This window comes from Chlamydotis macqueenii, chromosome 3 (assembly GCF_036417535.1).
Source record: "Chlamydotis macqueenii isolate bChlMac1 chromosome 3, bChlMac1.mat, whole genome shotgun sequence".
NCBI lineage: Eukaryota > Metazoa > Chordata > Aves > Otidiformes > Otididae > Chlamydotis > Chlamydotis macqueenii.
This window is the reverse complement of record NC_141558.1, coordinates 43,233,814-43,355,709: the sequence shown is the minus strand read 5'-3', so window position 1 is coordinate 43,355,709 and position 121,896 is coordinate 43,233,814. Positions and strand designations below refer to the sequence as shown.

Here is a 121,896-nt window from a genome sequence, read left to right as displayed (position 1 = left end):
AACTGGTAGAAGTTGTAAATCTACTTTTTACAAAGAAATGCTTTGGTTTTGGACATTTTTTTTTTTTTTTTTTTGTATTTGTGAGAGTAAATGAATCCTTTAAATTCGATGAAGACTTTTAAAACCAGTGTTAGTATTCACTGAAATTGGTTTGTAGGTACTGATTTACAACAGACACAAACGCAAACAGAAGGCAGTATTATTTTATATACTATAAAGCCAAACCAACTCACCATGTGGATGGGATGGCTCAAGAAAAAAACAAAACAAAACAAAACAAAACAAAAAAACCAAAAAACAACCCCAAAACAACTAAACAGAGTAAGTTTTATGATATCAAAGTATCTAAAGAAAATAACTGTTCTCTTTGAGGGTAAGTCTTCATGGGAGGTCTCCACTGGGTATGGAAAACCTTACTGGAGAACAGGGAGTTATCTGGGCTTGCTCAGTGAGTTGAATAACAAGGACCCCAATGAATAGGTACAAAGGTCTAAAGTTACATCAATTTATGTGTAGTTAACCTAGCAAAATGGCTGTGGTCACTGCATTTACCAATATACAACTTTTATTTGTACAATGTTCTCCGTGAAAATTTATCATCATAATAAAGACCTTCTAATACAGCTAAAGGAGCACTGGGAGCCTCAGCTCCTGAAAGGAGGGAGCGGCCGTGCAGTATTTTAGCTTTCAAGTGGGGCTAAGCCACAACAGTAACTCTTACCTTTCAAGTGGATAAACGTTGACTCCCCTTTTTTTTCAGGCCCAAAGGGATGGTGTTTGTCTTGGGTGATTCTGGTGCATCAGCAAAGCCAGCCTAAGATGAACTGCCTCTCCATTTCACCCAGTTTCTTCTGACTGCTGGTTCACCTCTGCCTCATTGGAGCCAGTACAGTTGTTTCTGTGACTGCTGGTGTGAAATGATCTGGGTGCAAAGTGCAACCTCTCACAAACAAACCAACCAACCTGGGAGCAATACCAGTTCAAGGTATTCATACTCCTCCTATCATATACCTTTTGTTTCTCCTCCTGTGCTTCTGGTAGCTTCTTGTGGGGACAGTCAAACCATCAGTAATGGATCAGGCTTAGAAAAGTTATGGGACTTCTTTTCTTTATTAAATCAGACCAGCTATCTGATATTGTTCTCTCTGAAGAGTTCCTACATCCTTGCTCCGGCAAGAGGGATGAGCTGAAGCCAAGGTTACAAGAAAGAATGAGGGTGTCAGTTCTCTCAGCTAGTATTGCCACTGAGGAAAGAGCACAAGGAACTGAACCGTATGAGTAAAAATGAACTAAAACCACACATGTAATTGCTATAATTAATTAATTCCAGTACCAGGCTGCCTCATTCTCAAATATGCTGGCTCCTATTGTGCATTTCCAAGTCAATGTAACCTGCTAATTGAGATATAACAATCAGATAGGAAAATTATGGAAGATCATGACAGGTATACCAAGTCACAGTCAATCAGGAGAATTTAAATGTCATGTCTTTGAAATGAATGTTATCTGACAAGGAGCTAGTGACCTGCCTGGGCTGGTGTGTAAGCCTGTAAATGTGAGCTTGCTGCATTCTCCATAAACTTCATCCATGTAAGGAATTGAGAAAAACTCCTTTAAATAAAGCACTGCAGCCACCTAGCCTTGAAAAGATGCAAGTGTTCAGTAACACTCTGATCACAGCCTGAAATTAAGCAAAAGCCTTCCATGTATTTGCAGATACTTCAGGAGCCAGTAAAAGATGGATCAGTTGAAGCCAATAACACAGAACCAAACTGAATCAAATAACAGAACAACTAGAAATCACTGAAAGGCAAGGGTGATTGAAATGTCCATCATTCTTGAGTTTTTCTTTACAATGTTGCAGGACAGTCATTTTTGCTTGGCTCATAATCAATTCTTGCTAATGCTATGTTCTCTGGGTCTGCCTAACGCTGATGAGATAAGGAACAAATGGATCAATGCTCTCATTGTATTTACTGGGAAACCAGTAATCAGGACAGAGGACTCAATTCCCTGAATCCTAATTATACATGAATTTGCTAGAATATCCCTTTAGACTGCCATAAATTACAAACAAATAGCAACAAAAATATAAGAAGAGAAAAACAGTATCAGTGGTTGAAAATGTGGGCAGAATCAAACGTAAACCTGTGCTGCTGCTGTATAAGGGCACCTCTAATTTTCCTCTGCTGTCCATCTCTGGGTCATTCCCAGATCATAAATCACGTAGCAAACCTCACCTGCCTCCTCTCAGAAATTCTCAAGTTGGTCACCCATTACTAAAAGAAGACCCTTATCTCACTCAGATTACCTGCTCTTCTAAATAGTAAAGACAGCAAAGAAACCTTAGTAGTACCTCACAGCAAACCCACTTAATGCCAGACATTCTTATTCTCCTTTCTCTAAAGGGAATTTGCAATAGGTCAATCAGACTTCTGATGCTCGGTAACCGCCAAAATTAATTTTAGATTTTCCATTCTGCTACAGAACTAGCTGAGAATGAAAAATGAAGAATACACAACATAAAATCAAAACTGAGATGAAAAACTGAAACGAAGGATTCAAAGAATAGTCACAAATGCAGTTATTATTTTCCAGGTGCACAGTAGTTTTAGAAATTTCTCTCTTAGAGGTGTGAAAGGTGATCTAGTGAGCAGCCTATGGCACACATATTGTGCGAGTTACAGTACTTTTCTCTGATGTGTCTGATGCTGTTTGCTGTTGAGAACAGGCTGCTGTTATGCATGAACTACATATTTGGTTTTTAATAATGACACTTGCAGATACTTTATATGGGGAAAAAAAGTCCAAGCTCCTCACTACTAATATTTAATATCAACATGGTCACATTGGTAAAATATCAAATTTTATATATTAAAAAAATGGTTTTAATCTTGGTTGTTCTGCTTGCTACAGTCTGAGAAAGATTCTTCAGAATAAAAATCTTGTACTTCTGATGCTTCTTTATACATAAAAAGAACAGCCTTGTGCCATCCTCAGTGATAGGAAGTGACAGGCAGAGCATGACATCACTCTTTATTTTTAACTGACTGCCTTCTCATGAATTTATTTTGCTGTCAGTAAATATTAAAGTGTTAGTCACATTCAGGCTTTATGGAGACAGAAGCTCTGTGCTGAGTTTGACCCCAGAAGCCAGCAGTTCTTAGCTTTTGAAGGGGAGAATTTTTATTTCTAGTTTTTGCACAATGGCTTGCATCCACAGACGTATTAATAAGAATATGTCTCAGAGAAATGCTAAAGTACAAATCAAAGGTCTACAACCAGCTGTACCAGATAGGCTAACCACTTACAAAAATATCAAATCCCATACTCAAGAACATAGGTGTAGTCAGCAAGTAGTTGACAGTTTAATTAAATTAGCCACCAGTCTGAGTTCAGCAGCTTTTAACAGTGTCCATGTTCCTATTATCACTAATATCACTTATCTTCTTAGCATCACTACACATGCAGTGCCTAAAAGAAGGCAGGGTTAGTAAGTTTATTACCAAAGTACATAAATTAAAGGCATGTTTCTATTCTTCTCCTACAGACAGTCTTTAAAACTAAGAAGTGGAGAAACCATACCTTCAGGATTCCCCAAGAAAGCAGAGATCTAGTGTGGATCATGCTTACGCTACTTTGTCTCTGTTGCCTTTGTAAATCTATTTGGCTTTCCTTATTTGGGGAAAATCAGGGAAAATGTGGGCCCTCTCCAAAAGGAAAAGGGAGACCTGGTTACCCGGGACGTGGAGAAGGCTGAGGTACTCAACTACTTTATTGCTTCAGTCTTCACCAGGGAGGGCTCTAGCCACATTACCGAAGTCACAGAAGGCAAAAGCCAACCTGAGAGAATGAAGAACTGCCCACTGCAGGACAAGACCAGGTCTGAGACCATCTAAGGAACCTGAAGGTGCATAAGTCCATGGAACCTGATGAGATGTGTCTGTGGGTCCTGAGGATGAATGGGAGATAAAGTTACCAAGCCACTGTCTATCATATTTGAGTAGTCGTGGCAGTCTGGTGAGGTTCCCACTGACTGGAAAATGGGAAACATAACCCCCACTTTTAAAAAGGGCAACAAGGAAGATCCAAGGAACTACAGGCCAGTCAGTCTGACCTCTGTGCCTGGCAAGGTCATGGAGCAGATTCTCCTGGAAACCATGCTAAGGCATGTGGAAAATAAGGAGATGACTGATGACAACCAACACAGCTTCACTAAGGGCAAATCATGCATGATCAATTTGGTGGCCTTCTATGATGCCTTGGTGGACAAGGGATGACCAGCTGACATCATCTACTTGGACTTGTGCAAAGCATTTGACACTGTCCTTCATGACATCCTTCTCTCTAAAGTGGAGAGAAATAGATTTGACAGATGGACCATTTGGTGAATTGGCTGGATGGCTGCACTCAAAACAGTTGAGGTCAATGGCTTGGTGTCCAAGTGGAGATCAAAGACAAGTGGCATTCCTCACGGGTTGGTATTGGGACCAGCCCTGTTTAACCTCTCTGTCAGTGACATGGACAGTGGGATAGAGTGCACCCTCAACAAGTTCACTGGCAACATCAAGCTGTGTGGTGTCATCGACACGCTGGAGAGAAGGGATGCCATCCAGAGAAACCTTGACAGGCTGGAGAGGTGGGCCTGTGCCAACCTCATGAAGTTCAACCAGGCCAAGTGCAAGGTCCTGCACCTGGGTCATGGCAATCCCAGGCACAAATACAGGCTGGGCGGAGAATGGATTGAAAGCAGCCCTGCTGAGAAGAACTTGGAGGTATTGGTTGCTCAGCATGAGCCGGTAATGTGCACCTGCAGCCCAGAAAGCCAACCTCATCCTGGATTGCATCAAAAGGAGCACAGCCAGCAGGTCAAGGGAGGTGGTTCTGCCCCTCTATTCTGCTCTCGTGAGACTCAACTTGGAGTACTGCATCTGGTTCTGGAGCTGCCAATGTAAGAAGGACAAGGACCAGTTGGAGAGGATCCAGAGGAGGTCCACGAAGATGATCAGAGGGCTGGAGCACCTCTCCTATGAGGACAGGCTGAGAGAGTTGGGGCTGTTCAGCCTGGAAAGGAGAAGGCTCCGGGGAGACCTTATAGCAGCCTTCCAGTACCTAATGGGGGCCTACTGGAAAGACAGGCAGAAGCTTTTTACTAGGGCCTGTAGCAATACAAGAATGGGTTTTAATGGTTTTGAACTAGAAAGAGGTAGATTCAGATTAGATATTAGGAAAATTTTTTTTTTTACACTGAGGGTGGTGGAACACTGGAACAGGTTTCCCAGAGAAGTGGTGGAGGCCCCATCCCTGGAAACGTTCAAGGCCAGGTTGGCCGGGGCTGTGAGCAACCTGATCTGGTTGGAGATGTCCCTGCTCCTTGCCGGGGGGTTGGACTAGATGACCTTTGAAGGTCCTTTCCAGCCCAAACTATTCTATGATTCTATGATTTTTCAATCTTTAAACTCCTGATCCCATCTCAACAATTTTACCTCTGTCTACAAGTTAACCTTTCATATCTCGCACGGCTCAAGGCTCAATACTTTCTCACAGCTCCTCCTCGCAGTTCAGCAGCCGCGGCTGAGCGGGAAAGGCGGGTCCCGCCCGCCGCCTTGAGGGCGTTCCCCGGCCCCGGCCACGGCCACGGCTCCCACGGGCGTAGCGGGCTGACCGCGGGCTCCGGTCACCCACGCGTTTAGAAAAGCCACGGCCAGGCCAACGCGGCGCGGCGGGCGGGAGGCGGGGCCAGGGCCGGCCGGCGGCCGAGGCGGAGCCGAGGGCGAGGAGAAAACACCGCCGGGGCGCTGTGAAATAAAAAAAAAAAAAAAGGAATAGTCTCGTCCGTGTTTATAGTTTATTTGTTTGTTTGGGGGAGTTCTGTTTGTTTGGTTTTGGTTTGTTTTTTTTTTTCACGGCGCTTATCGCGCAGCACCAACCGCTCTTTCCCGCGACCGAGCCTGTGCACATGCGCCGCCGGTCCGCGCATGCGCGGCGCGGGTGGCGGTGGCCGCGGCGATGGGCGGGCGACTGACCCGCGTGTTCCGGACTTTCAACGTGGAGAGCCGGGCTCGCCGCGAGATCAGCAAGGAGAAGCCCACGCCCGCGCCGCGGCACCCCACCACCCGGCTGGACGAGCTCGCCGGTGGGTGCCGGCCTCGCCAGGCCGCGGGGCTGAGGGGGCTGCCGGCGTGGGGCGGCGTCTGTGGGCCCGGCGCGGGGCCGAGCCACAGGAGGGGAAGAGCAGATGCTGGAGGCGGGTGGGCGGCCGGCGTGGGCGAGGTGCTGGGGCGCAGGGAGGCAGCGGCAGGGCCGCGGCGTTCCCCGGAACGGTGTGGGGCCGGTGACATTGAGAACGGGGCACCTGGGCGCGCGAGGCACGCTGGGAGTTGTAGTCGGCGGCGGCGGTTGCTAGGGGCGGTTGCTAGGGCCGGCCGGGCCCGCACCAGGCCAGGGCGGTCGAGGCGGTGGGGCAGCGGCTGGGGGTCTCGGGGCCAGGTCTTTCGGGCCGAGGGGGTCTCGGGGCCGGGTTTCTCGAGCCGGGTCGGTGCGGTCCCACCCCCCACGACGACGGCAGTGGGCTGTGTGGCCCGCGGGCCGCTGCGGCGCAGTGAGGGAGCGTGCCGCAAGGGTGCGCTGTCCAACGCCGCCCTTCCCGGGTGCGGCGCGGAAGGCGGGGGCGGCCGCCGCCGCCGGGTGACCCGGTGTCGTTAGCGGTGGGGTCGGGGGAGGAATGGAGCCTTCCTGAGAAGCACCGTGTGCGTTGGGAGCTGTGCCCTTCCTCTCTGGAGGCGGCTAAGCTGGCAGAACTAACAAAAAGTTATTTTTGACGCAAACCTTTCTTTTATCTGCCCCCCCCCGTTTCTTCTCCCCCTGCCTTTAGACCAATCGGAGATACAAGAACAAATTCACAGAAAGGATGACAGGCTCCTCACCTTGTTAAAAGATGTTTATGTCGAGTCTAGAGATCTACCTGTGCGGGTGAGTATGTCTGTCTGTAGGAGGCATACCAGCACCAGCTTTGTGGGTTTTCAAACCAATTTTTCTTTTTAAAGAAAAATTTTCTTTTTAAAGAAGAGTGCTCTACTAGTGCCTAAAAGCTAATTTTTTTTTTTAATAGGTAAATGTGATATTTTCATTACTCTTTTATAGATCAGTATAGATCACTACTTTTTTATAGATCAGTAGCAATGACTTCTGCTTCCTCAAACGCAGGACAGTTGGTCAGCCTTTTGCAAAGAGTTTGCCAGAGATCTCTCATGGAGTTGTTAGAAGAAAAGAGACTGAGATTTTTATGGGAGCATGGATCTGGTAGAGGACAAAGACATTAACGTTTTAGCAGAGTCTTTAACTACTGATGTTAATGTCCTACTGTGCAGAGAGTTTTCCTTATGCGGCTGAGGAAGTGCCTTAGTTAGGTTTTTTCTGGATTGTTTGGTGATCAGTTTCCTCATTGCCAGTGGCTGCAGTCTCTGACTTGGAAGGCAAAGCATACCCCTCCCAGTAAAATGCAGACTGGCGTTCAGTCTCTTTTCCACCACGTTACGTTATGGCTTGCGTGTTTTACCTGTTGTGTTATTGGATCACTTTATTCAGTAATAAAAGTTTTATAATCATCTAGCCATAAAATTCCTAAGTCTCTCTAATTTGCCACTCTCATAGTACCTTGTATTCAAGACTTAACGTATTTCAAAATGCAAACAGATTTCTGCAGTCTCTCCCTGAAGTTTCCAAGTAATTGCTATCCTTAATTTTCATGACAGAGGTGAGGACTCTAATCTTGAAGTGCTGAAGGTCTAATTTTGATATCTTTTCAATATTCTGTTGACAGGCTTTCAATATTTGTAAGCCTGTCAAGAGAGATTTAAGAAAAAGCCAAAAGCGAAACAAATCTTAGTTGCTTGATCCCCTTCCTATTCTGAGGTTGCTGCTACATAAGACTTGCTCTGGTGGTGTGTCTACTTGCAGTTGTTAGGAAGAGCATGATTAATGTGTTAGCATGGAGGCTTGCAGGCAAAACTTAACCCAAAAGCTTCCTTCCTTTCCTGATGCTATCCTGAATATTTTGTATATTTGGTATGTCTGTCTGTGGTAAGCGCAAAAGCACCAACTCTTAAGTCCTGAAGTGGCAGATACGCAGAGAGAGATCATTTTATTAAGACTTGAAAAATTGTTCATTATCTGCACAGAGTTTTAGCACAAAGTAAAAGGAAGAAATGGAAAACTGGTAGCCTCATCAGACGTCCTCTGCAGTTTAGAAACAGACACGCAGTTACAGATGCTGTAGCGTCCACATCAGTTTTCTCGGCTTGTGAGTGAATACATAGTGTCTGTGTCTAATGGGTGGCTGTGGACTCTGATAACTTTAGAAGTACTTTTTCTTAAACTTAAGAAAGGTTCTCAAAGTGTCTCTTCGGCAGTGTCAGTCACTGGTTAAATCTTAATAAAAGGCAATATGGGGAAGGCAGAGCCGGTTTGGAAATGACTTGGAAATACAAAAGGACTTGGGAGAAGAGACTAAACATGTCTGAGCACTGCAGTAGTAATGGGAATTAAACTCCATATAATGCTGCAAAATAGTTGCTTTGTGCCCAGCAAGGCTTGTTCTCTAGACAGAGCAAAAGAAGGGGTATCTTTCAGTGGCAAAACTAAAATCTGAAAATGAAATGAAAGGAAGGGGGGAGAGACTATATGAAAAGGATTTCCAGTGGCATCAGAAGAAGGATACTATATTGTAGTGTAATTTTTGGTTTTCTTTTTTTTTTTTCCCCCTCATTTACCTTTTGCTACCAAAATCTTTAGTTTGACTTTAATGAAGGGCTGCCAAGTTTGTATAAGACATAGAGTTCAATGGATTGTAGCTTTTCAGAATTTGGCTGGAGGCTTGACATAGTATGTAGAATGGCTGTGGAACAACTGACAGTTTTTGTGATATCAAGAAGCAAGGCTGGCTAATTAATTTTTTTTTTTTTAAATGCTGTGAAAATGGGGAAAACTAACAGGAAATGACATATTTAGGAAAACAGCTTGGCTGCTACAGCGTACGTAGTAAACAGAACTGCTGTTAAGCTCTTCTTGTTTTCCTTCCCACAATTAGGTAAAAGATGGAGGTGGTGAACATCTTCCATGTAAACAAGAGGAAAAGAGACTTACAAAACTAGGCCACTTGGAAGATCTAGATGTTAAGAAAGTTTCCAAAGGAAAAATTTCCATTGTGGAGGCTCTGACACTTCTTAATAATCATAAACTTCGTCCTGAAATATGGACTGCAGAGAAAATAGCAGTGGAATACAGTCTGGAACTGAAGGATGTCAACTCTCTTCTGGAATTCTTCATTCCTTTTACTGTGCAGGAATTTCCTAAAGAAACCAAAAAAGCTATAAAGCCAACATAAAAATAATTTCCAAAACCTTGTGTGATCTTGCGCGTGTCTCAGTTTTACTCTCAAGTATATTCAGTGTCTGAAACAAGTTGGTAATGTGTCATCCGACAAGGCTGCTTCCTTATACCAGTGAGATGTATTCAAGCGATTCCATTCTATACTGGATGGCTTCAGTTAAATGCAACAACTATAAGACACTGTTTGTAAAACAGAATATAACTAATAAGTTGTATGAGAGCACGTCACATGATTCTTATTATCCCATTCATATGTCACGTGTTCAGTTAAAACATACTGGTTCTAGTTAGAACTTTACTTTAACAGATTGCCTTTCTTAGCAGAGACTTCTGGCCTTCAGCGAGATCGGTGCTCTGTGTGTGTTGGCTCTGGAGTTCCATGTCACAGTGTTCTTTCAAGGACTTGCTGCCAAGGTGTCTGTATATACTCTCAATTGTATTTCTTTTGTATAAGAATGGAATAGTATTTATACTTTGTAAAGAAGGTTAACCACAAGATCATTTGAGAAATTCAGCTGTGTCAAACTTAAAAAGAAGGTGAATAGCAAGGAGGTCTCTTTCTGATGCTGGAACAGTAATGGCTGATGTGTAGCTCCTATTCCACTCTATTCTGATTTAGCTTAAATATCTGCACCTCCCCAGGTACTGCCTATCAGTCAGTGAATTTATAGAGTGACGATCTTCTAGCATCAGTCTCTTGCAGCAGTCTATGGCACCTATTGTAGGAGAAATCATGGTTCATATTATTAATAGGCAGCTATCAAATACAACTGGATCTACTAACTGGACGCACTAGTAGGTCTGTATATGTCTGCCTGTCTTGTTACAATCACCCTTTTTCCCCACAGAGGCCTTGTCTGACGTACCCAAATGTGGGCTTAGGTCAGGTCTTTTCACTCAAAATAAGTTACTCATGTGCTACCAGACTGAAGCAGCATCCTTGCCAATTGTTAGTAAAGGATGACAAAACTCTGAGGAGGTAACTGTGGATTGTCACCTTCTTGATACTGTGACTATTCAGGTGTCTGTAGGTAAGGAAGAAGTTTTGCACTGATGATTAATACTGCAGTCAAAACTAGTTCATGTTTTCCAAATAAGCTGGGGGGAATAAGAATTGTTACTGAAAAATGCATTATAGTTGCCTTCAGGCAAACGAAACAAAACCCAAAATTTTGTGTGGCACTAACATTCCTAGTGCCCGTCACCAAAGATGCTGAATTTATTAAGAGGGTGGCAGTCAGTACCAGGCCTACAACGTCACTTCCTTTTTAAGAACTCTTCTGCCAGGTCTTAGAGTTTAGACTCTGGTAAATATCTTACCAGGAAGATTATCAACTGTGCTATTTCACAGCAAGATTCCTTCCAGTTCTCTGAGATGGAACAAGGTATTTACAGTACAGTTTGCCACAGTGTATTCAAGGTTTTGCTTGATTCATTTATGACGTATGCATTGGTGTACCCCAGTGAAAGATGATACATAAGTGCGTTGTATAAAAAATTTGAAATTGTTAGTCTTAAAACATGTAGATTGGGGATAGGTTTGTCCTTCTTCCTGTAACATAATGGGGACAGAGCTGCACTCTGAAACTAACACATATCATTTCTGAGTTATGTGCCACATTAAGAGTTTCTTTTTTTCCACAAAATACTTTGTTTTATATAATGTTGTAACGGAAATACTATATTGTTTGAGTACTGTTCGTCCTAAAGTAATGGTTAAGGTAATATGCAGAAAGAACACCTGTGGAATGCATTTGGTACAGATACTGTTATTATTATTGGAGATGCTGTGATTTCCTTCTTTAAAAGTGAATCTTTAATTAGGTATTGGAGTTGATTAAAAACTCACTTCAAATCAGCAGCCGACAACAGCTTACTTTGATTACTTCGGTATGTATTTTCTCTCCTTTTATCTGCCTTTGTGAACTGTCTCCTGATGTGTCTAAACCATGACGGTTTCATGCAGAAAGCCACTAGAGACATTATGGCATACTGCTGCTTTGCTTACGCTCTTCAGCAGGCACGTGCTTTGGGACGCTTGGTGCTCATCGTGTTCAATGCTTAGGCCATACCTTCAGTGCAAAATCCTTGCTATGAATGAGATTATTGCAAAGCTATCCCTGGTTTCTCTGGAGCCAGGATCTCATCCTCAGAATATATTGTCCATGGTGGGGAAGCAGGCAGGTCCCACAGCACAGATGTGGGCCAGGGATCCCTCTCCCTGGAAGCAGGTGAACTCCCAGCAGCCTAGAAGGCTCGTCTGGAGCAAGGAACTTCTCTGGCACAGCGCGTTCGCGTTGGTTCGCAATGCAGTTTGCTGTGGGCTGACACCTCTCAGGTTCTCTTCACATCTCCTCTCTTCACTTTGCTGTGCAAGGCCGGGCCGAGACAGCTGCCCGGTGGGAGGCCAGAGGGGGAGGGCTGCAAGGCCCACAAAGCTTGCACCTCCCCCTCTCTGCCTCTGTTTCTTTTTTTTTCTTCTTCCTTTTTTTTTTTTCTTTTATTTAAGTACATTATCACAGAGGCATTACCACTTTTGCCAATGAGCTTGGCCCTGGCCAGTGGTGGGTCTGCCCTAGATGCGACCAGGTCCTCCAAAGGGGAAACTTCTAGCAGCTTCTCACAGAAGCTGCCACCGTAGCCCCCCGCCCTTGCTACCCAAAACCAGCACACCCACTTACCTGTTTCTGATTGTGACACAATTTCTAATTGGAAGAATAGTGGTATTTTCTTTACAGTTTTAACTTGCTTATGTCTATAGCCCTTTCCCTTAGCTGTTTGGCCGTCAGCTTAACGAAAAGGTACTCTTCAAGCAATAATTTTGAAGAGGTGATTATGGGAAATTTGTGGGAACCTGCAATTCAGTTTTCTGGAACTCTTATGTAGAGAATTTTTAAAGTTTCTTTGTCGTGCATGCAGCGCACCAAATTTAGCTCAGATGGTTTTGGCCACCATATAGAATCATTACATTTGGCAGGGAACAACATGCTGCACTCAAGCTGCTTTGTTCTTGTTGGATTGATGTAAAATGGGTGGCAAGTATAAGCTTTCTGTGTCTGTAAGGGAGTTGCTTCATTTCTAGTGTAAATGACACACAGTTAATTAACTTTATATACGGCATTATTACACCAGTTTTCCAAATGTCACTGCATAAAGCCAGGGCTAGCCTGGGCACTGAGAAAGAGTGAGTACACAGGGCAGGCTGAGCCTCATTTGGAAATGAGGGTTACATTCATGGTGAGACATAAAATTGAATTTCCTCAAGGGAGTTCCAGCAGGTATTCTGGAATTCTTGGGTTGAATTTTCCCCAAAAATGTCCTTTTAGGGGGAGTCTAGTAGCTCACTTACCCACGTTTTCTGGGACATAGTCCCGTTCCCCTAGCCTTGTTCTATTGTGAAGTCTGTTCCCAGCCTTGCCTAGCCAGTCGTCTTTGCTATGAAAACTTTATACAGCTGTGATCTTTGTTCTTTACTGGCTCATATGCAAATGTTGGTTGTGTTCTGTCCTTTCAGTATCAACAGCCTGTTTTATTTCTGCAGAGCTCTCTTGCCTTCTAGGAGTAGCACATCTGCTGAGGTAAAGATGAGAGGACTGAGCACATGTTTTGCTCTGCAGAATTTATGAATAGGACAGATTTTCAAAAGGGATGTAGCTTTTCATACATCTTCAAAAGCTGCTCTTTTGGGATATGTGGAACTAAGTAATCTTGTGCTGTCTCACCATGTGTTAACTGTAGCTAGGTTCTTGCAGTCTGATGCCAAGACAGCAAGATTGGAGCTGTGAGGTAGGAAAGAGTTTAAACTCTGCTTTCTGTGCAAGTTAAGAGGGAACTTCAGTACAAAAAGTGATGTTTCTGTAGTCTTCCAGCACAGGGAACTTGTCTTTTAAGCTACCTCTTTTTACTCAAGGAGGAAAAAAATAGTGATGTTTATAATCAAGAGGTGTGTACTAAACTTACAAAATGGAGTATCTTATTTCTATATTGAAAAATGGAAGCAAACCTCAAATAGTCATAAAACAGGATCAAAATGCAAAAGTTTAAAAAGGCAGCTGTCTCACCTTGTTTTAATGAGCATCATGCTTTTATGTTTGAGATTGCATGGAGTTTCACATTTCAGAGCTCTGTTCTGGAGCTCCTTTCTAAACATGGGTTTTTCTGATTCTTAATCAAGTGGTGCCAGTATTGAATTGACAGCAGGAGATGCCTGACCAGTGCAGGTGAGCTTCACATGCAAACAGATTTTGACACTTGAGACTGGAAGCTGTACGCCGACTGACATGCTATTAACAATCATAACACTTATGTCAATGCCTGTCATTATTAAATCTGTTTCCAGCAATCTAACAGTCTAAGGAATCATGTAACCTTTAACAGTTTAGGTACTGCTATGTTGTTATCAGAGCTAAGTGTTTTCTGCTGAAAAAAAAAAACAAAAACAAAAACCGTGGACTAACTTATCTTAGAAACTTAACATTCGTTTTCTTGGTCTGAAACAGAGGCTTACATTTACACAAGGTGACAGCAGCATTATGTAATAGCAGCATTATCTCCTGCAGTGTACTGGAGAGAGCATGCTCTGGTAGCTCCTGTGCATCTCTAGGGTGGAGCAGGGTTTGGTGTGTCTGCTGCCAGAAAGAGAATTTTAAAAATAAATCTGCCAAAGTGGTGGTTCTGTGACTGTTGTGCAAAATCCCCTTTGGGTGTGGGTTATTCAGTTGCTGAAGCTCTGTCTTTAGGTGAGATGTTCTGGCCTCCTGATGGGAGTAGTGCTGCTGTATTACCCAGGAGAGGAGCGACTGGGGGCAGGACAGACCTCATAATAATCTCCTACAAGGATTCCACATGGTATCTTGTAGGACTACGGGTCTCAGGCCACTACTTTTTTGAAAGCTGAGAGAGGTGGTGGTGTGGGAGGAGGAATCCCTACCTTTGAAATAGTTGCCCAGCAGCAGCCACGTCTGTGAGGTAATAAGGGATCACACTGCTGATCAACTGCAAATGGTGCTGGTGAAAGCCAGACTCCCTCCCACCAGGGGCTGGTGTAACTGGAAGCCCAAACGTAAAGTCCCAGCTGGGAGCTCTGCTTATGTGAGAGAGATCAGGGCTTCACAGAAAGGATGACAACAGTGCTGGCAACTTGGGTGCAGCTGGGAGTGCAGAGCTGGTTAAAATTGCCTGTGTTGGCAGAGGGAAAAAGACATAAAGGTGGAGTCTTTGGAGTATTTTCTGTGAACTAAAGTATGCACTGTTATTAATTGCACAGGGCTTTGTTCCCAGGAAAATCAACACAGCACTGTTTGTGACTCAAGCAATTTTGACTCTACCCAGGCCACATGTTGGGTATGAAGTAGGGAGAGAGCGCTATAAGCCTGGATGGTCAGATTGTGTTGACCTGCTGTATGGTTAGGTCTGTTGGGAGCTGTACGTTGCATACGTGTCACACTTTATTTGCAGTGAAGCACTGTAGCCTAAAGGATGCTACAGGCTTCATGGTTAGGTCTCTCCTCTTAAAGTGGGGATGTGGATTTGCATCCCCCTTAAGGTGAAGTGGAAATTGAATGTTAGGTAGGAGTCTAGCTTAGCTGTCTCCATGCCCCTCAAAAGCTGGAAACTATGATTTTAGTCGCCTAATTCTTCCACACCATGCATTCCCATTGTGAGCACCAAGCATAGCAGAGCTCAAGTCCCTCTTGGTGGGGCTGAGGTGGGGAAGTGGTAGGGGCTGCAGCATGATGGGTGCAGGAGGGGCTCACTGCTGCTCAGGGAGGGAAGCCTTGCTTGTTCCTTACCACTCTGAGCCCTGTTCCTAGCACTACAGCCCACTACAGCCCACCTCCTCCCTTTTTGCTAGCTCAGGCAATTGGCAGACCACTTTATGAAACACTTCAGTTCACTAATGTGGCAGAAAACAAATCGAAACAGGTATAGTTAAAACTGAGGAGAAACAGTCTTTACTGCTGTCAGCATCAGTGGCTATCCTTTGATTGGAGCCAGCATATGTTCAGCTTACCTGTATCACCAGCCATGTCCACTGGGGGAAACAAGTTATTAAAACTGGGTCTGTTTTGTGTGCACAATTTAGGGGCAAAAAAGCTGAACATGCAGAGGTACCAAAATGCTTCTGTGAATTTTTAAAATACATTATCCCCAAGTTACTTGATTTGGGATGGAAAAAGCATATTCTAAAACCTATATTTTATATTACAATAAAATATTTTGGCATGGTGGTATGACATGACGTTTATTTCTAAGAACAGTTCAAACTGAATGCAAAATATTTTGTTCAGGTACCAAAGATATCTCTTGCTTTGCCAAATAATAAGACTTTTGTTAAACAAAAGTTTGTCCCATCCTAGTTACCACCACTCCTACCCTTACCTAAATCCAGTCCTCCTGCTCCCCCCTCTACTTTGTTGATGAGTATCATTTGCCAGGTTTCTAGTTCTGTTTCATAGACAGGCAATTAACTGTGTACAGTGAGTGAGGCTGATTTACTGCCTACGTAAAGCTACAGCGAAACTGGGATAAATAGAAAGTGAGTGCACTGAATAGCAATGAATCAAAGCAAAGCAGGCTACTGAAGATGTCTTTAGGAAGAAATAATGCCACTCTATTGGCTTTGCTCCTCCACAGAGGAAGAAAGTGGGAATAAATTTCATACTGTGTTCTGCCTTTCTCAATTAGCTGTCAGCAGTTAAAGATTTCCTGTGTGGGAATGAATTCACAATTGGCATCACTTAGCAAAGATAAATTCTGTCGGCTCACTTCTGTACATGCAATACTTCAATATTAAACTCTTTTTTTAAATTGCAAAGTTCTCATTAATGTAGCTATTTGAGAAATTGAACCATTTTTCTTGTGATTCTCTTTAGGCTGACATTTGATTGTGGTTTCTTAACCCTTTTGAAAGAAATGTACTATTTTGTACCTTTTGAATAAAAAATATTTTTATTTTATAATGAACCCATAGCTGTGATTAAAAGCTGAGAAGATACTACAAAAAGCAAGTCTGTTCTTTCAACAAATAACATAAATACCTGTTTGTGATATATAGGCTCCATGACATACAAAATTCTCTAGCCTTCAGAAAGTGGTGAAACTGCAATGTTTCGGAGACACCCTAAGGAAAAAACATAGTTTTACTGACAGAGCACAATAGGAAATGCTTGTTGGATTTTTATCCTCAAAATTTAGTGGTTTCTGTAATTCTGCTGCCGTGGAACTTGTTACAGAATTCACTCCTTGCTACATTGTGCTCTAGCATATAATGTTTAATTTTGCCAAAAAGCTGTAATTCTCAGCCAAGAGCAAATGCTTGAACTGAGTGTGAACTACGCTACTCAAACCCCCTTGAGTTTGCTGTAACCTAAAACAATAGTTCAAGAAATATGAACTGCTCCCTCTGTCTTACCTGCTAGATACTTCTGGAACATAAAAATATAAATGTAGTTGAAGTAAAAACGCAGAACATGATATTAATATAAATTAGGGCTTTTGATGTGCTATTACTATTTTCTGTCTTGAATTTAACCCAGACACTGTGACAATTCCCCTCCCCCTTTTTTTTTTTTTCAGTTTTTAACAAAATGAAAGGCCTTTGCTAAAATAATCTTTTGTCCTTGATGAAATGATAGCACCTCCTTTGCCTTCAGCTGCACAGATCATCTTGGCTTCCCGAATGAGGGAGGAAAACAGCAAATAGATTCAAATGTCAGGTTGAAGATTGTATCAGGAAGGATTTTCAAATGCTATATCCTTTCTAAACCAGCTACTAGACACAGATACATTGCATTTGTGCAGTCTCGATCAAAGGTTTGTTTCAAGTGGAAGACAACTTGAATCTGAACTAACTTCACACGCTGCTGGTTTCAAGTTATTTCCATTATAAGGAAAATGATTACTTAAGAGATAAAAATCCAGTGTGCATTCCAATTGGTCAAACTGTTTCTATGGTTGCAGAGTGATATCTAAAGATTCAGCTGAAAAAAATGTGCCTTAAAGATGAAAAAACAGCTTATCTGTTGCATCCCCTCACTAGATACATGAGACAAAAATGGAGTTGCAGGCTGCAGAGGAGATACAGGCAGATGGTTTTGTTACTGAATCCTTGCAAATAACTCCTCTCTCCAAATAAAACTTTTTTTCAAAAGCCCTGCCAAGTCCCTATATGCTGCAGGTGGCCTCTTTTTTTTTTTTTTTTTGTTTTATGTTGTTAGCTAGCAAAGCTTTTAAGTGCCCCGAGAGATTTATAAGAATATAATGAGATTTATGCAGGTGGGCCTCAGGGGACCTGATTGCATTGTTTGGGAAGGTGACTTACCAGGATGCACCTCAATGTAAACTATGAAAACAAGAATAATACTTGTTTTGGCTGTGTTCTTCATCCCATAGCTTTTAGGGAAGTCATCACACAAAGCATTACTTGATTTACTGCTATGTTTTTCTCTGGTTTACTGTTAGAAGTAATATTGTCTTATTTTTTTCCAGAGGTCTGCCAGCAGCAGAGTAGGAATAAAAGATGTATAATATGAGAAATTAATCTTAACTTTTCCTAGGCATGCTTTTTTTTACACATGCGTCTCTTGCCATGCTACAAATATCTCTATTTCACTTTTTAATTTTACTTATAAAATTCCAGATCATTAGCAGCATCTACAATTTCAGTAATACTTTCAGGGCTTGTCCTTAGTCCATTAAGGTTACACAAAGCCAACTGCACTGGAATAACGAGTTCTAAAGTCTTACTGACCTGCAGGAGCTGGATGACAGTTTTAACAGGGGCTGGGCAACCTCCATGAAAGTCAAGTGTATTTCAATTGGGAAAGAAGCAGAACACTTGCTACATCAAAATACTGGGCACCATGTTTTAAACAACTTTGAATTATTAGAATCACAGAGTAATTTAGATTGTAAGGGAAAATTTTATCTTGTGCAGTCAAGCTTTGAATACTTCCAAGGCTGGAGATTCCACAACTTGGGCAACCCACTCCAGTGCTTAACTATCCTCCTGGGAAAAATAATTTCTTTACATCTAGGCAAAATTTCCCCTGCTGCAACTTGTGACTGTTACCCGTTGTTCTGCTGCATGCCTCTAGGAAGAGTGACTCCATATTGCCTATGCCCAACCAAATGTCTCTCAGCATCACCAGAACATTAAAAATTATGGGGAAAGAAACTTGATTCCATCCATCTGTCCTTTACTCCCTTTGCCTGGAATGTCGTCTTTCTGATTCCTGTTCCTACTAGGAGCTAACTCTGACACCTCATCTATAAGATGTGAGTAGAGAGAAAAGGTACTAAAATAGAGCAAAAGACAAAGCAATTGTTCAACAGACTACAAATATACAATTTAAGGATTATACCTGCAATAGTAATACCATCATTCTTCCTGCTAGCTTACGTGTTTTCTCAGTATATACTTAGTACCAGGCAATGCATTCATCTCTGGAAAGCAGTAGCCGGGGTTCTGTGTGGGAGAAAAGGGAAACAAGAGTGAAAATCCAAACAAAACTTATCCTTGTTTTTTTTTCTCTGTGGTTTACCAATGGAAATAATATTGCTTTGTTTTATTTAATCAGTAGTAATGTAGAAAAATTGTATGTAAGCTCACAACTGCTCCTCTTCTCTAAGCAATTCCTCTGTAGTAACATTTTTCAGTAATAAGGTTACAGGATCCACATTACAGTCAGAGCACTTTGTGAAAGGAATTGTTTCCATTTATTGCACACTTAAAAGATCCATAGTTGTTACTCATTTTCTAAGGCCACAAAAGTTACGAAATAGGTAGAAACAAGTCTGTTAAAGATCAGCTTTATAATTTCTGATGCTTTGAATCTTTGTTTTGATGGTGCTGGTACATAGGCAGAAGTGAGTTGACATTTTACTTTCAAGTCTCCCACATTTTCACAAAGACACCACACAAAAAAAGTTGTACACAGTTTCTTAATGCCTCAGGTCTGCATCAGACCTATGAAAAAATCTGAGTGCAGTGACTGACACCTCTATTTTTTTCAATCATTGTCTTAGCAGCATACACCAAATTGTTGCCATTATATCAGTTAAATCACTCCAGGAAGGCTCTCTGATGGTTCTGTGGTATATACATGTTTGTCTTTCTGATAGGTCTTCATCATAAGTTCAAGTCAGTGATAAAAGAAAGCTGAAAAATTCTGACCTGCCACAGAAGGACTGTGGAAAAAAACAGTGAACCTAAGCTTGTGCCAATGCAGGGGGGCACCATTATCCTCATTGAGGGAATGGAACGAGATAGACCCTCAAGTCCTGATCCTGCAGCTTAGATATGTGAATATTTATTTACACAAGTGGTCAGGTTTCCCCCAACAGAAATGATGCATGTGATCAAAAATATGCACAATTTGGTCTTAAGATTAGCTCTGAGGCTTCTGTAAATTTCTCAGAAGTAAGGCTAGTTCAGTTAAGATTTCATTCACTTTTCTTTGTCTGAGGGATGAAAACTATTGAAATACACTCTTCTGTGAAAGTGTGAAGTGGCACCCTGTGAAGATTTCCATGTAGTAAAAGGCATTTTAAGGCTCTAATCATGTGCTATTGATCTGACCATCTGAGAACACTCTTAAAGATGATCTTAATAAAGTCAATTAGTCTAACACCCCAGAGACTTCCTTTTAACACACAGTGATAGAGTATTACGCTACATTACGCTGCATCCTGAGTCAGTAAATCACGGTGAACTTTGAAAAGAGAAAAAAGGTATGTTGCTTACAGACAAATAGTATTTATTTCTCCACAATGGAGAAAGACGCACACGCACACATTACATGATCATTCTAGTATTAGTGTAATAGCTTAGATTTTGGGAGCAGTCTAAGCTTGCTCAAGTGTGCTAAGCTACATTTGGAAAGACATAATATTCCTGTTCTTTTTTACAATCTCCCAAAAGAGAGATTGTACAATCTTTGGATCATCAGCTTGTGCTGTGTCAGATACCGGCTCTGTTGCATGGGTCAGTTAGATCCCAGGTGAGCATAAAGGCATCTCACCTGCCTGTACTGAGGAAAGCATCTGCATGTGAGATGAAAGTCAGCCTGTTTAATGTGTATCATCAAGAACTAGAGAGCAGTTTATCTACTTTATCTCTTTTCACTCTTCTTATTATAAATAAATTGGATCCTTATCCAGATTTGCCACACCGGGTAAATATCAAAGATTTGTATAATATTATTTAGTGTTTAGAAAATATGTAATCGTCACTATAGAGTACAATTTGCATTATTCCCATTTTTCATGCCAACATTATTTGTATGGCAGCCAATGTATGCTAATTAGACAATGTCCCTAATTAATTTTTGTCAGTGTGTTGCCCTAACATGACTTAAAATGTACAGTTTAATGTATAAAATGTATTGAAATTACTTCTATTTCCCATTGTATACCAGGGAGTAATTTGCTATTTACAGCAAGTATTTATAACAATCTTTAGATGCACACGTATTCTAATTAAAGTGAACATCCAACATGTTGGCCAAGGATGAGTCATACTTCACAACAGCTCTACAGGGAAGGAGATCAGAGTTGTGTATTCTTCTAAAGCAATGGCCAACAAGAATAAATTGTTTTATGTGAAATGTATTTTGTGCTGCTTATCGCATGCCTAAAGGATGGATTAGTGAACGTGAAAGTACGAAGACTGGGCATACCTACTGCACAGGACAAGGATGGCAGCTGCAATGGAGTGCTGGAGGGAGTACTATTTGAAAACTTGGTTGATGAGGTTTTGTTGCTAAGCACAAAGCCTACTCTATGTGAATTTTTATCACTCAGGAACAAGGTACCAGCATATGCCATCCTAGTTACCATGGCTTCCATTCAGCCACAGTGCCCTCTCAGAAAAGAAACAACTTCAGTTTTATATTCACTACATATATTCCTTAGATATCTTGAAACCAGAATTGCAACTTGAATTATCTATGGACAGATCATCACAATTTGGTCCTTGAACATGATACATACTTTCCCAGACCTAAAAGGATCTCCTCACCCCAGAGAGGTCTGAAAATAAACACCTTCACAGAGATGCCTTTTGTCCAAGACTGTTGAGCCTTTTGAACATCACAGGTTGTGATGCACCCTGACAGTGAATAGATTGTGCAATTCCAACTTGGCACCAGATGGGACTGCTGTGCGTTGCTAGCGGGTGGTGATGGACTAGGGTTCTGCAAGAGGAGGCCAGGAACCTCCAGCAGCCACCACTGGCATCCTGCCCTACAACCAGGATGGCACGCTTCACCGCTGTGATGGTTGAGGTGGGAAAAAAAAAAGATCTGCTGTGTGAGGGCAGCCCCCTCTCAAAACGAGTTGTTGCTTGTATTCCCAGAAGAGTGAAGCTGTTTTGAACATGGTGTTTATTCTGAAAGTGTCAGGCTAGATCAACAGCTTCTGATCTCTGCACCTTTCGACAGCTCCAGAAAGCGCAATGCACATGACCTGCTCTCTAGCAAGGCCCTGTGCGATCTCTAGCTATATTTAAATCACACAATGTTCAGTATGATACTTTCCTAGGAGAATCTACAGTAATTTAGTTTAGGCAATACAGAATACATGCAAAGAAGCAAAATATGAAAGGGATTAATGCTATCAGAACAATAGCTAATGTTCTCAATTTTTTTTCTGAATTTTCACCTTTTTCATGCAGCTACAATGTTCTCAGCATATGATGAAAAAAGATAGCAGAAGCTGGTGTTTAGGTAGCAAATTGCATGTGAAATGACATATGAAATATGCTAAGGCAGATGGTATAATCTCATTTTTAGTACAAAAGCTAATTTCAGTAGGCTTCAGAGTCAGATGACAATCACTGAACAAAGCTCTTCATGATTTTCTGACCCATCTCCATTTCTGACTTCCTGTGTATCCTAAAATAATTGTGAAATAAGGCTCCAGTTACACTTGTCACTAGAAAACTGCAAGTAAAGACACTCCCTATCCTAATTGCCCTTCTTTCTCCCACCTCTACAGCTGATAAGCGCTGTGGTAAATCTGTAGTAAATAACCATTGGAAAATGTTGACAAGTTAATTGGGCTCATAACTGTGAAGGCAATGAGACATTTCTGCAACTATTTAGATCAGCTTTGTCAGAAGTCAGTCAGTTACAACGGTGACACATTTAATTCTACAAAGAACACATGGAGAATAAATCAACTTTTAGGCTTGAATTACAGTGCAGGAGGGATAATTACCATAGCAGAACATGTACTTAGAAACAAAAACCTTTTGTAGTGCACAAACACCTGGAACAGAATTACACTGAAAATTAATGTTGGGTATCCAAAAAATATAAAATAGGACTATTGAATAAAACAGTTATACCATTTTGAGACTTTACATTCCCAGTGGAGATGGAGAAGGGCAGTATTTGAACAGACTTCCAAAACATGTTGAGGTGATGCTGATGGTTCACTAAGCATCCGTTTGCTCCCCAAAGCCAATGAACAATTGTGGGAGCTGCTTGCATCCATTTGTTTTACAGTCCCCATATGCCCGGTAGGTGGATTACATGCATGTGCAGTCCAGAAGGTCTGCTTCAGTTAGAAATGTATATAAATCAGAGCCATATATAATGATTAGAAGTTATACCAAAAACCTAAGGTGAGCTTTGAGATCTGGACTGATAGAACTCAGCTCTTTTACATAACTGCCCAGCACCAAATTTTGCCAATTTTGTGTTCAACTAAGTACAAACTGGCAATTTGTGCTTCTTGCAATGTATGTTCTCAGATACTATAAACCCATACCTGGGTTAAAACCTAGCAATAGTATATAGTGTGCTAATTAAAATGTATATGATATTTCAAATCTAGCTAGGTAAAATAAACTCAGGCAGGTGATATGATGAATTGCTGAATTTTACAAAATTTTACCTGTTACAAAAGCTTGGTTTCCTTGTTCAGCATGCCACTGAATGTTCCCATTTATCGAGGGCACTTTGGAACAAAGGACATACATTTGAAAAAAAATAACATTGCTTTGGAGTCACCTAATCTGTATAAGTTTGTTGGAGTTTTCTTGGAATGCAGAGTTGAGGCTAAAACACAATCTAAGTTATTTCTCATCTACTACAAATGGCTGTAAAGAGGTAGGAATTACAATATTATCAGTCTCATGCACAGAAAAGTCTTGTGTCCCAGTTGCCAAGAATCGTATTACTATCCTTAAGCATCAGGTAATTTTAAAAGAAATATGGGGTTCATGGAGTTTATTTGATTTACAATTATTGAACCTTTGCTGCAGACTTTTAATCTTTTCTCTACAATCATAAGGCTTAGAAGCTTCCATTAAAAATGAAGGAAATAAAGCTTTTCATCCACTAGCAGGACTGAAGGAATTAAAACTTCTTTAGAGAAAGAAAGAAAACACATATTTTCTCTCTCTGAGAAAAAAAATAGGCAAGTTAATGTAAAATCCATATCATCTTAATCAGATATTGAGGACTGGTCTGGAGGAAGGTTTTCTAGCATACAGTTAGGCATTTTCTTGAACATTTGTTTCTTACCATTTTCTTAAAAGAGGAAAACAGACAGGAGCCCATATATTCTGCCTGTAGATGAAATTATACCCCAGATATCCAGAAACCACACTGCTGATCCAGCGTACCATGTATTACTGTTGACAGTGAATAATTACAATTTTTCTAGTCAAGAAGAGATTGCTTTTTAGAGATGCATGAAATAATCCCATATACCCATCTGTATACCACTTTGGATTACCACTAAAGTATTATATAAATCTGCAGTGTTGTTGTTTGTTAGGAAGAGCCTTCAGTAGATTACCAATGGAGTTTTTGTTTAAACTAACTGATCTTTATTTCCTCTGAATTATTCCAGAGCAACTTATGTCTTTCAATGGTTTATGGTTATTCTGAGTTCTTCCTTTATCCTTATTTTCATACTTCATATAATCTTAGACATGACCACTGTTATGATCTAATGTCATCTAAAATATAGTGATGTAATGCTTCCTTAATTCCCTATTTCTTTGAAATAGAAAACAAGCTTTAGGGAAAACAAACAAACCCACTATTGATCAAACAAATTCAAGTTTGCGTAATTCTTAGGAAATTACCCCAGTGATTTACTACCTTCATGATTCAAGACTAAGCCCTACTTCTAGACTGACTGTAGTAAGCTTTCAACCATTTATTCCCTCTTCTTCAACCAATGTTTATAGTACTGAAAATCAACTGTATTCTCCATGAAGAGACTTACAAACTGTGATTTAGTAACATAACAATGTCATCTCTGTAATGCCTATACAAACAAATGCACACAGTATTGGTCTAGCTACTGTTGGAGAGGGATAGGAAATACCTCTAGAACTACAATTGTCAGGAAAATGACAGACCTACTCAAAATAGCAACTATTCCAAAAGAGGTGCTCACAGTAGCTCTAACACGAATCCTGCCCTGTTCGTTCTGTTGAGTTAAAACACCCTGGAGGCTGTAGAAGTCGTTTTGTTTTCGCACCCTGCAGACTGTTCTGAGACCTGCTGTATCTCTCAAGTACGGTGATGTTATCATGTCAAGCTGTGACTGAAACATTTTCTATTAAGGCTGGAGTTAACACTATGATATAATGGATCTCAATTTCTACCTTCTGTATGTGTCCCTGTAGGCTGGAACTTTGCAATAAGGTCACTAAAATGGCAAATGGGCTTTAAGGAACTTATAGCTTCTGCGCACTGTCAGTCTTGCAAGCCAGTCTTTCTTTTAATGTCGAATTAAATTGTGGAACTCATTGCTGTGAGATGTTATGGAGGTCAAAAGTATAAGCAGATTAAAAAAGAAGTAAAAAAAAAAACCCCAACAACAATGAAGTGGAAGTCCATGTGTAGCTGTTAAACACAGGAGTTGACATGTAACATCTAGGAAGAACTAGTGATTTAGGAAGTCCATAAGTCACAGACTGCTGGAAACCAGACGTAATCATTTGGTACATGGCCTGTTACTTACACTGTTCCTGTAAGCATCTACTGAGCACCCTTAGGAAGAATACACTGCACTAAAACATGCCAGCCTGAGTGCCATGCTAAAGCTGAGTGGTAGCCTTGTGGCTGACTCGCCAGAATGTGACATTCATTGGTTCAAGTGTCAAATACCCTTCCACCAACATTTCAGAACTTGCAAGGACCAGCAGTGTGGTACAGCGGCATCCAAACAGGACAAGAAGAAATGGGCCTCAGGACAGTATGAAAGGAAGCACAGCAGTTTTTGAGTTAGACCCACAAGTCTGTATTGTCCGTTGATTCTTCCTGCCATCTATCAGGCATTTCTCGGTGTGCCACAGGAAAACATCAGAAAATGCATAAATCTGGAAGCAAAGTGGTTTTGCCCTGTCCAGAAATGTTGCAAGCTTAATATTTCAAAGGTCCTCACTGCACAGAGACCATCCTTCAGATTGCAGCAGAAATAACTGGTTGCATAGATAATAACTGGTTGCACAGCTACCGAGCTGTGTCAGATAGTCACCACAGAAATGGCAGAATCTGTTGCTGTCCTTTCTTTCACAGTTCACTTGCCTCTGGAGCTCAGTTATGGAACAGCCTCTGTGGACACTCCTGGTCTACTTCTGCACAAAGTCAACTGGCACCATTTAACCTATTGCTTAATATATTTTAAGCTAACCTTGGCTGACCTTTTGCTGAAGCAAATAAGAAACACAAGTACGAGCCTTTCTGCTGGCTCAGATCTGATGACAGTGCCCTCCAGCAGAAAAGCAGTCATGTCTAAAACTTCCACAGATGCTTTCGCTAAAGTTATTTAACACAACTCCACAGCTCAGTAAGAGCTCACTCCTTGCACAGGCAAGGTGTAGCAAAACAGAATGTGGATTTTCTCCTTTTAATCCCTAAGACAGAGCTGTAGCTTTGTCTCCACACAGACAATAGGATGCTCAGCCTGTAGAATTTGGGTTTTTTTATGTTGTTCTGCACAAGAAAGAAAGACTCCAGGCTGTGTTACAGCCTTCTGATTAAATTAGCAGAACTGGAAATCACAGATGTCATCGTTGTACTGGAAAGAGTTCATCCCACCGTGACTTCTGCTGAAAAGCTGTTTCAGAATCTGATTCTTCTGATGATTAGAAATGTTCTAAATTTCAAGCCTAAATTTATTCATAGCTCTTCTCCCTCCTTGGTGATTGCCATCTCACTGCCTGTATATTTATAGGCATCAATCATAATATTAGAAAGGACTTTATATAGAGCAATCAGGAGAAATATGCTTCAGTAAACATGATCTGAAATTGCAAAAAGGATGGTTTTATATTTTCAAATTTGTACATTAAAATACATCTTTGCTGTAACCACCTCCTCCCTGCATTAAAAAAAAAGCAAAAAAAAAAAAAAAGCAGAGCGGGCGTCAGCTGGTCTATTTGAAGACAAAAAGGGAAAGGAGTAAAGGAGTACACTGATCATTAACAAAAGGTTGATTCTTTAAATATGTTTACTTTTAATAACACAAGAATTGCTTTAGAAGGACATAGAGCTTTCCCATTAACAATTCTTTTCTCCCTAGTAATCAGCATTCATAAGAATAGAATAGTGTCAAATTATTCATTTTTAAATGGATATTTTACTCATTCTTTGGATATTTTACAACCCTCCCCCCTAAAAAAAAACAACAGGTAGCACCTTCTTTTATTTCCTAGAAAACTGACTTAAAATGTTTGGATTTTTAAAATACAAAACTGAAAAAGCAAAGAGCCTTATAAAAGAATAGCCTGCTGTCTGTTCATATGATTGCCTTTACAGGTGCCCTACATTATTGTTTTATGTGGATACTGAATAGACAAGAACTAATGTGCCAAACGAAATGTAATATGCAAAATGTCTGCTCGCTAGAAAACCATTACTTCTCTAAGTAAAATGGATAAGAAAAAAAAATATTTCTTCAGCCTGGATCTACTAGTGCAGGGCCTGCAAGTTAAAGAGTGCATCATGTAAGGGGTGTATGCACACATACACACTTACAAACATACAAACAGCTCCAGGTCATAAAGTCTCTGATAACAACCTCCTAATTGTTCAATTTTGGCATTTGTGCATCTAAAAATTAGAAATGAAATTAAGACAAGAAATAAAAAAATATGAAGAGCGCAATGATGTTTAAGGAGCACCCATGCCTCTTCTCATCTACTCAGCATGGAGATCACCAGCCACAGAGGAAGAAGCTGACTTTTCTATCAGAGGACTCAGATACTGCTCGAAAGGTAACTTTAATTTGCTCTCTCTGCTGACTTCTTATCTAGGATCTACATCTACAGCATCTTCATCTTGTCTACCTCATACTAAATATATGTTTGAGCTTATTTAAATAAGAACTTCACTTCACTCAAAGTAGAGCTGTTCCTTTGGAAGGCCAACAACACTGGGACCAATAGACATTGATACATTATACAAGAAATTGTAAAAGTAATCATTCACAGGATTCAGAATGAAATTCTGAACCTGTATAGGTTAACATCACTTCTAAAAATTAACAACACTGTTTAATTGGCTAAATGAGTGGGCTTTCTCTGAAGCACACAGATTGTCAGATAGCATTGCCACATCTAATGACCAGATACAACCTAGAAAGGAATTGTTAAGAGTTATTGAGACTGAAGTTCTCTGAAATCACTGGGTGAATTTGTAGTAGCATTCAAGCAAAAGGCAAAAAAAAAAAAAAGTGTTTGGCATCATCTGAAATGGTAGTGAGGGATTTTGCGTCAACTCTACTGTAACTCTATTGTTTCTACATTTTGAATGGTGTGTACAGTTCTGGTCTTGGTATCTCGAAAAGAACATGGTAGAGATACAGAGAAGATAACTGAAATTATTAATGGGATAAAAGGGAGTGGCTGCCTTACAAGATCAGACTAAAAAGTTTAAGACTTTTCAACTGCGAAAGGAGAGTGCTGTGGTGAGACTTGTTCAAGGTTTATGAAATCATGAATGTGGCTGAAAAGATGAATATGGAACCATTTTTCATCAAATCACAGAGTTTGGCTCATTTGGTGAAATTACTTTAAAACAGATTAAAATAACATATTACACAGTGGCTAGTGAATTTCTGGACTTGCTGCCAAAAGAGGTTGCGGAAGTAGATCCCAACAGCAGGTACAAACAGGAATTGAACAAGTTTATGTACTGGTCCAAAATTGGATAGTAAAAGGATTAGGCAAGGATTTACTTTCCTAACAACCATGGAAGCCACAGGAGTACAACAAAAAAGTCCTGAAGAAGGTGGCCAAGCTTGTGTGCACTCTAGAAATAGTTTCTCCTACTGCTGCTGTTTCTACTTGCTTTTCTGTTTAGGTACATATTAGCAAAACCTTGAAGCCCCCCAGGGAGGGAGAGGGCTAAAGGAAAAAGTGCAGCTAGAACTTCAATGAGAATTTCTGGAGGAGGGACCACAGTCTGCCTCATCTGGTGTTCATGCAAAGTAGCTGATGTGCACCAGGGTCTCTTGCCACTGACACAAGAAAAAAAAGAAGGATCCCAGTCCTACTTAGTTGGGCATTTCATAGAATCATAGAATAATAGAATGGTTAGAGTTGGAAGGGACCTTCAAAGGTCATCTAGTCCAACCCCCCTGCAAGGAGCAGGGACATCCCCGACTAGATCAGGTTGCTCAGAGCCTCATCCAGCCTGGCCTTGAACGTTTCCAGGGATGGGGCATCCACCACTGTGGACACACCATCCTGTGTTCACTTATGTTCTTAGACACCTTCTTTCTCTCTGAGGAGTAAGAGTTGTAAAAGCCTCCAGAGGTGAAAGTCACTGTTAAATTACTAGTGGTGTTCTAAAAATGGTAAGGCATATTTAGGACAAAAGGAACTTAAAACAAATTTGAAATATTAGCTAATCCCTGGTGTAATTAAAATAGGGTAGTATCTCTTTTTAAAGAGAGAACTAAAAATGATGTGGAACATCACAGTATTTTTTTAATATTATTATTAAATCCATTGAACACAAAATTTTCTTTTAAACACACTGTTTCATGTACATTCTTTGCTGAAGTTACTTACCTATTCAGAGGATTCCAACACAGATATTTCCCAGTAGTAGATTGTTTGCCTTACTTACTCTAATGCTGTCTTTCCATGATAAGTGAGTTTTTCATCATTGTTTTTATTTAATTGGAGGATCTATGAAGCATTTGTCATTGGTTAACAGTTCAGAAACCTGTTTTATTATAGAGGTCACTTTGTAACATTAGGTTCATGGTTCTGAATAAAAAGAAATCAGAATTTTAAAAATTAATAATATCTATGTTGTCCATCTTGACTTATAGCATCTATTAAAAGTAAAATTTGCTGGTGAATGAATGGCAACAGTTTTAAAATGGTGGACAGAATTAGATTTTGCAATACCAAATTTGTGACACCAGAAAAGAAAGATGCCTTGTGGCAGAAGCGCAGTTTTGTTATGCTTTTCCTAAAAAATGTAGTTGCACAAAACTTTGAACATGTTCAGACACTGATAGTTTCCTGCATTAAGATGTTGGAAAGTCATCCCAGCTAGTTTCACTAGACTGTAATGTAAGGACCCCAAAGCATTCGCTGAAAATAAAGACTGTCATTTAAATCCCTATGTTATCAGTAAAAATAATTGTTTTAAAAACAAAGATATCAGTACGTACCATAAAGGTGCTACTGAAAATTGGATTGAGTAACTGGAGTAGATATAAATCTAGTCTGAATGTGACAGAACAGCAAATTTACAAAAGCAGTCACAGCTGGGATCTGGATGAGGAGAAAGACTATACACGTCTTTTATTACACCCTCTGCATGGAAGCAAAGGAAACACTAAACTGGGCAGAGGGAATGGCAGAGAATAGCTGAAGAAGTTTATAGTTTCTCTCTAGGAAGTCCATGCATCAAGATTTTTTGCTCCTGGTTCCTGGATTAAAGAACAGAATGAAACAAACATATTAGAGAGAGTATATTGACTTCAGTAATACTGGACGTAGCCTCCTTACCAAGAGAGGAAATACCAGAAAGTGTCCAGCATACTAACTACAAGGGGAGATCGACTGGTTCTCTTACAAGAGAGTCTAAATGAGAAGTGTTACAAATCTCATTCCTTTCTTAAAACTGGGACATGGGATGAAGATACATGGGTCTCAGAGTTGAGTTTCAGGGGCAAAATATCACTTTGAAGACTATTCCATGACATGTCCTCTGCTTCCAAAAGCTTCTGAAATTATTATAACTGCTGAAGGATTTAAGTTACAGCCCAGACGTATTACAGGGTCTTATAGATTGGAAGTTGAATGCTGAATTTTCCCAAAACATGTTTTTTTTTTCATGGCAATGTGGATGGTGCACAGATGTAATAGAGCTTTGGTTTATCTTCCTTCAAAGACAAACAGTAGCAACTGAAGCAGCAAATGGCTTTTGAGACAAAGGTGAATTTATGAGGTTTGTTGACATTCTTTTCATTTTTGCTATGAGAAATAAAAGAGAAATGACTTCAATAGCAGTCAGATGGCCAAAAGAGAAGACAAGAAACACTGGATGTGTTGCGATATCTGAAATTACATAATAAATTACCTCATATTTGGTTGGCAATGACACAAATTTTGCTCAAACACTTTCTCTTTCTCTCTCTTCCTCTCAGAATAAAAACAGGATAGAAAACAAAGTACTGAAGCTGGGAGGAAATGACTAGTTGATATTTGCTCCACTGCAAAAGCAGTTCTAGAGGACCTCATTTTTCTAGAGAAAGGTGTGGAAGCATTTTCATGCTACATTTCAAACTCAGCTCCAGTTCACAAGCCTTCTGCATCAATTCTCAGATAAATGTCATAGATTTCCACTTCAAAATAGCAGTCTGTTTTTTCAGTATAATCCTTACTCACCCAGTCTTTCTTCACTCATTCCAGCTACTGTTATGAGCTTGTTTGCATTCCACATACGGGCAGAATAAAATACTTGTGTAACTTCAAGCACATGAATAACCACACCAAGGTCAGACTTTGGTACTGTCCCTTCATTGTTACACTATGCTGTGTTTTTTCATGTCTTCAAATTCATCCTATTACAAAGAAAAAGTAGGCAAAAGGGACTGTAAGGTTTTTATATTGGATATACCAGAGACCACATTTTGAAGTCTTCCTTTTCTTCAGGGCACAGAGTTCAGACAGCCTGAAACTCAAGACTTTTGGAGTTGTATACAACTAACTGCTTAATAAAATAAATGAAAATACAAAATCTCTGAACATATGATTTTTTTTTCTGTTTACCTGCATGATTTCTTGCTATTATTAGGAAAAAATATAACTACATAATTTTATAATCCATATTCAATGTTTCTAAAAAAACAAACCTCTTATTTTGGTCACGTCTTCCCTGCCACCCCAGCCCCAACATTACTCTTTGGCCTGCTCTGCAAGAAAAAAAAAATCAGTGAGGCTGAATTTTAGTAAAAACTGAAGAGTAGTCACGTTAAGTCCTGATTTCCCTTCAAACAATATTAATGGTTTCACAAAAAGCTCTGACCATTTCCTCTGAGTTTTCACATACTATATTGAAAATTATCACTGAACAGAGTTAAGTGTCATAAATATGAATAGAATAATCAGGAAAAGTCTAAATAATGCTGAAATGCTCATGTGGGACGTTTTCAGTTGACAACTGAAATTCTTTCAAGAATTCTGACAGTTGCCCACAAAGTGAATTAGCATAAGCATTATGTTACTTATACTGTAATACTAGTAATAACAATTTAATGTAATCAGTGCACTGATGAGGTAATGAGTCATTGCTCTAGGAGAATGACCAAGGAGTCTGGAAAAGGCTAACAAATACCGTAGTCAACAAAGATTCACTGCCCTTAGTATTATCTCAGGAATTAATGAGACCTGTCTTCACTATTATAATAGCAGACAGAAAGAGACACTCCACCTTCTAGGCCTTGTTTGCACTGAGGCATTACTTAAAACAGATCAATTCTACCTCACCGGCCTTAGCACAGTTTGGAGCAGTAAAGCATACTGGCAATCAGCAAGTTGACCATTGTTCTCCAAGCCCCTCCCTGGTAAATGAAACACAAAAGGCCCGTGCTTCACTCAGCTTTGCCCTTGCATGCCACATCACAGGGACAGGCACGTACATTATTGCTACTGCAAGAGAAAGGGGAGTTCTGAGGAAAAAAAAAAAAAAAAAAGACGAGTTCACGTATGCTAATTAAATTTAGCCTGCTTGTGGAACCTGCTTCTGGGGTGAGGTAATTCAGAGGATTCTCATTTGTACGACAGAATTTTGTCCTAACTTCTTCCTGTGCAAAACCTGTTTTCCCTGCTTTTTCGGATCTGAATGACTAAGCTTTTCTGCAGTCTTTTCTCAAGAAAACCTTTTTTCTTCCATCCAAGGAACGGTTGGAATAACTAGCCCTTTATATTTTAAGTTATTCATTAAAGTTAAATGGCTTTCTCTTCAAGCTTGTCCTAGGGCAACTATTATAAGGTTAACCTTTCTATAGCTGTGAATTCAGATAAGTTTCTCAATTTTCTCTGCACTTGGCCAGACACAAATATGTATGAATATGCCTTTGCTATGGTTCATAGTTGTTGCCTCAATACCTATTCTGATTTCCCAAAGCAGCAGGGAATGTCAAGGGGAAAAAGGTCACAAGCCACAAAAGGCAGTTTCAGAAAGGCAGAGAGAATCTCATCATTTGGGGTTTTTTGATAAGGCAGCTAGTGATCCTCAATACAGTGTCCCAGATACAGCTAGAGTATTGTACTTATTATAGAGGTAACAAAGAAAAAAAAACAAAACTCCAAACCAGTCAGTTTCCTACAAAACAATCCTGCTTTGCAGAGCCTTTAGCCCAGCCACATATCCCCACAGATCACCTTCCCTGCTCCACCCGGCTGCTTCTTCAGCCTTATGACAGCTCCCAGATCTGGGGTGCTCCTTGGCAACCTCACCTAGAAAGCAGGTTCCTTTCTGCTTTAGTTTCTCTTTTCAAATTAGATTCTTCAAATGCTTTCCTAAAGCTCCTTTCCAAAACAAAGAAGGAGATGTGAAGCTCATACCTAAAACCAAGGGACTTTTATACAAATCCATTTGGTACAATTAGGCAGATTGAGAATTAAACTTGTGTCCACTGCTATATGTAGTTCCTTGCTTTCACAGTAAGAACCAGACATTGTTAGGTTGAATTGCTCAAAAAACCCACTACAGGATAATTTTAAAATGTGTTGTTGCCTCTTCCACAAGATGGAGTGCAGTGATAATATCTGAGGATTTTCAAATTGAATCAATGTATCATGTCTCCCCTGTGTTGGAAAAAGCCTTTAAAGACTTTAACCAACCACAGCAAAACAAATCAGAAGCCCCAGTGGGGCAGTTTCTCACTGGTTAGTTATGCTTATTTCAGATGGGAGGAGTTCAGAGTGCATCCCAGAAAACAGAGTCCACAGTTTTTTGTTTTTTTTTTCTTTCTACACTCAAAATGAGCAGTAGAACTTAACAGCGATTTTTCTCTGATAGGAAATTACAACAAAAAAAGAGCTCACATCCACTTGTTAAAGAACATGTAAGAATAAAGAAGTAATTTCACTTGGTCAGGAATTTTTAAGGCAGCCAGAACAAATTGCTTCCTCTCTGGATTCGCCTTGTGGTTCTCAACCAGAGCCTTGTGAGTGCAGGGCAGCTGAAGTCAATCAAGAGTTGTACCTCTGAAAAGTCAAAGCAGTATCAGTGGATGTAGCCACCAGCATTCTGCTGCATCCCATCAGCTTTGTGCTTAAAAGATCCATTTGGAAGAATGAGAAGCTTCCTTATTTGCTTCTCTCATGTTCTGAGCTCACTGCGAGTGGTTGTGATCTGATGGAGAGACTTGTTAGCTGGCAATCAGGTAAATGCAGTTTGAATGCAGCAAAAGTGATTGTGAAAGACTCTTCCTGGTTCAGACATCAAGTTCGGTAATACAGACTTTTCATATCAATTTACATCCTTATATACGCATTTAATATGATCGAGTCTTGCCAATAATACATATTTTAATTATGAAAATAAAATGTCTAGCTGAAACCACAATAAGCTTCCCTGAACCATGCAGAGTTTGGCCTGAAATGACGATCTATTGCCTTGCACTTCTCAGCACCAGCACTCACCCTACCCCAGTTTGGAGGTGACATGGCTGCCAATGCCACATACTGCATGCCCTTAGCGTTGCAACTACCATTCTATTTGGCCAGTCTTCCTCCTTACTGAGTTAGCTACGTGAGCAATGAGGAGACAGCAACTCTTAAGAGATATTTTATATTAAATTTCCCTTTCCGTACGCAAGGACTGCAACACCACCAAGCACATCTCATATATTTATCCCTGCCTGGCAGAAGGCTTGGAGCTCCTCCGCATTTGTTAATCCTACTTTCGGCATCTCTTTTACCTGGCTTTTTAAAAGAGGTGCCTCCAACTTTACAGGAACAGCCTGCTCGACGCTTCGCGGTGAGAAACCCCCGGGGGTGAGGTGGGGGGCCTGCAGAGCAGCTGAGCCCCGTCTAAGCCGCCCCTCTGCCCCCGGGTGCGGGGCTCGCAGGACACTCGGCCCTGGGCGCGCGGCCGCTCGGCCGGGGAGCGCCCAGCCCCACCGGGGCCCGCTCGGCCGCGGCCTACGCGCGCCCCCGGGAGGCGGAGCCGCGGCGCGGGCGGGCGGGGTTCGGCGGCGCTGCGGAGAGCGGGACGGACGGACGGGCGGGCGGCGGCGAAGGGGGGGTGGAGGCTGCCGGCAGGCGACCCAGCGCCTCCTTGTCTGCCTGCCGGCTCCTCGGACCGGCGTTTCCGCAGCGCTGCCTGTGCAGCAGAGCCGCTGCCGAAGCAAATGGGGAGGCGGCGGTGAGCGGGCTGCCCCGCTGGGGCGGGAGGTCGGCAGTCGAGAGCAGCGGTGCGGCGAGCGATGCCCCTCACTTTTCTGCTTGCGCTGCCCTTCCTCCTCCTCCTGCTCCTGGCTTTGAAGCTTTTGTTCTCCCCGGCCGCTGCGATGACAGGAAACTTCTCGGAGGGATGGGCTCAGGCCGGACTTGTGCCGCGCTGGGCTCCGCAGGGCACCGGCCACGCCGTGAGGTGAGGCGAGGCGAGGTGTCGCGCCGCGGCCGGAGCTGGATCTGCTGGCGGCGGTTCCAGGGGGCTGGGTTGCAGCCGCCCCTGGTCCGAGGGGGGCGGTGGTCTGGGCGGTGGAGTTGCAGCGGGGACCGCTGAGAGCCCCGCACGGTTGTGCGGGGTCCCACGGCCGGGAGGGTGCTCCAGCTCCGGGTGGACCCCGGGAGTCCGTGCCCGTGGGGCTGGGCCGGTTTGGGGATCGGCGGCCCGGGGAGGCTGCGTGGGCCCAGGGCAGCCGGGCGCCCCCTCTCCCGCCCGCCGCCAGCGCCGGAACCGTTGGCGGGCAACGGTCAGCGGCGCGTGGGCTCGGCAGCGGCTGAGGGGAGGCGACGGGCGGGGACTTCCCGGGGGGCAGAGCAGGGCCCAGGGGCGGGAGCGCTGCCGGCCGCGTCCTGAGGCCGCCCGTGGAGGTGAGGGGCTTGAGGGTTTCCTCCGGCGGCGGTGGGGGCCGCGTTTCCGGCTTGGTTTTCATCGCCATGAGGTGGCCCCGCACTCTGAAGCCCTCCGGGCGAGAGCCGCCCCGCAGGCCGCCGGGGGGCCGAGGCGCCCCCTCCTCCGTGAGGCCGGACGAAGCGTTAGGGGCACGGGGGCTGCGAGGGGGGCTGGCTGCTGTCTGTCACCTGCTCCTCGGACTTTTCATTGTGCAAAACTCTTGATCAGGGAGAAGCTGCCGGTGCCTGGTATGGTATGCGTGTTGCTACTGGTGTGGGGAGTCGCTCCTGGGAAAAAAAAAAGAGGTGCCTCACTTAAAATGCAAAACAATTGGTATTCTTTTAAACGAGCATGCAGTTTCTATTTGGCTATTCTACATGGTTTTCTTCATACTTGATTTTTAAAAGTCAGATGGTACAGTGCAGGTTAGTATATATAGCAACACATATTGTGAAGTTTTGCTTGTAAATCGGTAAAAACACTTTTCCAAGAAAACGGTGGCTTTGCATAAAGATACAGTAACATACACATTTTAAATGGTCAGAGCTAGGTATAGCTGACAAGTTAGATCCATGCCCAAGAGGATTGTAAAAGAAAATTTATTATCCTTGCTGAAAAGACGAGTGCTTAAACGGTGGCAAATGGGTTTTGCACAATGCATTTTCTGTGGGACATCTTGCACGTTCTGATGTTAGAGCAAAGACAGCAGGGGTGTCGGATTATGAAAGAACAGTTTTAAATAGACTGTTTCTAGATAACTGACACTATAAAGAGATTTCAAAGAAAACTGGTAACACAGAATGGCCGTGTATTGTCAGTTCTCAAATGTATTTTTACTGTTGTTTTTGCACGGTTATCTGTTGTGAAAGTGGATTTGCCAACATTGCTGTAGCTATGTTTCCAGGATAACACTAGTAATTATATTTTTAGTCTACGGAAGCAGATTTGGTAACGGCTAGTAATTAGAAGAATAATAATTTCTAACTTTCATTTGAAATATTTACTGCCACATGATCAGCCCTCAGAAACCCAGCTTAACACTGTTTTGCATGACTCATTCATTAGAGAGTGGCCTGACTGTAAGAGCGCATGTTAAACTTTTTTTTTTAACTGAGAAAATAAATGAGACTCTGGGTATTAGATGGTTTGAAAGGTCTGTCTGCTCAGAGGAAGCAGGAAGAAGACAAGATGAGCTTTGCTGATTTTTTTCTTGTATAGTACAGTGTCTAGGTTACTCTTGTCAGGTGGTGATGATCAGGTCATGCTAAAGTCTTCCTCTAAGAATAACAGCAGACAAAGCCTGGAGAGGTTATGGCCACTGCTCTACCAGTTAATTAAATGTACCCAAGACCGTTCTGTCTGGTCCTGAAGACAACTAGCATGGATTAGCCCTTGTCAATGCTGCTAAACTCTCCTGCCTTCCAGAACAGGATAGCTGAGTACAAGCTACTGATTGGGACTGGCTTCTGGCCTGTGTTAAATCTGAAATCACGCCTGAGAATTGCATAGGAAAGCTGTAGGTGGCCTGACACAGAAAGATGCTGTGCTGTAGCAGTTCAGTGGTCTGCATGACTGAGTGAGCTCCCTTTTGTGGGAATGGTTCCTGGCATTGCTTGATTTACTGGTGTGGGCATAGTCTATCAGTAACACTGTAAGTAGCCTCTCTTAACTCTGTGCTCAATCATAGTGATCTAATTTCCCTGCATTGAGGATATTGAGCGCTGTAAAATGCTGCTTTTCATAGTCAGCTGCTTAGAACTGTCAGGGCTGCTTTTTTCTTCACTTGTGCGGGTGGGTGAAGAGGGAGTAGGTGAAGGCTTGGTGGCTTTCCCACTTGCCCATATGGGAGAGTTAAGCAGATTCAGGGAAAGGCTTACACAAGTTGTTCTTGTTTGGGAATGTAATCCCAGGGCAGTGCATGTCCGTAAGCAATCCTAATGGCTAGATGTGAACACGTCCATGGCCTGTGTTCTCATGCTGTTTTGCTACTTTTTAAATTATTTTTCTATAAGTAGCAAGTTGGGCAGAGCAAGTTTTTTTTTTTTTAAATGCTCTGAAGATTATTTACTTTTTGACGCCTGGAGAGATTACTAGCCTTTTAAAGTTATTAGACTAGATGTTTAAAATAAATCATTGTGGACTCACCATGCTTGCTGTCTTTTTTTGTCACTGAACTTATGAACAAAGCCTATGCACTTCATAGCATTCTGTAAGCATGTGTTTTGGTCCACATTTTTTGCAGTGTCTCACTGTTTGTTTAAGTAATGAAATGGTGCGTGTGCATTGTGTTTTTTGCTGTGCTTGCTTTTTGGATATTGATATGTGTAGTTAATCTCCCATAATAGTCTCATAAATAAATTTCAATGCAATTCTAAGGAATATCAGACTTAATTGTTACAAATGAAGAAAGTGAGGTAAGAGAAAGTGTAACTATTTACCTAAAGAATCCTAGTCATAGGATTCAGAAGTAGAATCTCAGATTGAAAATTGATCTATCAGGTCACACTGCCTCTCATAGACTTATAAAATACTTGCATAGAACAGTGTATTTTTTTTTCTCTGTATTTGCTGGCAGCTGTTACTTTGCTAACCTAGCTAGTAGCACAGTTTGAACTTAAGTAGGAAAATTGTTTAGTCACCTCCTTTCCAGTTGCGGATAATGCTTAGATACTTACCTAAACCTTACATGCGTGATGGGACTTAGTAAATGCTTCACTTTCCCAAACAGACAGCTTGTCTCAGTGAAATTCCAGTTGATTTTATTTGGATGAAACCTCATAAGATACAAATCTTAACATTGAGACATTTCAGTGGGTACTTTGGGAGAAAGGTGAGCTATCCTTTTCTTCCGCCTCTATGTAAAAGCACTGATTCAGTAAGGTATTTACACTTAGACACATGTGGAAGTGTCTGAGGAGTCCCGCTGGTTTGAATGGCACTTAGAGAAGTCTTGCATGACTATAACCTAATTTACCTCAATTCAGATGTATGTTATACACAAGCTGTGTTTAAAAGAATGTTGTTAAGACCATATAAGCACAGAAGTGTTTGGAAATTTAAAGCTTTGAAGTGGTGATGGTATGGCCTTTGGGAGCTTTGTACTGTCTAGGATCTGATTTTTTTCAGACTGCTTAACATCTCAAATTGGGCAACCAAAATTAGTGGATAGTTATGATTTTTGTATCACTTCCTTGGTTTTCTCCTTCTTGGAGTTACTAAAGCAATGTTTGAATTGTGTTGATAAAATATGACATGGTGACACACAGTAATTGTGGAGAAAACAAGGTTTTGAACAGTTATTCATCTTGGTGAGCACTGGGCCTTCTAAAGGAAGCTGGGTTCTGTGTGGATAAGTAGTATTTAGTCATGTAGTTAAAGCCTATGTCATAGTGTTTAATTAAAGTTTTATAACTGCTACTTCTCAAGTCGTCAGAGCTTGACTTTCAAACCTTAATAGCATTCATTTTTTAACATAGTTTTTGGATGTGTGATTTTTTCAGTGCTTTTTTTTTATCACTAAAGTAAATGGATGCAAAAGGAGTATATCTTTCAGAGATAAACAGAGTTGGAACCTCTACATGCCAGTTGAGACTGTAGCTGTCTGAGCTGAAGCAGTAGTTTGTGATCCATAGGTGGATTGACAGTGAAGGGAAATAGCATGCTTTATACATGGATTATGAAATGACCCACATTACCTCATAATTTTTATGTAATATAATGTAGCTGACTTGAGGAGGATGGTGAAACTTTGGGGCTTAGTTTCCATGCTGTTGTCCACAGAGCAGTGCTATCTGGTTATTTTACTGTTGTTTTACCTGGAATATTTTACTCTTACTGACCTGTTTCTTTGTGGCTGTCTTGTTGCCCAGCTGCTTCCTGCATTTTTCTGCCAGATCCTTCTCTTTGTTGATTTCATATGTAATTTCTAGTTGTTAGTCACTTTAGTTGGCCAGTTGGAATATTTTATCCTAATTTAGCTTGCAGCCGTCTAGTTGCATGGGTCAGGTCAGCAGGCCTGATTGTGTGTGTCTTTGTGTCTCTCTGATCAGGTCAAGAAGGCAAAGGGGAAGCAGTAGGCTTTCAGATCCAGCACTGTCCTGATTTGTGCTCGGATAGAGTTATTTTTCTTCCTAGTAGGTGATATAGTGCTGTGTTTTACATTTAGTATGAGAGTAATGTTGATAGTACAGTGATGTTTTAGTTCTTGCTGAGCAGTGCTTACACTGTCAAGGACTTCTCAGCTTCTTGTACCCTGTGAGCGAGAAGGCTGGAGGTGCACAAGAAGCTGGGAGGGGGCACAGCCAGGACAGCTGACCGAAACTGACCAAAAAGGTATTCCATACCATATGATGTCATGCTCAGCATTTAAACTGGGAGTAATTGGCTGGACGGGGGTCACTGCTCAGGGTCGGGCTGGGGATCAATCAGCGGTGAGCAATTGCACTGTTTGTCACTTGTTTTGTATATTCTATTATTATTTTATTATTATTGCTTTCTTTTCCTTGGATGTCCTGTTAAACTGTCTTTATCTCAACCCATGAGCTTTGCTTTTCTTCTCAATTCTTCTCCCCATCCAGTTGGGTGGGAGGGGAGTGAGTGAGTGGCTGCGTGGTGCTTAATTACTGGCTGACAGTAAGCCACAACAAGTGCTTAGATTTAACAGACTGTGCTGAAGGAGTAATCGCTGTTATAGCGTAAGTGGGCTGAGGCTGGAGCATAGAATTACAGAATAACTGAGATTGGAAGAGACCTCAGGAGGTCATGTGAGCCAACAGTGCTCAGAGTTGAGCCAGGTTGAAAGTTAGATGAGGTTGCTCAGGTGTCCACTTGAGTTTTGAATATCCCCAAGGACAGAGATTCTGCAACCTCTTTAAGTAACCTGTTTCAGTGTTTGACCACTCTCACTATGATTTTTTTTTTTTCCTAAGGCCTAATTGAAATTACACATACTGTAGCTTGTGTGCATCGTCCTTTGTCCTTTGCTGCGAACCCCCCAGAATAATATGGTTCTTGTGCTCATTAAAAATACAGATTTTTTTTTTTTCAGATGCGTAATAACACATTTTCTGTCAGGAGAATATATGACTTTTGGCAAACGTGAAAAACAATCCTCTTCCAGACAGTCCTGCAGATCATCTTCAATAGCGTGATGATCAAATTGGTTGAATTCCTTTTTTCTTTTTCTATGGGCAAAATAAAAATCTTTTGCTAGCCTTGCTTTTTGGAACAGATGAGATGTTTGAAATTTCTCCTTTCTTTCTCCCACATGGTCATGCATTGTATTTTCCAGCAGGTGCCTGCCTCGTTATGTGCAGTGAATGAATGCTGGTGGTTTAAGAGGTAAATCTAAGTTTTCAGTCTGAGCTTCTGAAAGCTAGCTATTTAGTTCTGTTGCTTTTTTCAACCTCATTAGGTGTATGGACCCCTGCATAGCAAATTTAAACTTGCTGACAATAGGCTACCTTTAAGGGATCTGTTAGAAATAACCTGCAGAGGACTATGGTCATGCTGAGGTAGTCTCAGCTAGCCTTCCAGTCAATGGAGAAAAATAAGCTTGTCCAGAAAGTGGTTTATCCCACCTACGGCTGAATTACTTGATCAGTGTCTCTCTGCTTTGTATCCTGAGAGTCTCAATGGCTCTTCTAGCCTTGCTATCCAACCTTTAGGACAGCTATGTTTAGGCAAGGTTAATCCTTGTGAGCACTTTTGCAGTCCTTTATTTTCTTGTCATTATTCAATATATGGTCGCATGCCTTCTTTATAACCCATTCTGAATGCTTAATAATTAACTTTAATGTGTGTTTCTTCTGTGATGGTGTTCATCCCTATAATATCTCAGTTCTTCAGGAATATTAAATTATCTTCATTACCTCACTATCTTGTACAAGCTATCTCCTCATTTTAAAACCAGGAAAAAGGAAAAAAAAGTGATAGGAAAAAGTTCACAAACGAGGTGTTCAGTTTGGGTTGCTTTGAGCACAATGGGGAGACTTTGCAATAAAGGGGATGAAAAAGCATGTATTTTGTATGCAAATTGCAAAATAATAATCCTGTCTTTCTAAAGCTGTCTTAACTAGAACTTCAAAACCTGATACTACTTAGAAATAGTTATTGCTACAAGTTTTCTACATCAGTAGTGTAATTCACAAAATTATCCCTTTCAAAGGATTGCACAAGGTTCATTGTGTGTAATGATAGAAAAGAGAGTATGATATCATCTGAAAAAATAGAAACAACTTTTTTGTCACAGACTTGAAAAGTAATTTGAAAACACATAATATTATAAGTTGATTAAATTCTTACCTTCAGTAGATAATACTCCAACAAGCCTTTATTATTTGATCATTTTGATTTAGAATGCTCTGTCAAGTTGTCACTTCTGAATTTTCTCTAGACATTTTTCTGGAGTCTTGCATGATATTTGTGGATGTGTTTAGAAATACATGCACATAATATATTGGTGATATTTTGATCTCTGTATCTCTAACTGTGTGTGTATATCCTTTTGCATATGTAAACTCCGAAGTGCAGACAATGATTTCAAGCTTTATTTGTATCCAGATTTCCTGTGGTTCCTCTTACTACCAAAATGATTTTAAGAAACGAAGTAAAAAAATCTCCAAACCAAAATCTAAACTTCCCGCATCTAGCCAAACACTTACCGTGAAACATTGAAGGAAAATGTGTGTTGTGTTTGTACTTCCATTCTCTCAAAAATGCACACATGCACACTGGTACCCAAGACCTTTGTATGCTTATATTGAGTACTCTGGAAAAATTAATGTGTGGCTTGGAGAGGAACTGCTTGTTTATTTTTGGAGCAAAATCAACTGAGTAGCAATGGGGCCTCCCACCTCTTGCCTTATTTCTGATTTGAAGGATTCTTGAGTTGGTAGAGCTGAGAAGTTAATTCCATCCTTCACACTACTGAATTCATTCAGCATGTTTGCTCAGGCTCCAAGTGTGTAATTTATGATAAGGAGGTGACACACGGAAGAAATTTGGCAATATTTAATACTGACTCATAAAGGCATGTTCAGAGTATTTATAACGGGGAGAGGCTGTACTATGCCTTACTGGTATCGGGACATCGGCATCTGCTGTAAGAAATTTCTGTTGCATTTATTGTGAGGATAGAGACGAGGCTGAGTGCATTTGCTGACTGAAGTTAAGACCCTTTTCCCTCCCTGTTCCCTTCATTTTGATAAGATAAGAAGGCAAGTTCCAACTACATTAATCTTTTCTGAAAATACCAAATCAAAGCATGAAATCTCAGGTAATAGCACTTTTGCTGTTAAATTGCTAGATCTGAATGAACTGGATTAAATGTGTGTTTTCAAGGCCACCACAAATGATAGACTTCAAAAAGTGTCTCCACGGTACACTGGCAATATGGTGATGCACTTTGGGCTATTATCAACAAGGCTGAAAATGTAGTAGTCCCCTATTCTCTCTTTCCCTCACTGTTTTCAGAGTCTATCTCTGTTCCTGGGTGTGCAGCTATTTGAATAATTAATCAGATTCTTTATTTCTTGATGACAATATAAATGAATATGAATTAGGCATTGGCTCAGGGACTGATCAGTCGCTTTGGTGGTCTTCCGAGATTTTGCACTTCTAAAACAATGAGAAAGATGGATTATCTTGATTCTGTTGGATTATCTTGATTCTGTTATGATGTTTTGTGGCTCCTGGCGCACTCCAGAGAACATTGAGGATCCCAGCATCCTGACTCCAGGAAGGGGGGGCTAGTGAATCTCTCCTGGGCTGGGCTGATATCAGCCTTTGACAGGGCAATTTCTGTAGTTTTCTGAAAATTCAGGATCATGGAATGCACCTATTAAGCATTGTGCAGCTGTTGTATAGAAGCACCCATCTGTATCAGTTGTTCAGGCAGTACAGATGTTTGCTGACTGATGTAGGTACATAGAGTTATTGAGTTCAGCTACAGTACTGTTAAGAAGGAAAATAATTATGATAGATACCTGAAATGGCTTAGATGAATTTGCTTTCCAGCAATGCGCATTCTGACTGCTGTCTAAGCTTATGTGGTTACTCAAAGCTGTGTTGAAATTAGGTGAGATCAGTCTCAACCCTGTTAGAGGAAGATGTTTTTGGAGTGAAAAGAAGATGCTATTAAGGAAACAGACTTCCGTAAGGTCTCAAGTTGGGGCTTCGTATTGGTGAGCTCTTACTAAAGTTGCCAGAAATTGCCAAAAGAGTGACCCAGTTCACTGCTCAGCCAGTCTGGGGCCTGCAACACCAGTGTATTCTAAGTACTTCAAAGAGCTGTTGTCTACATCATGAAAAGGATTAAACTAATGATTTCAAAGTGTTTTCCAAAATATATGTAATCAACTACCTCTATTGGTTGATTAACAGCCTGTTTCCTGAGAGCTTAGAATAATAGTATCATAGAATGGTTAGGGTTGGAAGAGACCTTCAAAGGTCATCTAGTCCAACCCCCCTGCAACAAGCAGGGACATCCCTGACTAGGTCAGGTTGCTCAGAGCCTCATCCAACCTGGCCTTGAACATTTCCGGGGATGGGGCCTCCACCACCTCTCTGGGCAACCTGTTCCAGTGTTCTACAACTCTCATGCTAAAAATTTTTTTCCTAATATCCAATCTAAATCTACCTCCCTCTATTATAAAACCATTACCCCTCATCCTATTACAACAGGCCCTACTGAACAGCCTCTCCCCGTCTTTCTTGTAGGCCCCCTTTAGGTACTGGAAGACCGCTATCAGGTCTCCCCGGAGCCTCCTCTTCTCCAGGTTGAACAGCCCCAACTCTCTCAGCCTGTCGTCATAGGAAAGGTGCTCCAGCCCTCTTATCATCTTTGTGGCCCTCCTCTGGACCTTCTCCAACAGTTCCATGTCCTTCTTATGTTGGGGGCTCCAGAACTGGACACAGTACTCCAGGTGGGGTCTCACCAGGGCAGAGTAGAGGGAGAGAATCACCTCCCTCCACCTGCTGGCCATGCTCCTCTTGATGCAGCCCAGGATGCGGTTGGCCTTCTGGGCCACAAGAGCGCATTGTGAGCTCATGTTGAGCTTCTCATCCACCAGCACTCCCAAGTCCTTCTCCTCTGGCTGGTCTCGATCCATTCTCCATCCAGCCTGTAATTGTGCCTGGGATTGCCACAACCCAGGTGCAGGACCTTGCACTTAGCCTGGTTGAATTTCATGAGGTTGGCACGGGCCCACCTCTCCAGCCTGTCAAGGTCCCTCTAGATGGCATCCCTCCCTTCCAGCGTGTCGACGGCACCACACAGCTTGGTGTCATCGGCAAACTTGCTGAGGGTGCACACTATCCCACTGTCCATGTCACCGATAAAGATGTTGAACAGGGCCAGGCCCAACACGGACCCCTGAGGGATGCCACTCGTGACCGGTCTCCACTTGGACATTGAACCATTAACCACTACTCTCCGAGTGCGGCCATCCAGCCAACTCCTTATCCACCGAGTGGTCCGTCCATCAAACCCATGTCTCTCTAGTTTAGAGAGAAGGATGTTGTGCGGGACAGTGTCAAAAGCTTTGCACAAGTCCAGGTAGATGATATCCGTTGCTCATCCCTTGTCCACCAATGCTGTCACCCCGTCATAGAAGGCCACCAAATTGATCAGGCACGATCTGCCCTTGGTGAAGCCATGTTGGCTGTCACCAACCACCTCCTTGCTCTCCATGTGCCTTAGCATGGTTTCCAGGAGAATCTGCTCCATGACCTTGCCAGGCACAGAGGTGAGGCTGACCGGCCTGTAGTTGCCCGGGTCCTCCTTGTTCCCCTTTGTAAAAATGGGGGTTATGTTCCCCCTCTTCCAGTCATCGGGGACCTCACCAGACCGCCACAACTTCTCAAATATGATAGACAGTGGCTTGGCAACTTCATCCGCCAGTTCCCTCAGGACCCGCGGATGGATCTCATCAGGACCCATGGACTTGTGCACCTTCAGGTTCCTCAGATGATCCTGAACCTGCTCTTCCAGTACAGTGGGCGGTTCTTCATCCTCCCAGTCCCTGCTTGTGCCTTCCACAGCTTGGGTGATGAGACAAGAGCCCTTATCAGTGAAGACTGAGGCAAAAATGTCATTGAGTACCTCAGCCTTCTCCATGTCCTGGGTAACCAGGACGCTGGTTTCCTTCCAGAGGGGGCCTACATTCTCCTTGGTCTTTCTTTTATCCCCTAAATATCTATAGAAGCTTTTCTTGTTGCTTTTTAGATCTCTGGTCAGATTCAGTTCTGTCAGGGCTTTAGCCTTCCTCGCCCGATCCCTGGCCACTCGCACAGCCTCTCTGTAGTCCTCCCAGGCTATCTGTCTCCGTTTCCACCCTCTATAGGCTGTCTTCTTCACTTTCAGTTGGTCCAGGAGCTCCTTGCTCATCCACGCAGGCCTCCTGGCCTTTTTGCCCGATTTGTTCTTCATTGGGATGCACCTCTGCTGAGCTTGGAGGAGGTGCTCCTTGGATATAGACCAACTTTCCTGGGCCCCTCTTCCCTCCAGGGCCGCCTCCCGTGGCACTTGGCCCATCAGGTCCCTGAAGAGGCTGAAGTCTGCCCTCCTGAAGTCCAGGGCAGAGAGCTTACTGTGTAGTTTCCTCACTGCCCCGTGGATCTTGAACTCCACTGTGTTGTGGTCGCTGCAGCCAAGGCTGTCCTTTAGTTTCACATCCCCCACCAGTCCCTCCCTGTTGGTGAGCACAAGGTCAAGCATGGCACCCTTCCTTGTTGGCTCCTTTGTTGCCTGCAGGAGGAAGTTGTCGTCCATGCATTCCAGGAACCTCCTGGATTGCGTGTGCCCTGCCGTGTTATCTCTCCAACAGATATCGGGGTGGTTGAAGTCCCCCATGAGGACCAGGGCTTGTGACCGCGAGGCTGCTCCTATCTGGCTATAGAGCACCTCGTCTGCTCTGTCCTCCTCGCCAAGCAGCCTGTAACAGACCCCCACTGTAATGTCCCCTGTCCCTCCTCTTCCTCTAATCTTGACCCCTAAGCTCTCTGTCAGCTCCTCCTCCATCCCCAGGCGGAGCTCCACACACTCCGGCTGGTTCCTGACGTAAAGAGTGACACCCCCTCCTCATCTCCCCTTCCTTGTTGGATACCTGGAGAGCCAGGGGCACTTAGTGAACAATCCAGACCGAATGGAATTGTTGTGTTTTTGAGTAGCAGGCCTCAAGGACATCGATAAGGCCGCTTGTGAGAAAGTACTGAAGCTGCCTGTAAGAAAGTACTGAAGCCACCTGTGAGAAAATAATGAGGCCGTCTGTGAGAAAGTAATGAAGCTCCCTGTGAGAAAGTAAACGAAGCAACCTTGAGAAGAAGGAAAACAGCTGGCATACGTGACTGGGGGCTGAACGTGATACAGGGTGCAGGTGGAGAGAGCCGTGCGCGTGAACATAGAGACTTAACGAATCATACTTTAGCTAGGAGCGCGTGCATGATATAGTTAACCAATTAGTAGAGAGCTTGCGCATGATACGGAATTAGAAGGGCTATATTAACCGGGATGTATCAACAATAAATTGGCATTTGCTTGATCATATTGGTCATCAGCAGTGTCTGTTACTTCCGCGTCAACACTTCCTGTCCTTTCTAAAAAGCCTATACCCTTCCATGCCGACACTCCAGTCGTACAAGTCGTCCCACCACATCTCCGTGATGCCAACAAGGTGGTAGCCCTGCTTGTGTGCATGCATCTCCAGCTCTTCCTGTTTATTCCCCTTGCTGTGGTCAATCATATAACATGTATATGATTGAACATAAAAGTGATTTTAGACTAGTATTTGTGAATTTGACCCATTTCTTCCCTCACCTGGGAGAAAAGACATGAAGCTTCTGTCTGATATAATCAGCCTGCTTCTTTCTTGGAACCAACCGTAACCAAAGCATCTAAGAAATGTTGGTTGTAGTCAACAGTCTGGTGGGACTTGTTTGAGGGAAGCATCGGGTGTCTAGAGCAAGAGCTAGTGTATTTAGTACTTCCTAGAGGGATGCTAGCCAGTGAATAGCAGTGAGAAACACTGCTGGGGTCCTTACCTGAGGAGACTTCTGATTTCTGAAAGCTCAAATCTTTCCTCAGTTGCTGTCAGCAGATCAGGCATATGGACTTGTGTGCCACTACTGTACAGTAGAGTCAGGCAAAGTTACGCAGGTTTATCACTGAAATGGTTGACTGCGTTTAAAAATAATTCTGTAGGTAAAAGACTGGCTTGCTGTTGATGGGTCTTTGTGAGATGTAGGCAATGAGGAGGTTGTTCCGTTCTACATAATTGGTTAGGGACAAACATTTTGGCAGAGCTAGCTAAAGGGGTAATGGTTTTAAACTAAGAGAGGGTAGATTTAGACCAGATATATGGAAGAAATTTTTTACAATGACAGTAGTGGAATACTGGAACAGGTTGCCCAGAGAGGTGGTGGATGCCCCATCCCTAGAAACGTTCAAGGCCAGGTTGGACGGGGCTCTGAGCAACCTGATCTGTGTTGGAGATGTCCCTGCGCCTTGCAGGGGGTTTGGCCTAGATGACCTTTAAGGGTGCCTTCCAACCCAAACCATTCTATGATTAATTTGCCTGTTAGATAAGAACTGAATTTCATTTGCCAGATTGGAGTTTCCAAATTCAGACAAAAAGGTATATAGTTAAGATAAATTCTGCTATTTTAAGTTTTATCCATTCATCTTGATGGTAGAAGGCCTGATGTTATCCAGTTTCATCTTACCTTGGCTATGGCATTGGGGATTGCTAGTTACTCTTTCAGTCTCTGAACTGGCTTTCCTGAATATTTTGGTTTTGTGATTTTTATGCTCTTAACAATGTTTAAATGTTGCTGTTGGGGACTGGTTTTTATTTTTTTTATTTTCATTTGTACAGATGATATTTATAGTTTTAGGTGCAAAAACCTGAAGAGTAGGTATTTTTAAGACAAGTGGCTCTGCTTTGTAGTGTGAATAACTTTCATCGGGCTTTTTTTGTCTGTGATTAGTAGCATCGCATCCCAGGTCTTTCAAATTACTCCAGTTAGAAAAGTCTTAAGAGAGCGAATAGACCTTGTGCAGTTCTGAAAGCTCCTTCAGATGGGCATGGTGGAACAAAGACGAGAGAAGCATTTTAATTTCTGAAACTGTTAGTGGAAGGTGATATACAAGATCTCTCCCTCTCAGAGCCAGGACTGAGGTCTTCAGCAGCTTTACTTAGGACTGCAGTGTCAGGAAAGATGCTGTTCTAACACCTAGAAGTTGAAAAGGCTGTGTACCATTCTCAGTATGTGAGTCACTTGTTCAAGGTAGAACAGGGAGAGTTTGCATGTCTAAGAACATTATTGCCTTTCCAGATTCATTTATGCACTCACTAATTGTGATGACTGTATGCTGTTTAAAATATAAATGGTTTTGAGCCTATTTCCGGTGTACAGGAGGTTATGGTTTGGGAATTTAGCTTTCTGCAGCCAGATGGGTTATAGTGTTGCTAAGGAAACAGACTATAAATGAAGTGGCAGCTGAGTGTCCCTAGAACATCAGACTGCTTGAAGCTGGTATTTTAAACTCATTTAGGTGGGTAGATAAATTGATGATGCGATGAGAAGTTAATTTCCTGTATTTTACGGTTTGTTAATTTTCATTGCTTTGTTGGTATTTACAGAAGGTACCTTAACTTCCCACTCAGACCACCTGGTGTGTGGGTCACTGAACAAAAATCTGCTGTTAAAATTAGAAAATGGACAAAAGCCATACAGTAAAACAGATCTTAAAATAATCGTTAGAACTACTGCTCAGATAATGGTGTAACAAAGACCTGGCGGCAGTATGGTCCTAATGTAAAACTGAGACTAGGAAGTAAGCTGAGATTCTTCAAAGTACACGGGACATAGAGCTGCTATGGACCTGGTGAACTTTCAGATTTTGAACTTCATGTATAAGCTGTTTAACATCTATATTATACATATTTGATTTACATATATGAAGTTGCTCAGAGCAAGTGAATTGAATTGCATTTTTGATAGTTGCTCTGCCCAGGAGGAGACCTTGGCTCTTTTTTCTAATGCTTTTGATGAAAGGGCATCAGGTTTCCAAACTAGTGCTATTGACTGATCCTGCAGGATTTTTTTTTTTTTTTCTTCCTACACAGAAGGGCAAGCACAGCTGAGCCATTCTAGCTGAGCATGTGGCTATAGGGATAAAGACTTGACTTAAGTAAGCTGGGCCAAGAGAACAGACAGCAAGCACTACTGTTAGTGAGGTGGACTGACTGGACAAGGAGAAGGCAGCAAGAGTTCTGAAAACAGAGGGAGGTAGATTCGGACTAGACATAAGGAAAAAAATTTTTACAATGAGGGTGGTGGAACACTGGAACACGTTGTCCAGAGAGGTGGTGGATGCCCCATCCCTGGAAGCATTCAAGGCCAGGTTGGACAGGGCTCTGAGCAACCTGATTGAGTTGGAGGTGTCCCTGCTCCTTGCAGGGGGTTTGGCCTAGATGACCTTTGAAGGTCCCTTCCAACCTAAACTATTCTATGAATAGCCTTTTGAAATACCTGTAAACCTCGGATTTTTAAAAGCGTATGTATAGGGTGTGGATCCTCTCCATCCCGCTTACCAAGGTTTCCAGCATAAGAGGTACAGTAACGTGCTTATTTCACATTGCTTGCTTTACCTTTAAGTGCTTTGTGTTCCTGCAGTTAAAGTCCCTTCTTTGGAGCTTTATGGGCTTGGAAGCTCATACTAGAGAAGGTAATGTTATCCATGTTCTCAGCATTGTGTGAGCTGTGGTTTAAGATAACAGGAATGACTAGAGTCTGTCTAGATTTTGTATATTTAGAATTGCACCCGTTTAAAAAAACAACTGGTGATAGCAGCAGATAGATAGTGAAGGGTAACGGAAAAAATGTAATGCAAGAGTCTGCTCTGCTGTTTTGAAGTTGCATCCCATCTATACAAAGGTGTAAACTCAACCATATGAGCAAGCAGTTCTAGTTTTGCTCAGACATGTTGTTTATGGGGTATATCTACTTAAAATGAGACTAACATGGACTGAATATGCATGAGGCTCACAGGCTATGTTTGCTTAAGAAGAAAAGGAATAAAAGTGGCCTGGGAGCAGAATAGGCAATGGTTGAGTCTGTAGAGCTTCAGAAACTTGCCTTAGCTACTTCTATAACAAAAAGAGGGATCTGGAAGGGTTTTTGTAAGATGTAAAACAGTAAGAACTTTCCAAGCAAAGGTAATATGTGAGCTAAGGATTTGAAGTATATACAGGTGGTCGGTAGAATGGCCATTCTATGTTTTCTGAATTGAAATGAAGCTGTTTTCAGTAAAACACATTCTGGAAAATGACTCAGTGTTCCAACAGTGTTAAACTTCTTCAACATGCAGCATTTAAACTGTTGTTTAGAGTACATTGGAGAGAACTGTTTCTGTTCTTTACAGACAGGTAGGCAACAGAAGGCATTGTGGAGATGGCATTTAGTACACTGTATATAATCTTTCCCTCCATGTTTGTCTTATGACTGGATTTATTGTATTGATGTGAGTACTGTCGACCTACATATGGATCAGGGTCTGCTGTTGTCTTTATCACTGGAAACAGTAGCCAGGAACAGACTACAGCTGTCACAGCATGTAAGTCATGATTTTTCCTCTTTAACTGCCCCTTTGCTGAGAGATTTGTCGATGGAGCCAGTTTAATTGTTGTGGTGGCTGTTTGCTCCTGAAGGATGCCTTGCATCTTTCCTGAAAGTCTCTTTCTCATCTTTTGACAAACTGTGTGGCTGTTGTGTGGTGGAAGGAGCTACAGGACCCATGAGAAAGCTGGCAGCAAAGACACACTTGAATGAGATTAATTGTTGCTGCAAAGTGCCTATAGAAAAGGGATAGTAGGAAGAAGATAGCAAGCCAGATGAAAATGTTCTGAGGGATTAGTTGTGGCTCTTGGTCTGTTGATTGAACCTGGATGAGAAATATTTTGAGGGAACTAAAGTAAATGTACTGTACCATACTGTAGTCATGTGTGCTGGAACAGGTCTTGTTAAAGTGAATCCTTTTTTTGTGTAAACAAAATAATAATGTACGAACAGTTTTGGCTTTTCTTGGAGAGATTTTGTAGAAATACGTTAAAGTTAACACTTTATCAATGGAAAAACCAATCATTATTTGATGGGCAAAAGTTTCTATAGAAGTTATTTTCAGCATCTCTGAGTGTAAAGGAGCTGCTAACAGAAGCTTGACTATTATACCTGGAATAGGAAAGTGATTTTTATAGAAATAAAATGGAAATAATCAGAAGATTAGACAAAAATACTTTAAATCAGTCCCAAAGAAAGGCAGAAAAACTGTATTTTTATTGTCAGTCATGACAGCCTAATAGAGAATCCTTTAAAATGACCTGCAAACCTGCCCCAGTAGTTAATCTTTTTTTTTTCCCCTGTCTCAGAAATACAAGAGGAACATAATTTCTGATTTTGTATGTGTTCTTTTTGATGCCTTGTATTGAATAATGTTAATTTTAACATTAACAATATTTTAGGATTTATCAAGAGATTTATAGAGAGCACAGAGGCAAGGGTGTAATTTTCTGATCTCTTTAGAGGGATGTCATTACAGGCTGTTTGTGCTTTTTTAAAAAAAAAAATCTATATAAGTCTCTTGGTCTGAACTTTTCAGTAGTTGCAATCAAATTAGAAATTATATGTTAAGTTTATCATTCTATTTAGAGTTACCCTGTATGCAAGATGATTCCATACAATATTTTCTCAGGATCAGTTTCATATTGTAATTGAGACCAAATAAACGTCTCTGTACCTGAAGAAACACTTTGATATTATTTGAAAAATGAATTAATTGAACATACTTTACCAGCTTTGGGTAAAGCAGGGAAATATGATCTTGAGCTGCCAAACTGGAAGACAACATGAGTTAATGTGTAGCTTCTTCCTGGTGAGGTAGTATTCTCTTTCTAGGTTTGGTGGTTTTTTTGGTTGGTTTGCTTGGGTTTTGGTTTTGTTTTGGTTTTTTTGGTTGGTTTGCATTTTTTGGTGTTGTGGATGTTTTGTTTTTGTTTTTGCCTGTTTGTTCATTTTAAAAAATAGTAATTATTTTTTAAAAATAGTGTGAAAATGCCTCACTTTTATTACTGACGGGAATTTTCCATGGAAACAAGCCTTTCCTAAATATGAAATTTGTGAACTGGGAACTGCTGTAACTCTATGTGAGATGTTTGATTTGGCCTACTATTTGTTTAACTGCTCCCAAGTAGGACAAAACCACTGAGTATTGCAAAATAATTTCAATTAACTGTCAAGTTATTTGTAACAGGGGATTATAAGATACTTAAAAAGGATTTAAGTCCCTCAGTTTGTAAGAGTATTTGTTTGCTTTGCATTGTTATTAAAAAAAAAAAATTGAAATCAAGATCTCTTGTATTACGTTAAAACAAAACAATATGCTTTAAAAATCACCAGATTGCCTCATTTAAATATTTTTTGGCTTGTAAATTTAATCAATTCTTTTTAGCTGTTCGTGATGCGTGTTCCAAGCACTGCCTGTCACATCTGTACAGAAATTGGTAGTGCCCTGTTGCATAGGGTCTGAATGTCTGTAATGTGTCATCTCACCTTGAGAGCTGTCCAAATGGGAACTCTCAATTTAACTGTATTTTTTTAATTTCTAGTATGAACAGATTTCTGACTAGGATTGTTTTGCAGAAACAATTGCCATCATCAAAGTGTTATTCCAGTTGGTTAGCATGAGACAAAAATAATTTTGAAGCTATTAAAACAATTAGATGATATAGATAACTACTAAGAAGTAGTTAGTTTATGTAGTATCTGTTTCTGTGTTGTGAAAAATGTTACTATTGTAATATGTAGCTGATTTTTAATAGACTAATAAATATGCATATAAACTAAATCTATGTTTAGTTCTCAGCTAAATCTTATCCTTGCAGCCTTTAAGTACTCTCAGAGCAGGATGCTGCAAGTAGCAGCATTTCTGTTGCTGAAATACAGTCAGCTCATTTAACTTGCTATGAGCACCTCTTCTCTGTGAACCAAGTGCCGAGAAGTGAGATCCGTAACATCTGTGTTACAGCAGCAAGACTTCTGGGCAGGAGCAAAATTTGACTGTAGCATGAGATGAATCCCTGTGGGAAAAGCAGAATCAAGGCTGATCGTGTTGCTCTAGGAGTTAAAGCAAATGCCAGAAACCTATTGTGGGCAGCACACAGTGTGAAAAGAGTACAAATTCGGTCATTCTAATAATTTTGCTGTTAGCATCCCTGCGTCTTTTTATAAAAAGATGCATTTTTGTTAAAATCAATTTGATTTCATAGAACAGATTTTTTTTTTTTTTTAGGAGAGATGGCTTAATAAATTTCATCAACATAGAATGCTGTTAATGATGGGGTTACCATTTTTATAAGATGACTTCTATAAGCCCTTTTGTTTTGGTGGAAGATAATGTGCTAACGGCTGTTAAAACTACTGATGAATAAAAGAATCCACCTTCCCCTGTTTTTAGCAGAAAGCAGTGCAGTAGTGTATATCAAGGGTACTGAGGGACTATGAAGGAGGGGTGAGTGATGTAATACAAGGAGCCTTTAGATCTTTACCTTATGGTCTATGAAAGTGTGGATATGAAATATCTGCACAGAACTCAATCTTCTGTTCAGAGAATGTTCTAGAGGAGTAGCTCTAGTTGAAAAGCCAAAATAGCCTTAGGACAGCTCTGTTAAAGCTTTCTGACTTGAAGCAGGTTTTTTTTACTTGCTATGATTTCTAATAGACTGACTTTTTGGTCAAGAAGAGAAGCTTTCAGTATTTAAGTTTATTTTTGCTCATGGTTTGACTTAATATCCCAAGAACATGTTAAGAAGACTTGATTAAAAATGGCCATGGATGTGGAGAGCTGTCACTAAAGTACTAACGGAAGTTATGACTCTTTTGAAAAGCGATGGTGTACTGAAAGCATTTCATAATATTTTGGAAACCTTCTCTAGTTCCTAAGTCTTTAACATAATTTAAATGCTTGTCGGAAACATTTTTAAGTTTAATGGTGTTTAAGACCTCTGTGATTTTAGTTCCACTATTTCAGTTCTTTGGAAATGGCAGTTCCTAGTTTGGGGAATTGAAATAGACTGAATAACATGCAAATTCCTCTAAGATCATCCATAATTACAAGTTTTGCACCGTTCTTGCGTGTGGCACAGCACTGTCTTGAATGTAAATACCTCTTAATATATAGAAGACAAATCTAGATCTTATGCCTTGATCTGTGTACCCCAGCATCTCACAGCTTCAGACCAGAAGTGTGAAGTTTTTTAATTTGCTTGCCAGGGTCTGTTTTAGTCCAAATCAATCCTGCTTCAGGACTGGGGAGCTGGGTCCAGGAATGAGTAAGTGAATGACAAAGAGGTCAGGACTATCCTTTTAGTAGCTCTGCCAGCTCTAAATGCTGATATCAAGGCAATAATTCTGTAAGTAGAGCTCTTTGCAGGTACAAGAATCCTTGCGTTCAAATTTCATTAAAGGATTGTGAAGGGTTACAGAGCTTTTCCCCTCTGTTCTTACAAAAAAGCCTGACTAGTAATTTATAATGAGGGGGAAAAAAAATGTCGTTTGGAAACATTATTAACCCCTGATGGCCAACAGAAAACTACCCAAAGCAATCTTACCCAGTGAAGAGCAAGCTCTTCAAGGTACTCAAATTTAGTAAAATTTTCCAGATTTACTTCAAAAAAGTGCCTTTATTTTTTCCCTTCTTGGAGGCTTGAAGTGGAAGAATTTTATAGCTTATGGTGACACTCTGGATGCAGGGGGGTTGGACTAGATGACCTTTAAAGGTCCCTTCCAACCCTAACTGTTCTATGGTACCATGCTTTTCCATATTGATTTTAAAGATATGTTTACTGAGAGTTGGACATGCTTTCTATAAACACATAAGTAGAGAGAAGAAGTTATTTTTGTGACAGAAAATGTGCTTGTCTGGTGGGAAGATCTGACAGGCTGTCATTGTATTTAATCTGTCCAAGTTCCTGGTGGAGTCTTCTGCCTGCTGGAAAACTTGTTCACTTCTTTGACACTTCAGAAAGAGGGACGATTAACAGTTTATAATACTTATCTCACTAAAGAGGAAACAAACTAAGTGGTTAGAGTCTATAATAATCTAATAGCTACATTTTATCTCTTTTAGACATAACTAAATCTGAGACTTGTGTTTTTCCTTCCCACCTTGCTGTGTGGAGCAAACGTAAAGATAAAATTTTTGTGTTAATGGAAAATAATTTGTATCAATAGATTGTCAGACACTGACTTCCATTGTGGCTAAATAATGGATTTGTTCTGCTGAAGGTGGATTTCTCAGTAGGCCCCGGACTGGCAAATTAGGCCTTATGTTTTGGGTGTTTGAAGTCTGTGTTAAGTTGGTTGCAGATACAGAAACTCAGCACTTGAATAATTGGAGGAACCAGGAAATTGGGTGGTCTTAAAGTACAGTTTGTTCTCACTGCTTCCTTTGTAGGAGGTCATTGTAAACTCATTGGCTGGTTTATCCTCCAACTCCCATGTACAGCACTTATTAGAAACTTGTTTCTAAAGGATCCTGACATCTTTTTCTCCGGTGTAGAGGTGACTTACAGGTGCTCCAAAAGATGCTTCTTGTGAAAATTAAAAGCTGTGTAGCTTTTTTAAAACCAGCATCTGAAAGTGTCTGTGCCCCATGTTATTTTGATTTTTACATGTAAACAGTATTTATATATAAATCAGATCTCTGGGATCTTTTACTGTGACATAAACTCAGCTTTCAAGGCTCGCTGAAGTTATCTGGGTCCTACTGAGTGTATATGGAAAAGCTACATTGAAAATTGATCTTCTTAGTAAACAATAAGGGTGTCCTGATGGAATATTGACAGTTCGACTTGGTCATCTTCGAGGTATTTTCCAATAATGATTCTAATATTCTATTATGTAGCTTTTTAGCTATATTAGGCCCAGTTGACAGAAATAATTTTAACTGCTTGAGGCATAATAACATTATGTTGATAACTGGTACGAGAGCATGTAAAGGAAGTGCTGAGATCCTGCACTGAAACTTTCACAGTTCATTCTTCCTCTCTAGACTTGTTTTCTTGTCCTTTGCTTTTCCAATACTATTACGCTGATATCTTTGTCATTTGAGGAAAATTTATTCAGCTTCTTTATTATGTTCAGTAGCACCCTGTGGATTTAAATGACTTTTTTTCTGAGAGGCTTTGGGGGTCTCAGAATCAGGATCCTGATGTTTAAGGCTAAGCATGTATTTATTATATATAGATCCAAAAAGACTTGTGGCAGCTAACTGCTGTGTGCTTGTCTACAAATTAAATAAATGCCTCTGAATGGTATCCAAAACATGTTACTCCAGTCCTGGCAAATGTTAGTTTTGAATGGTGAGATTCTTATGCTCCACAGGTGAGATAGCTGAGAATCTCTTTGGCTTGATGAAACTTTAATGCCTTAGTCCTGCCTAAGATCTATACCTTCTACAAGAAGGGGGCATGTGATCTACCTTCTGTCAGGATACACAGCATATTCTACCTCTCCCAACAAAAATGAAGTTTTACTACAGGAAAAACTTTTGCTATTCTGATCTTGTCCTGCCTTGTGGGTAAATATGTCACAAACTTTTTTTTTTTTTTTGACAGGTTATTTGGAAAGAGAATATTTTGCTGAACAGAACAGCACAAGATGAGTTATGATTTCTGCTCTTCATGGGAGCCTGTCTGGATTGGTATGTCTTTTTAGAATTTTTTTTAATTTTTATTTGTCAAACTTATATGTAGTGATTGCATGTATAATCCAAAGATTCACTTAAAATTTAGGAAGCCAAGCATTTAGGAAGCTTCCAGCTTGTTAGTTGTGTGTTAATAACTAGGCAGAGACTATGGATTAAAAGTTTTCAATAATAATTTCAGTGTTTACTGTTCTTCCAGGTACTACAGTATTCAGTTAGCTCTTCAAGGTGAGTATAGTTAATATGACTGTTGAACTGGTTGGAAAGTTAGAAGTCAGGGGTAATATTGTGACAGTATTAGAAATTAACTTAGAACTGTGTAAGTCATTTCATGTGATCTACAAATTGAGAACATGTTTTTTTTTCCCAAAAGCTAAGAAAATATAATTATTCTTTACATTTTGCATATTTGTGGTTTAGAATAGTAATAATGATTCCCATGGCTGGCATTTCTTGACAGTTAATGGCTCTCTGGATTAAGGACAGAAATAAATATCCTCAAGAGGGCAATTAGTTGTACTTAATGACCCAAAGCAGAGGTGGCTGTTTCCCACAGTACTTTCCTATGAAAATTGCCACAGTAGCATTTATAGAGTGGAAAAAAGGAGAATTTCCTAAATTAAACTAATGCCTCTTGTGAATAGTTTTATGGGTCATCTACTCATGCAGTGTAGTTGATTAGTTTCAATTTAGGATATGTAAATAGGTATTAAAACCGAAAACTGCTAGTTCCTTTTAGGAGGAACGGTTAGATGAGTAAGAACATTGTCCCTGCTGATTTGTGCTTTGACTCATTCTTTACACTGGCTTTAGCAGAAAGAATTCCATTGCAATATATTCCTGCCTCTGCTTAATGACATAGGAAACAATGCTTGATTCATATTGAGAGAGGAGTATGTCCCAGGATGCTTTGTACAATAATGGGGTGTCAGAGAGCATATACTTAAGTATTTTCTATCAACACATAATTTTTTTAAAAACAAAATAAGCCCATGACCTTCATGTTTGTTATTGACTTTATCCTTTTTCCCCTGAGAATATTTTGCTTTTTTAATAGGTTTTTTTTTCTGGTGCAAAAATTGGTTTTGCCAAAGTTTACTATCAATGGGTTGTTTGTTTCTTTTAAGGTAGCTATAAAGCATGCAGAAGCTTCCTATTTGTGAGCACTTAAAACACCTCCAAGAAATAGGATCACTATACCAGGCATTGCTAGCTTCATTCTGAAGAATGGTTTCTGTGTGCTGGGCCAAATCTTGGTGCTGGGTAGTACTGAAAATATGCTTACTTTTAGCAAATAAATTTAATAAATAATTGAACATTTTGGCAGCTGTTCATAGCGTGTCCTGATCTGCATTAAACCTAACTGTTGTTATGGTGCTGTTATGTTCCCTGTTTTGTCTGTGTTGGAGTTACTGATTTTGACTGATGTTGGCTTTGCATATATGGTATAATCTTTTATTTCTGGTTGAGCATGGTATCCAAATTTTGAATAGAAACCTTCTAGCTTCAAAAGCTGTTAAAAACAGACACCATAATTCTAGCAATAATTATATTTGATGAATGAAATCTGTGTGGCATTTAGCTTTAAGTGTGTACTTCATTGAAATAATTGTGTCTATTATGTTCCATAAAAAGAAAGTTGCATATGAGTGAGAACCTTGCTTGAGACAAAATGTGCATACCCAGTAATTTTCAGCACTGAAATGGAAAAAAGTGATTGTGTGAAGCTTTTTTGCATCTGAAAAGAATCAGTGAGAGTACATGTTCCAAAAGTGAGAATGCTGTGACATAAAGGTATCTGCCTCTTGCCTGAGTACTTTGACTGTCAATAAGCTTACCTATTTAAACTATCAAAGCATGGTCATCTTTTACAAGCTATGTGATTACCATTCAGCAATGAGTCTGACTTTGAAATTACAGAATGTGTCTTTCTCAAAGAGCGAGTGAGGATTGAAATTAAATTGCTCTGAAGTTATCTTATTGGTCCCTTTGTTTCACCTTAAATTTCTGTCCTTATGTGATTTTTGGAAAGTAAGAAGGGTAGAAAGAAGGGTGGAGGTGCATTTTTAATAATCATGTGGATGCTCATGGTAGAAGCCCTTTAAGTAGGAGGAGGGGGGAAAGGAAGAATTTACGTATGATAGTTACAGAAGGGATCCTCTTGAGTTTGTTGGCTGAAATGCCAGTTACTTTTATGAAGGATGACAGCCAAGAAAGAGCATAACTAACTTGCCTGCAGGTTAGATAAATGTAACTCCAAAATACACTTGAGCATGCAGATTCAGTATGTGGTACATGGAGAGATTGCATACGTCTGAGTGATAAACAGAGTACAGAGAAGGGTGCTGCCTGGAAACCATCAGGAAGCAAGTAGCACAGGAGCAACACTGAAGAGTTTCTACCTGGGATCCAAAGCCTGCAGTCCTCTTATTAGGTCAGGTGTCTTCTTTGCAGTAGGTGATCACCGCTCACTCTTTTGTCCTTCTTGAAAAGATGTGACTGGTGACTTACGTGACAGCTAAACGGCTAATGCTCGCTTCCCACTTTAAGCACTTGATTAGGTCCAGGCAGCAGCTTGCATGGAGTCATTCTCCTCCTCATCTCTTAACACTGTAAGAAAAGCATACAAGCTTCACCCTGAGAGGAAAAAAGCACAAAACAGGAGGTAGCTACTTGCTTAAGAGAGCTGGGATGGTGAGAGAGCATACATGGGATTATTTTTCTTAGTCACTTTTTCTGGGTTTGTTAGGAGTAGTCTACAGACATCTGTGAGTCCTTTGTTCTTTTGCTATATGCTGCATGCTACTGGTTTGAGAGATGCAGGGTAGCACAATGTTTTTGGCTAAATTAAGTTTGCAGACCACTTTTGCTCCTACTCCTTGTCTAGTTCTTTCTGTTTAGAAGGACAACTTGAGATAAAGCAGTATTTGCTAAAACTTTGATTCTTTACCTTGAAACTTTTGCAGTTTTTTTTTTTTTCTTTACAGCTTTAATGATAAATGTTATCATCTAAGGCTCTGCTGAATTTCATACTTCAGAGTGTAAAGTCGTGTGGTGTCAATACGTTTAAAGAACTGTAAACTTAACCTAAGTGAGGAAATTCTGTTGTATACATTTACAGTTAGTCAAGTAACTGCATATATGTGCTCAAAATGTCTGTATTAAAGGGTAGGTACCCTTTGCAGTCAGCAGAGGGAGATAGGAGCTTCATGAGGGCGATTAACATCTTCCTGGCATGGACATCTGTATAAAGATCATGTGAAGTATGTCCTAAACTGCCTTCTAAATCCACAGAAGCTCTATGGCATCCAGAGCATACTGTGGCAAGTATTTTCATAATTAATTGTGAAATAATAATTTCCAGTTCTGGCCTCCTCAGGTCAAGAGAGACATGGATGGGCTACGAAGATGATCAAGAGACTGAAGGCATCACTTCTGTGAGAAAAAGCTGAAAGAGCTGAGAGTGCTCAGCCTGGAGCAGAGCAGGCTCTGGGGGATCTTATCAGTGTGTATTAATACCTGTAGGGAGAGTACAAAGAGGACGGAGAGAAACTCTTTTCAGTAGTGCCCAGTGACAGGACCAGAGGTAGCAGACACAGACTGAAGCACAGGGGATTCCCCATGAACATCAGGAAACACTTTTTTTTCCTCTGTGAGGGTGAGTGAGCACTAGCACAGGTTGTGCAGAGAGATTGTGGAGTCTCCATCCTTGGAGATACTAAAGCTATCTAGACATGGTCCTGGACATCTGAGTCTGGCTGGCCCTGCTTGAGCAGAGGAGTTTGACAAGATGACCTCCAGAGGTCCCTTCCAACCTCAATCATTCTGCAATTTTGTGATTCCTTTGACTTTCGCTATTCTTATATTATGAGAGATGGCAGACCTTCACTTTCCTTGTGCCACTAATAGTTCTGTAGACCTCTGTGACACCTTTTTTTTTTTTTTTTTGTTACTTTTGAATGGAGATCAGGTAGAGCAGAAGTGAACATAGTACTGAAGAGGTGCCATGGATATGTATTGTAGCAGGTAGTGTGTATAAATATACAGTGTATGGAGATACCTCATGCTTTTCTTCCCTGTTTCTTCGCCAACAGTTCTGAAGACTTGGCTGATGTTTTCGTAGAGCAGACTACCAAAACTTAAAGATCTGTTTTTCTTCTGGATGGTAATCATTTGGTTTAGCATCTGTTACTGTGCAGATAACTTTTTTCCTATATGCGCGTACCTTTACCTCTAGCAACACTGAATTTTGTTTGGCAGTCTATGAGCTTGTCACTAACTGTCATGAGATCTCTCTGTACCTCTTCATAGTTGACCTTTGTTTTTATTAAATTGCTCTGAAAACCAGTTCATGTTCATCATCAGCAAATGTTATGGTTTCAGATTTCCTTCTTCTCGCCTATAGGCTGAAGAGCTTGAACCTCAGTATGGGTTTTCTTTGTAGGATCATTCTGGTGACCCTTTTTCACTGCAAAACTAACCATTCCTTCTTTTGTTTCCTGTCTTAAACTGATGATTGTCTGTGAGAGGGCTTTACATTTATCTAATGGCAAATTAGTTTATTTTAGAGCCTTGGTGGAGAGACCTTGTCAAAAACATTCAGAAATGCAAAAGTTACCTTTGCTGGCTTATTGCTTTCAGAGCTCTAAAAGATACTGCCCCAGGGATCTAATTTCCTATACTCCATGATTTTACATCCAGAATTATTTATTGAATTTATGTTCTTTTTCAGTCCCTGCAGAGTGCCACAGCTTCCTTCCCTCTTCAGTACTCTGGGCTTGTGGATTCATAAACCTCAGTGGAACTTTGGGTGAGATTTTCACATTCATTGCTAAAATCCTTTCTTATTTATCCTGGAAAGCTGTGTTAACCTTTTTGCTGTTGGTTACAGATTTTATTCTAACAAATATGTTAAAGAACATTAGTAAAGGAAAGGTTTATAAAGACAAAATAAAGAAGAGTTTTGGCTACTGTGTATTCTTTAGCCTGTAATTAACATTGAGGCTTTCTCTAGAAGAGTTACTGTAAAATGAAAATTAAAGAGAATGGAAAGAAAAGGAAAATCTAGAATAAAGTTAACAGAATTTGGCATTTTTGCAAAATGTTAGTGTATATAGCTCTTGCTGAATTTAACAATCTTTGAAATGTAATCGGATGAAATAGAAAATTATGATATTCCCTCCTATTCAAGCAGAAGACCTCTGGAAAGTGGAATTTGTGTGACTCGATGAAGTGAGGATGTTTATAATAATATCCCCTTGTGATACTATTGAAAATTAAAGGAGACAGAGATTAGTCATTTGTCTTGAAAAAATGCTGAAGGCAGTCTGGCCCTGGAAATCATCTAGCAATATTGAACTTGCAGATAGGCAGGGAATAGCTTTGCTATGGAATGAGAAAAGCAGGTCATAGTGCTGATGTACCTTGATGAATCCTGGGCAGCAGCCTGAGCAGGCTTGCATTCGGATTGCTAGAAATCCAACCTGGGAACATAGGTTAAGACTTTGTGGTCTTACAGTTCATTTCTTTGTTGGTGAAGTGTTATCCAGGGAAGAGTAAACTTCTGATCCACCACAAAGCATGTGGTCCTTCTGTAAATTCTTAAAAGCTTCTCTTCCTCCCTTCGCTTTTGCCTGATGTTAATACCAAATAGAACCTGTATAAATACTGCAGATAGGTTTGTGTTACCAAACATAAGCTTCTCAAGTTAGTAGTACAAGCTTGTCACCATGTACAAAGATGGAGGAGATGGATTGCCCTCTGAAGATACCTATATCCCTCTTATGACTGAAACCATGAAGACAGCCTGAAGTGACTATTACAGTCATCCAGAATGAATGAGGTGAATCTCACTTTATATGTCTGGTGATCTGTTTTTTTAAAATCCTTCTGGTTTTCAGCTTGATCAGATGCCAGACTAGTCTGGCAGTGTTTAACTTGATAGTCCAAGATAGAGAGGAGGAGCTCCATGAAGAGCTAGCACAGAAAAGGGGAGACAACTCTATGTTTTATTTGTCTGTAAGAACAGTACACGTAATAATACATGTAATAGCAGTGCAACAAAACAGTACATGTAAGCTGTAACAGAAAATTTGCATTGTATCAGCATAACAACGGGTAAAGAAGTTCAGCAGAATATCTGAGGATTAGATTTACAGGGAAAAATAATGCGCATGGTTAAATTATGTGGGATACCAAGATGAATTAACAAAGACATGTCTAGACCAGTGAAAGCAGGAGAGCTTTGCTGCAGGGGGAAGAGTTGTAGTGACTGAAGAGGAGTTAGTTTGCTGCACCTTGATATGAGACAAATTGAGAAATATTTTAATCCCGTGGACAAATTATTTAATAATTAATAGCAAGTTAGGATGTTTTCTGTGTTTTTCCTGAGGCATCTGCTGATGATGACTGATGTGGAACCAAGGATTCTGTATTATGTAGGATAGCTCAGATAGGTAGGCTTTTCAGTGGTTAGCAAACAGGCAGATAGGTGATACTGATACTATTTAAGGTGTTTAGAAATGTTATTAAAGTTTCCAGCTGTAGGCAATTTCAGAACAAAATCATAAATTTAGTTTTAAAATTATGGGATTTAAGTAAAAATACTGATTTGGTTTATTCACTCTTAATTGGTAAACTTTGTTTTCAGACACAAAAGTTTTCCAGTCCTGGTTATAGTAGAAAAAAGCTTGGTGAGTTGAGAGTATTGTACAGTATTGGCCAGACTACAGGAGCAGGATCTATAAGAAAAAGACCAAATATTACAAGACTTGTGTGACTGGTGCTGAGGTAAATTCTGTTAATCTAATCTGTAAATATGTATTAAGGATCCTTTTGTCATTGAGGAAAGCAGAGGCATTCAATATCTTTATTGATGATCTGGATGAGGGTATTGAGTGCACCCTCAGTAAGTTCGCAGATGACCCCAAATTGGCTGGGAGTGTGGATCTGCCTGGGGGTAGCGAGGCCCTTCAGAGGGATCTGGGCAGCTGGAGAGCTGGGCTGAAGCCAATGGGATGAGGTTCAACAAGACCAAATGCCGAGTCCTGCACTTCGGCCACAACAACCCCAGGCAGCGTTATAGGCTTGGGGCGGAGTGGCTGGAGGACTGTGTGGAGGAAACGGACCTGGGGGTACTGATTGATGCTCGGCTGAGCATGAGCCGACAGTGTGCCCGGGTGGCCAAGAAGGCCAACAGCATCCTGGCTTGCATCAAAAACAGTGTTACTAGCAGGAACAGGGAGGTAATTGTCCCCCTGTACTCGGCACTGGTGAGGGCGCACCTCGAGTACTGTGTTCAGTTTTGGGCCCCTCACTGCAAGAAAGACATTTAGGCCCTGGAACGCGTTCAGAGGAGGGCTACGAAGCTGGTGAGGGGTCTGGAGCACAGGCCTTGTGAAGAGCGGCTGAGGGAGCTGGGATTGTTCAGTCTGGAGAAGAGGAGGCTCAAGGGAGACCTTATAGCTCTCTATAACTTCCTGAAGGGAGGTTGTAGTGAGCTAGGGGTCGGCCTTTTCTCTCGTGTAGACAGTGATAGAACTAGAGGCAGTGGTTTCAAGCTGCGCCAGGGGAGATTCAGGCTGGACATTAGGAAATATTACTTCTCGGAAAGGGTAGTCAGGCACTGGAATGCACTGCCCAGGGAGGTGGTGGAGTCACCGACCATGGGGGTGTTCAAGAAACGTTTGGATGTTGTGTTGAGGGATATGATTTAGCTGAGAAGTATTGGTGATGGTTGGACTGGATGATCTTTTAGGTCTTTTCCAATCTTGATAATAATAATAATTTGGTTCCCCTTGGTTTCAGAGAGTCTTACTTTGTTTCTTTAAATTTCTTTCTTCTTTTTCAGGTGGAAATATTGACATGAATTTTTTCAGACGTTGAATTTTGATTTGTTAAATAACCAGGAATAAGATACTTCCTGAACAAGATGAAATGCCTTGAAGACCTTTGGTTCTGCTTTCATTTCTCCTGAAGCAATGGTTTTCTCAGCAATGTTGACGCTGGCCCACTCTGGGACCTCAAATGCTACTTTTATTGTTTATGAAAACGCCTATACGAATTTTACCACTCCTCAGTTCTTGCTTCATAGCGGCACAACACAGCCATTGAGATACAGTTCAGGTGCCGTGCTCACCACTGAGAGAAGTACTTTTCTGGTAAACTCTACAGCTATCATACCATCGCAAGAAGTTTTCAGGAGCTTGAGTTTGCCACTCCAGATCATTCTTTCTGCTGCTATGATATTTATCCTGTTGGTTTCTTTCCTTGGAAACTTTGTTGTCTGCCTCATGGTCTACCAGAAGGCAGCTATGAGATCTGCAATTAACATCCTCTTAGCAAGCCTGGCTTTTGCAGACATGCTGCTGGCAGTGCTGAACATGCCTTTTGCTCTGATAACAATCATTACCACTCAGTGGATTTTTGGGGATATATTCTGCAGAGTCTCTGCTATGTTCTTCTGGCTTTTTGTCATAGAGGGGGTAGTCATTCTTCTTATTATTAGTATTGACCGATTTCTTATCATAGTTCAGAGGCAAGATAAACTGAACCCTTACCGTGCAAAGATTCTCATTGCGATTTCCTGGGCGGCATCCTTTGTTGTTGCTTTTCCGTTATCTGTAGGGAATCCTAATCTGCAGATACCCTCAAGAGCACCTCAGTGTGTTTTTGGCTACTCTACAAGCCCAGGTTACCAAGCCTACGTGATAGTTATCTTGCTAATTTCTTTTTTTATTCCATTCCTGGTAATGCTGTATTCTTTTATGGGCATACTCAACACTGTCCGCCACAATGCAGTTCGTATCCACAGCCACCCTGATAGCATATGCCTCAGCCAGGCCAGCAAACTTGGTCTCATGAGCTTACAGAGGCCTTTTCAGATGAATATTGATATGAGCTTTAAAACGCGTGCCTTCACAACCATCTTGATTTTGTTTCTTGTTTTCATAGTCTGTTGGGCACCCTTCACCACTTACAGCCTTATTGCCACATTCAACAGCCACTTCTACTACAAGCACAACTTTTTTGAGATAAGCACTTGGCTCCTTTGGCTCTGCTACCTCAAGTCTGCACTGAACCCACTGATTTACTACTGGAGGATTAAGAAGTTTCATGATGCATGCTTGGACCTGATGCCCAAATACTTCAAGTTTTTGCCACAGCTACCTGGCCATACAAGGCGGCGCATTCGACCCAGTGCCATCTATGTGTGTGGGGAGCATCGGTCGGTAGTGTGAAGCTCGGTTGTTTGACAATGATTGTTATTTTCTAGGATTATTTGTTTTTAGGCTTTAGGTTGATTTTTATTTTGTTTAATATGGCTTCTTCAGTGTAGCCGTATCTTATGACTTGATTAAATTTTCCAGTACTCTGTGCAATTTTGGGAGGAAAGATAGAGGGAGGGAAAGCAATTGGTTATAGTTGGGTTTACTACCAGAATACAATGTAAACAAAATAACAAATGTTACCTCTAGGATTCTGTGGAAATCCATTCTTTTAAATGAAAACTACATTTGTAACATTCTGTCAGGTTTATGCTTACTAGGCCTGCAATTGCATCTAATTGTAGGGACTTTTTATGCTGCTAAGATACAGTATATTTAGTTGGTATAATTTTTCCGAAAAATGTTGCTGCTGTCTGCCAATGTATTAGAGCCAAAAAGTCTCATTAGATGACTTCTATTTAATTTTAACAATATTTCAGAAGTTTTCATGGTGACACTAGAAAACTTTGGTTTCTTTTAATATTTCCATTAATATTTTTGTGCACTTTACAACATTTATTATAGAATTTGTTCATTGGAATATTTTGTTCTGTATTGAAGGGGTATTATTATTATTAATTGTTTTGTTGGTGAATTTCAATGAAAGACCCATATAAGCTCTAGGAGGGCTATTTATGTTGGTATAGCTACACATACAGTCATAGAATTGCTGTTTTTCTAACAGCTGAACAAAAGTAATATTAACTGTTCAGTTATCAGGGGAGTTGGAAGGAGAAAATGGAAGAATGAAAGGGAAAGAAAGCAGTGAAGATACCATGTCCTGAGGTTTAGGCTTACACAAGGGGGGAAGAGGTCATTGTTACTATAGGTTGTTAAAAGCTATCCGAACTGAGCACTATGCCTGAAAACCTATCTGAAATTGTGACTCTAGGCCTACAATTTACACTGTGTTGGTATAACGCTGTTTCTGCCTGGAGCTTGTGTAAGGCTGGGTGTGCTCTACACTGCTGAAATAATGCTGTCGGGTGTTCTTTGGGATAGAATTAGGAATAGTAGGGTAAACCAGCAAACAAATAATCCATGAACTATAGTTGAGGCTAGGACTTAGTTTATGTAGTAACGACTGTGAAGAAATTCCTCAACTTGCTTGTTTTCCCATTTAAGTATTAGACTGATACTGTAACTGGTAATAACGAACAACAGTTGGCCAGCAGAGTTTGCTAGGAATTAAAATTAAATGCCCCTTTTCCCTCTGATACTACCTTACATTGATTTTTTTTGTTGTTGTTGCCCCTTTTTCTTTGTAGTGCCTGCTGCCTCAGGGGTTTACTCTGCTGTTCTCATCTGTTAGGCATCAGCTTCTCTCCCTTTGCCAAATGCCAAACCACCTTTCTGATTAATGTCAGACTGTCTTGGTACCTACCTGAAAAGCAGAAACGCAAAGGTTTTTTTATGATGATAGCAATCCAGACTCAGATATTTTATGATTTTAATTAGCTAAATAAATATTTAATGTGAGTCTTCATAAAATTAAGACTTAGGTTTGGGCTTTGAAGTGAGATTCCCAGTTGCTCTGAGGCTGGGAAACAATGCCTGCAGAATTTGTGTATCCTTGCAGTAGGCTTTTTGGGGATGTGTGTGATTGAGTACAGGAGGATTACTGTACAACAAACTTACCAACCAGGGCTAGGGCTTGGACTTCTCTTGTTTCCATCTCTCTTTGAGTACCCAAAGCATGGGGACCCTGTCATTGTTCTTGTACCTGAGGAGCAAACAGCAATTTTATCTATTTCTGCATAAATACTGAAATGAGTGTGTGAAGGAAATGCTCTGTACTTTTTGTATGTCCAGGGACTGCTTGCTTCCTAAGGTCAACTAAACATTTACATCCCAGACTTTATTCAGTGAAGAACTAATTTAAGTTATCTCTGTTCCTCTCATCAACAACTATCGGGAAAAGTGTTTGCAATATTTAAATTTTAGGAATATAAAAAGAACAATTTTGAATTTAGTAATTTAATTTTTTTTTAGAAAAAGCTGATAGCTGAGGTTGTGGGTTACAGGTAAAGGCACCCAGACAGTGGCAGTTATTGATGTCCATGCTTTCCTTTCTTTGTCAATTTCACTGGTGATGGTATGGATTTTTGTGATCAAAGTGACAAGCAGTAAAAGAGTTCTGCTTTAAAACAGTGTTTTAGAGTGTCTTTTCAGTATAGCTTTTATTTCTCAATTGCATTTACATTGGTAGCGGAAGTTTATGACCTGGTTAGTATGGATTTTCTGTTTCAGAGCTGTCGTGCCTGTTTGTCTCTGAAAGCAGCAAAATTGTACTTAGAGCTAATGGAATAGAGTGAGAGCACACATTGTCTAAGATGGCATGAACAGGTATTTTTGCTGTCTTCCAGAGCTATAATGTAAGAGATTTGAATGAATGTCATGAAACACAGTAATTCAACACGGAAAGAAGATGAGTAACACAGAAAACTTAGTGAAATTACTTTATTGGGTGGGAGGGGAAAACATTTTGTGGGGATTTCATAATCTCCAATAAGTACTGGCTGTGAAGTAGAAATTGCAAACATCAAAGAAAGTTAATTTGTCTTGCTAATTTATTGTTTGTTTACACTGACTGTAACGGTTTCCACTCAGAGCTGTGTCTGCTGATACTCGTGGAAAAGAAACCCAAATTGCATGGCCCGTATTCAGAGGTGACTTACATAGTCATACAGTATTCACACTTACCAGGTTTTAGATGTGATCAGAGCATACAGTGAACAAAAGGGTGTTCAGAAAAAGAAACAAGGTGGCATAGAAATATTCCCAGGGTAATTACATGTTTACAGAACCATTTGGCCTATTGTGTCTCATATACTGTCTTTAGAGCAGTGCCTTGATAATTACAGCTGAAGTCCTAGGACCAAGTTGAAGACCGCTAACTGCTCAGGCTTGCTGCCTGTGATCCTGCCAAGATCAGCATAACCTTGCTAACATTTGTAATATTAAAACACATGCATATTGGCAGGATTTGGGCTACTGAGGCATTTTAGTGGGCTTGATCTTGACCAAGACCAAGGATTTTTAAAACTGAAATTGATCCTTCTTCATTCTACTGGGGAATTATAATCTTCTTCCTCTCCAGAAATGATATTCTTTACTGAACTGTATTCCGTCATGTTACATTTTCAGAAATCTTTGGTATGCAGGATTGAAATGAATGTATTTTGAGTTATGTTGCAGTTTAATTCATTCCGTCAAAGCATGCTACTTATACAAGTCTCATTTGTACAAATCTATTGCTAAAATGATTCTTTTGTGCTAAAAGTTGTGTATTTTTGACATTTCTTATTACTCATGTAAAAATATTTATGTACATAGAGAAGAAAATTGTTTTCCCTCTTATTGCTTTGTTACTTTTTTTTTTCCACTTGTATGCATAATGCTTCCATATTTTCTTCTATTTGGGTGTATGCATAAACAACTGCCAGATTTCAGTGGTCTTTCTGCAACCATTAAATCGTTCAACAATGCCCTCCTTGAAAGAGATTTTGATATATTTTTATGTGAAAAATAAAAACTCAGAGCACAAGTTTGTTGCAGTTGGAATGGTGAGGAATTTCTTAAGTCCAGTTCTCCAGGAGCCACTACTTTGCCATTATGAACTGGTTTGGGTTTTTTTTTGAGGAATAGTCATTTTCTGATGTGGAAAAACCTTGAATTACTGTTTTAAAACAAGCTGTTAAGTAGAATGGCATTGTCTTTTCTGTACATATTACACCTGTGAAAATACCAGAGAAACAAAAAAAAAAAGGAAAAAATAAACATTAACATTCTCAAAAAATGTAGCAAAAGTCTATAGAATTGCTCTGTCTTTGTGCATGCACAGGTTTCTTGGATTTAATGCCCACCTTCATAATTTCAAACACTTTATCTATATATTAAATAACAAAGACTGTTTGCCTGATTTAGATGGTTTTGTTTAAGCCAAAATGTTTCTTGTGTAAAGAATTTATAGAATACTCTCTTCTGAGACGTTAGGGTAGAGATGTGTCAGTGTATCCAAAACAAGTGAAATACTATGCAGCAAAAGAGAGAGAGAAAGCCTAAAAAGAAAATAACTTTCCTAAAAATACTACCTCAACTGAGTGTACTACCTTTTGGCTGGGACTGAGTAATTAAGATCATCTTATTGTGCAAGAAAAAAACCAGGCAGTGGTACTGCATGGCATGATTCATTTCAACACAAGACAGTGACCTTTATGATTCAAATATGGCATGTTTTATGTGATGGATTTAGTAGAATGAAAAATTTTCAGTATCTTGGCTGTTTTGGGGAAATTCTTCAATTTGCTAATGACTTAGCAGAAATTTTGCTGGAGTAATTTCTCTACATGATAAAGAGTCAAGGCATGTCCCTAAAGAATGCCTGAAAGGGGATGGCTATTTCCAGTTGCTTGGGAAGAGCCTTGCTTAGCTGCCCGCATTCCTCATTTTGGGACTCCTTCCTTGTACCTTCGCAACAGCCACTTCTTCCTTTCTGTTCCCCAAGGTAGTGCCTTCTGCGCTGCTATGTTGCAGCAGGTGCAGTGATGGCAGGAGGTGCTGGTCCTAATGGCAGAGATGGAGGCACCTACAGAAGCTGTGGAGCCAGCAAGCACGTAGTGCCACTCCTCCCCATCTCGAGTACAATTTGGTCCATCTGTGATGGGCTGTGGGTGAGTTTTACCACCTTTGATTACAAGATTAGAGCTGTTGGAGAAGGGCTGTTACAGGAGCATGTGTATTTGCCTCTAGTGCTAGTGCACGATTCTGGTTTTATCCCCAGTAGTGTTGCAGGTTTTATTCCACCCCTGTTTTTTGGCAATGGAGCTACAACAGTCTATAGCCAATTCATGGCTGAATAAGAATCCCTTAGCTGACTTGCATCTCTGTGAGTGCCCCAGACACAGGACCTGTCAATGAGCATCCACCAGAACAAAAGTTCCTACAACTTGCTCTCAAACAAAAATGGCATTCATGAAGATAAACACAACACTGCTCATATAAGAGAGGGAGAAGAGACATAAGTGAGTGACTGCGTGGTGGAGGAAAATGAGAATTGTAATGAGTGATGCTTCTTAAGTGCCCCTTACAGAACTGATGTTTGTTTTTAAAGTGGAGTTATGGATACTTTATGCACAGAATATTGGGTTGTGTTGCTCTGTTTTATTGTGTGCCAGTGAATGCAGCTTGATATCAAATCACGAATGGTACTGCGGATAAGTGACATAGTATTCATAAATATCAAAGTAGAACTTGTCCCTGTTTTATTTTATTATCCTGTCTAGATAACCGGCTTTGCTGATGTGTGGGTGCAGAACATAGCAATAATGACACATACTCCTTCTTTAATTGGTGCTCTGCTTTAAATAGATTACTGCAATTCAAGCTTCTGTAGTTGACCTGAAATAAAATTAAGCCTGTTCACCCACAAGAGAAGGAATTCCACTAACACTGCCCTGTCTGTTGAAAGACAAGGTCTAGTCAAATAAATAACAATAATTCCCCAAAGCATGAATTAATCTGATCTCCAAAGGGGATGTAATCACTGCTACGATAAATTTAACAGTGTGTCCTGTTGATTTTCCAGGGTTTCTGTGTCGAAGACGGAGGGGAGATTTTGGTGGCTAAGAGCAGTTCCTAAACAGCTGGGGTGGCAAGAGGGAGCTAAGTTTACAGGAAAATCTCAGTGCTAAATTGTAGTTTAAGCCCTGTTGTTCTTTTGGGTGTCAGTGCTGTATTTGTCTGAAAAAGGTCATCCCTTTCAAAGGAAGAGAGGTGAAGTGGCATCTCTTACATATTTTCTCATTTCTTTATTAACAGTTGGGTTAATAACTATGAGAAAAATAATTCTGAATTTGCTTCTCTGAACTTGGATATCCTTCCCTTCCTCAGTGGAGGAGGTATCAGTCTGTGTACAGTGGTGTGTGTTGGAGGAGGTGGGAGATACTGTCAGTCCATCTCCTTTGGACTCATTTGTACTGAGTAACTTAATACTCATTGAGCTAGAGAGAAAGAGTGGGTGTCCTCAGAAGTAAGTGAGAGGCTGTGCTCCAGCCACCATTTGTTACAAGGTGGTGTAAAGTTTCACACGTTTTCAGGAGAGCAGCAGTGGAAACCAGTTGCTCCACCATCGCTGCTGCATGCAGTGACTACCCAAACACAGGTGTCTCTCGCTGACAGTGAATATTTAGTTATTCTTTTCAAAGTGGAATAGCTTTTACAGGAGGCAGTGAGAGTGCCCTTTCTGTTCTTACCTCAGGTTAAGTAATAATCCGCTGATTAAAGCATTCAGGAGAGATAGAAGTTGTGGTTTAAAACCCTCTGGGATCCTGAGAGGAACCAAAATATATTCACTCAATTATTGGATCGAGAGCAGCCCTGAGGAGAAGGACTTGGGAGTGCTGGTGGATGAGAAGCTCAACATGAGCAGGCAATGCGCCCTTGCGGCCCAGAAGGCCAACCGCATCCTGGGCTGCATCAAGAGGAGCATGGCCAGCAGGTTGAGGGAGGTGATTCTGCCCCTCTGCTCTGCCCTGGTGAGACCCCACCTGGAGTACTGTGTTCAGTTCTGGAGCCCCCAACATAAGAAAGACATGGAACTGTTGGAGTGAGTCCAGAGGAGGGCCACGAAGATGATCTGAGGGCTGGAGTACCTTTCCTGTGAGGACAGGCTGAGAGAGTTTGGGCTGTTCAGCCTGGAGAAGAGGAGGCTCCAGGGAGACCTGATAGCGGTCTTCCAGTACCTCAAGGGGGCCTACAAGAAAGATGGGGAGAGGCTGTTCAGTAGGGCCTGTTGTAATAGGATGAGGGGTAATGGTTTTATAATAGAGGGAGGTAGATTTAGATTGGATACTAGGGAAAAATTTTTTACAATGCAAGTTGTAGAACACTGGAACAGGTTGCCCAGAAAGGTGGTGGAGGCCCCATCCCTGGAAATGTTCAAGGCCAGGTTGGATGAGGCTCTGAGCAACCTGATCTAGTCGGGGATGTCCCTGCTCCTTGCAGGTGAGTTGGACTAGATGACCTTTGAAGGTCCCTTCCAACCCTAACCATTCTATGATTCTAAGGGAGTGGTCTGCCAAGGCTTTTGGCTTAGTTTATGGGTTTTTTTTCTTTAGCTATTGGCTGAGCTCTGAAAATGCCTATGGATGGATTATTTCATGTGATATAGGTAACGTAAAGCCTATTTTGTAAATTCTAGTTTGAGATGGTGGTGTAGTTCAGCCCGGATCAGGACCAGACTACGCAGTCTCTCTCTCACTCCACCCACCCTCCGAGAGAACAGGGGGAGATGATATAAGGAAAAACGGCTCGAGGTTTGAGATAAGGACAGGGAGAAATCCTTAAAGTTACCGTCACGGGCAAAACAGACTTGACTTTGGGAAAATGTTAATTTACTTCTAAAACTAGCAGGAGAATGAGACAGGGAAAAAGATAACCTTCCCCCACCCCTCCCTCTTCCTTAACATTATCTCTACTACCTTCCCCCTCCTGAGCGGCACAGGGGGGAAGAGGGAATGGGGGTCGTGGTCAGTTCATCACTTGTTGTTTTACGCCGCTACTTTGTTGTGAGGGGAAGAACTCCTCGCATTCCTCCTCTGCTCTAGCGTGGGGTCCCTCCCACGGGCCACAGTCCTTCCTGAAACTGCTGCGGCGTGGGTCATCTCTTCCATGGGGTGCAGTCCCTCCAGAACAGCTGCCCAAGCAGGCCCTCCACAGGCCACAGCCTCCTTCAGGCCTCTACCTGCCCTGGCATGGGGTCCACCATGGGCTGCAGGTGAATATCTGCCCCTCCGTGGACCTCCATGGGCTGCAGGGGGACAACCTGCTCCACCATGGTTATCACCACAGGCTGCAGGGGAATCTTGCCCAGGAGCCGCATTACTCCTCCCCCTCCTTCTGAACTGACCTTGGCGTCTGCAGCCCTTCCTCACAACAGGCTGGCAGACGCCTCTCAGGATCCTTTTTACATCTCATTCCCTTCTCATCTCCTCTCCACTTCTTGCAGCCGGGCGGGGCCGAGTTGGGCCCAGTCGGCTGCCCAGCGGGAAGCCGGAGGGTGAGGCCTGCAAGGCCCACAAGGCTTGCGCCTCCCCCTCTCTGCCCCCACCCAGCTGCTTCACATCTCTCCTTCCTTTTTTTTTCTGTTTTCCCCTTCTTAAATACGTTATCACAGAGGCGTTATCATGGGCCATTCTGCTACCAATTGGCTCGGCCTTGGCCAGCGGCGGGTCTGCCCTAGGCCCAGCCGAGTCCACTGAACAAAGGGGAGCGACTTTTAGCAGTTTCCTACAGAAGCTACCACCTTAGGCTCCCTTCACTAAACAAAACCAGAACAGATGGACATTGCACTGTTCAGTGCTGTTAGTGCTGCAGCACTTCTGGACGTATGCAGAAGCAATGGGATACAGGTGTGATCTTTTAGCTATCTGTAGCATAGACAGCTCTACTGATCACTTGAACTTCCTTTGCAATCAGTGGAGATGAGTGGATGTTTTCAGGTATGAAAGTTTGCTTTCCAAAAGGAGTGAGAGAAACAGCCTGGAAAAGGCAGTGTATCTCCACTGATTAAGAGGGAAATCTGGAGTGTTGGGAGATGTGTGTTCTCAGTTGGTCAGATTAATCTCACCCCAAATCATTTAAGGAATTTTAATGTGGGAAACTTAGGCATTTACGAACAATTGGGTCAAATGCAGATGAACAGGGCTTTAGACTCTACCTTTTGACTTTCTGAAGTGTCCAAATCTACTTGTAATTTTGGGGGGAATTTTTGGTGATACCTGCACTGGAAAAATCATTGTGCATTTTAGAACTAGATTCACTTTCTCCAGTGCTCCTTTGTAGACAAGAGGCATGAGATGCCTGCACTTTTAACCATGCTGTGGATTTTCTCCTACAAAAGTAAATTGGCGTCAGTTTGGTCCATTTTTTTTTTTTCTCAAGGAATTAGATCACTTTGCTTCTGTTTGAGCTGAGGGATTTGGCATTGTTCAGCTAGAATCTATTACCTTTGTACCTTTAACTACTTGATCTTTGATTTCTCATATTCAGGCATAGACAAGTCTTTTGTACAAAGTTACTCTTAAAAGTACCAGCCTTCTAGCATAGTTTTTTAAAGTACTGGTAATTAGTCCATTTCTGTTATTTCAAAATTAGAAATCCAGAAGGCATCATTCCATAGACTGAGCTGCTCTCCTGTCTATTTTATTAGACTAGATAGAGGGAGCAATGTGAGATTTATGAGACTAAATAGAAAGTAAGAAAGAAGCCTAGGGACTCATTTGAGGAGGGCTGACTTTGCAGCCTACTAATTCGGGCAAGTTGGAAACCTCAAAGGCAGTCCTAACTGCCTAGCTGATTTCATTTTTTGTTCAGTTACTACCTGATGTGAAATGCATCAACAATCCCGTAAATGGAGGTGGGAGCTGAGGCTTCAGTGTCCTGGTCTCCAGGCACCAGAATCTCGCTCATTCCTATGCACTCTTCATCTGACCCCACAAAGCTTTCACTGCTTCTTGTACCGTGCTGTGGCTACCAGGTAAGTGGTGAGAGAGGCAATCGGAGCTTGCTTTGTCTCTTCAGGAGCACACACTAACCAGCAGGCTGAGAGATAAGTCCTTTTCCACATGGCCATGTTTTAAAGATGAGTTCTTTTTAGTTAAGTACCTGCCTTCCTCTGAATGAAATGGAGGCATAGGCTTTCAGGTGGGTGCCATGGGGGATGGAAACCTGGACTTCAACAGGAAGGTGTCAGTCCTGCCAAGCACTTCTACTGAGCGGCTTGGTGCAGCTGCTTTGCTGTCACAGGGATGACCTGAGAGAGCCCACGGAGGTGACTGGGTTTCTCCGCTTACAGCTCAGAGGATGTAGGTCCCTATCTCTGATCCTCTGAATGGGAGTGTGTAGCTCTTCTGGTGCCTCTCTGGTCCTTAACTCCTCTTCCTTACCACACCACAGGAGTTCTTTTAACTAAAGCATGTCTCTAAGGAAGAAGAAAAATTGAAAAAACATTTTATATTTGAGATTTTTTTTAGGTGCTTTTGTTAGGACAATAATTGATTTGTGTGACTTACGTTACACAGGAGGCTGGACTATACAACCACAGTAATTCTTTCCAGCTTTATTGAGTGAGAGGCTGTTTCTACTTAGATAAAACTTCATTTTATTACTGCCATTGTCAAGGTGAGCGTGGGTATTGGTAGAAAGAATCTCAAACATGATTTGAGGGGTACAAAGAAATGGCCCTTTCAGAAGCATTAATAAACTTTGTAATTCATTTTAGGTCAACATTGGTGGTACTTGATTCTGGAAGGCTGGCTTTCCTAATCAACTTTCTCAGAGGAATTCATTATCTGAAAACCTGTGACTAATGAAAGATGTTTTGTTCTTTTGAAGTTCAAGCTAATTTCCATGAAGGTTACTATTACTAAGCAACAGATTTTGTGGAGTGTCTCCTGAGGGGCTGAAACTACAGTACGTACAAAAGTAAAGCAAAACACGGTGGAAAAAATGATGAAATGTTATCCCCAGACAGAGAGGCCACAAATAGTGCCATGTATGAGGCCTATTTTGGAGTCTTCTTCCTTGAAAGCTGACTCCTGCAGGAGCTAAAGATCAGCATAAACCATATCACCATTTACTGTGGATGTAAAGCAAGATTCAGCCTCTCCTCAAATGCAGAGATACACCACAGCATGACCAAGGGAAAAAAAGAAAGTCCCAAATATAATTCAGCATACTCAATTCTTCTGAGAAAAGCAGTCAGCTATAATATATGTTTGCCATCTTAAAAGAATGATTATTCCAGTTGTGAGGACAGAGTGAAATGAAATATGGGAGTGCTTTCTTAAGTCACAAAGGATGATGTAATCTTTTCTCCTATACAGATTTGTGTCAGAGTAGAAATATATATTTGCAACTTGCTTAAGTTAAAAAAACCACACCTGGCTATTCAGCTTTTTGAGGATAGAGATTTCACTCTGTCCTCTTACTTTGGCTTTATCCACTGGCTTTGCTAAATACAAGGTAAAAATGATAGAGCATAAAGAAAAAAAAAAAAACAAAAGCCACAATTGCTTTCAATAATCTTTTGAATACTTGAGTAGGTTCCTTTGGTCTTGTCCTTTTTCTTTCTGCGTTCAGTTCAGGTAACTGTTGAAGTGATGTAATTTTCTAGCCTAAAATTTTCTTGAGGTGAATTTCAATATTTGTTTGATAGAGTCTATAAACTTTACAGTAATAAAAATATCAATATAATACAACTTAACTCACTGATCACGGTACATGTAGGATATGTGCAATCTGGAAATAAGTAAAATGTTTTAGGTATTTAAGTAATAAATGTATCTGGTCATGAATGTCAGACTCCCAAAGGTAAGGATAGAATGTCCAAAATAATTGTTAGCATAGAAATCTCCCTAGCTTTTATTGGCTTTGATCATTCCAGTCACAGTTTCTTTTTAACACAGCTTTGGGTTTGTTTTTTTTTTTTCCCCTGAATATACATATCTTCTGACACTGCAAAGGAAAGATGTATTATTGAGCAAATTTTTATAAAGTGAGAAATGAGGCACGAGAGGCATTAATTAAAAAAAGAAAGAATACGTAAACAGAATCTCTAGACATGTTTTCATTAAGCAAGGACTTGAATGCAGGTCTTTCCTCTCCTAGAGAAAACCTCTACAGCTGTTGCACCCCGTAGCAGTAACTGGTTTTGGACTAATGAGTATCTTAGTGTTCTGTAGTGAATATCTTGGCCCTGTCCAGTACTGCCCCAGAAATACTCTGCAGCTCATGGTTGGGAGGTTGTTCTGGGAGATGCCCTATCACCTGAGAATGATGATGCCACTGTGAAGCACTGTCTCAGTACTCAAAGAGATAAATAATTTGAAAATAGAATTGGAATGATGTGGAATTGCCGATAAGGATTATGTTCAACTTCACATCTATACTCAGTTCAGACCTAAAGTAGCTTCGACCTTTTCCAGTGCATATTGTATCTTGAACATAAATTTTATATAATGGAATTTTTTTCCACGTGAGTGATTCTGAATGTTAAACCTTACCCAGTTTAAGGGGATCTAGCTTTTAGAGAAACCAAAGACAATTTTTTTTTTTTTTTTTAGAATCACTTTCCCCATGGGTTCTCAGCCAAGGTGAATGAAGTAAAAACAGTGGGGTGGAAAAAATGCCTGGGAACCTGAACCCCTCCTATGTCTTCCATCTAGTACTGTCTAGGAGCTTTGTCTCTGTTGCATCTGCTTACATTACATGTATCAAGTGACTGAATGGCTTTTAGAAATGGATATACTCTTAGAAATGTGTTGTCTTCTTTAATTATATCCTCATTTTATGCTGCAAGCCCTAAATCATTTAAGCAGGGGTTTGGAATAAGTAAGTTGCAGGAAGTCTAATTAATTGATTACAGAAAGTATTGCTTTCAGTCCTCCAGCAATTCAGATTTCTACAGTGTTGCCATAGGTCTATTACATATCTGGGATGATGCTTTTATTTCAAGGGTTTGAGTCAAAAACCTTCAGAAAATTACTGTTTTTTAAAATGTTGATACTAGCACTACTTTAAATTTTTGTGCTAGATGGATACAGAGCAGTTATTGTTTGAACTGGCTTCAGTACATTGTTACTTGCAAATCTATAAGAAACAAAGACAAGTTGAACAAAAAGAGATATGTGATTATTGTGGGAGAAGGTGTGTAAATACCTATCATCTGTAAACTAGAAAACCAGGAGTCCTTAGTTCTGCTACTGGTGGAGTAATTTATGTTATTCTCAAGAAGAATTTGGCATGGCAAATTTCAGGTTATGTTTCTGCAGTAGATCTGAGCAGGCAGAGGTCCACAATCGAGTGTGCCAAAGTGAAAATGCCGGAAAGATCTAGAGAAAATTCTGAGTTGCAAAGTTCAGATCCCATATGTGAAACTTTTGTATTGGGTTTAGGTGGATTGCAATTCTTGAGAGGCATAGCTTGTCAAAGTCTAGATTTCCTTTCTGTGAGAAATGCCAGCAGTTTGAGAGTGTTTTAATTTTGATTCAAAAGGCAAGTTAGAGCTGTCAAAAGTCTCTCCTCAAACAAAGAAACAATTCCTTTAGAGAAGCAAAAGCTTCTGTTTTGATATTTCTTCCCCAAATACTGCCATATATCTCTGTTGCAGAGGCTCCCGAACTATCTGACATCCCAGACAACCTCCAGAGAGTCAGACCAGGGTGTGGAGATGTCTCATTGTGAAAAGGAGCACCAGGAGGCTTAAACTTTTAAACAACCAACTCCCTAAATGCATTTAGAGTCTAAACTGCAAAGCCCTAGCCAAGCAGCCAAATCCCAGGTGAGCTGGGGCTCCAGAGACATGAAGCTTTTTACCTGTGTGTTGGGGAAGCTGCAGACCCAATGTCCTTAACATCACAGTGCCTTGCATTGGGGCCATCTAAAGCTGCAGACCCTGGACACCTTAGGTGGCCTAGCCCTGGATGTGGTGAAGGAGCTGTGGAGCTGCAGGCTTCAAAACAATGTCTGCACTGCTAAAGGGGACAGGGCAAAGATGAGACAACACGACTGAGCACAATCCATGCTATTAAATATTTAACACACTTAATTTTTCAAGAGCCAATAAGCCTTCTTGCAGGTTAGTACAGGACAGGGTCCATGCCATTTTAACAATTCAGGTCCAAAGATTATCTTTTAAAGGGAGACCTTAACTGGATGACTATGTGCTGAGCCACGCCATTTGGTGTGAGAGAGAAATCCCTGGCTTGTTTCATTTCCTTGTTTCATGCCTGACGTAAGCAGGGATTTAGGAATTCCTACTAATTCCCATCAACTAGGGCAAGTTCTCACTTGCCAGTCCTTGGAATAGAGGGAAGTATTTAATTTTTTCATCCACTTACTGACCTATAGCAATCTTCCAGTACCTAAAGGGGGCTTATAAGAAAGATGGGAAGAAACTCTTCAGCAGGGCCTGTTGTGATAGGACAAGGGGTAATGGTTTTAAAATAGAGGGAGGTAGATTCAGATTAGACATGAGGAAGAAATTTTTTGCAGTGAGGGTGGTAGAACACTGGAACAGGTTGTCCAGAGAGGTGGTAGATGCCCCATCTCTGGAAACATTCAAGGCCAGGTTGGACGGGGCTCTGAGCAACCTCACCTGGTTGAAGATGTCCCTGCTTCTTGCAGGGGGGTTGGACTAGATGACCTTTAAAGGTCCCTTCCAACCCTAACTGTTCTATGATTCTATTTGTAGCTTATCCATCAACATTCAAAGACATGATAGGCAGAAATTCTGGTTTTTTTTTTTAAAAAAAGTGTACATAACAGTTATTTTCCCCTAAGGAATCATAGAGTGTTTGAAGATCCAGCTTTTCTCTAAGGTATATGTTACCTGTCATATGTTTTAATACAAAATTATATGTCTTTAGAAAGGATGGCTTACAAACATGATTAGAAAAGATACTCATCTTGCTTATATCTTTAAATTATTCGTGCCAGGTCATCCTATAGTACCTCAGTCAATTTTTGTATGCTACTGGTGTTACATGAAAAACACCTTGGAAATGTTTCAGATGTTTGAAATTTATTGGACTCTCTTTCTCATATCTTCACTTCCAAGGCTGGCCCAGCTTCATTACAGGGGGCCAATTTTTGCTCTCATTATAGCAATTGTGAATGTGAAATAAATCCATTCATTTCAATACAGTTGCTCACAAGAGACTTTGTAATATAATCCTGTGATATTTGGCTCTATCAGATCAGTACAGAAGAGATCTCTGATGGAGAAAGAGATTAAATTAAAATGCTATTTAAAATTATATTAAAGTTGCGTTATTTGTGTCTGTTGTTCCAAGTGCTCTCATTTTGAAGTGTGAGGTAGAAGCAAATTCTATGCATTCAGTTGAAGAGCAGGTATGCGTTAATTTTTTTTTTCTGGCCTTTTGCAGGCACTAATATTAACAGTATGAAACTCTCCTTTGTCCAGAATTAATTTTTATTTATATGAGTGTACATTTGGGAGGGATTTATCATGTGTGTATGTGTACTTACATGGTGTACTTACATGTTGTCATCATCATTATTATCATCATCATCCATGTGTGCTTACAGACCTGTCCACACAAAGTTCCATGCAATGAATTATATAATTTGGAACTGACCTTCAGAGATAGATGCAGCCACAGCAGAACAGGGAAGACTCTGCTGCTGCATATTTCTTACTTTATTTCAGATATTAAAAATAATGAAAATAGGACAACTCTAGCCCTTTTTATTGGCCTTCCTCCATGTTGGAGTGTCGAATGACAAAGCTGTCATTTGTAGAGCTGGAAAACTTATATCTTGTCCCAGACAAGGTGGTACCATTATCAAATGACCTGGTTTGCAAAACTCTAGTTATTTTGGGGTGGGGAGTGAAGTAGTCTTAATCTTTATGCATTTGTGCAAAGCATTTGATACTGTCCCATACAACATCCTTGTCTGTAAACTGGAGAGACATGGATTTGATGGACAGATTACTTGGTGGATAAGGAATTGACTGGATGGTCACACTCAAGGAGTTGCAGTCAACAGCTCAATGTCCAGGTGGAGACCGATGATGAGTGGTGCTTCTCAGGGGTTGGTATTGGGACTGGCCCTATTTAACATCTTTGTTGGCGACATGGACAGTGGGATAGAGTGCACCCTCAGCAAGTTTGCTGACAACACCAAGCTGTGTGGTGCAGTTGACACGCTGGAGGGAAGAGATGCCATCCAGGGGGACCTTGACGGGCTGGAGAGGTGGGCCCATGAAGTTCAACGAGGTCAAGTGCAAGGTCCTTCACATGGGTCGTGGCAATCCCAGGCAGAAATACAGGTTGGGCAGAGAATGGATTGAGAATATCCCTGCTGAGAAGGACTTGCTGGTGGACGAGAAGCTCAACATAGGCTCACAATGTACGCTTTCAGCCCAGAAAGCCAGCTCCATCCTGGGCTGTATCAAAAGCAGTGTGACCAGCAGGTTGAGGGAGGTGATTCTGCCCCTCTACTCTGCCCTGGTGAGACCCCACCTGGAGTATTGCATCCAGCTCTGGAGCCCCTCCTATGAGGACAGGCTGAGAGAGTTGGGGCTGTTCAGCCTGGAGAAGAGGAGGCTCCGGGGAGACCTTATTGCAGGCTTGCAATACTTAAAGGGGGCTTAGAAGAGGGATGGGGAGAAATATTTTAGCAGAGCCTGTTGTTATAGGAGAAGGGATAATGGTTTTAAACTAGAAAGAGGTAGATTTAGACTAGATATAATGAAAAAAAAATTACAGTGAGGATAGTGGAACTCTGGGACAGGTCGCCCAGAGAGGTGGCAGATGCCCCATCCCTGGAAACATCCAAGGCCGGGTTAGACGGGACTCTGAGCAACCTGATTCGGTTGGAGATGTCCCTGCTTCTTACCTTTGAAGGTCTCTTCCAATCCAAACTATTCTATGATTCTGTGACTATATCATATCAATCATTATCATGTAATATCATGGCACTGGCACTGCTCTTTGAGCCCCTAGAGCTGGTCTTCTGATTGAAGGCTGACCTAGACAGAGGGGGAAAACCAAGCATGCTTCCAATATAAACCTGGGTAAATATTTCAGATGAGGAAGTATAATGGGGTCTTGTAGAGCACCAAGCTCTTGTATTATGTATTGATAGCCTATATGTCATTTTTCTTATCCAGAATTCATTGAAATTACTTTGCAAGCAAGTCTTGAGAAATCAGTTGTTTTTTTTTTTCCAATGAACTTATCCAAGCCAGTGGTATTTTAATTTAGCTTATTTCCAGTCAGGGATATTTAATCATAGTCTTCCGTATGATCCGTGCCTCAAGTGATGAGATACCCTGCTGAGCTCATAGTGCAAAAGAAAACTTTGGTTTACTTGACTCAAAACAAGTTTGTGCATGTGTATAGTAAAATCTGGTTTCATCTTGCTTCTCTGACCCTTTCATGCAATACTAGTAATGCAATCAATCACTGCAAATGCAGAGGAAGTGCAATTATGGTTTAGGCAGTAATGTGCTTAAAGCTCCAAAAAAAAAGAAACTGTTTTCTAAATACGCCTGTCACAATATGCAGTTGCTCAGAGTTTCATGCTATTCCCGAATATTCCTCTGTGTCTGAGGAATTTGTTTAAATGTGTTTGCCAGAAATTGAGATTATTCTCCTTGAAGGGAATATTAAAAATAACAAATGTGCAAATTTTTTACATGGCTGATCCTTCCTTACCAGGACTAGTATTGCACAAGGACGGTGGCAGTCTTACGGCTGTTTATTCACTCTTGTCCCACTAGACGAATTGCATGGCTATGTGGCCTGAAACCTCTTCCAGCTGAAGAAATAATGGGAGACAGATATTGCTATGAAGTATCCCCATATGAAAGTAATACAGAAGATGCTCCGTTTTGAGGATAATAGCCTATTACTTCCAGTTTCTATATAATATACCCTGAGATGTTTTAGAGAAAAGGCGGTCTAGCTCCAGTAGGGATTTGGAGCTGGGAAACATCCGCTGTTGTGCAACCTGCAGGAGCTATAGCTGGTTCTACCACGCTGAAACTTCTGTTCAACAAGGCAGTAAATTGAGCTTTTATTTTATTTTCGTTTGTTTGTTTGTTTGTAGTCAATAGAGGCTGGTAGATTTTAAAGGAAACAAGCTGGATGTTTTTTAATGTTCTTGGTGTCAGTGTTGCGGATCAGTGTGATTTTGTGTGGGTTTTTTTATGTCTTATAGTGAAATGCACATTGCTTTAACAGGTTTGTATTTGAAATGTAATAATGGGACTCATTATGGTTGCCTGAACATAACTGCGCTTCAAGATCACTTTGTGTCTCCTTTCTATAATAGAAATGTGAGAAACAAAAGGAGCAATAAAATGGTACTTTGTTACTGCGCTTACCTGCTTGGTACCTGTCTTTTCATGGCACTTGCTTTGAATTATGTCAAGAATAAGCTGTAACTGTTTGTCAGCATTTGAAAAGAGATGCAAGTCTAGCAGAGTGAGGCAAATTCCTGCATCTTCAGCTGCATTGTTTTTTTCTGGATTCTAAGAAATATCAGAGTTGCTGGTTTAGAGATTCGTATTACCTAACTTTTAGCACCAGTAAGTTAGGCATCTAATGTAAACTGTTCCCATGTGCTCTCGAGGTACCTTCAGGTGGTGAATCATTCCTTCTATCCAAGAAACTTATTTTAGGAGGATGAGTCATTCTCCAAAATTGCCCACCTGCTTCCAGTGACTCTTGAGGAGGGTAAGCTTAGACTGAGTGGCTAACTTTTGCATCTCTAAAGTGTGGTAAGATGAAATTAATTTTCTCCTTCCCTTTCCAGATATGACTTTTTTATTACCATTATCGTGTTTGTTTATAACACCATGATTATTCTGTGGCACTTATTGTATAGTTCTACTGAATCAAATCCGATGTGGGCAGGGAAACGGGGTATCTCATGTGGCATTCCCACCATGTTTTGAATATGTGCAACAATCCTGTCTACTCAGAGGCATAAAGAGGCAGTAGATTGCTTTAATTCGATTTTTGGCTGGCCAGTGTTGTCTCATCTTGCTTCTTTCTTGCTTCTGGTTGAGTGTGTGCACAACAGACAGAATGAGCCTTTCGTGTATGACATTACCTAAAGCTTGCAGATGACATCCAGTTTTTTAGGTGACAGTTCTCAGACTCTCCAGTGTGATTCTTATTAAAGGCTTTGCAGGCACTCACCCTCACCCTTTTTTCAGGACTCACCACATTTTACTTTCTTCCAGTAGCTTTCTCCATTGATTTTGCCTCTAGCTAATTTACTGCATGTTTGCATCATTACCATAAGATTTTGACTTTCAAATGTTAAAAAAAATAAGTCAAAGCTTTTGTTGAGGCAGATATTCCAGTCTGATGATTATAATTAATGTTGCTGCCATCAAATTCTGAATGTACTACATATATTGCAGATGGTATTTAGTTTCCAATAGACTGTTTTACACCACTCACTGTTATGTTACGGGTATATGATATTATTTTGGCTATTTTTAAAAAAACTAATGATACAAAATACAGGATAGAGAAAAGCTTATCTAAAGGTTTTTCTCTTAGCTCCAAGCTGCATCCAGCAGCATTTCTTTCTTTTATCCATCCTCTCCTAGGATATTTTTAATACCTTCAGTAAATCAGCCTCTCAATTCCACCTACAGAGAATTGTCCTCATAGTCTGGGGCCTAAATATAGGAACAATACAGCTTGTAATGTACTGCGGTACATGATTGCTGTAATAGTTACTGTAGTGTACTATGGGACTGTGGTACACAGTCCAGGTTACTTTAACCTAGCGCTGTGTTAAATAGGCTGAAGAAATACTGTCAAATGTCATAGCATATGGTGTTATTGCCAACAAGTCTGTGGGCTAAGTGAGATGAGTTTATAAGAGTTCTTTCCAGGCTTTAACAAGGTGCCATCAACACCGGTGCTAATCGGCGTTCATGTTTGCAGTCTCATCAGAAGGTTTTTTTTTATTTTGCAAAGTCTGTCTGGGGCACTGAACTGTTTCTTCGTCTGGTGATTACAAGTCAAAAAGGGGCTCACTAACCAGGCAGGAGTAAGGACTCAGGAACTACTTCTTGCTCAAGATGCTAAAGAGCTAACCTTTTTTAGCCCTTGCACCAACTGGTAAATTTGTTTGAAAACTGTTGGAGCTGCAACAAGCCTTTTTTTTTTTTTTTTTAAACCACGTGTGCATAAAGAGGCAGTTTCTGATCTCTCAAAGTAGCTTTACTGTTTCAGCAAAGGTAAAGGTGAAAGTGGACAGAAATACAGACAAATGTGATGTTATCCTGTTGTTGTATGAGAGAACAAGAATAGAAAGGATTGCTGTGTTTCTGTGGACACAATCCTATTAATGAACATCAGCCATGGGAATGTGTAGATGAACTCATTTGTGCTCAGATACTGCTGCATAACTCCCACTAAAGCCAACAACGTCACACAGCTAAATTCGTACTCCCACTGCAGGGATGCAGTGAAGAAAGTTTTGCTAAATTCCTAAAGAAGCTGTTACTTCTGAATAAAATCCTCACAAGCACCACATCCAGGCTCTGCTGTACATGCAGGGGGAGAGAAAAGAGTAAGAGTATCTGCAGTAAGGCCACAGACCGAGCTGGTGAAATAGTCATTAATGGCTGGTGGCAGGCCCTGGGAGCCAGGCCGGCTGCTGCAGCGAGCTCAGCTCGTCTCTGGGCAGGTAACCCCAGACACAGCAAAACAGCAAGCAAAGGAGAGCAGGCTCTCTCAGCTCCCTTTTCATGTGTTCCGCTTCTTCATAAGGCCGTCTTTCTGTTTTTCATGGGGTTGTGCCAAGGTCTTGTTTGCGATGATCTTCAACAGCTATTTCATTATCCTAACTAAGATAAATAACTGGTGCTGGAAGCATAAGGGTAGACGAGACGTATTTTACCTGTCATTTGTTTTGCTGTTAGGTATGAGGAACAAAAGCACCTTGTTAGCCAATCCCACTGCCCTTTTAACCTCACTTATTACACTGGGTCATGGCATACATTTCCATTGGTTATAGTTTAATCAGTAAACGGTGACTGTGGTTCTCTATGCTTGTAATACTCAGGCTTAAGAGAGTTTAATAAATTTAAAATTAATTGGAATGGCTGTGTTTCATGGTTTCAAAGTAGATTTCTGAAGTCATAAAATAACAAGTGGTTCTTCAAAACTTAACATCAATCCATTTTTGATATTCATTTTTTATATTGCTTCTGGAGCCAAGTAGAAAATACAGCAGTGAACTTGAGATGCACTTATTTACTACAAACACAGTAGTTTTATTTTTAACATTTAAAGATGACATTGCCTTTGAGAATTCCTGAAAGTTACAGAAGTGAATCAAAACTCTATTAGGTTTATAAATTTGAACCCATTCTGATTATTTAGATTAGAGGTGTCCAAGGTTAGGAGGACCTTCAGCAACCACTAAGGTTCTCAGAAATTGATAGTAAGATCCAATTGCTCTTATCAGAGAAATCTTCAAATTGAGTTTTCCTAGGGTTTTTCTCAGAACTTGGTGTGGGTAACAGAATCAATTCATACTGCTACCACCCTTTAATATTTTTCTATTAAGTAACATATTTATCGCAGGCTTTGCCCGAAGAGGGTGAACGGTCACAGATCCTTTAGCTGTACCGTAAGGTCTCTTAACACTGTTGCACTTGAGGTTTCCATTGAGCATAAGAGATGCAGAGCTTTCCATACCCTGCCACATAGGCAGCACATCGTCATTTGACATCTTGCCTGTTGAATTCTTGTGGAAATGTATAAATGAGGGAGAGAAGAGTTTGGACTAAAATTTTTATCTCTCACTGTGTTGTAATATCATTCCTTGCCCTTACACAACACTTTCTGTTAAATTGAAAACAGAGCTGCATGTTACCTTACTGGGAACATGCTGGGCCATCTTAGAGATGGGAATAAAGAGGCTTTACAGAACTTTGAAAAAAAAAAAAAATGGGAGGTGGGCAGGCAAAATTTTGTCCTTAGACTTTGTGCAGGAAAAGACCTCCATTATTTCAAATTGTCCAGGCAAAGTTATCCTAATGCCAACACTTGTTGGCATCTCTGTGAATCTAAGCCTTAGCTGCCGGTATGGAGGAATGTGGAAAGCTCACTCCAGATATTCTCAGAAGATGGGTGAAAGCAAGTTTTCTTAAGCATTTCTTCTTGATAAAATCTAGTATGTAGTGCAAGTCTAGTGTGGAGTTTCATGTGCTTATGAAGCCAGTTGAATCACAGAATCATAGAATCTTTAAGGTTGGAAGAGACCTCCAAGATCTTCAAGTCCAACCATCAACCTAACACTACTATGTCCTTGAGACACAAGGTGGGTTGTTTTGAACTGAAGAAAAAGGGCTTTTTAAAAATCTGTAAAGGTTTGCACTTCAGGGAAAATATTCAGTCGACTTGCCATGAGGACACTGGTAATATGGAGGTTCACAGGACTAATGTAACCTTCACCCTGTGCAGCTTTGCTTCATGTAGGGTGAAACTGGGTGTTTGAAGAAAAAACATTCAAAAATTCCTGTAATATCCCACAGATGTTATATTTTCTAATTAGAAAATTAGATATTAAAGAATATCTGTATTTTTTTTTCTACGTATTCAATGGACTGTGGCATTTTATGATGCCTTTCTAAATTGTGATGCCTTAAAGCAGTTTGCCCAGCAGTTAAACAGTGGACAGAATGTTTACACTTCTCTGCCAAACAATTACTTAAACTGTAGATAAGAAGCACTATTTTTTTTTTCAGAAATATTAGGTAGGGCTCCAGGGAGACTTTTTCAGAAGTAGTATTAGGTAGGGCTCCAGGGAGATTTTCTAGTCTTTCTGTGAACTGCCAAACAGGAAACAAATTTTATTCTATATTAAACCTGGAGTGAATACATTACTGTCAAAGTAGTTGTTACTGGTTTACCCTGGTGTACTTCTGAGCAGAAACTGGCACTATAGATTCTGTCTGAGTGGGTGCTAAAGATGAACAGATGGATGCTTTTTGCCACATTTTATCTTAAACATTGAATAAAATGGTAATGACGTATTTGACTATGACAATTTCTATAACTGGAAGTCTCAGGAACAAAAAATGATATATCAGTGCATATCTTTTCCTAACTTATAAGCTATTCTGGTTTGCCTCCTGGTGACTGAACTTTTCTGCTTTATATGCAACTCTAAATTTACTTATTTATGTCATCACCTAGCTTAGACTTGGAAAGGACTAATTATTCCCCTACTTGAAACCCCAAGCAATGTTTGATATTAAGCTGGAGTGATTTATCTCCCTCAGATTAAACTGCATACTTTGGGTGAACACTAGATTGTCACCAGCATCCCAATCAAATAAGAAGCAGTCATGCTGTCCTGAAATTTGGTGGGTTTTTTGTGGTTTTTTTTTGTTGCTTTTTTTTTTTAATAGCAAGTGAAAGAACTCCAGAATGCAGGAATGAGAAAAGCAAATCCTGCTTTGATAGGGAAATATTAAGCAAAATTTTCAGGAAGATTGAGCAACTTTTAAAGTAGATGAAACCTTTCTTTGTTAAGATTGTTATGTACAAAAGATTTTCCAATGCCTCATTTGCTTATTTTATTATAGAATTGTCTTTTAATAAAGCAAATTAATGATGAAATAAAACTATAGAAATTCTCAATCTTTATAGTATATGTAGTATAAAATTGAGGTCGTTATTACATATGACTGCCATACATTTTTAATTACATCTATTAAGGTAATTTTTAATGTTAATATTAATGAGATAGCAGTTAATGGTTCGTTTCCTGGGTTGCCAGTACAATCTCTGTACACACTATGTGTAAAGTGTCAGACAGATGATACAGACGATGCAAATTGTGCAAAAACTATGAAGCTACAAAATTAGCTAACCTCTGCTCTTGATATTTTTGTCTTCCATGTGTCGCATTTTTTAAAGAGGTTACTAGTCTTGTTAGAATTGGCAATGACAGAGGGTGACACCATCACTGAAATAGAGGCGGTGAAAAATATCTGCTTATTTTAGTTATCTGACTGTGTGTTTTTTCTCTTGAGGTCCATCTGCTACCACTGGCTCAGAAATCTGATTTAGATGCACTGCAATGCCCTTCCATCCCAGAAACTGCATAAATGCAGTACTGAATCACAATCTTAAATCTAAGTGGGTGGAAAGCGCATTTCATTATACTACAGCTTGAATTCTTCAGTTTCCTTTCCCTTGCTTCTGGGAAGCTTGAGTGCTTTGCTATTCTAGCAGCAGGATTGGACATAAACCTTAAAAAGCTTTCTTTCATTGAAGGGGGTACTATGTGTTGCCTAGCTTTCGCTCCGCTCTCCACTTGCTTTAGACACAGCCATTCATCTCCAGCTTGCTTCAGTTGAGTGCAAAACAGTAGGCAGAGGTAAATTCAATCTCGCTGTTTCACTGGCTTTTCATGTCTCACCACATTGGTTTCTCTGCCCACACTTCTCCTCCAGCTTCTCTTCTGCGTCACCTCTTCAACACCTCTTGTATCAACTCTGCCTACTCTTGCTGGCAAGGGTTGCAAAGTCCTGTCGTCTTTGACATATTGGTCAGGGGGCTGGTACCTTTGCCTACAAGGCAAAAAGGCTGTGGCTGACCTTGGGGCACCCATTCAAAATTCCAGGAACCCACCCTCATTGTCTGGAGCTCAGCGTCTGTCCTCTCAGGGTAAAGAAAAGAGTCATTTTCAAACCAACTTTCGGTAGATGAACAAGGGTCACAGATGCCAGTATAGAACAGTCTTCTCTGGTGGGTTGGTGTCTCAATTATGCAAGCAGAAAGAGCTGCTATGGCAGTGCTACCACAGTGCTACCACAGGAGCTACCACTGGGAGGACATCAGGACCAGCTTGCTTATGAGCACTGACATCCCTTGACCAAACATGAGAGTTCCATCTTTGCAGATTGAGTGCCAGACTAATGACCTCTTCCTACTAATGGAGGAACACCGATAAAGCCAGGCTATCAACTTGTGATGTTGCAAGTGCCACTTACTTCCCCTTCTTTTTTCCTCTTGTTTCCTGTTGTAACAGGCTCCACAGGCTCTCTGCCTGGCTATCAGCTCCTCGGTGTGGAACATGCATTTGAATGCTTCCCTGCAGTTTGGTGGATTTTCCCTGATGTCCTGGATGCCTGGCTGCCCTGAACATTGTTACACAGGCTGCCACAGAACCAGCCCACAGGCACAGAGCACCCTGCAGGGCCAGTATCCCATGAGGGTCCTTTGTACTACCCAAGGGAAAGGTTACTCTCTCGTCCTTGCTCCCAGAATCAATACTGGTTGTTATCACAGCCAGTGGTACCCTGAGGCAGAGCCGGCTTCTTCACCTTTTTGCTCCCTACCTTCCACATGTGCCCATAAAAACGTCTTTTCAGGACCTACAGTCTGGGCCACAGCAGGAGTCTGTGCAAGAGGGCTATAGGAAATAAGCTCCTCGATATCTCCTTGCTGGGCTCCTTTTCTGAATTTCAGGTCTGGTTGAGGGGAGAGAGCTTTACTAGCGTCCAGATGGGCTGCAGTGACCAAAACTTGGGTCTCAAGAAAGAGTTTTAAAGAGATCTTGTAACTGAGAAAAGTAGATTTCCTTTCAGAGATTTCTCATGGGTATTTCATTGGGAGGGTAGATATGGTGTGCAACCTCAGAATGCGAACAGTAATCCTAGTCCTTAAGATAGGAGATATTGATTTTTTACAACTTAAATCTCCTTTGTCACTACATCCTGGTGTGCTCTACCTGGATTTACGCCATACGTAACCTCATACTGCTGTCCAGACACTTTCTGAGCAGAAAAAAAAATATATGTTCTTGATGGGTTCGTTGTTGGCAACTGGTATAATACTGGAAAATAAATGACTGTTGCTCTATGGCTTTCCTCGAGTAGCAAGGAGCTAGGACCAAGCATGTGTGAAACCATGAAGCTTCCTGGAGCCAGCTCAAGCCATTTGGGTGCTGAAGCCTCCCCTTTGTTTGAAGGGTCGGGTCTAAATGTGAGCCAGAGCATACCCTGGCGAAGCTAGAGCTATGCATGCGCCGGTTGGTCAAATGGCTACTACCAGCCCATAAAACATACCACATCTGAGTTCTCCTGCCCCTCTTTTTGGTGAGATCTTTTTTTGGGGGTGTTTCTCTCTAGCATATCTCAATGCTTTGCAGTATTTATAAATCTAATTTGAGTGCTTCTTCCTAAAAAAACCCTTCAAATAGTGAATATAATCTGACAGATCATGTAACAGATTTTCTGAAATAAAATGCTGATGCAGACTAAAGCCAGCCTAATTCTTCCCAGTGCAAGTATTATTAATGAGGTTTACCTGAAACTAATGATGTTTGCCCAGTTGCTCTTTCAGGTCAGGCAGCTAACTGGTTTCAGTAGAAACCAAAAGATAGCAACAACAAAAGAAAATTGGCAACTTAATGCCTGTATCCTCCCACAAACATCTAAAACCACTAAACCAACACCTTTGTGATTGGAAATGAAAATAAACACGGCTTCTTGATGGAAGAGGTCCGCTAGAGAGAAGGCCTGTCTGAAGGATTAGTCAATTAGAGTTTGAAAGCAATTGGGAAAATCTTTTAAGTGTATGCCTCAGTTTGTCCAGCCTCTCTGAGAAGCAAGAGACAGTGATTGTGGCAAAACCAAACTAGTTATCTGCATTTCCCTTGGGCTGTCCTGAAAGTCAGAGCCATGTGCCCATAGCCTTCTTCAACTTATCTCCAACCCTGTCTTTCATGCTTTTTTCTGCTCCTCGCCTTCCTGCAGAATGAGAGCAGGTGAAATTACAGATGCTGTACAGTAGGTTCAAAGAAAAAAATGTGAATCACTTTCCATTATAAGTCTAATTCTGGCTACTTCATCCCCATCCAATCAACAAATGATTACTTTAAAAAAAAAAATCTCTTCCATCTGAAATTGGCAGGTAGAGTGGAGCTATAGCCAGGGGCACTCTTTTCTGGAAAAGTTTCAACATAATTGGACAGTGTCTATTTTGCAGACAAAGGACTCTAAAAAAACCCTAGGTGTTTCGGTTTTTTTAAAATGCCTTGTGATATTTTCTATAAAAATCTTATCTCAGAACCAGCTTGACCTAGAAATGTCAGTACATTGGAGATCCTTGCTAGTGTGGATTTTGGCAGTCCATAGCATCTCAGCAGGCTTGAACAACATTGCCAAAAATCCTGTGGAGAAAATTAATCTCTAGCAGAGCCAAGTTTCTTCAGAAAAATATACCAGGGGCTTAGACGATTTGCCATCGTGAAGCATCTTCAGCAATTAGAAACAACCTGTCTTGCTCCCTCTCTCCTGCCTTTCTGGTTGTGCACTTGACTCAAAATTATTCCCTGTGTCTGGAAGCCCATGCCACCATCATGTCTCTTGTATGATGTGTGCAGGTGGCTGGAAGTAAGACCAAGAAGATTTTTGGTTAAGATCGGACAGATTTCACTACAGAAAAGTTACAAAACTGGACAGACAGCTCTTAGCATTTTGTTAACTTGCTGCAGTAAAACTGAGAAGAAGAAATCTAGGTCCCATTTGGTGTTGCTGGGCTTAGGGAGAAAGGTTGAACGAGTCAGTAGTAAATAAATGGAGTATGTGGCAAGACAACAGGTGGCTGTATCAGCGAGAATATACATGACCTTCTGTTGTTCCTCCAAGCTTCTGTTTCACAGAAAGCTCTAATCGTTTTGGCTAAATAGAGCTATAAGATAAATAAAAAAGCTTAAGAAGGAAATTATTCAGCGGGCAGAGAAAGCAAGCCTGCTCTCTTCAGCTTTTTTCCATCTGTTGGTCTCCACTGAGAAACTGAAAAGACGTCCACTGGGGAGTCCTGATCTGCTGGCAATCCAAACTGATTATTTGATTTGCTTTCGCTTAGTTGCAGTGCTGAATCTCCATGTTCCAGCAGGAGCTGGGTTTATTATTTCAAGGCTTTTTTCACCTTCACAGCCATTGATTTTTCTCCTGATTTAATTTTCAAAATATGCTGTAATCGAATATAGTGTAAATCTAAAGATTATCCGCATTTAGAGGACTTTAAGCTTTGGTGGGGGCGGAGAATGATACAGCTGTTTGCCGTTCATGCTAGTTTTCTGTAGCTTTGAGTTGCAGAAATAATAACAGTGTTTAATGGAGTCAGCAAGGGGTTGCATCAAGAAGAATGCCTTTCATGGCTATGAACATGCTGTCCATGTGGCGTTGTGTTTGATTCATTTGGAAGCACCATGTGAGGCATTATTTTTCTTATTATATTTGTTGCCGTTTGCAACTGTTTTTTGTGTCAGAGAAATCCACATATTAACTTCTCCTGAGGCCCTCATTTCTGTGGACCTCTAGTAGTGAGTTGAAGCAGACCATGCTAATGGGACTGATGTTAATTTGAACTTTCTCAGCCTGACAGTGTAACAGTTACAGCACAACCTCATCACACACACTGAACAAAAACATATTAGAGACAGGCACTTAGAAGGAAAACATTGCCTTCCCCTCCGAATAACATCTTATCTCCTGGATTTATATTTTTAAAAATCAAAATCGGAAGAGAAGAAAATGCTGGCCTCATTTTCACTTACGATATATGCAAGTCCCCAGAATTCATACTAGAGGTCACAGATGTCTTGGGGGACCTCCTCACACAAACTGATGCAAAATTCTCAAGCCTCACTATTTTCTGAAGGCTTTTCAAGTGCCACAGCACCTACCTGCGCCTGCCTCTGACTGTCCTCCCTATACCTGAACTTGAAGTCAATATGCAGATTGCTCAACACGTGGGATAAGGTGTGTCACTTTCAACAGATCATCATGTCATTAAGACAATGACTGACCAGCACAATCCAGGGCAACTGAGGGTAGATTTAGACTGGATATAAGGAAGAAGTTCTTTACTGTGAGAGTGGTGAAACACTGGAACAACAGGTTGCCCAGAGAAGTGGTGGATGCCCCACCCCTGGAAACGTTCAAGGCCAGATTGGATGGGGCTCTGAACAACCTGATCTGGTTGGAGATGTCCCTGCTTCTTGCAGGGGGTTTGGACTAGATGACCTTTAAAGGTCCCTTCCAACCCAAACCATTCTATGAGTCTATGATTACTATAATACTGGATTGTTGTTAATATAGAACTTTTGAAGATGAGCAAAGAGGGGAACCGAAACTTGAGAAACAGGTAAAAAAAAAGGGAAAAAAAGGCTAAGGAAATAATTGTTGCAAACACATGCAGTAGAAGATTTCCAGGCCAGCAGATCATTTCTCTTAGAATCCAGAGATTCTGCCAAACAAGTTGTAAAAAGAAAAACAGAGGAGTTGCCCTGACAGATGTTTAGCAATTGCAACAGCATGTATGGTGTAAATATTGGAATAGCACAAAATACAGTAGGGATATCACTTATGGAGCAAAGATTCTTCTACTTCCATATCTTTCTCATGGTTTGGATACTGCAACCAGTGCTTCAGCTAACTATATTGTGGTTTTTTAAACAGATAAGAGGAGAAAGCAATGTGAAAAATACATAAAGAAAACGATTTCAGGCTTTTCCTTTGGAAGTGAAAATTTGTGGTTTTTTGAATGTACACTGACATATTGTGAAAGGAATCAATGGCTAAGAAGCAAGGGGTCAGAAATGTTTTTCTTTTCATGTTTGAAAAAGAAAAAGATTAAAATTTCTCCATCCCTCTCCGAATTATAAAGTTCTGCAACATTTGACAGTAATCTAAAAAATACAGGATGAAAATCCATGACAAATTTCACAGTTACAAGCAATAAACTGAGGAGAATGATGGATGGCTCTTCTATTAAGTTCTGGGATAAAAGAAGTGAAGAACACAGAATAGCCCTTGGCAGTGCTGGCAATAACATCCTCTTGACTCATAACACCCGAAGGGGAGCCTTGTGTTATGTGGTGGGTTTTGTACAGGTTCACTCTTCACAGATGTGAAGCTGAATTATCAGCTGAATTCAAGCTGTGGTTGGAGATACTCATCTGGGACTTAGAAAATCACAGGCAATCGATTTGAGATGTCCACTCAAAGTGACCAAGGTCTTTCCATGAAGGGCAGGCAATGCTGAATATTGCTGTCCCCTGGCCAAGGACAAAATAACTTGTAGCTTTCTGACTGTGTGGTGGAGGTGAAGATTTTTGGTAAGAAGGGAGGTGCTTTTTCTTAATGATGCCATGTATGCAGGTGATGTGGCCAGGACCCTAGGGAACTGCCTGTGCCTAAAACCATCCTCAAGATGCCTAAATTAGAAGCTTAGTCACACAGCCTGCCAATTTAATTTTCAGTAGAAAGACAGATGCCTCCAGAGAATGGTATAAATCTTAGCGCAAGCACATCCTAAAAATAGTTGTGAGGAATCCAGACTTGAGTCTGCTGTATGTGAGAGTGGCTTTCCTAAACTGGACAAAGGAAATTTAGTATGGAATTTTAAAGCACAGAACAAGAAATTACTGCACATGCTGGGAACAAGGTAATAGCATATCCATTAAAAAAAAACCCTACATATTTTTATGCCTTAAGTAAATACATAGATGCATAGTAATTAAGAAATGTGGATAAAATAAAAAAATAAGAATAATAGAGAATAATAAATTCACATAGAATAAATGCAAAAAAATAAACAAATATGCAGACCAAAGCAAAGAATAATAATTTATCTTATTTTGAATTTAAAAAGTAATGAAGTGTGGCAGCTGTACCAGAAATGAGTGAACACCAGAGAATAACAAGAGCATTTATACACCAGTGATAAGTGTGTGTCTGGGTATGTATGCGTGTGAATGTACAATCAGTTTTCATTACTCCCTCACAATATGACAAAGCAATGAGATAACTTTAAATAGGCAAACATACCTAGAGGAAGGCAGAATATAATTGTAAATGTGGTTGGAGAACCTTGTAATCAAATGGTCTTATTTCAGATGCCATTTATACGAGAAGTGATTCTTTCCAGTCATGAGTTTCAAGATAAGGTTTGAATGTATTTTTTTTATATAAAGCATTCAGACTTTAGCACATTTCTCTTCTATTAAATATATAAGGATATTTTTATGTGCTGGTAGTGACGGTTGCAGACATGCCAAGGTATATAGAAGGGAATGACAGCAAGGTGCAAGGAGCCTCAGGAAATCAGTGGTCTCATGTACAGAATTTTTTTTTGTTCTTGCAGCATTTCCGTTGCATTTCCACTGTTTCCAGACTTTGAATTATTTTGCATTATGACATTTAAAAAGCTGCTGTCAATCTATTGCCTCTGTGTAACTTTCAAAAATAAGGTTTTAAATTTGGATAGGGAAGCAGGGAAAGTATAAATGGCAACTAGTAGCATAAATCTGATGATGTGAAAGTCCTGCTAATAGAGAAAATCTCTTTTTCTTTTTCAACTAAGAGAAACATACCACTTCAATAGTTTTATTTTCAGTGAGGTTGTCACATCTGTGACTGACAATAAAATAGGAAATTTCTTAAAGCTTATGTGGGCTTCATAGTATCCAGGCAGTTAAGATAGAAGGAGAAAAAATTGCCATAACCTTAATGACGCCTGTGGCATTTGTTTATGGATTCCTGTGTCCAGTTTGCATGCAGCTAACTAAGCTCAGTACTCATTTAACAGCTCATTGTCTTATTGTCACTATTTAAAGAGGCAAGTTTAATGACATATACATACATATCTTATACACTCTTATTTTACATAAAGAATTTATGTAAATTTTTCCTATGTTTTATAAATACTTAAGACTGTAACACCTGAAGGAACTGAATAACGCTGACTGGAACTGTCCTATCTGTGCCTTGTGTTTGTGTTTTGCTCCTGAACTGCAGCAGGGTTGAAAAATCTCGAATCCCAGGATAAGTAAGGAAACCTTAGAGAGTTAGAAGGAAGAACACCAGCTTGCTTTTCCTCAAATTTAAGGTTTTACAGCCTTTTCTTGTAATGCTGGTCTTAAAAATGGAAACTGATACTAACCAGGAGCTAACAAAATGCAACTGGACTTTATTTCTACATCATATTTGGAGCACATGGTGAGCTTGGCAAACCCCCTGTAAAGTCCTGCCCAATGGTGCATGGCCTGGCATCTTACTCATGCTCAATGTCCCTCCGGTGAAAGGTTCAGCCTGTTGTCACAGGCGTCAGCTGTAGTTGTGTGGTCCTTACAAGGAGAACACACTCAGCACACTCCTTGCCTGTGACTCTCAAGACACGTGGAGCCTTTCCACACAAGAAAGGCACAGGGAAAGGAAGGAGCAAAGGCAGGGCCAGGCTTTGAGGATTCTGAGTGTCGTTTCCATTTTCTATTGGCACTCTGTTGGGCTTGTGCCTGTTTTAAGTTCCTAGGCCTAAACTTGATAATATTGTTAAAAAGCCTCAGAGCTTTCTTGCACTCTCACAACGGAACCAGCTCTTGCAATCCACTTGCCTGCCAGCCACCATGGGGGAACACTTCCTTCACCCTGAGAAGGTTGCTAATGGTTAACGAAGTCCCACTCACTTAAAAAACAGGGATATTGACTCCAAAGTCTGATCTTCTTTCACCCACTTTTAGCGTGAACAATCCACTCTGTAGAGCTCTTCTGCTCCTAGGGCAAAAGAGGTGATGCGGAGGGAATGATTTAGGGGATGAAGGACAGTATAACTGCTATCCTGCCATCACTGTAGAGGTCAAATGTCACACTCAGAAAGCCATCTCAGCTGCTAGAAGGAACATAAAGGAAGGGGAGTATGGTATGAGCATAACGGTCTTAGGCTGAAATTTTTTTGGGCTGACAGGAATAGAAATCAGTAACACAGGGTAGGAAAATATCTCCTGAGTTAAGTCCTATCGTCTGCTATCCTGGGTAACAATGATATATAGTTTCCTTCAGAAGTGCAAAACTTTATAGATGTTTTGTTTTAAGAAGATAAATCAGAAAATCGTAGGGTTAATATTCCTACAAAGAAATGGCATGGCGAAGCTGAAAATGGAAAAAAACAGAACTGCTAAACTCAGAGGAAAATAAGCTGTGCTGTGTGGAAAATGAGAAAGCAGAAGTTCCAGTCATTGTATTAATCTAGTCGTGGCTGCAGTATACAAGAGGTGTGTATGAGCTGCAGAGGGACATATTTTAAATACTTGTGGACGAAAGAACCACGAGCATTTTTCACAGAGCTGTCTCAATTAATCCTTAGGTCACATCTCTGAAACTGCCTGCACGAAAGCAAATACCAGCCTGCAAACTTCCAGAAACAACACCAACTAAAGTCATAATTACTTCAGTATACATTGGTTTTTAAAGTGACACCTTCCGGAGGGATTTTCTTCACTAGAGAGTTCAGATGGTGAACTGTTAAATTTGACTGAGCTTGTAAGTGTGAATCCTTTCTGAAGTTTGTTAGGTAGGAAAGAGTAAATGAGAACTTTCTAACCCCAAACTGACAGGATATTCATCATCTCTGGATTAGTTCCTCTGTCTGTAAAGTGCAGAAAATTATATTAATGTTCAATTATATCCAGTCTTGATCTTCCAGGTCTGTTTCCCTGGTCAAGACTATTTGATGTGCCTGATGCCGTTGTTTTTGTCATTCAATTCCTCTGGCAGGAGCGGTATCACAAATGGAGGACACAAGCTCTTGCTAAAATCTCAGAGGATTTAACTTCTGCTCTGTCAAACCAGCTATTAGGCTTCTCTGTTTCTGCTCAGATTATCCTACTTTCTTCCTTTGAGCCTACATTTCTGAGCTGGGGAGCATTTCTTCATGAAAAGTATAAAACAGAGAGCATGCATAAAGTGATCCTTCCTGTTTATATTCTCCCAGCTGTTGGTACCAGCAATTGAAAGACCACCCATGTTGGAGGCTACATCTGAAACATGGTCTTCAGTAGCACTAGATGAACCCAATTTAACCACACAGTGTGGACAAGCATTCCCTTCAGAACAGTTGCTTAATAGTTTCAGGGAGTGCCATCCATGTTCTGGATCATATGATGCAATGAATAATTGTTTCTGATTTACCTACTCTGTCTTAGAGGATACTCATTTGTATCCTCTCTCAGTTATGTCCTTTCAACCAGTATGTCCTAATTTAGTCAGTATTTCTTTGTCAGGAATCTATTCCAAAGCTCTTAGGCAACCATTTCCCATCTTCCATCATCTTTGACATCCTTTCCTGCACTCTTTCCTGTTATTTTCAAGATGAAGTGTCCAAACCGTATGTAGTGTTCAGGAGAAATTTACTAGATTTTTTTTTTTTCTTCTCAATTCTTTCTGTAATAATTCCTAATATCCAGTTTTCTAAATGCTGCATTGTTTTTAGGAACATCTCTCAGATGATTGCTAGATTTCTCTGATTCGCAATAGTAACCTATGAGTTCATCATTGTTTGTTTATAATTATGGTTACAGAGAAACCACTCCAGCCTGCATGCGTTTTTGTCAGCTCCGCTAGTGTTTTCATGTATATCCCTCCCAACCATGGTCTTTCTTACTTATTGTTTAAACCAATCTCCTCTACATGGCGTAAAACATGGATTAAAATATCAGATGTACATTATCTTTGGACAGATGCATTCTTGCTGTAGTAAGGTTATAAGGTAGGATTGTCAGAATGCCAATACTTCTCCAGTATCCTTAAGTAATTCCACAGAAAAAGGAAGATAAATTTCCTAGTCCTTGAAAAAACAATCTAGAGCACCTTAATACAAAGAACCAACGTCTAATCCCTCAAATTCTCATTTGTTCACGCAGAAAAAAAAGGGGACACTGTTACTAGGCATGACTTTGCATACATGTGGGCTAAGCTGAATGCTTAGATTTGTGTACCAAATACAGATTCTGCAATTTAACTACTCAGCCCATTAAAGGGTGTTTTAAGCTGCCTCAGTAGCTCTCTAGATGTAGGTCAGTGAATGTCTGGCATCCTTAACTTTTTTTTAGAGAGTTTCAGTCTAGACGTACATGTCTTAGTGATCTGTAATTTGCAAGTCATTAACATCATTGAATTATATGGGTCTTCTTTTTGAGGAAGGAGTTGTTTTTCTCTTTGAAGGACTTACCTAGGGCTTACTTTACTTTACCCAGAGCTCTTCTGTTTGCCTAGCTACAGCACCTTTAAATTGAGAACTGAGCATTGCTTTGAACGTGAGCTTGCTTCTTGCCTTTGATTTTATGATGAAGTCCACAACCTTTAAAGTGCCGTAAGGTTTGGGCTATGGAATCAAATTGAGAGCTCTCTAGGGCATCCCTGGGATTCATGTAGGAAGTCAGAACTCTGTTTTCAGGTTTTCCACTCTTTAATGTATCTTTCCTGAACCACAGGAACGTTTTGTGTATCTCATTCAACTTCTTATTGCCTGTGAACCATTTGGCTCTATACAAATCAGTTCATTTCATGAGCAGATGCTGAACTGCAGTATTTGTAGCCCAGAAAGCTGACTGGAGCAATGTTAGCAGTAAGAGTTTTTTTTTGATATTGCCAGACCTATGGTAGCTACTCATCTTAGGAAGCTGTTTCACAGAATGCAGGTGAACAACATAAGCATCATGAAGAACCATATGACAAAACACTGCAAGCATAGTTTCAATTCAGTCAGAGTTTCATAACCTTTGAAAATCAAAGACTTGGTTAATCACTCTGGAAAGCAAAACTGGATAACCTTTTAATATTTAAACCCTCCTGCTGCTCCAGATCTTTGACCATACTGTACAGCATTGCTGTTATCAATCCTCTTTCCGATATTGTATGGTTTTCTGTTTGTCTGGGGATATACGTTTATTTCCTTATTACGTTTTTGCAGTTCTTCTTTGGCATTTCATGCTAAAAATGCATTAGATAGATAGATAGCAAAACTTAATAGATTTGACAAAGGGAAAGACTATTACTAAAGTCTGCTGCAGCTAGCATCTAGTAGATTTAATTTTTTTTTCTGCTCAAGGTCAATGATGTAGAAGCACTCTTCATAACTAACTTGACTAAGGTGAGGCTGGAAGCATGAGCAAAACCTATCTAGGGATCTGAAAGTCTAAATGGGATGTAATCACCACTAGAGAAACATTAGAGTCTGGTCCAGACACATATATAAAAGCAAATAAATTAATTAATTTCACCACTACAGTATTTAATCTGAAATGTGTACTATGTGAAGAATATTTCCTTGGTATATAATAATATTTTCCAGGGATGTAGAGCATACTATTTAGATTTATTGCTCTTCTTGTGCACACCCACAAAATATATAATTTGGAGGAAATTATATAGTCTAACAGAACTGGGAAACAAGAGGTATTTTTTAAATAAAAAAAAATTCATATAACACCATTAAAAGAGAATCTGTGTTTACGTGCAAATTTTGACTTTGAAAAGTAGGAGAGGATTAATGTCAACATGAGTGCTTTACATCCTCTTGCAAACCTCTTTTGGAAATGTCATATGGTTTTATTAATTACTTTTAAAGCAAATTGCTTGTTTGAAAACATTATCTGTCATATTTATAGGCAATAACTATGCCCCTTGAAAAATAATATTTTCTGTTGGTGGTCTATGACCTGCAAACACTGAGGCAGGCTGTTGCAAAGATTTTTTTTTCTAGTTTGTAAAAGGTGTTTTTATAGTATAGCGTCTCACAGGAATAATCCGGATACTGGGATCTAGAAAAAGCAGGAAAAAAGAAAATTCAAATGGATAGTTTTAAAGTTAAGGCATCAGAGAAAATTGGGCATTCAGATGCCTGTGATGGCTTTGTCCTTTGTGTAAAAACATCACAGAAAGTTTTGCAGCAATCTCATGAAGCATGCTCTGAGGATTTCCTCAGTGCAAGGCCCAGGTGCATCAGTGCAGCAGATCCTGATGCTGCAGTTCTGTCACCCTCCAGATGGGAAGAAGAGCAGAGTATCAGTTTGGCACGTCAGGACAAGTTTTATAGGCATTTATGTGGCAATAGATGCAGACAGGCATCTGCCATGATGCTTAGGAGGAGTCAGGTACTTAACACTTTGTGTTAAAAAAACGATTTAGGCATATCTGGAAAGCTCGATAGGTGTCTATCTCTGCACCTTTAAACCTTTAAAATCCAGCCCTTGGTCTGTGCATTTCGTGTCTACCTGTGCAGTGGGCATGGTAACACCTCCCCACCTCGGAAGAAGGCCTTCAGACTGGTCTTTTCAGCCTTTAAGCTGAATAAACAGTAGAGCATGACATTGCAATACAGTATCAGCTGTTGCATGCGTCTGACTACAGCGGGATTTTCTCAAGGTCTCTTTCTCTTACTGAGATTTGTGAGCAATCACTGACATTTAATTGGAACTGAGACTATGAAGTTTGCGAAGTTTTTCACAATGTAAAATAGCATTTTCCTTTGTATTTTATGTATATATATACACATCTCTTGGTAGCTAAGCACAATTCCCTAAACACAATTCCGCTTATGAAAACATTTTTTTTTTAACGTGGAAACAAGAACTCTTCTGTTTTTATGTCCCAGAAACATGCACTATGCTTCTTCTCACTAGATGGAGGTCCAGTGCCATGAAAACATTCTTCCTGTTAATGATGAGGTTGAAATGACTGCCACAGTGATCTAGACAAAGCTTTACAGTGTATCTGTGTTCTCAATAGAGGACACAGATAAAGGAATGCATATTTATAAATCTGTTAAAGCCTGTAATAGCCTCTGGTAATACAACATTTAGAAAAGGGAATGTAAAAAATGCCATAAAGTTGTAAGATTTAAATGCAGACATTTAGATGCAGATGTTTAGATGCTGTGAACATTTTATAAAATCCAGTTGTGCTGAATGAATTTCTTTTGGCAAAAGCAGAGCTATTTAATAGACCACATCTGCCTGGCTGATGCTGCATTAATCCTGATGGTAAATTGCTGTAACTAATATGTTTTAATTAAGGAGGGTAAGGACTGCCATTTACTTTGCTTTTCAATTTTTTTTTAGTAATCATCCTATAGTTCCAGTGCATTTAGCACTCATCAGTCCTGGTACCAGAACTAAAGGAGGTCAGACCTTTCTTGAGCACTACTTTCCAATTGCACAAATGAGTCCTGTTTAACCCTCTCCAATCTTCCAGTGGCTTTGCTTTTCATTTCCCAGAAAGTCTGTATCCCCTTTATCTCCTTTAAACATACCTCTTTATTCTCAGGTTAGGCTTCTCTGAGAATCATTTCTAGGGCAGAAAATATAAAAACAGAATAAAGAATCAAGCAAATAGGGACTGAGTTGGAATTGTTACATTACTAGTTTGCAAAATGATGTGCTGTAAGGGTGAATGGGCCAGTGCCTTAGGTAACGGGAGAAAGGGGTTCAATTTCTTCCTGTCTTCCAGACTTTCTTTATGACAGGTCAAATAATTTCAGCTCAAGCATACAAATGATGATAAGGCCTAAAATATCATTTAGGCCTGGTATTTAAATAGCCAAGTTCAAAATCTAGATCCTGAAGATCCCGTGTTTCTTAGCTTGGCAGTGACTGTAAAGCCTTTCAAAATTCTTCATGTCTTCAAGTCTCAGTGCTGGCAGTATCTTCTTGGTGAGTGCTGGGTGGAACACATTCAGTTCCTGCCCAAACCCTAAAAGATTTAGCAAATTTGGAATCCTTCAGTATTTTGTCTAATGCTCCTGCCTATTCTGGACTTGTTCATTTTTTTAAAAAAGTTGTTTTAATCTCATCAGTTTTGTGAATTCCCTTGTGAATTCCTCATCTACGGTGGGACTTGAATACATAAACACGGGTGCCTCGTGCTGTTGGAGGTGCCCTTGGTTACAAAGTCATCAATGTGGAGCAGATAGATAATGACACAGTACATTTGGAGATGTGTGTCTTCCTGGAGTGGCATCTGGAGGCAAGACGGGATACCCTAAGGCATCTAAATATGCAGTCTGCCTGTGTTTGGGCACCTAAATTGCACTTCTTTGTGCAATGAAGGAAATCAAGGACCTGATGCAGATTCTTGTCTTCTGCTTAGGAGCCTGGTATCTGAAAATGTACTGCAGCAGTGCTAAATGCTTTTTCAGTCATCTCCCTTGGTGGAAGTAACTTTAGGAGGTACCTTATGTATAAAACAGGGGCCTCCATACTTCACAGAGATGAAAATAAATAATTTGCAGTTTATGAGGTGCTGAGCTACCAAGGAAATATCGGCTGAGGAAATATTGTCATTAAAACAACCTAGGTAGGTAGCTCCACATCTCTACCCAGGACGTTTCAGCCCCACTGAGTCCCCTGGGGCTTGCAGCAGACTCAGCGCTCACTGCAAGATCAGGGCTCGAGTTATGAGCTGTGAAAAAATTGTTTGCTTTGGAAATTAGTGAATATTTCATTTTGCTGAATTTAGGATGCATTAAAAAAGCACTTAATAATAAAAGGAGCATGAAGGCTTCGACTTACAATCCGTTTAGACCTGAACTCCTCAAAAAAAGACTGTTACATAATTTTTGCATTGATCCCTTTACCAAGTCCCTTCCCCTCGTTGCTTTTGATGTTGTCTAATTTTAACCCGGTTTGAAAAAGGGTAATCAAAGATTTTTTCCTACTAGTGTAATGGAAATAAATATCAGCATAAAGGAGAAATTTATGACTCCTCTGAGGAAGGCACAGCTCAGTCATTGTAATCCTCTTTCATAGCAACCTCCTGGCTAATAAGGCATGCACATAACAGGTTGGCCTATCCACATGGAGCCAGCTCCAGATGAGTCACAGTCACTGATTTCTTTCTCCCAGTGGGTGTGTTAGAAGTGCATGTGGACAAGCTGGGGTGAGAAGCAGGACAGGGGACACAATATAGATTCATGTTTCCAGGCCTCTTCTGTTTCTCTGCTCACAGAGCATTTTATTTTGTTATTGCTTCAGCCAGTTACTCTCATGTTTACTCATAAATTTTCTCTCTCACTGATTATACTGTTTTTACTTATAAAGAGTGGGTATTTTCCACGATTTAAAATGTAAGTCTGCTCTCAATAATGCAGATCACACAGGAGCTACTTGACTATGAAAGCAAGCTTACAGTTTTTCTAGGTAGGAGCACAGTTATTTGTAGTGCTATACGAGTTATCTTTGGCCTAACATATACCACACATATGCCTACAAAAGAGAAAACTTCCAAAGTTTTTCAGAGATAGTCAAGGTGTATTAGTTTTTATGACCCATTTCCAGTTGCTCAGATTACGTTTTTCAAAATTGTCCTGAACCCGTGATGTCTTTTTCCAGATTTATACTTTAGCCAATGAATATGAATTATAACATTGTCTTTATTAAATAAGTTAGTTATACCTTGCCAGTTATTAATTATAGAAGAATCAAAATTTATAAAAATGGAAGTCTTCATTGTTTTTGACTCTGCTTAACAAATCACTTGCTCAAATATGAGAACTATTAAGTGAGGTAGCATATTATTAGGATTAATAGTAAAAGAATCAGCTTAAATAAAAGTGAAAAAAAAAAACTCTACACAGGGGAACAAATGCTGATGAGTCCAAATAGGATATTGCAAATTATTAATTTTAAAGATAAATTTTTAAAATCCCATTAGAATATACACCTAGACTGAGCTGTCTGAAAAGTGTTAGAACTATCCCAAACCTCAGAAAAAAATATATGATAAAAAATTATAGTTGTTTCATCAAAGACCATCTGAGATAAATACAGCCATCTTCACAATACATTTTCTATAAAAAGTGTTAATAACCTTAAAATATTTTTTTTTTTCACAAGAAGGAGTCATTGCATAGGACCCATATGGAACTTACATCATCATATTCTCCTGCTGAGATCTGAAGTCCAACACAGAAACCCAAGCACCTAGCTTGCATTGCTGGAAAATAGTTGAACTTTATTTTCTGGGTTTTACGACGTAGTTCACCAGGGTATTATGAAGCTAGAGTGAATTGCCAGAACAGGGAGTGGAATCTAGTGCTGAAATCCATACAGCAATGATGGAGAAAATGAAGATGTTTTTATTCAGATAGATAGTGCAACTTTTTGGCATACTCTGTAGTCCCAGGCAGTTTTGGAATCCCAGGTACTGCAGGACCCCTTAGCACACTCTTTGACAGACTAAATTATCTTCATTAAAAATAGTACATTTAGGTGTATAAAAGAATGAAAGAAGAAAAAAAATATTGGGAATTTAATGTATAAAAATTGTTATCCAGTCAAGTAGTACTCCAAATCCTGTGCTCCTTCAAACACCTGCCAGGGAAATGCTAAAGCTGGAAAACCAGAAAAACTTAACATTCAGGTCTCCCTCATGCCTCAAACAATGTTGCGAGAGTTACAGCAAAAAACTATGAAACACTTCATTAAAAAAATTAGAAGTTCTATGATTTACATTCAAAGAATGTTTTCATTATACATTCTGTCATGCTGCTTCCTACCCTTCTTCAGTTCGCTTTAGGCCAGAAAGATTTAATTTTCTTTGTTGACACAGAAAGGGATCTAACCTGTCAATGAATGTGCAAGGTGCATCTCCAGGGAAGGACATGCAATTATGTTGAGTAAGATTGTTTTACTTTATTTGTAATAAAAATAAAGGCTTATGATGCCAAAGGACTGCACTATAGTTGCGTAAAGATTGGTATGAATGATAAAAGAAATAGAAAATGTATCTGGGATATATACTGAGTCTCTGGTTTTGCCCAGTTGCTATAGTAATATTTGGCATCTCTGTTAGTTATTCCGGCAAGCTCTCTCACTCTATGTCCCTTGGAGATTTGTCAGTTCAGGAAGACTGAGAACAATGAGCCTGTCTCAGATCTGGAGATAGACCTCATTAGTTCTGAGGATTAGAGACAATACCTAGCACAGACACTGGTAATCAGCATACAAGCATGAAAAGGAATCCCAGGATGCTTTTAGTGAGGCCACCCAGCCTGGATATTAGTTTGCTCTTCGGCACTCCAAAGACAGCCAGTTGTAAGGCTGATGAGTGACCCTACTGAAGCTGCCATCCTAATAACAGCTGTTCATGTTTAAGCCTAGGCTAAACCAGTCTAAAGTCTTATACAACTTTGGAGGAGTTGCATTGATATTCAGAGGACCACAAAAAATGTAAGTACCAAAAAGTCGCTACCACATCAAGTCTTTGGACCATTTTTATTCTAAGAAGTGCATCTTCCAGATGACTTAAGCAGGAGCAGCTCTTTGCAGATGTTGGTCCTCTCCTTTTCTCTTTTCACCGTCAACTAAATTGTCAGTGTTTCTCTGCTGTTCTGGGAGGGATGAGAAAGAAGTAGCATGCAGCACTGACACTATTCTCCATCTTTCTTCTTGGCTTGTGATGTAGATTTTTTCTTAATAACCAAGTCTTTGGCTGTTTCAGTGAGGATGTCAGTTATTTTACAAAAGATAAGGCATGTTTCAGTTTCTCCGTGCTGTAGAGAAGCATCCCTCCAACTTCAATCAAACCACTGGAGATTTTGAAAGCTGAATACTAGGAAAAGCTAAAGTGGTAACAAACCCCCTATCTTTTTGTTGGTGCTGTTTAATCTCATGACTGGGGTCTTACAATTCTGGACTCTTTGCCACTGGCCATACTCCTTAAATATGTATATTTTAAAGTTCCTTGGCAAGTTGAAAGGAAGATCAGTGAGGGAAAAGGGATTTTGAAACCTCTCCTGTAAGAGTCGACTGCAGTTCATGCCTTCCTCCAAAAACTTTCACTCCCTTTTAATACTTTTTGTGTGTACACACAGACCTGCCTGGAGTCCTAGTAAACCTCTTGAGAGTGCTGTATTTTTAATAATTGCACTATAACTCTGAATTAGTTAGCACTGCACCTGTGAAAAGGTGAGAATCTGTGAATTTGCAGTTGACAATTTGCAAATAAATCTTTTCCTTCTCGAGAAGCATGTGCTCAGTGAGTAGGAAAGTTACAAGTTTGATAAAATATTGATTACTTTGGGTTTTTCCATGAAAGGCCTAACCAAAGGTTTAGAGAGCAGTTTAACTGAAATCAGAGACTTCAGGTAAGGCTTATGTTCCTCCCCAAGTGCAGTTAATGGTAGCTTTGCGCATAGGGAACTGTTTTTAAGGATGTAAGTTAGCAGTGAGCTGATGATTATAAGGTTTATCAGGAACCATGACAACCCCTACAATATCAGGAATACAAATTTGACTTTAACTTGGACCTGTCTGCTTGAATCTCTCTATTTTGGATCTTTTTTTTGTGTTGTGCTGGCCTTTTCCTTACGCACATTTGCTCATAAGGGGTAATTAGTCAAGGGATTATCACAAGTACAAGCTTATGAAGTCTAATTTAATTTATATTTTTCTTTTTTTTCTTCTCTTGCAGTGATTTCAGGTGGATGTGCTCCATGACATAGCTGTCTGATGACCACAGGGGTGTTAGCATTGGTAAAAGGAGAAAACGAAGGAATGTGGTGTTGGCCCTTCTGGTGGGGCAGCATAGACTTTAAAGTCTGGTTACAGAGGACAACACAAGGAAAATGATCAATTAAAGAAGACTATTAGGAAGGAAACTAAGTAACAGGTCACATGGAAGGCTCCTTCTTCACTTGAGGAGGATGATAAAGACATTGCATGGGAAATCATAAAACATAAAAGGTTGTAAAATGAAGGGTCTCTTCCTGGCTATGTAAGGGAGGAGAGGGAGTTAGAGAAATGTTTTATAAGATAAAGCACTGAGGAGTGGACTATAGTCCTGGCTGCTCCAGATCAGCACTTCTTAACCTAGGAGTTGCTAGAAACAGCTACTGAGGTACAAAACATCTCCTGTCATCCTAGGCAGCACTTACAAATTGAGGTGGGAAAAGTTTCTTGATCAACTGAAAGGCAGTAATAATTGAGAGGAAGCTGATCAGGTCCCAGTGAATGCTTCAAAATAATGAAGAAACTGAGATGTTCTATCTGAACAGCTTTATTTTGTATCCTGTAGGTTTTGGATCCCTCTCGCAAAATGAGCGTCCATTTGTTTTGATAAGAGCACATTCCTGCCGAAGGGAATGGAAAATCAATTCAGACCAAAGCATCTCGCTGAGGTGGAATGAGCATTCTGCAAAACTGGGGGAACTACCGCCATTTAGGGGGTCTTGTCAGTTAATTTGCAACTTTTATGTAATCCTTTTCAGAAGACACTTAAGCCTGAAAACACATACCAGTCTGGAAGAAGAAGAATTATGCTTTTGCAAGTATTAGATGTCCAACAGTTTCACAGATATCCAATCAAATATATTGTGTAGTTATCCAAATTGTCTCAGTGCTCAGTGCTCCTGTCAGGATCCTCTAATGTGTTTTCTGGTTTATACAGGCTGAGAGCACTCTCAGAGAGTAAAAAATACAGGGTGAGCAAAGGCAGAGATAAACATCCAATATTTAAAACTCAGGCACATTTGCAGGATTTTCAGATAATTAGAAATACACAAATTTTAAAATATTCCCCACTTGCTTCTCTCTTCTCCCCGTGCTTTTCGTGTTTGCATGCTTTCCCCTGAACTAATACCTGTATTTAAAACTGGCACTGTTTACAGTCTTGGACTTATTTTTAATCTTTATTCTGGTTATATTAGAAAGCTTTTCCTTTCAGCATTTTCTCTCTGAAGTTGCACAGGCTGAACAGATGTTGTCTTTTTTCTTTCTTTAAAAATAATTGCCAATTACCTGCACATCTGCAGTCCATACTGCCTTTTACCAGAGCCTGCTCTCATCCTGGCAGTCTAACAGAGTGTGATATAGCCCAAGGTAGAACACTTGTCCGTGAAGGAGCCTAATTTACTCTGCAGAAAATGTGCAATAAATGCTAAAACTGTAACTAGGACACACTTGGAATGCTGCTCAGGAAATTTTTGTTAATAGCTTACTGATTTTATCAATAAAGATTTTGTGCTTAACTTCCTTCCTTGTGCTGGTATTATAACAGAGGGAGTCAGATCATCTTGCTGATCTGGCTGAAAATAAACTTTAAAAAAGAAAAATCAGTCAGTTGATGTGTCTTACTGCAGAACTGCATTACTCTACTGCCAACAGCAGGGAGACAGTGAGAACAAAAGATCCAAATGGGAAAAGGAGAAGGTAACATAAACTACTCATCAAACTGTCCTTCATGCTCTCTCGACGCTGCCTCTGATACTGTCTCTCTGTACGTAGGAACTGATTTGTAACAGAAGCTATTCACTCTTATAGTTGTAATTTGTTTCTACCCACAAACAATGTAAAAAAGGTCGTACTCCGTGCAGCTCTGTTAACTGTAGCTACATCTCATAATCTGAAGGAGAGGAAAAAAGAAGAGGGTTCAGTACGTGTTCAGGAAGTGAAAGAACTGCTACAGAAGAGCACCATGCTGAGAGAGATCTAAAAAGCCGTTCAAGTCTTGACTAAGCAATGCCAATCTGTCCTGTGTTTCAGGAAAAGGCCTAACATGATGCAGGTCAAGTCCCTCTGCCTGCACCCACACTGAGTAGTGAGTGTGAGCTATCTGACTAGAGTAAGTGGATTCCCTTCTGGTGGAGATGAAAGTGCAAGAAAAAAGGAGAAGGGAAAGGTGGAAAGAAAGATGATATGCATATCTGAATGTCATCCTGACATGGGGGTGGGTACAGATGTGCCTCAGGTGCTCACTCAAACTGAGAAGCTTAGGGTGCTGCCTGAATCTGTTCTTTTAGGCAGAACTGCTCAGATCCGCTCTGTGGTTTGGTGACTGGGCTAAACAGAGCCACCTGAACAGAAATGATGGCAAAAGACGAGGGAGGGAATTAAGGGAGTGATATCATCTGCCTAAATTTGGTGCCCAACTTGTGCCTTCATTTCAGATACCTAGAGGTGCAGTTCTCCTAGGGCATACACGTAACTCTTAGAAGTTCTCCAAAGGTGATCCAGGGATATACAATTAATAACTGTGATGGCAACCTTAGGTTGCCAACAAGAACTTGCTGTAAATTACTGTAAATTTTAGATGTGTTCTAATGTATGTTCTAATGTTCCCAAGAACAGAAATAAAGTTGAAGTGTGGGGAGATAGAACTCCATAATCAGACACAGCTTCTAAGCGTCCTGTCACTCACAATATTGAACTCTAAAATCAGTGCACCAGCAAACACAGGGTTTTTACAAACTACCTTCCAAAATGTGATTTCTGCTAGTTGCACAGCCTCTTTAAAAAAGAAACCCAGTTTGGTGAAGGACTGAACGCTTCACGTGGGTTGAAATCAGCTAGCTCTGAAGTTTGTTAACAACTGTTTAGAGGCTGGGTTGTATGTGGCTTGTGTATTGCAAGAACCTGCAGGAGAAATGAAGGATGATCAGTTATGGAAAGTTACAGGGAGCTTAAGAACAGCTGGGAGCAATTCAGCTGAAGCTGAAGTAAGACAGAGAACTATTGCGGATAATCAGAGCTCTCAAGGCTTTAGGTTGAACCTAGTTACTTGAAAGTATTTAGTATAATCTGTGGCATTTGCTGTAGCTGAACTGGATTATTCTTCAATTTGTCTGAATTTTTTAGGAAGCCCGTATAATCTGGGAGGGGGTTCAGTAGAGCTCAGCAAGGTACAGAATGGGGTCTGACTGAAATAAGATTCTGTGTTCTACTTAGGCCTTGCCCTAGAAAGGTGGTGACAGCAAAAGCCTCGTTTTGTTGCCCAAACTAATACTGTTTGGAGACTAACATGAAGGACCCTACTCTAAGATTAGAATCCAGTTAAGAAACTGGGAAAACACTTACTGGCAGGAACAAATGTTCTCATATACAAAAAGGCATGAAGAATTATTTTTCATTTAAGTTCAGATGTATTTTAAATATGTTTTTATTACTGCATTTTGTTGCATCTTTAAGTAGCAGCTTTAGAATAGAACTCCTGTACTTAATAGGAGAAATGTCATTGTAGGTTAAAAGCTACAACTCTGAATAAGTGACTTGAAATTGGTTTTCATTAATTTTAATGTGAACTCAACATCCATTACCTCTGTAAGTCTTGCCTGAAGCTTGGTTATTCTTGTCTTACGCATTTTCTCCTTGAGTATATCAAACTTTTTTAAATTTTCAGGCAATAGTCACCACTTTTCAATTGTTGCTCTTTTCCTATTGTTACCATTACATGGTTTGCTTTGTTTTGTTTTGTGTTGTTTCCCTCCATGCCAGAAAAGCCTTAACTATATCAGGCTTTGAAGGGGAAACACATGGACCTCAGATTTTGTGATAAATATACTATTGCATTGCCAGCAGGTTTTTTATTCACTTAATCTTTTATCTTTTGTTCTGGATGAGAATGATGGATGTCTAGATGCCAAATTGTGAGTTGCTCCCATTGGCTCTAGAAAAGGCCTTTTCCATATATCAGCAATAAAGTGGCAGATTTCAGTTAGAGCATCTTCCACTGCCTGCTTTAGAGCTTTTCTGCTTTACTTCCCAGACATCTGGGCTATTGGTTTAATGAGACAGACACTGGACTTACTGTCCTAGTAATCACAGGATTAATACAGGAGACTTTAAAAATTATTTTGGTGATGTAGTCCAGCCTTTCCTTTAGTGAACGCTCACAGCCACTGATAATCCATTTTTCTCCTCTGCTTTTCCAATACAGTGCTTTATCTTGGATAAGCCTATGTAATTCTTAGTGTTAGTTCCATTGTCCACCAGGCCTCAGATGTTTATTTCTCTGCAGTTTTACATGGGATATAGTGACGGCTCCAAGCTGTTATTTAAGCAGTATGATCCAACCAGACAATGGAATTTTTCTTTCACTTTAGTAAATACATGGGTTTGTTTACTCAATATCTCGTAAATTGTATCCAAGCAAAACTTAATTAGATACTCTGCCAGGAAAAATCTATGAGAAGAGGAGAATGGAGAACAGCTGGTTCTGTCAGCTGTTGCAGTCCTCAGATCTATAAAGGTAAGAGAAGTGTGACCTGCTTATTTCCACCAGGAGAGTAAATAGGTGAACAAGCACAGATCTTTCACCCAGGTTACCTTATCTGATAAGACAGGAGGGAAGACAAATTATTTGGTGGTAAGTCAACTTGAAGCTCATGTGTTGAGTCTAAATCCCTTGCGATTTCATTGTATCAACAGACTTCTGACCACAGAATTTCTTCTATGTCAAGGACATTTAATTTCTTAAAAAATTTTCTTAACACTAATATATTTACTAAATAGGTTTTTACAGAGTTTTTTTTTTTTTTTGGTTGCTGTTGTTCATGCAGTCCTAAAATGCATTGTATCCAGTCTTTACATATTTTCACTACATCTAGATCTTGATGACTTTGTCTGAAAGAGCTGTTTCTGTTGCAACCCTCCCCTTCCTCACCTCCCCCAACACTCACAATGCCAGCTGCTACTTCAACTTGCTTTTTCCATGGGTACACATTGTTGTTGCCATCCCCTGCGTGAAAAGCTGTCATTTGGTTCTTGGTATGTGACACTTGATCAGGTTTGTGATGTTGTGGAACTTGAAACAAGCCGGTGTATTACTAGCTAAGAGAGCCAGCTGTACTTTCTCACAAATGCAATTTGTCATCTGTGAAATACTCCAACTTTCTGTCCCATCTCAGTTTACTATTTTCTTGCACATTATTCTTTATTGGTCACCTAAAGGAAGAGACTGTGTGCTGAACTTTCTTCAGCCAGTTCTTCCAGCACAACAGAAAGGAAATGGCTAAATGGCTTTCTCCTTTTTTTTTTTTTTTTTTTTTTTCTTTTTTTCTCCCTTAAATTACTCCAGTATTAGCATTAAATTCAAGAGACCAGTAAATGCTGTTCATTAAGGAGAAAAAAAGTGGTTAAAAGTATGTCAGCTCTGGTGCAGTGGTGTAAATACAGCATTGACTGGGCTGGTGTAGATCAGCCTCTGAGGCTGGCACAGCTGCAAAGCAAATGTTACGTATTGACAGACTGGCTATCACTGAGATTACCCTGAGGATGACATCTGAGAACATCCAATGCAAACACCTTGTGGTGGTCCAAAATGGATTTACTTTGTTGCTTGCCCCATTCTTCAGTCAATCCTATTGTACTTCCTTCCCATTTTGGTTGTCACAAGCAGCCTCTCATCTGAAGTTTAAGCCTTTGATAACGAGCTGTTTTCTCCCATGTGTTTGTGCAACTGATTTCAGCCTTCAGTGAGATCTTGTGTGATCTCCAATGTGACAAACATGTTAGTGTATGCAGAACAATGCTTCCAGTCCTGGCAGACATTCCCTGTGTCCATAAGTTCGATATGGACAAAGTTCTTGCGTGCTATAATGTACTCCGATATGACTATAATTCCATAGCTCACTGAACTTGCTATAAGTTGACTCTCTGCCTACTGATCAGACTATCAAAACCCAAATAACTTCTCTTTTATTCCTTTCTGTAGCAGTAGTTTAAGAAGGTAAAATACTGTTAAGTTCGATGAGGTGTGATTAACACTCAAACATCCAGAAATGAGAACACATAAAAATGTGATCTTGCACTTAGTTATTATGTCTCACGGGTATTTAAGTATTTTGGAGAAAATAATTAGGGAGGTGGAAACTGGACTTCTTTTCTAAAAAAATCTCTAGCTGACATCCCATTTAGTGGCCAAATACTGTATTGACATGTAGCGACAGCGTAACAGTTGCTGAGATTTTCTATTTATGGCCATATGCATTTATAATGCCAAGCATAATTTATATCCTTGCATTTTGCACAGTTAAGAGAAAATTAAGTTGACAAAGCCTATAAAAAACCCCCTCAATTAAATTGTGTTTCTATGTTGGTAGAATAGCTCTTGAGGAGACAGAATGTTCCCAGAAGATGCTAAAACAAACATGCATACAGAACTCTAAATTAGGACCAAGGCAAGAGTTCAAGTGCTTTATTTTCTTTCTGAGACATGCAGCTTAACTGTTTGCTTGAAAGATACAGATCAAATCCAGAAAGTTACGTTGCCTTGCTGAATCACTGTCTGAAAGGTTATGCTAAATATATTGGAATACAAGCTTGAGGTGCCATTCAGCGTAAGCTTTTCACTGTACAGATAAAATACAAAGCTAACTCTTATATATCACTAGAAATAAACCGGAAAAGTTTAAACATGGAAGAAAGAAATATACATGTTAAAGGGCACCAATGGGCATAGCTTCAGCTTTATCAATGGTGTTAAGGAAATTTTTATTATCAAAGGGTGCAAGTATGGTTTTAGATCATGTTGGCCAAGTTAGCTTTGCAGCAGCAGCTCTTGAAAATGCAGTAACTCTACATTGCGCATGCATCCATGTATTCATGTAAGAAGATAAGACTGTAGAATAAGTTCAGCACAGAAGCAGTTTTCATGGTCTGGTTTACAGTTTAGAGATATGCCAGCAATTTTAACTTGTGATTTTAAATGTGTGTCTGAACTGAATGGCACCTGACAAGCTTCACAGGAGCAAAAGGTTTAAAAAAAAATATGGGAAAGCAATGCATCAGCCTGCGAAGTCTAATACCATCTATAAAAGAGGGTCGTAAGATGGCTGCTAGCACATTCATACTTCTTGTATATGACCAGAAGCATATGTACAATGATTAACCTGGGTCAGAGTCAGGCTGTCTGACAGAAAACTGAGTGCAGCTGGGCTGACCATGCAGAAGCCATTTCTCAAAACGTGGGCTTTGTGCACGCCTTGTTGAGGGTCGTGTACTCCTGCCTTTCTCAATGAATTCTCGCGAAGAATCAGCCCCAAGCTGACTTAATTATGTGTCTACAGTGGGAAGCTGCTACCTCTGAGGTGTATCTGGAATGAGCTACTGGAGGAAATGATTAGTCCTGTCTGTAAGCAGATTGTTATGTGTCATTCATTAATTTCTCAGAGCTTTTCTATGGTAATGTGCATTTGGGGCACAGCAGAAGACATAACAGGAAAGTTCTGGAGAACATCAGATACAATCAGTGTTGGAGCTTCTTTCAGCAAAACCACTGGTGCTCCCAGATCACAGCATGGTCTCTTAGAACAAATCTCTCTGCCCTGCCCAGAATGCTTTCAGTTTAGCTGTGGTAACCACAAGCAGAAAGATGAACATTCAATGGAGGAGTGATAATATCTTCAAACCCAAAAAAATCTCATCTGTCAACGCTCTCACACAGAACATCCATGTAAAAAATATTTGTTGTAGTCTGAGATAAATGAAAAGCAAACTAAATATTTTTCTTCCATTTTGAAATGAAAATTAGTATTACTAGGATATTACTATTAATTTGATTAATTTTTATTGACATTTGGATGAATACCCTTTACAAAAAGTAATCCTAGTTCTTGCACTTTCTTTTTAGGAACCTACACAGTAGCTCTTGTTTATTTTTAAGTAAAGATTTACTAACAAGTTTTGAAACTTCTCAAGGGTTAATGGTGCACTGCCACCACTGGTGCTCTGACAGCCTGTTTGGCTTAGTCTGGCTGACCAAAAGAAGTAAAGTAATTCTTTTCTTCCTTTTCACCTGCTGTTCTGGTAGATGCTAAATCAACAAATAGGGGAGAAGAGAAGAGCTTAACTGGACATCTAATTTAGCAGATTTCTTTTTTTTCTGAGTCTCCATAGCTATTAAGATTACACAAACTCTGGGATGGAACAATCTAAGATTTGATCACTCTGGGCAGCCAGTTCTGAGTGTTTAAAGTTCTTTGTACTTAAACTGTTTTACTACTTCTGTGGCTATTGTTGCTTTCAGAAAAGAGAAAGGAAAAGCAAACTTGTCTGGTAGGAGGAGAAAGAAGAGGAAAAGAAAAAGGCTACCATTTCATTGGTCTTGAAATAGCTATTGATGCAGTTGTTCAGTAGCATCCCCTAGAAAGCCATCTAGGGACGTGGGTGTAGCCAAATGTCACAGATCACTTCTGTTGGGTGTGGGCTCTGATCTGATCTGCTCTCCTCTCCTAGGGCAAACTCTGCTGCTGGGAGAGCTTAATGTACTTTCTCCTTTTAGATGGGTTTGGAGGAGTGTTGGTAGGAAGTAGAAATGAGATTTGAGTTGTGGGGTTTTTTTTTGGGTTTTCTTTTGTTTTGTTTTGTTTTGTTTTTAAAAGATGAGATAATTACATGAAATTATTATTTGTTTTGTACATAGGAAACATCTTTTCCAATTGACCTTTTGGCTTTGGATTGCAGATCTGTATCCTATTCTTATTTCTGAAATGTTTTCTTTCTATCCATTCTCCCTTAGCCTGTTCTTTCCATTATGGGATACTATCATTTTTTTTCTTTGTGTAGAGAGAAGGAGTTGAAGTTTTTCCATGCTGTTTGGAGCATTTTACTTTCTAGTGACTACACTCATGCTCCGATGTGGGCCCCTTCCAGACCTTGGGCTTCCTCCTCTGGTCAGTCAAATGAAGCAAGGTACAGCTCTCCAGAGCAGCAGGAAAATCTCGCTCCACCGAACAGGTGCAGGAGAGCTATCTCACTGTGCGAAGGTCTTCTCAACACCGTAGCAAGCGTGGGTAAAGGTTTTTCACGGTCACAAACTGCTGTCTCTGTGCACTACTGATGCATTGAAGGATGACTCTTGGTTTTGTTTATTTCAGAGTTGTTAAGTGTATTCAATGCACGAAAATCCCCCACCCCTGAAAAACTCTGTTTAGAAAAGATGAGTACTTCCTCTACCACCCCTCTTTTTAGGATACTTTCCTCTGAGGAGCAAGACTAGAAAAAGAAAGCTCTTGCAATATGTTGGAATGTGTTAGCAAAATCGTAGTTTCAAAGGAAAATAAATAATGTTTATGAAATTTGTTAGTTTTGCTGTGGGCGTGATTTACATATGGACAGATGTATCATTGCAAACTCTACTGAGTTTGACACTTCTAGAGTATTGGCTAAAGAGTTGTGCCGCACAGTAGCGTAAGACCCAAGAGTAAAGTAATAAACTCCCCCAACTTCTCACAAGTTTTATACAGTATAGTAACTTCTACCCAACAGTTTTATATTAAATGAGGTTTCACTTTTTGTAGTCTTTTAAGCCAGGCAAGGAGAGCTTATACAAACTAATTTATGCTCCAAGTATGTGGTGAATAGGGAAGTCTTCCAGTGGAGTTCTTTGTCCTAGCACAGCTTGTTGAATGTGCCTTAGCAGGTTATTATGAAGTATGGACCTTTTAGAAAAAAATGTAACATAACTGTGTCTAGTTTGAGAAACTTCATAAGTGACTGTAATTGAAAACTTTTGAAATAACTGGAGTCGAGAGGTTAGGAGTAAGGTTTAATTACAGTAATGTCATGATTATTATCTAGGACAATGTAACAGTGTTATCATTGAGTAGAAGAAATTTGAACCTTTTCAGTTGTTTGAGTTGGGGCATATTTCCTGTTACCATGTTCCGTGTGGTTTTTCCTCTTATTTTTTTTTTCTTTTTTTTTCTTTTTTTTTTTTTTTCCCCTCTTGGAGGCATGGTTAAAATTCAGAATAAGTCTTTAGTAGGAGGACTTGAATTCTCTTGTAGTTGTTACTCCTATAATGTTGTACATTTTTCTGCACTTGGAATTAATTAATTGCATGTTTGTGACTGCTTCAGAACAACCATGAAAGTATTGATACCAAATACATCACCACTGTGTTTCACGTGTTTTCCCTCAGTCCCTGTGGTATAACCTACACATACATTTCCCTCAAAGGGGTGCTGTGAAGATTGTAAGATTGCTAATGGACACAGAGGCTGTGCTGGTTGGAAGGGCTCTCCAGAAGCTACCCAGTCCACCATCCTGCTCAGAGCGAGTCCACGTAGATCAGATGGCTTAGGGCCATGCCCAGTTGAGCTCTGAGCCCCTCCAGGGATGAAGGCTCCACAGCCTCTCAGAGGAAGCCTGTGCCAGGGTTTGACCACCTTCATGGTATACAAACAAATAAACAAAATTCTTGTACAAACTCTGAGTTTGCAACGTGTCCACTTACATGAACTCATTGCAACATGTCCACTGCCTCTGATCCTGTCACTGCCACTTCTCATTCTGAGAAGAATCTGGCTCAGGCTCCTGTGTGCCCTTCCTTTATGTGGCTGCAGACAGCAGTGAGATCTCTTGGCTGTCTCTTTGCCAGGCTGAACAAGCCCAGCTCTCCCCACTTCTTCTCACAGGATAAGTGCTCCAGCCCCTGACTTGCTGGCCTGCTGCCTGCTGAACATGCTCCAGGTTAGCAAGGTCTCTCTGTACAAAAAAAAAATATCCCCAAACCAGACACAAGACTCTGGATGTGGTCCCATTTCTCTGGATGGGAAAACATCATATCCCTTGACCTGCTGATAATGGTCTTCCTAATGCAAGCCCCCTTCCCTGCAAGGGTGTGTTGCTGCCTGATGCTCAGCTTGTTGTCCACCAGGTCTCAAAGGTCGTCTTATACAAGGACACAGTCTGGTTCCCAGCCTGTACTGGTGCGTGGGCTTGTTCTGGCCTATTCTGCATTTGCTGTTGTTGAATTTAATGAGGCTCCTGTTGGCCCATTTCTCCAGCCTGTATAGGCTCTCTGAATGGCAACTCAGTCCTCTGGCATATGAACTGCTCCCTACAATTTGATGTGGTCCATAGCTTGCTGGGGGTACATTCTTTCCCATTTCCTGGATCATTAGCAAAGTTAAGCAACATCAGTTCTAGTAAATGTCTCAAAATGTGTCTACATGGTTAAGAGAATTGTATTTTTGTGTTTTATCTTATTCCCACAGTGCTTCTAAAGGTTTTGTTTTTGTTTATGTTGCTTGCTGAGGCTTATATGAAGGTAAGACTTCTGTTTTGCTACAGAGCAAAAAATTGCAGCTATGTGCCCATTTCCTCCCTCTTTCCAACTGCCCATGACTCTATAAATATGTCAATCAGTATATTTAGCTGCTATGTTGTACCTTTTAAAGTGGCTAATGTTTCCAAAACACTGTGAAATGCTGTACTGAAAAACTGCCACACAGGATTCAATACAGATTCGTGCTTCTGGAATTTAAAAATAAAAGCCGAATGTCTCAGATAGGAAAAAAAGGAAAATCCCAGCTAAAGAATTGTATTTATGAACACGACTCTAATTCTAAATGCATCATTGTCAGAAAACCCTCCATCATCTTCTCTCTTACGATGGTCCTAATAAAGCATTCTCTTTCCCATCCAGATGTTAAATTGATTCATGAGCATTTGCTCCTGATGATCTTCAGAACTAAGCCCAGGCCAGCTAGCCAGGACTGACAGGCCTAGTGTAGAAGTTCCCTTGACCTTGAGTAGTCTGGAGGACGTGGCCACAAGTCTGCAGCTTTTGAGGATAGCCTCAAACTGTCTTTTTTTCCTTTCTAAGCAGGACATATAAGCAGAGCTTCGGTGTGCTGACAGACTGCCAGCAAGTGCTCAGTCTCAAAGAGGAGATGTGCTTGTAGTCAGTATTGGCAGCACCTTCTCTCCATGCAAACAGGAGCTCCTGGCTCAGGGTGCTTTTATATTTGATTTTGACATTAAAGAT

At 40.5% G+C, this 121,896-nt stretch overlaps 2 protein-coding genes and 1 long non-coding RNA gene across 6 annotated transcripts; 2 read left to right on the top strand and 1 right to left on the bottom strand.

The window, feature by feature from the left end:
• Nucleotides 1–5,992: 5,992 nt before the first annotated feature.
• Nucleotides 5,993–11,263, top strand: NDUFAF4 (NADH:ubiquinone oxidoreductase complex assembly factor 4). Its single transcript, XM_086745688.1, has 3 exons — nucleotides 5,993–6,136; nucleotides 6,875–6,972; nucleotides 9,089–11,263. The coding sequence occupies exons 1-3, from the start codon at nucleotides 6,010–6,012 to the stop codon at nucleotides 9,383–9,385; spliced, it is 522 nt and encodes a 173-aa protein (XP_086601814.1). The 5' UTR covers nucleotides 5,993–6,009; the 3' UTR covers nucleotides 9,386–11,263.
• Nucleotides 9,232–35,021, bottom strand: LOC147601227 (uncharacterized). Its single transcript, XR_015258273.1, has 5 exons — nucleotides 34,816–35,021; nucleotides 31,274–31,449; nucleotides 18,756–18,859; nucleotides 16,431–16,513; nucleotides 9,232–9,350 (listed from the first exon to the last, which is right to left on the bottom strand). It is a non-coding gene; the product is annotated as an uncharacterized LOC147601227 (long non-coding RNA).
• Nucleotides 35,022–35,146: 125 nt separating this feature from the next.
• On the top strand, nucleotides 35,147–67,723 carry GPR63 (G protein-coupled receptor 63). 4 transcript variants are annotated; one of them, XM_086745007.1, is made up of 5 exons: nucleotides 35,147–35,489; nucleotides 57,629–57,714; nucleotides 57,917–57,945; nucleotides 62,450–62,527; nucleotides 65,567–67,723. In XM_086745007.1, the coding sequence occupies exon 5, from the start codon at nucleotides 65,697–65,699 to the stop codon at nucleotides 66,954–66,956; it is 1,260 nt and encodes a 419-aa protein (XP_086601133.1). In that variant the 5' UTR covers nucleotides 35,147–35,489; nucleotides 57,629–57,714; nucleotides 57,917–57,945; nucleotides 62,450–62,527; nucleotides 65,567–65,696; the 3' UTR covers nucleotides 66,957–67,723. The 4 variants fall into 4 exon arrangements, with proteins under 4 accessions (XP_086601133.1, XP_086601132.1, XP_086601134.1 ...); XM_086745006.1 differs by lacking the exon at nucleotides 57,917–57,945; XM_086745008.1 differs by lacking the exons at nucleotides 35,147–35,489; nucleotides 57,917–57,945 and adding an exon at nucleotides 40,215–40,289.
• Nucleotides 67,724–121,896: the final 54,173 nt, after the last annotated feature.

What these genes read in the sequence shown, in the direction of transcription:
- NDUFAF4 (XM_086745688.1), top strand. Translation starts at nt 6,010, where the DNA reads ATGGGCGGGCGACTGACCCGCGTGTTCCGGACTTTCAACGTGGAGAGC. An exon ending in CCGGCTGGACGAGCTCGCCG is followed by an intron (nt 6,137 to 6,874) that starts GTGGGTGCCGGC and finishes CCCTGCCTTTAG; the next exon opens with ACCAATCGGAGATACAAGAA. An exon ending in CTAGAGATCTACCTGTGCGG is followed by an intron (nt 6,973 to 9,088) that starts GTGAGTATGTCT and finishes TCCCACAATTAG; the next exon opens with GTAAAAGATGGAGGTGGTGA.
- GPR63 (XM_086745006.1), top strand. Translation starts at nt 65,697, where the DNA reads ATGGTTTTCTCAGCAATGTTGACGCTGGCCCACTCTGGGACCTCAAAT.